At 48.2% G+C, this 119,141-nt stretch overlaps 5 protein-coding genes and 1 long non-coding RNA gene across 17 annotated transcripts; 2 read left to right on the top strand and 4 right to left on the bottom strand.

Annotated features, from left to right (window-relative positions):
- Positions 1 to 17,727: 17,727 nt before the first annotated feature.
- Positions 17,728 to 25,320, bottom strand: LOC309541230 (uncharacterized protein). Of its 5 annotated transcripts, none has more exons than XM_082238822.1 (4): positions 25,108 to 25,320; positions 23,749 to 23,926; positions 21,671 to 21,813; positions 17,728 to 20,555 (listed from the first exon to the last, which is right to left on the bottom strand). In XM_082238822.1, the coding sequence occupies exon 4, from the start codon at positions 20,205 to 20,207 to the stop codon at positions 17,757 to 17,759; it is 2,451 nt and encodes an 816-aa protein (XP_082094948.1). In that variant the 5' UTR covers positions 20,208 to 20,555; positions 21,671 to 21,813; positions 23,749 to 23,926; positions 25,108 to 25,320; the 3' UTR covers positions 17,728 to 17,756. The 5 variants fall into 5 exon arrangements, with proteins under 5 accessions (XP_082094948.1, XP_082094949.1, XP_082094950.1 ...); XM_082238823.1 differs by having other exon boundaries at positions 23,754 to 23,926; XM_082238824.1 differs by lacking the exon at positions 25,108 to 25,320 and adding an exon at positions 24,649 to 24,671.
- Positions 25,321 to 26,964: 1,644 nt separating this feature from the next.
- On the top strand, positions 26,965 to 37,844 carry LOC309541251 (uncharacterized protein). 4 transcript variants are annotated; one of them, XM_082238885.1, is made up of 8 exons: positions 26,965 to 27,623; positions 27,706 to 28,158; positions 29,798 to 29,826; positions 31,746 to 32,210; positions 32,394 to 32,475; positions 32,751 to 32,833; positions 35,115 to 35,241; positions 36,122 to 37,844. In XM_082238885.1, exons 2-8 carry the CDS (start codon positions 27,912 to 27,914, stop codon positions 37,222 to 37,224), a joined length of 2,136 nt encoding a protein of 711 aa, XP_082095011.1. In that variant the 5' UTR covers positions 26,965 to 27,623; positions 27,706 to 27,911; the 3' UTR covers positions 37,225 to 37,844. The 4 variants fall into 4 exon arrangements, with proteins under 4 accessions (XP_082095011.1, XP_082095012.1, XP_082095013.1 ...); XM_082238886.1 differs by lacking the exon at positions 29,798 to 29,826 and having other exon boundaries at positions 26,966 to 28,158; positions 31,750 to 32,210; XM_082238887.1 differs by lacking the exon at positions 29,798 to 29,826 and having other exon boundaries at positions 26,966 to 28,158; positions 31,792 to 32,210; positions 36,122 to 37,843.
- Positions 37,845 to 42,857: 5,013 nt separating this feature from the next.
- LOC309541376 (uncharacterized protein) lies at positions 42,858 to 62,625 on the bottom strand. 4 transcript variants are annotated; one of them, XM_082239195.1, is made up of 12 exons: positions 62,442 to 62,625; positions 61,755 to 61,798; positions 61,002 to 61,065; positions 60,108 to 60,248; positions 59,536 to 59,637; positions 58,512 to 58,570; positions 58,223 to 58,363; positions 58,079 to 58,121; positions 49,637 to 49,747; positions 46,867 to 47,017; positions 45,322 to 45,392; positions 42,858 to 43,908 (listed from the first exon to the last, which is right to left on the bottom strand). In XM_082239195.1, the coding sequence occupies exons 1-12, from the start codon at positions 62,484 to 62,486 to the stop codon at positions 43,747 to 43,749; spliced, it is 1,134 nt and encodes a 377-aa protein (XP_082095321.1). In that variant the 5' UTR covers positions 62,487 to 62,625; the 3' UTR covers positions 42,858 to 43,746. The 4 variants fall into 4 exon arrangements, 3 of the variants coding, with proteins under 3 accessions (XP_082095321.1, XP_082095322.1, XP_082095323.1); XM_082239196.1 differs by having other exon boundaries at positions 49,667 to 49,747; XR_014223707.1 differs by lacking the exon at positions 42,858 to 43,908 and adding an exon at positions 47,120 to 47,216 and having other exon boundaries at positions 49,667 to 49,747.
- Positions 54,340 to 54,876, bottom strand: LOC309542579. The gene is made up of 2 exons (XR_014224299.1): positions 54,804 to 54,876; positions 54,340 to 54,652 (listed from the first exon to the last, which is right to left on the bottom strand). It is a non-coding gene; the product is annotated as an uncharacterized lncRNA (long non-coding RNA).
- Positions 62,626 to 64,597: 1,972 nt separating the features above from the next.
- GCC1 (GRIP and coiled-coil domain containing 1) lies at positions 64,598 to 70,655 on the bottom strand. Of its 2 annotated transcripts, none has more exons than XM_082238828.1 (3): positions 70,568 to 70,655; positions 68,328 to 69,401; positions 64,598 to 66,240 (listed from the first exon to the last, which is right to left on the bottom strand). In XM_082238828.1, exons 2-3 carry the CDS (start codon positions 69,369 to 69,371, stop codon positions 64,924 to 64,926), a joined length of 2,361 nt encoding a protein of 786 aa, XP_082094954.1. In that variant the 5' UTR covers positions 69,372 to 69,401; positions 70,568 to 70,655; the 3' UTR covers positions 64,598 to 64,923. The 2 variants fall into 2 exon arrangements, with proteins under 2 accessions (XP_082094954.1, XP_082094955.1); XM_082238829.1 differs by lacking the exon at positions 70,568 to 70,655 and adding an exon at positions 70,241 to 70,311.
- Positions 70,656 to 77,204: 6,549 nt separating this feature from the next.
- Positions 77,205 to 88,923, top strand: FSCN3 (fascin actin-bundling protein 3). The gene is made up of 7 exons (XM_082239369.1): positions 77,205 to 77,495; positions 79,743 to 80,439; positions 80,970 to 81,088; positions 81,703 to 81,862; positions 84,097 to 84,267; positions 85,520 to 85,736; positions 88,788 to 88,923. Exons 1-6 carry the CDS (start codon positions 77,397 to 77,399, stop codon positions 85,723 to 85,725), a joined length of 1,452 nt encoding a protein of 483 aa, XP_082095495.1. The 5' UTR covers positions 77,205 to 77,396; the 3' UTR covers positions 85,726 to 85,736; positions 88,788 to 88,923.
- The last annotated feature ends 30,218 nt before the right edge of the window (positions 88,924 to 119,141 follow it).

Below are 119,141 nucleotides of genomic sequence, written 5' to 3'. Positions count from 1 at the left end.
TCTGACTGAAGCTTTTTCCGCACTTCATGCATTTAAATGGTTTCACCCCTGTGTGAGTCCGCTGGTGTCTTCTAAGGCTTGCATTGAAACTGAAGCTCTTTGTATTGATGGAAGAGATTCATAAAGACCAAGCGGGCTTTCTCCCGGGAAGACACTTGTCTGATAATTTGAGGAACATAATTGATATTTTGGAAAAACTAGAAGTGAATATAAACACTAAAGCAGTTCTGATATTTGTGGATGCGGAGAAAGCTTTTGACAATATCTCTTGGAGTTTCATGAAGAAGAACCTACAGGGGATGGGGGTAGGCCAAGGTTTTGAAAATGGTATAGGTGCAATATACTCTGAACAAAAGGCTAAATTAATTGTAAATAATGTGGTGACGGAAGAATTTAAGATAGAAAAAGGGACACGACAGGGGTGCCCAATCTCCCCACTGCTTTTCATATCGGTCCTGGAGGTTCTGCTGAATATGATTAGAAGGGACCAGTTGGTCAAAGGTATACAGGTTGGAGCCAAACAGTACAAACTGAGAGCATTTGCAGATGACTTAGTATTGACGTTAAAGGAGCCAGAATCTAGTGCTAAAAGGGTTTTAGAATTAATTCAAGAATTTGGTCAAGTGGCAGGATTTAAACTGAACAAGCTAAAAACTAAGGTTTTAGAGAAAAATTGAACACCAATTGAAAGAGAGAGGTTTCAGAATGAGACAGGCCTGACTGTGGTTAAGAAAGTGAAATACTTGGGGATTAATATGACAGCCAAAAATGGGAACTTATTTAAAGATAATTATGAAACATGTTGGACAGAAGTGAAAAAAGATTTAGAAATTTGGTCAAATTTGAAGCTTTCACTGTTGCGTCGTATTGCTGTGATAAAAATGAATGTATTGCCTAGAATGTTGTTTTTGTTTCAGACATTGCAAATTGTGGACAAGATGGACTGTTTCAAGAAGTGGCAGAGAGATATCTCTAGATTTGTCTGGCAGGGCAAGAAGCCCAGAATAAAATTTAAGATATTAACTGATGCAAAGGAAAGGGGTGGATTTGCCCTGCCAGACTTTAAACTTTACTATGAATCAGCAGCTTTTTGCTGGTTGAAAGAATGGCTACTTCTTGAAAATACAGACATTTTGGATCTAGAAGGCTTTAACAACGTATTTGGATGGCATGCATATTTATGGTATGATAAGGTCAAATCACATAAAGCATTCAAAAATCATATTGTCAGGAAAGCATTGTTTAATGTTTGGATAAGATACAAGGATTTATTGGAAAATAAAACCCCAAGGTGGTTGTCACCAATGGAAGCGAAAGCTCTGAAAAGGCTTTCATTGTAAACATCTTAAAGCAAGGATTTGACAACTAAGGTCGAGAGAAGAGCTTTTTTTTTTTGGATAAAAGTTATTAATTGCACGGATTGACAATATAAGTAATTGCGCTGGAGGATAAGAGTTAATATTTTTGATTAAAGTGCCATCCCTCCCGGGACCGGGAGTGATCCGCGAGAGGAGCCTGCTGAGGAGACACACTGGCTGTCAAACTAGCTGTCAAAGTCAGAAAAATAGAGAACTTTTATTTTGGACGTTCTTGCCGGTTACACTGGATACAATATAGTTACAAGTTGCTGAAAATAAATAAGGACTGAAACAAATTAACTTGGCTTTTGGGTTGGAAGTGAAAGGAATACTGAATAACCAGAATCCCTCTAGAGGGGGTTCAGGGACATTACAAGAATGGAAATAGGCCAGAAAATGCAAGCTGACCTGGACGAGGTTGCTTTTCTCATGGGAAAGTTGCGAAGGATGTATGAGCAAGGTCATGTTTTGTCTACAAGTGCCATAACTTCTAAGTCAACAGTAAATGAGTTGGAAAAGGACTTGACGTACAAAACCCAGGCAGCAGAACAAGAAAAGAACTTAGGAAAAATTGAGGAAGTGGAAGAAGTGGAAGAAGAGATACACGCTGAACAGAAGGAGCAGGAAGGAGGGGCTGCAATACTGCAGAAGGCAAAGGTGAGCCGGAGGCCTCTCAAGATGGATACAAAAGAAAATAAGGACTGGACGAGGAAAATTTGGTTTGAGCTCAAAAATGAGGAATGGAAAGATCTCCTTTTGTGGGGATCTGAAGATCTATGGACTATAAATTTGATCAAGGTGGAAGTTGGAGCTTTTGAGACATTTGGACTTGAAAGGATCAAGAAACAAAATTTGAGCTCCACCTTCAAACATGGAGGTCTGGCTGGAAGGAACATGGACATTATAGGGATATTGCCCCTCTGAGCCTTGGTGTCAAATACAAAGGACTTTCAAAGAAACCGGCAGAGAGGGACTGAGAGAGATTTCAGGGCCTCAGACGTGAGGTTGCCAGGCTGATGGTAGAAGGACTAATGGACAATGGTTCTGGGATCGAAACCGGGGAAGGGAGGGTGGGGTTTGGAAATCCAAAGGCTGTTTGATTTTTTCTATTCTTTTTCTAATTTTGTGTTGTTATTAGTATAAAAATGGGGAATCCGTGGAAGGGAAACTGGGTTGACCTTAGGAAAAAAATTTTTTAAGTATAAATGATTGATGTATATAAGTTAAAAGTTGATATGTAAACTGAATTAAATATGATAACAAACTAAGGCTAAAAATTTAGGGATAAGAACTTGTTGGATAAATATTTGGACATGGAATACAAGAAGGGGAGGTGAGGGGAAGTTCTGGAAGAAAGTTATTGAAAATTTGGATTATAAAGGGGGAAATTTTCTTTTTTGTTCTTTTTTCTTTTTATCTTTTGTACTACTTGAAACTTTAATAAATATTATTTTTTTAAAAAAAAAAAAGAACATTGGCTTCCAGGTGGAAAAATCAAAATTAGAAACAGAACTGTTAGAACCCAAAACTAAGATTTTGTCAAAGATCTATAACTTGCTGTTGAAATGGAATACTCAGGATGAAATGGTGAAATCTGCTATGATTAAATGGGCACAAGATGTTGGACATAATATTATGTTTGCTGACTGGGAACAGTTATGGACCACAGGTATGACGTTTACGGCATGTAATGCCCTAAGAGAGAATCTTATGAAAATGATATACAGGTGGTACATGACCCCAGTCAAGCTTGCAAAAATTTATCATTTGCCCGATAATAAATGCTGGAAATGTAAAGAAACTGAAGGTACATTCTTTCACCTTTGGTGGACGTGCCCAAGGATTTATTTATTTTTTAAAGATATTTATTGAAATTTTAAATAATAAAACTAACTTTATAATCAACCAGAAAAAAAGAAAACATTATCACATTCAAACAGAAACAGAAAAATACAGCAAAAAAGCATACAAAAAGTAAATAAAAGAAAAACAGAAAAACAGAAAAAAGAAACATGAAAATCCAATTTTTTACTTATTATTTTTATAACCTTCTTTCCTGACTTCCTCACACCTCCCTTTTCTTTTACACACTCACATTCAGCAGTACCTTACCTTCTTTCAAATCTTATTCTATATTTATACTTTCCAACCTATTATGTCTCCAATTTTTCCTTTCCTTGTAAGTCCATTTTTACCTGTTCTTTATAACTTAATCCCTTTGTGCCATTTAGTTTAAATTTGACATAATATTATTCAATTCTTTTTCACCCTTATTCTTTTAAAACATTTTTTACATATTCCTTTCCAATATGTCACTAATGCCATATTATCTTTATAGCCTGAACATCATTTTAACATTCAAACACTTTGCAATGTTTTTGCAGGTAGTCTTTGAACTTCTTCCAATCCTCTTCTACTAACTCTTCTCCCAGGTCTCGGATTCTGCCAGTCATTTCTGCCAATTCCATGTAGTCTATCACTTGCATCTGCCATTCTTCCAGGGTGGGTAAATCTTGTGTCTTCCAGTACTTTGCGATGAGTATTCTTGCTGCTGTTGTTGCATACATAAAAAAAGTTCTGTCCTTCTTTGGCACCAATTGGCCGACAATGCCCAAAAGGAAGGCCTCTGGTTTCTTAGGGAAGGTATATTTAAATACCTTTTTCAGTTCATTATAGATCATTTCCCAGAAAGCCTTGACCTTTGGGCACGTCCACCAAAGGTGAAAGAATGTTCCCTCATTTTCTCTACATTTCCAACATTTATTATCAGGCAAATGATATACTTTTGCAAGCTTGACTGGTGTCATGTACCACCTATATATCATTTTCATAATATTTTCTTTTAAGACATTACATGCCGTAAATTTCACACCGGTGGTCCATAACTGTTCCCAGTCAGCAACATAATGTTATAACCAATGTCTTGCGCCCACTTAATCATAGCTGATTTGACCGTTTCATCCTGAGTGTTCCATTTTAACAGCAAGTTATACATTCTTGAAAGTACCTTAGTTTTAGGTTCTAACAATTCTGTTTCTAATTTTGATTTTTCCACCTGGAAACCTATTTTTTTATCCATATTAAAAACCTCTCTAATTTGATAATAATGTAGCCAATCTTGCACTTTATCTTTTAATTTCTCAAAACTCTGCAATCTCAATGTGTCTCCATTTTGTTCTAATATCTCCAAATATTTCGGCCACTTGGCCTCCATATTGAGTCTTTTCAGAGCCTTAGCTTCCATGGGTGATAGCCACCTTGGGGGTCTTGTTTTCTAATAAATCTTTATATCTTATCCAGACATTAAACACTGCTTTCCTGACAATATGGTTCTTGAATGCTCTATGAATTTTAACCTTGTCGTACCACAGATATGCATGCCACCCAAACGCATTGTTAAACCCTTCCAAATCCAAAATGTCAGTGTTCTCCAGAAGTAGCCAGTCTTTCAACCAGCAGAATGCTGCTGATTCATAATACAACTTCATGTCAACTTCTCGGTAGTGGCGCCCGTCCTGTGGAACGCCCTCCCATCAGATGTCAAAGCGATAAACAACTACCTGACATTCAGGAGACATCTGAAGGCAGCCCTGTTCAGGGAAGTTTTTAATATGTGACATTTTAGTGTATTTTTTATCTTTGTTGGAAGCCGCCCAGAGTGGCTGGGGAAACCCAGCCAGATGGGCGGGGTACAAATAATATAGTATTATTATTATTATTATTATTATTATTATTATTATTATTATTATTATTATTATTATGTCTGGCAGGGCAAACCGCCCTCTTTCTTTAGCATCAGTCAATATTTTAAATTTTATTCTGGGCTTTTTGCCCTGCCAGACAAACTTAGAAATGTCTCTCTGCCACCCCTTGAAACAGTCCATCCTGTCCACAATCTGCAAAGTTTGAAACAAAAACAGCATTTTTGGCAGTACATTCATCTTTATGGCAGCAATTCGACCCAACAAGGAAAGCTTCAATTTTGACCAAATTTCTAAATCTTTTTTAACCTCTGACCAACATTTTTCATAATTATCTTTAAATAAATTCAAATTTTTGGCCGTCATATTAATCCCTAGATATTTCACTTTCTTCACCACATTTAAATCTGTCTCCTTCTGAAACCTTTCTTTTTCCATTGTTGTCAAATTTTTCTCCAAAACCTTAGTTTTTTGCTTGTTTAATTTAAATCCTGCCACCTGACCAAATTCTTGAATCAGTTCTAAAACTCTTTTCGTACTAGATTCTGGCTCCTGTAATGTCAAAACCAGGTCATCTGCAAAGGCCCTGAGTTTATATTGTTTAGCTCCGACCTGGATTCCTTTAATCAACCGGTCCCTCCTAATCATGTTCAAGAGCACCTCCAGGGCCGAAATAAATAGCAATGGAGAGATAGGGCAACCCTGTCGTGTTCCTTTTTCAATTTTAAACTCTTCTGACATCACGTTATTAACTATCAATTTTGCTTTTTGTTCTGAATAGATTGCGTCTATACCATTTTCAAACCCCCGTCCCACTCCCATTCCCTTAAGATTTTTCTTCATAAAATCCCAAGAGATATTGTCAAAGGCCTTCTCTGCATCAATAAAAATCAAAACTGCTCTTGTGTTAGTGTTCGTTTGCAATAACTCCAAAATATCAATAATGTTCCTTGTATTGTCAGACAAATGTCTGCCTGGGAGGAAGCCTGCCTGGTCTTTATGGATCACTTCATTTAACACTCTTTTTAATCTGTTAGCTAAAATATGTGCAAAAATTTTATAATCCACATTTAAAAGGGAAATGGGACGGTAGTTCTTGAGTTGTGTCTTTTCAGCTTCAGATTTTGGTATAAGTGTGATGAAAGCTTCTTTCCATGACTCCGGTGCCTTCTTCCCCTCCATAATCTCGTTGCACACCTCCTTTAATGGTTGAATTAAATAGTCTTTCAAAGTCTTATAATACTTGGAGGTTAACCCATCCGGCCCTGGAGACTTGCCCAGTTGCATGTTCTGAATGGCACCTTCAATCTCCTGTTCCGTTATCTTATGGTTCAATATTGTCTTGTTTTCTTGAGATAGTTTTGGTAATCCATTAGTTCTTAAAAATTGGTCTATATCCGTCTCTTTCTGCGGCCCCTGGGTATAAAGTTGTTTGAAGTATCTCTGGAAGCATTTTCTAATCTCCACAGGATTTGGATATTTCTCCCCTCAATCTCAAGATTGGTAACCGTGTTCAACTTCTGTCTTTTTTTCAACTGCCATGCTAGCAGTTTTCCACATTTATTAGCCGATTCAAAGGTCTTTTGTCTCATTTGTTTGATTTTCCATTCGACTTCCTGATTTATCAATTTCATATATTGTACTTGATATAATTTAATTTCTCTCAGAATCTCCTGTGACTTTGGTTTCAATCTTAATTTTTTCTCTCCTTCTTTTATTTTCTCCAAAATTCTGTCTTTTTTCTCATTTTGGGTTCTCTTTTTTATTGCATTCTGTTGTATCAGAAACCCCCTCATCACCGCTTTACTTGCATCCCAGATTATTCTTTTTCCCACTGTGGTTTTCAAGTTTACTTCAAAGTAGTCCCGCAGGTTCTTTGGGGCCTTCTTGACAATCTCTTGGTCTCTTAATAAGGTGTCATTCATCTTCCATCTGAAGGAGCCAGTTAAATTTAATCTCATTTCCATCTTTACTGCATTATGGTCGGAGCAGGTTTTTGGGCAGATTTCCACCTTTCTAGTCTTGGGAGCCAATCCTCTAGTTATCCATATTTGGTCAGTTCTTGTCCGTGTCATTTTGGCTTCAGAGAAGAATGTCCCTTCTCTTCCTAAGGGGTTTTTTGTTCTCCAAATGTCAATCAGATCCATGTTGTCAGTTAGTTCAAAAAAAGGTTTTGGTAGCCTGCCCTCTTTTGTTATGCTTTGACTTTGCGCTTTATCCATATTCGTAGATACCACCCCATTCATGTCACCCATCATAATGATGTTATTATAGTCCACATAATCCAGCATTGTCTCATGCAACTTCTTGTGAAATTCCGACTTCCCCTCATTTGGTGCATAAATTCCCAAAATCAAAAAAAAATTCTCCTTGTATTTGAATTTCAATTGCCAAAATTCTTCCTTGCTCATCTTTAAAAAGAAATTTTGGTGATAGGCTTTCTTTTGCATAGATAGCAACTCCTCTCTTCTTCACTCTATCAGATGAAATAAATTCTTGACCCAGTCTCTTATTGATTAAAACTTTCCTATGGAGCCTAATCACATGTGTTTCCTGTAGGCAAATTAAGTCTGATTGTTCCTTTTTTAATAAATGAAAGATCTTCTTCCTTTTCTCAGGGGAATTAAAACCATGAATGTTCCAACTTAGTAGTTGCAGAGACATGTTCAGATAGTTCTATTCTCCCTTTGGCGGTGGTATCACTTTCTCAGGCTCATCAGAACCCAAAGGTGTAGGTATAAAACTTAGTGGTCCAGATCCTGAGGCTCTTGATTCTCCTTCAGTCCCTTTCTGAAGGTCTTCTCCGTAGTCAAAACAAAAAAAATTCCTTCCAGTAGCACCTTAAAGACCAACTAAGTTAGTTCTTGGTATGAGCTTTCGTGTGCATGCACACTTCTTCAGATACACTGAAACAGAAGTTGCCAGATCCTTCTATATAGTGAGAAGGTGGGGAGGGTATTACTCAGAAGAGTGGTGGGAATGGGTGATTGCCAGATAGCTGTGATGAGCCTGTTGACTACTCTAAACGACTGCAATAGGTCTTACAGGAAAAAGCAAGGGGTGAGAAGGTGAAAAATGGCTTTGTCATGTATAGTGAGATAAGAATCCAATGTCTTTGTTCAGACCAGGTCTCTCCATGGTTTTAAGTTTGGTAATGAGTTGCAATTCAGCAGCTTCTCTTTCCAGTCTATTTCTGAAATTCCTTTGTAGTAAAACAGCTACTTTGAGATCTTGTATAGAATGTCCTGGGAGATTGAAGTGTTCTCCTACTGGTTTCTCTGTTTTGTAATTCTTGATGTCAGATTTATGTCCGTTTATTCTTTGGCGTAAGGTTTGGCCTGTTTGTCCAATATAGAGAGCTGAAGGACACGGTTGGCATTTGATGGCATATACAATGTTAGACGATGAGCAATTAAATAGTCCTGAGACGGTATGTGTGATGTTGTTGGGGCCAGTAATGGTGTTGTCCGGGTGTATGTGGCAGCAAAGTTGGCATCTGGGTTTATTGCAGGCTCTGGTGCCAGTGTCCGTGTTAAGTCTGGTTGTAGTATTATTGTGGGTTAGGAGTTGTTTGAGATTGGGTGGCTGTCTGTAGGCAATGAAAGGTCTTCCTCCCAGAGCTTGAGAAAGAGAACTGTCATTGTCCAGGAGAGGTTGTAGATCTCTGATGATGCGTTGTACTGTTTTAACTTGGGAGCTGTATGTGATGACTAGAGGTGTTCTGTTATTTTCTTTTTTGGGTCTGTCTTGCAGCAAGTTCTCTCTGGGTATCAGTCTGGCTCTGTTGATCTGTTGTCTAACTTCATCTGCTGGGTATTTTAGTTCTAAAAAGGTTTGCTGTAGATCTCTTAGGTGAGAGTCTCTGCCTGTAGAATTGGAACAGATACGGCTGTAACGTAGTGCCTGGCTATATACAATGGACTGTTTGGTATGTTTGGGATGGTAGCTAGAGGCATGTAGATATGTTTGTCGGTCAGTTGGTTTACGGTATAAGGTGGTGTCTATGCGCCCATCCTGTATTTTTATAGTAGTGTCAAAAAAATGTATTTCTTGCATAGATTGATTCATTGTTAGGTTGATTGTGGGGTGAAATCATTGAATTTCTGGTGGAAGGTGTCCAGGGTCTGTTGACCATGTGTCCAGATGATAAAAATATCATCAATGTATCGCAGGTACAAGAGAGGTTTGAGTGGGTAGGAGTTTAGGAAACATTGTTCTAAATCTGCCATGAAGATGTTGGAATACTGTGGGGCCATGCGGGTGCCCATTGCTGTGCCGCTGATCTGAAGGAACAGGTCATCACCGAATTTGAAGTTGTTGTGGGTAAGGACAAATTGGCAGAGTTTGGTGGCAAAGTCCGCTGTGGTTTTATCTGAAATGGTGTTCTGAAATGGTGGGAACACACTACAGCACTGTGGTCCTCTGGTGGGAAAACTCCTGAGAAGCATGATTGAATCAAAAATTCTGGGACTGTGGAAAAATACTATCTTCCTCAAACCCCAGAATGAGCAGGAGCTCTGGGGTTGCCCCATGGGTTTCATGAGCGAAGATGGGGCCCCCAGGAGACTTCTCTGATACCTGCAGCCCCTCCTTCCCCCTCTTGAAATTAGGCTGGGGGGGGAAATCCCCCATTCAATTTCAGTATTTCAAGTTTTCTTCAGAACGAGCATGGCAGGAGGCAGCGAAAAAGTTCTGGTGAAGAAGCAGTGCTGGGAGATCATGCGGTGGCAGAATGACAGAGTATGGTGCAAAAACCAAAGGTACTTTCATCTAAAATTATACTCACCATTATGAGATGTTGCCTGATTTCATTATTATAGTTTTACATATAAACACCAGTTACAGATAGGTAGCCGTGTTGGTCTGCCATAGTCAAAACAAAAAAAAATCCTTCCAGTAGCACCTTAAAGACCAACTAGGTTAGTTCTTGGTATGAGCTTTCGTGTGCATGCACACTTCTTCAGATACACATGCACACGAAAGCTCATACCAAGAACTAACCTAGTTGGTCTTTAAGGTGCTACTGGAAGGAATTTTTTATATATAAACACCAGAACTTCACATATACCTCATGCTTGTAGGAATGATTTCCTGCTGAGTTCATTGCTCAGAGTGGACTCTGAGAGGAAGACGTCCCACACTCCATACATCTAAATGGGTTCTCCCATGTGAGAGTCCCTAGATGTTCCTTAAATAAAGGTAAAGGTAAAGGGACCCCTGACCATTAGGTCCAGTCAAAGACGACTCTGGGGTTGCGGTGCTCAGGTCACTTTATTGGCCGAGGGAGCCGGGCTACAGCTTCTGGGTCATGTGTCCAGCAGGACTAAGCCGCTTCTGGCGAACCAGAGCAGCGCATAGAAGCGCTGTTTACCTTCCCATCAGAGCGGTACCTATTTATCTACTTGCAATTTGACATGATTTCAAACTGCTAGGTCGGCAGGAACAGTGACCAAGCAACGGGAGCTCACCACGTTTGTCGGCCTATAGGACACATTTTTCCCCTCCAAAAATGAAGGGGAAATGTGCGTGCGTCCTATGGGGCGAATGCAGGCTTTCGCTGAAGCCTGGAGAGCGAGAGGCATCTGTGTGCACCGACCCCTCTCGCTCTCCAGGCTTCAGGAAGCTATCCGCAAGCCTCGCGTGCCCAGCGGCAGCTCCCACTGGGTTCGCAAGGCTTGCGGGCGGCAGCCTGCAGCCCGAATCATGGGGCACGCTGCAGAGCCCGCCCCGTGCTTCGGGCAGATGTCCACAAGCCTTGCGCACCATGTTCGCAAGGCTTGCAGGCAGCAGCCTGTTCTGGGGGCTGGGGTCAGGGGAAGCCAGCCAGGAAAAAATATTTTTTCTTTATTTCCCCCCCCAAAAAAAAACTAGGTGCGTCCTATGGGGTGAAAAATACGGTATCTGGTTTCTCCCCTGTGTGAGTCCGTTGATGTGTTCTATTTTTTTTTTTATAATAATTTTTATTACATTTTTTACAGAAATAACAAAGAGATCAAAAAGTAAGAAGAAAAAAAAAGACCAGAAAAAAAGGAAAAAGAAAAACACGACCATTTCGATAACTCATTTCAAATTTCCATTGGACTTCCCCCATCCCTCGCAGAATGCATTTCTTAACAATAAATTTATCAGCAAATTATATCCTTATTTCGTATGTTTCTTTCTATTTTCAATTACAGTTTAAATTTAAATCTCTTGATCAATATATACTCTAAGCAATATACCATAATATCGTTTTTACCCATTTAAACCTTGATTCTTTCATAAATCTTATCAAATTTCATAAATAATTAAGTTTTGTTACTGGGGCTAGATTCCCAATCACACGACATCTTATGTTTCATATAACTTATAATACTTTTGCAAATAGTCTTTAAATTTTTTCCAGTCCTCCTCCATTGCTTCTTCTCCCAAGTCTCGAATCCTTGCAGTCATCTCGGCTAATTCCATGTAGTTCATCAGTTGCGTGTGCCAGTCCTCCAGTGTGGGCAAATCTTGGGTCTTCCAATGCTTAGCGATAAGAATTCTTGCTGCTGTTGTAGCGTACATAAAAAAGGTTCTATCCTTTTTAGACACCTTCTGGCCGACAATGCCCAGAAGGAAGGCCTCTGGTTTCTTGGGAAAAGTGTACTTAAACACCTTTTTTAACTCATTATAGATCATTTCCCAGAAGGCCTTCAGTCTTGGGCAGGTCCACCAGAGGTGAAAGAATGTTCCCTCAGCTTCCTTGCATTTCCAACATTTGTTATCGGACAAATGGTAAATCTTAGCTAGCTTAACCGGGGTCATGTACCACCTGTATACCATTTTCATAATGTTTTCTTTCAAAGCATTACATGCAGTAAACTTCATACCGGTGGTCCATAACCTTTCCCAGTCATCAGACATAATATTATAACCAATGTCCTGAGCCCATTTTATCATTGCTGATTTAACTGTCTCATCTTGAGTGTTCCATTTAAGCAGCAAGTTATACATTCTCGATAATAACTTGGTCTTTGGTTCAAGCAACTCTGTCTCAAGTTTCGATTTTTCCACCTGGAAACCTGTTTTTTTGTCTAGCTTAAAAACCTCATTAATTTGGGCATAATGCAGCCAATTTTGCACCTTATCCTTTAGTTTTTCAAAGCTCTGCAATCTCCAGTTACCTTCAATATTTTCTATTATTTCCCAATATTTCGGCCAATAAGCCTCCATATTGGTTGTTTTCCGAGCTTTGGCCTCTATTGGTGAGATCCACCTCGGAGTTTTGCTTTCCAATAAGTCTTTGTATTTTTTCCAGACCATATATATTGCTTTTCTGACAATATGGTTTTTAAACATTCCATATGATTTACCCTTGTCATACCACAAGTACGCATGCCAACCTAACGAATTGTTGAAGCCTTCCAGATCTAGGACATCAGTGTTTTCTAATAGAATCCAATCTTTCATCCAGCAGAAGGCTGCCGCTTCATAGTATAGCCTTAGGTCCGGCAGGGCAAACCCCCCTCTCTCTTTTGCGTCAGTTAATATCTTAAACTTTATTCGGGGCTTTTTGCCCTGCCAGACAAACCTAGAAATGTCCTTCTGCCACTTTCCAAAGCATTCCACTCTGTCCACAATCTGCAAGGCTTGAAACAAAAACAACATCTTTGGCAAAACGTTCATCTTTATAGCTGCAATTCGGCCTAACAAGGATAATTTCAGTCTTGACCAAATTTCTAAATCTTTTTTAACTTCTAACCAACATTTCTCATAATTATCTTTAAATAGATTCAAATTCTTGGAAGACAGATTGACCCCCAGGTATTTCACTTTCTTAACAATATTTAGTTCTGTCTCTTTCTGAAACCCTTCTGTTTCCATGGCCGTCAAGTTTTTCCCTAAGACTTTAGTTTTTTGCTTGTTCAACTTAAAACCCGCCACCCGACCAAATTTCTGGATCAGTTCTAAAACTCTTTTTGTACTGGGTTCTGGCTCCTGTAGTGTTAAAACCAGGTCGTCTGCAAATGCTTTCAGTTTATATTGTTTCGCTCCGACCCGTATTCCTTGTACCTGCCGATCCTCCCTTATCATGTTCAGCAAAACCTCCAGGACTGAAATAAACAATAAGGGGGATAGGGGGCACCCCTGTCGTGTTCCTTTTTCAATATGAAGTTCTTCTGTCACCACATTGTTCACTATCAACTTAGCTTTTTGTTCTGAATAGATTGCTTCTATTCCATTCTCAAACCCCCTTCCCACTCCCATCCCTTCCAAATTTTTCTTCATAAATTTCCAGGAAATGTTATCAAAGGCCTTCTCCGCATCAATAAAGATCAATACTGCTTTGGTGTTAATATTTGTTTGTAAAAGTTCCAAGATATCAATAATGTTCCTGGTATTGTCAAACAAATGTCTGCCTGGGAGAAAGCCGGCCTGGTCTTTATGGATTATCTCATTTAATACTTTTTTAAATCTGTTGGCCAGAATATCCGCAAATATTTTATAATCCACATTTAGGAGTGAGATGGGACGGTAATTCTTAAGTTGAGTCTTTTCAGTTTCCACTTTAGGTATCAATGTGATGAATGCTTCTTTCCACGTATCTGGTGCCTTCCCTCCCCCCATAATCTGGTTACAAACCTCCTCTAGTGGTTGTATCAAATAGTCTTTTAACGTCCTATAATACTTGGAGGTAAGTCCATCAGGTCCTGGAGATTTGCCCAGCTGCATATTCTGAATGGCATCCTCGATTTCCTGTTGTGTTATTTTACAATTCAAGGTTGATCTCTTCTCTTGAGATATTTCTGGAAGACCATTTTCTTTCAAAAATTGTTCTATCTCGGTTACATCCTCGGGTCCTTGTGTATACAGCTTTTTAAAGTATTTCTGGAAACACTTTCTAATTTCTCCCGGTTTCTGAATGTTCTTTCCTTCAACTTCTAGATTGGTAACGTAGTTTAATTTTTGTCTCTTTTTCAACTGCCAAGCTAGCAGTTTCCCACATTTATTCGCCGATTCAAATGATCTTTGTTTCATTTGTTTAATTCTCCATTCCACTTCTTGGTTAATCAGTTGCGCATATTGTGACTGGTGGAATTTAATTTCTCTTAAGGTCTCTTTGGATTTTGGGTTTAATCTTAATTTTTTCTCGCCGTCTCTTATCTTCTCCAATATCTTGTCCTTTTTACCATTCCAGAGTTTTTTCTTAATCGTATTCTGTTGTATCAGAAACCCTCTCATAACAGCTTTGCTCGCGTCCCAGATTGTTCTTTTTTCCACCGAGGTGTTCAAGTTGATTTCAAAATAGTCCTTTAAAGCTTTTTGGGCCTTCTTTACAATCTCTTGATCTCTTAGCAGGTTGTCATTCATTTTCCATCTGAAGGAGTCGGCAGTAGTAAATCTCATTTCCATTTTCAGAGCGTTATGGTCGGAGCAAGTCTTTGGGCAGATTTCTATTTTTGTGGTCTTAGGTGCCAGCCCTCTAGTTGTCCAAATTTGGTCGATCCTTGTCCATGACAGGTGGGCCTCAGAAAAGAAAGTTCCTTCTTTACCTAGGGGGTTTCTCGTCCTCCATGAGTCAATTAAATCCATATTGTCAGTTAGTTCAAAGAAGGTTTTTGGTAGTCTTCCATCTTTAGTCAAATTCTGGTTCTGTGACTTATCCATAAAAGTAGAGACAACCCCATTCATGTCTCCCATCATAATGATGTTAGAATAGTCCAGATAGTCCAATAATGTCTCATGCAGCTTCTTATAAAATTCTGATTTCCCCTCGTTTGGTGCATAAATTCCTAATATCAAAATTTTCTCTCCTTGGGTCGAAATCTCAATAGCCAGGATTCTTCCTTGTTCATCTTTAAACAAAAGTTTCGGTGAAAGAGTCTCTTTGGCGTAAATCACCACGCCTCTCTTCTTGACTCTGTCTGATGAGATGAATTCTTGGCCTAATCTTTTATTTGTTAACACCTTCCTGTGTACCCTTGTCACATGGGTTTCTTGCAAACAAATTATATCCAAATTCTCTTTCTTTAGGATATGGAAGATCCGTTTGCGTTTTTCTGGGGAATTCGCGCCATTAATGTTCCAACTATACAGCTGCAGAGACATCTTGTATCAATCTGTTGTTACTCTTGTGGGGTGTCCTCTTTTTTGTCCGAGTCCGAAGGTGGTAACTCTTTCCCTGACTCTGGTGGTGGCCAAATAGCTGCTCCTTTCTGTAGGTCTTCTCCGTGATCGTGTAGGAACTTCTGGCAATCCTCTTTCGTTTTGATTTTTATCTTCTTTCCTTTGTATTTAAATAAGACGCCTTGTGGGAACTCCCACCTGTAAGGTATTCCGTTACCTCTCAAAAGTCCAGTTAGGTCAGTGTAGTTGGCTCTTAGATCCAGTAATTGTTTAGGGATATCTTTGTAAATTTGTGCTCTTCTATCCTGGATCACAAGTGCTTTATTGAAGTGTAAATCAAGTAGCTTGTCTCTCTCCTGTTTAGTCCTTAAAATAATCAAACAGTCTCTAGGCCTGTCCTTCCCAACGACTCTTCCCAATCTAAATGCAGTCGTTATTTTAAAATCTGTGTCTTGGTTTATACCCCAGAATTTGGAAAATTCTGCCGTTAAAAAGCCGGTCAAATCCTCTTTCTCAATCTCTGGGATAGAGCGTAATCTCAGGTTATTTTCCCTGTTTCGCAGTTCCACCAAAGACAGGTAGGCCTGCTGGTCTGTAATATGTTTGTGGAGCGGTCTTACCTCTCCTTTCAGTTCCTCCACTCCTTTGGCTGCGGCCTCTGCTTTTCCAATCGCAGCCTCCGCCAATTTTCGATTTTCAGATGTTGCGTCGTTTAAGTTTCCAATATCTTGTGAATGCTTGGCCACCTGTTCCGAAAGTTTGGTAATTGAAGATGTGGCTAAGTCAATTTTTGCAGTTTGATCATCCACTTTTTTGTTCAAAATTGCGAATTGTTGTAACATTTCCTCTAAAAAAGTGTTAGATCCTCCAGATGCCATATCCTCACCTATTGGTTGTTCAGCTTCTTCAGCTGGTGTTGTTGGCGAGGGTGCAGTCTGTAAAACAGCAGGGACTGAAGATCTACGTCCCTGAGAAAACAGGGTTGTTTGTGTCAGTTTGCCTTTCCCTGCCTTCGACGCAGCTCTTGTTTTTACCCTGTCGCTCATTCCACACCTGTCTTTGGATTCAAGGTCAGACTGTCAAAAGTTTCATGAGAAAGGCAGGCGCAAGCGTAAACAATCTAACCACAGAAAGACAAAGCAAAGTTGGTTCTCAGGAAATTGTAAGTCCCAAGTTCCACTAGAGGGAGTAATGTTGCAATTCAGGGAAGAAGAAACAAAATTTCAGACGCCATTAAAGTTCCTTAAGTTAAGTAAATTAACGATGATCCTTGGAAAAGACCTTTTCCCTCTAGCAGAGCTCTCACAGTGTTGCCATGAGTTTCTTAAAAGGTGCAAAGTACAGTTGTTTAATTGTATCCAACAGTAATGCCTCTAAGTGTCCATTTCAAATTTATAAGTGTATCCGCAAAGTAACCTTTTGTCCCACTGCAAGTCCGGGACTGGGGGTTTTAAAGTCTTTAGAATTTAGAAAAGTCCAGCAGAGGAGAAAGTCCCCAAATAAGGTACAGAAAATAGCAAGGAAATAAAAGTAACTTGCCTGCTTCAGTTTCCGACTTTTCCGAACGTATGATGTCTCACTTTAAAATCTCTCCGCACTGCTTCCAGCTTGTCAAATCTTTGCTTTTAATCACTAGCATCCTCGGGAGACGGACTTCCTTTTTCTCGCCTCCCGCTTTCAGCCAAATTCATAAATTTGTAATCCAATTTTGAGTAAATCTTACTCACGAGTAGTTGGTTTGTAATCCAATGTAAAAGGAAGAAAGGTCGGCGCTCATCCGCAACAGCCGCGCGGCTTCACTCCCGCAGAAAGAGCGATGAATCCACAGCACCGCTTCCCCTCCGCGCTTCCAGAGCCCCTTACGGGGTCCCTTCTTCGTTTTGGGGGTCGCTCTAGGTGCCCGCCGGATCCCACGGCCACGAGCTCACTCTGCTCGTGGTTTTTCTTAGTGGGTCGTCGCTTTGCCGCAGCGAACGACCCTTTTCTGCGGAGCCCCTCTTCGCAGCGCAAAGAGGACCGCCATTGCTTGCTTCGCGCCGCCTCCGGAAGCCCGTTGATGTGTTCTAAGGCATCCTCTGTTACTAAAGCTCTTTCCACACTCGATACATTTAAATGGTTTCTCCCCTGTGTGAGTCGTTGATGATTTCTAAGGCTTCCACTATTACTAAAGCTCTTTCCACACTCAATACATTTACCGTATTTTTCGCCCTATAGGACACATTTTTCCCCTCCAAAAATGAAGGGGAAATGTGCGTGCGTCCTATGGGGCGAATGCAGGCTTTCGCTGAAGCCTGGAGAGCGAGAGGCATCTGTGTGCACCGACCCCTCTCGCTCTCCAGGCTTCAGGAAGCTATCGGCAAGCCTCGCGCGCCCAGCGGCAGCTCCCACCGGGTTCGCAAGGCTTGCGGGCGGCAGCCTGCAGCCCGAATCATGGGGCACGCTGCAGAGCCCGCCCTGTGCTTCGGGCAGATGTCCACAAGCCTTGCGCACCAGGTTCGCAAGGCTTGCAGGCAGCAGCCTGTTCTGGGGCCTGGGGTTCGGGGGAAGCCAGCCAGGAAAAAAATATTTTTTCTTTATTCCCCCCCCCCGAAAAAAAACTAGGTGCGTCCTATGGGGCGAAAAATACGGTATCTGGTTTCTCCCCTGTGTGAGTCCGTTCATGATTTCTAAGGTGTCCACTCTGACTGAAGCTCTTTCCACACTCCATGCATTTAAATGGTTTCTCCCCTGTGTGAGTCCGTTGATGTCTTCTAAGACATCCACTATCACTGAAGCTCTTTCCACACTCTATACATTTATATGGTTTCTCCCCTGTGTGAGTCCATTGATGGTTCCTAAGCGTTCCATTTTCACTAAAGCTCTTTCCACACTCGATACATTTAAATGGTTTCTCCCCTGTGTGAGTCCGTTGATGTGATCTAAGGCTTCCACGATCACTAAAACTCTTTCCACACTCGATACATTTAAATGGTTTCTCCCCTGTGTGAGTCTGTTGATGTGTTCTAAGGTTTCCACTCAGACTGAAGCTCTTTCCACACTCCACACATTCATATGGTTTCTCCCCTGTGTGAGTCCGTTGATGTCTTCTAAGATCTCCACTCTGACTGAATTCCTTTCCACACTCCATGCATTTAAATGGTTTCTCCCCTGTGTGAGTCCGTTGATGATTTCTAAGTTCTCCACTCTGACTGAAGCTCTTTCCACACTCCATGCATTTAAATGGTTTCTCCCCTGTGTGAGTCCGTTGATGTCTTCTAAGACATCCACTATCACTGAAGCTCTTTCCGCACTCTATACATTTATATGGTTTCTCCCCTGTGTGAGTCCATTGATGGTTCCTAAGCTTTCCATTTTCACTAAAGCTCTTTCCACACTCGATACATTTAAATGGTTTCTCCCCTGTGTGAGTCCGTTGATGTTTTCTAAGGCTTCCACTATGACTAAAGCTCTTTCCACACTCGATACATTTAAATGGTTTCTCCCCTATGTGAGTCTGTAGATGTGTTCTAAGGTCTCCACTCTGACTGAAGCTCTTTCCACACTCCATACATTGAAATGGTTTCTCCCCTGTGTGAGTCCGTTGATGTCTTCTAAGATCTCCACTCTGACTGAATTCCTTTCCACACTCCATGCATTTAAATGGTTTCTCCCCTGTGTGACTCCGTTGATGTGTTCTAAGGCTTCCAATATCACTAAAGCTCTTTCCACACTCCATACATTTATATGGTTTCTCGCCTGTGTGAGTCCATTGATGTGATCTAAGTTGTGCACTCTGACTGAAGCTCTTTCCACACTCCATGCATTCAAATGGTTTCTCCCCTGTGTGAGTCCGTTGATGTGTTCTAAGGCTTCCACTTTTACTAAAGCTCTTTCCACACTCCATGCATTCAAATGGTTTCTCCCCTGTGTGAGTCTGTTGATGATTTCTAAGGTTTCCACTCTGACTGAAGCTCTTTCCACACTCGATACATTTAAATGGTTTCTCCCCTGTGTGAGTCCGTTGATGTGTTCTAAGGTCTCCACTCTGACTGAAGCTCTTTCCACACTCCATACATTGAAATGGTTTCTCCCCTGTGTGAGTCCATTGATGTTTCCTAAGGCTTCCATTTTCACTAAAGCTCTTTCCACACTCGATACATTTAAATGGTTTCTCCCCTGTGTGAGTCCGTTGATGTCTTCTAAGATCTCCAATCTGACTGAATTCCTTTCCACACTCCATGCATTTAAATGGTTTCTCCCCTGTGTGAGTCCGTTGATGTTTTCTAAGGTTTCCACTCCGACTGAAGCTCTTTCCACACGCGATACATTTAAATGGTTTCTCCCCTGTGTGAGTCTGTTGATGTGTTCTAAGGTCTCCACTCTGACTGAAGCTCTTTCCACACTCCATACATTGAAATGGTTTCTCCCCTGTGTGAGTCATTTGATGATTTCTAAGGTTTCCACTCCGACTGAAGCTCTTTCCACACTCGATACATTTAAATGGTTTCTCCCCTGTGTGAGTCCGTTGATGTCTTCTAAGATCTCCACTCTGACTGAATTCCTTTCCACACTCCATGCATTTAAATGGTTTCTCGCCTGTGTGAGTCCATTGATGTGATCTAAGGCTTCCACGATCACTAAAACTCTTTCCACACTCCAGACATTTATATGGTTTCTCCCCTGTGTGAGTCCGTTGATGGTTCCTAAGGCTTCCATTTTCACTAAAGCTCTTTCCACACTCCATGCATTCAAATGGTTTCTCCCCTGTGTGAGTCTGTTGATGATTTCTAAGGTTTCCACTCTGACTGAAGCTCTTTCCACACTCGATACATTTAAATGGTTTCTCCCCTGTGTGAGTCCGTTGATGTTTTCTAAGGCTTCCAATATCACTAAAGCTCTTTCCACACTCGATACATTTATATGGTTTCTCCCCTGTGTGAGTCCATTGATGTGATCTAAGTTGTGCACTCTGACTGAAGCTCTTTCCACACTCCATGCATTTAAACGGTTTCTCCCCTGTGTGGGTCCGTTGATATCTTCTAAGGCTTCCACTATTATTAATGTTCTTTCCACACACCATACATTCATATGGTTTTCCCCCTGTGTGAGTCCCTTTGTGCAATTTAAGGTTTCCACTCTGACTGAAATTCTTCCCACACTCCCTGCACTTAAAACGTTTTGTCTCTGTGTGAGTCCGCTGGTGTGTTCTAAGTTTTCAGTTGAAAGAGAAGCTCTTTCCGCACTACATACCTTTGAATGGCTTCTTTCCTTTTTGTGTTCGTTGATGTGAACTATGTGTGCTCATTCAGTGATGCATATTCCACATTTCACACATTTTAATGGCTATTCCTAATGAAACGAGAGGTGCCCTGTCCCCCGCAATTCTGTCTTCTCCATCACCTTTTTCAGAGTGGGCAGAAAGCAAATCCTGTTTGGGTTTCAAGGAAGAGAACAAAGGGAAAGAGAACACATCAACCGCCATTAGCACCTTCTCTTATTTCAACATCTCTTACATTCTCCCATGTCCTACCTATGTTCCCAATTTTTAGGAAATGAAAATGGTATGATGTCAAATGGTAGTAATGCATCAGGAACCTTTCAAGATCCTCAATCATCTTTAATAACACAGCATGATCTTGGAATACTGTTGTCCTGTGGGACTGCCTTTCAAATCAAGTGGTTGCCCCCGTTTACACCTCTAGATCTTCATGAATCACCTGCACAGTCCCACTGACCTCAGGAGGTCCATATGGATTATTTTGGGAGACCCAGGCCTACATCTCTTCCAGGGACTGTGGTCTGGGTCAGTCAGAGAACTAGTGACAAGGCTTGGTGCTTGGGGTCAGCTGAATGGGTGCTCAGGGAAGCTCCTGTTCTTGGAGATGGACCTCCGTCGAAATGCCTCACATTGCATGGAGAGAGCAGAAGAAGCAGAAGGAAAGCAGATGGCACATGGGAATCCCAGACGGAAACACCCACCCCAAAGGTTCTTTATAATGATGATGTGCTGCCTGATCCTGTGCTTGTCTTCTGACAGAGGACTATCCTAATCTGAAAGGCAGGATATTCAAGGCAAGGAGATAACTGTTCTTCATGGTAGGTAGACATATTGGTCTGACACAGTTGAAGTAAAAGAGTAAAAAAATAGTCCAGTTGCACCTTAGGTTCTAGATATAAGCTTTTGTGTGCATTCACAGTTCTTCATATAGTGGGAGATGGTAGTAGGAGTACCCTTCTGAGAAAAACCCCACCCCACCCTCCCACGATATACAAGGGTCTGGTGACATCTGTGTCAGTGTATCTGAAGAATTGTGCATGCACACCAAAGCTTATACCTAGAACAATCTTAGTTGGTCTCTAAGGTGCTACTGGACTATTTTTAAATGTTTTATTTCAACTGTGTCAGACCAACACGGCTACCTACCTGAATCTAGATCTCATGGGGTGTTGGGGAGCTGTAGTTCTCCTTTGGTGGGGGACATGTCCTGCACCTCCTGGGGTCCTTTTTCCACCCTTGGTGCCCACCCTGCACTCAGCTCTCACCTGTGGCTTCCAGAAGCTGTCAGCATGCAACAGGGGTTCAAGCAACGGCTTCTACCAGCTGGCTAAACCAGGTGAGGAAAGCTGATGGGTCTCAAATCGTTGATGGGCTGGGTGGGGAATTCTGCTGCACCTGAAGTCAAGCCCTGGTGGATGGAGTGGAGGAGAACAACCGTGAATCCCACAGTCCTTAAGGCAGATTCTGCCCGTGCGGAAGAGGAAAGAGAAGGGCAGATGGGGCACGTCGACCTGGAGGCTTGTTATCTAGTCCCAGGGTTACCCTGACATTGAATTATATATGAATTGCAGTATTGAAATGTGCCTGCTCCCACTTCCTATTCTGATATTACTCTACTCTGCTTGTCTGTTTCTTACTTGAGTGCTGTTTTGGTTTGCTAAGTCAGGGTTTTACTGTGAGTTACATTTTTGCTATCTTTTTGGGTCCTGTCATGCTTATCTGTCTTCAGTAATAAATTTCTCAGCTGATTTTTTCCCCCTGCCTCTGAGTGTTTTCTCCTACTCTGCTATCTATACATCGATCATTATGGAGGAGCAAGATCTGCAACCTAAAGCCCTCCTCAGCCTCGGCCCTGTGGACCTGACGGAGCATCTTTACCCCAGTCGTTCAGTCCGGACAGGGAGGTCCGCCTCCGAGAGTCTTCTGCTGGTTCCCTTGCAGTTAGAAGTGAAGTTCCAGGGAACCAGGCAGAGGGCTTCCTGCCCCATGGAATGCCCTCCCTTCAGAGGGCTAGGAAACAGGCAACTATCTGACATTTAGAAGACAGCTGTATCAGGAGGTTTTTAATTTTTGGATGTTTTACTGTCTTGTATATGTTCTGTAGGGACGCGGGTAGCGTTGTGGGTTAAACCCCAGAACTTAGGACTTGCTGATCAGAAGGTCGGCGGTTCAAATCCCTGCGACAGGGTGAGCTCCCGTTGCTTGGTCCCTGCTCCTGCCAACCTAGCAGTTCGAAAGCACATCAAAGAGCAAGTAGATAAATAGGTACCGCTCTGGCGGGAAGGTAAACGGCGTTTCCGTGCTCTGCTCTGATTCGCCAGAAGCGCTTAGTTCTGCTGGCCACACGACCCGGAAGCTGTACGCCGGCTCCCTCGGCCAATAAAGCGAGATGAGTGCCGCAACCCCAGAGTTTCCCGCAACTGGACCTTCCGGTCAGGGGTCCCTTTACCTTTAGCTATATGTACTGTAAGCTGCCCAGAGTGGCTTGGGGAAGATACTAATAGTACAACATCTAGAGTGGTGCCTCGGGTTACAGGCGCTTCAGGTTACAGACTCTGCTAACCCAGAAATAGTACCTTGGGTTAAGAACTTTGCTTCAGGATGAGAACAGAAATCCTGCTCTGGTGTGTAGGGATATTGCGGAGTGGACAGTGGGGTCCGGAGGGAGACACTTTCCACCAGCGGGCAGCCACAATCTGCCTGCACGCGTGACCTTGGGGTGCAGGGCAACCCCCCCCCCCTGACAAGCCACAGCTGTCTGTACATCGTTCCACCTCTGCCTGACCTTTTGCGATCTCAGCAGTTTGCGGTGTCCTGTCTGTAACCCTTTTCCATGAGACGTTTGTCTCCATTCATCATACATTGAGCAAGGGGGAAATGACGCTGTGGAACAGGTGCCAAAATAGCTTTGTACCACCCCACGATTTTGGGACGGAAGATGTAAAGGTCACAGCCCAAAAATGTATTTGCCTGGCTTGCATACTTGTGTCAATAAAAGGAGGCTCCACAGGAATGGCAGTAGCTCGCTTCAGCCCACCTGTGCGCAGCTCACATGATGATCAACACCTGTCTTGGGCAGCAGGAGGCCCCATTAGCTAAAGTGGTGCTTCAGGTTAAGAACAGTTTCAGATTAAGAACAGAGCTGCAGAACGAATTCAGTTCTTAACGCGAGGTACCAGTGTACTATTATTATCATCTTGTGATTTTTTGTAGTTATTTTGGAATTCGTACTGCAATATTAGCTTACGAAATGTTATGGGTGGAGAAAATCACAGGGTTGCCATAAACTATAATCCCACCCACAAACCCACAAACAGTCTGTAAATTTGGGAATGACACACACCTCACCTGTGCTAATACTGGCAGTCTTTGGCCTGCACAGGCACACCCGGTGTGTAGAGCCTCCAGCCACAGGCACTGTCTATCATGAAAATGGGTCCTTTGACTGGGAAGATTCAGGCAGTCACTGTCATCGGATGATGATGGGTTGTATCTCAGCTTGTCAGTCACTCTGACATTGGCTACAAAGAATGAGAGGAACAGAAATGCTTTTGAGGTGCAACTTCTATATCAATCCTGAGAGCCATTCCATGGACTCTGCACCTGTTTCTGATGACAGGTGTACATTATCCTCATCCTCAGCGGAAAAGACAATAAAGATGGAAGCCTGAGAGAGAGGAAAAGGTTTCTGGCTGCTTCCTGGGTGGGATTGCGGAAACAAAGAGCCGCTTCTGAGAAGGCCTCCCCCCTCCCCTCTTCCTCTCCGGATTTCCTCTCCTCTCCAGGGGACCAGAGGTTGGACTGGACAGAATCGCTGTGTCTGGACAGGGCAGGGGCTTATGGGGTGGGAAGAGGATGGAGATTGCAGGAAAATAGGGGTGGGGGGACAGAACCCCCACTTTCCAGGGAACCCTCTCTGGTCGCCTTGAAGGGGGGGCATTCCTGGGTGGGAGGGAGAAGCCAAGGCGGCCCCTCCGGAGATTCCCCAAGGAAGGCACGATGGAGACCCCCCAAGAGTGGTCTTCCTATCTCCCCCCTGCCAATGCTGCCTTCCCTCCTCCCCCCACTTCCTTGACCCCCTCCCTCTCTCCCGGAGTCTCCCCTGCATCCGGAGGCTTCCTTGGCACCACTCCCCCCACGTCCTGTGCCCCCATCTCTCCAGCCGGAGGGGCCCCCCAAGACGAGCCGGGGAGGGACAGGGGGGTCTCTATCCCTCGTGCCCGTTAACCCTTTCGTGGTCCACCTCTCTCTGCGCGGAGCCCCAAGCGCTCCGGTTATTCCCAACGGGCGCCACGATGGAGACTTCTCCCCCAAGACTGGTCTTCCTATCTCCCCCCCCCCGCTGCCCTTCTCTGACCCAGGGATGCTCCCCTCCCTCCCCCCATTCCTCGACCCCCTCCCTCTCTCCCGGAGTCTCCCCTGCACCCAAAGGCCCCCTTGGCACCACACATCTCCATTCCCGGGCCCCCCCCCGACAGGAGCAAGGGAGGGACAGGGGGGGTCTCTATCCAGGCGCCTCCCTCACACCTTAACCCTTTCCTGGCCCGCTTCTCCGCGCCCCAGGGAGTCCTCGTGAGTGGGCGCCCCATCTCCGCCCCTTCGCAGCAGGCGTGCCGGGATCCAGGCCCCACGGAAGGCGCTTGGGGAGCTGGAGGGGTCTCTGGGTCCTCTTCTCCCCCCCTCCCCCCCGCGACCCCTTTACCTCTTTGTCCTCGCTCCCGATCCTCCTTTCCTTTCCTGCAACATCCACGTTGGGCGGGGATCCTCCTCTTCCCGTCCTCCTCCCCCCCCCCAGCTACGCCGCAGAGCAGCAATCCGGAGTGGACGCTCCACTTGCGGGAGAAGCAGGCAGGTTGGGAGGGGGGCTCCCCCCTCATTTCCGGAGCGAAGCAGGATTGGAGGAGGAGGAGGAGGAGGAGGAGGAGCAATGTATTGGGGGCGGGATCTGGGGTTGTGGGGGCGGGGTGAGAGGAGGATGTGCCGGGAGGGGAGGGAAAGTGTTGAGCGGGTGGGGGGGAGAAGGAGGAGTAGAAACCCCCCCCCCGGTCTTCCTTCTGGGGGATCAGGAGAGGGGGGAGGGGCTGATCCCGACAATCCAACAGCGAAGTCACAAAATGAGTTCTGCATGGAAATCAGATCAGACTCCGAGTTCGTGTTTTGGCAACATGACAGGTCTGTCTGTCCGTCGGGATGCCTGAGGATTCCTGCTCGCTGCCTTTTCCTGGCCAGCCGGAGAGATCACTGGAAAGGGAGGATTTCTAGACTCCAGAATCCATCACCGCAGACCCCTTTCATTCAGACCCAGAGATCTGCTCTTTGGACAAGCCTGCTTGGATCATGTGGATCATCAATGGATCATATGGATCATGCATGATGTCATACCCATCTCACGGAGGGGGGGGGCTCAGGAAGAATCTCCTGCCACGTGACTGGGGGAGTCTGGGGGCTGACGGGGGTCAGACAGGGCTGCTGTTTTGCTCTCCTTCCTATTTCAGCTCAGGTTTTCCTGAAATGGGTGGATTCATTGAGGAAACGGGGCTACGTTGCAAAGAGGCAAATGTGTCTACTTTGTTACCACCCAGTGAGTTGTGTTGCAAAGGCCATTTGCAGAAAGGCTCCTATTGTATCACCTGCGGCTACATGCCGGAGTTTGGGTCTTTTTGTGGAAATGTGTCTCTATAAATGCACTTATCCCCGTGCATTTATAATGGCAAGACATTAAATCCCATGAGATGTGCAAACTGGCTGCTTTTGGAAGCACCACTCTGCAGCCCTGCCTGATGCACGCTTACTTAGGAGTAACCCCTACGCCGTTCCATCTGATGCACGCTTACTCAGAAGTAAGTCCCCATAGTCGCCTTTGGCTGGACTTGACCATACAGGGGTCCTTTACCTTGGGTAACAGGGGCCAGGAGGGGCCAGCCCCAGCCCCCGCTGGCTGGTCACATCTTCCACGCCAAGAAACTGGGCAGAGCCTTTAGGAGCCTCTGGCTGAACCTGCTGCTGCTCTTCTCCCTGGCACCGCCATCTCCACGCAGGTGCCCCCGAGGCAGGTTGGCCTGCAGTTCCCCTCAGTGCCAGCCAGCACGATGCCTGCACTCAGGAAACCTGGAGGGCACGGGCTGAAGTCTGGGAGCCCTCGGTGCCAATGCGCAGCTGCTTTGCGTTTCCTTCGCCTGGCGGACATCCACACAGCACCCTACAGGGGGGGGTCTCCTGTTCAGATGCCCCCCCCGGGGAAGAGTCTTTGGCCACAGGAAAGTGTGCCAGGAGGGGCCATTGAGAGGGCAGTCTGGCACAGCCAGTGGGGAGAGGGCCTTCCTTGGGTGGGGTGGGGGGAGCTTGGATGGCCCCCTGCCTGTGATGCTTAGCTGAGATTCCTGCTATGCTGGGGGTTCAACTAGATGGCTCAGGAGGGCCCTCCCTACTTTACAGTTCAAAGCCCCCGCACTGCCCCCTCCACACCACCCAGATGGGACTCTCTTGTCCAGCCCCACAAGGCCATTCCTCTGTCTGGACGGGGAGGGGGAGATCAGGTTCGCCAGCACTGCAGCCCCTCACTTTCAAGCTGGGGCAGAGATGCAGATGCTCCGGGGTCTGGGCTGGCCACAGGCACCCATGGGCGTGGATGTTGAGCCTTTCTTTGGGAGGGGGGGTGTTACAGAAAAATCTAGGTGCGAGGCTGCTCAGTCCCCCAGCTCGTCGGGCTGAGCCCTGCGGGTCCCTGCGGAATAAAGGAAGGAGTCCAGCCAACAAGAGCAAATAGCTGTAGACCAAAGTTTATTGCGCAACAGGTTCAAGGAGGAATTTTGAACCCCGAGGATGGGGTGACAAGGACTTTTAAAACCTTCCTACCATATCCCAGAATACAGTTCGTACAGCATCATTGCTGCATCACTGCTACATCACTGTCATGTCACAAAAGGGGAGGGTTACGCATCATTAGCATAGACAGATGTGTTAGGGAAACACAGAAGTATAAGATGAGCATAGACAATTATGTCTTAAGTGCCCACCACCCAAAAGTACAATAGAAGTTCCTTTTCATGTCTGGAGCCTGAGGCGAGTCAGGTGATGAGATTTGGCTTCCTTTGGCTAACAATGAGCCCAGCAATTGTCACCTCTGGAAACTTCCTGGAGTCCTTTTTCAAGGGGAAAATAGCTTTGGAATGGAGGAAACTGGCAAAGGAGATGATTTTATATTCTTTTTAAAGCTAGGTAACTTCCCTGAGCTGTCAAGTTGAAAGGATACATTCAGGCATAATATTTGTAATGATTTTATATTATTTTTTAAAGCTAGGTAACTTCCCTGAGCTGTCAAGTTGAAAGGATACATTCAGGCATAATATTTGTAACATTTAGCAACTTTAAAGATGCGCCCCCGCCCCCGTAATTTCCGTAACAGCGGGGTTCACTTGCCTCCTGTTTCTGGGCCAGGGAGGGGGAAGCTCAGCCCCCGGCCAGGAGGGCCCCCCAAATAAAGCATCTCTGGGTGCTTTGCGCGCCATGCGCGTGGCTCCTCCGGGGCTCCTGCTCTCCAGAGGGAGAGAAGAGGGAGAGCTGGGTGCCCCCGGCCTGCCAAGGGTTAAACAGAAAGGAGCTGGATTCCTAGAGAGGGCAGGAAAGAAAGACGGGGAGGGCAGGTCCTCCAGAGCAAAAGCCCCTCCCCGCCTCCCCAGACTTTTCCTGCAAAAAAGGGGGCGCTTCTGTCTCTCCCTGCCAATGCTGCCCCGGCGGCGCCTGCTGGGATCCGGTGAGTCTCCCCTCTCTCTCTCCCAGAGGGTGCATTTGGGGGGTGGGGTGCCAGGGCTACAGGGGAGAGTGCATGTGGGGAGCCTGCAAGGGGGGACCCCCAAGTCAAGGAGCGGAGGGTCCTGCCAGGGAGGGGCGAGGTCGCAGGAGGGCAGCAACTCTGCTCTTCCTTTGCACGGATGCGCAACTGGACCCTTTGGGGAGGGTCTTTGGGTCGAAGGGGGGCGGCGCGGGAAACGCATGGGAATGAACCCCGGTCAGATTGATGGATCGGTCGCGTTTATGAACGGAGGCTGCAGCCGCACGGAAACACTCCGACATGAAACGTGTTGTAAACGAAATCTGTCCTTTTTCCCTTATGGGGAACACAAGAGCCCGTATAGAGTCCTTACGTGGGTTCCCTATTGATAGGAGAAAAGAACAGAGGCCAAGCAGAGACTATTGAGAAGCAAAGCAGCTCGTAAGCCTGATCTTGATTGATCTGCTGCAACAGGGTGCTCCCCTGAGGAGGACCCCGAACCAAGGCGTGCCTGCCCTTATATAGACATTTTAAATTCCCTGCCCTGGAGCTCAAGACCAACCCTCCATACATCATTCATACATCACAGAAGGGGTGTAACCCAAGACCACCCCCACAAACATCATACCTACATCACAGAAAAGGTGGTCTACAACAGAAATTTGAATGTTGTTGTTCTGGCAGTTCCCTCATTGCAAGAAGTGAGGCTACAGGGAACCAGGCAGAGGGCCTTCTCGGTAGTGGCGCCCGCCCTGTGGAACACCCCCCCCTTCAGATGTGAAGGAAATAAGCAGCTATCCTATCTTTAAAAGACATCTGAAGGCAGCCCTGTTCAGGGAGGTTTTTAATATTTAATGCTGTATTGTTTTTAACACTCGATCAGGAGTCGCCCAGAGTGGCTGGGGAAACTCAGCCAGATGGGCGGGGTTTAAATAATAAATTATTATTATTTTTAAATTATTTTTCCTGCCTGCCAGGTTTTCTGATAATGCCTTATCTGATTGTCTTTCCTGGTAGTCTGGCCATTCCTTTGAAATGGTGATTACTAAATTCCTGTAACAAGGAAGGTGTTTTTTCCACCTCCTCCCTCCTTGCAGAGAAACATTTGGCCAGCTGGGGGGGTCAAAATGGTTTCAGGACTGTCTTCCTGTGCTGCTTCAGACATGTGGTTTATATATTTATGCACGTGTTTGCTTGGTACATTTATGAACATTTATTATATAGCAAAGACCTTAAAATTCTTATAACAAACGAAACCCTGTGCCAGAAAGAAAGAGTGGATGTTGACAGATGGAGGGCTCCCAAAGGAAAGTCCTTCCATCATGCAATGTGCACTGAAACCTCTGGAACCGGGGTGGCTTTGAAAGAGGACGAGGCCAGTTGGCAGAGGAGCAGAGGGCGATGCAAGGTTTGAGAGTCCCAGTTGCAGGGAGACCTTTGATAACGAACCCCAGAAAAGTCTTTGCTCCCTTGCCTTCTGCTGTTTGGCCCCTTTTACCATGCGAACTTGACCAGACAGGACGTATCTGACCTCTTTAAGGCCAGGCCACACGCTCAGAAACCTTCTGTTCCGTTTTGTAATCCAAGATTTCTGCCTGTGTTTTCTTGCTGCTGCATGGAGATATGCATGAATCTGAACTTGGAAAGTTTGTAAGTAAAAAAACATCTTCACTTACCAAAGTGTGTGGTCTCTTCTATGCCAGAAGGGTAGAAAGGGGAAGCGCTGGTAGCAACGAGATGTTGAAAAATGTCTCATAGCCCATATCCCGGTGCTTCATTTCTTTGCATATTTTGTAACTTTCCCCCCAGATTTATTTATTTAATTTGTGATATACAAATTTACACTCACACCACAACATGTTATATAAAGGAACACAGGGTTCCCACGAAATCCCCTGGGCTTTCCTCCTCCCCCTTGTGGGCCTTATTGTTAAACTTTTCCTACCGTATCTTTTGCAATAATTCAGAATTTTTCTATCTCTGTTGTATCCGTAGTTCTCGTTACATTACAAGTATTATTGAAATCGCACTGTTTACAATGGTTTTTTAAGATAAGTTATAAATTTTCCTCATTCCTTATTAAAGTTTTGGTCTTCTTGATTTCTTATTTTTCGGGTCATTTTTGCCATTTCATCATAGTCCATTAACTTGAGCTGCCATTCTTCTCTGGTAGGGACTTTGTCTTCTTTCCATCTTTGGGCCAAGAACATCCGCGCAGCGGTCGCCACATACATAAACAATCTTTTCTGTTCCCTTGGAATTTTAGCACCTATATTTCCTAAAATAAAAACTTCTGGCTTTTTAAATAAAAGTTATTTTAAACATTTCCCAGAATGCTTTTGTTACTTTGCCTGTCCACCACATATGATAAAAAAGGGCCTTCTTTTTCCATACATTTCCAACAGATATTTGTAGCTGTCTTACACATTTCTGCTATCTTACTGGGAGTTAGATACCAAAGGTACATCATTAATATATATTTTTCTTTCAACATACAACATGCTGTAAATTTCAGATCATCTTTCCATAACTTCTCCCATGATGAAGTCTACATTGTACCCAAAATCGCTCACTGTATCATTACAGATTTAACTTCTTCAGCTTTTGTATACCATTCTAAAATTAGTTTGTACATTTTAGAAAGTAATTATAAATTATTCTCTAACAATTCTTTTTCAAACCTTGAGATTTCATTACTAAATCCATTCTTTTTATCCATCTTAATTATATCATCTAGTTGATGATATTGTAACCAATCAGTTAATAAATTTCATATGTCCTCAAAATTTTGCAATTTCAACTGTTTTTCTACTTCCGTTAACAAATTTTTATATGTTGCCCAGTCGTTTCTGGTATTTAATTTTTTCAAGGATATTGTTTCTAGTGGGGAAAGCCACCAGGGTGCTTTCTGTTCTAATAAATTTTTATATTTCTCCCATACCATATAGATTGGTTTTCTTACAAGATGATTCAAAAAACCTTTATGTACTTTTGCCTTCTCATACCATAAATGTGCCTGCAACTAAACCTGCTATCATGACCCTCCAGGTCTAGAATATCCATATTTGTTAATGTTATCCAGAGTTTTGTAAGTTTTTAAACTGCTGCACCTCTTTCTTACCAGAGGCTGTGCTCACTCTACGTTTGCCTCCACCAAATTCTTTTTAATTAAGCAAATAATATTAAATAAATACTGACAGTCTTCTCATGTCATGTGTATAACACAAAATTAGCACAATAAATTTGCAGGTATATCTACAGCTGATTCATCTCACAGAAATCCCTGCAGTTGCCAGCACATTATGCATAGTCACTTTCCTCCTAGAAGGGCTAGCCCAGGCATAGGCAAACTTGGCCCTCCAGATGTTTTTGGCCTACAACTCCCATGATCCGTAGCTAACAGGACCAGTGGTCAGGGATGATGGGAATTGTGGTCCCAAAACATCTAGAGGGCCGAGTTTGCCTATGCCTGGGCTAGAGGTTTACTTCTTTTTCTTCCTGACAGTCAGTTTTATTGCAGAATAATGTACAAGCTTTGTAGGATTTGCTGACATCTCTAATTTGGACAGACAGAACTTGGCAGAAGATCAAGGGGTTCCTTCATCTCTCTTGGAGGCTTCCTGAGACCACAAATGGATGAGCAAGACTCATCTGGGCCTGAAGCAGGAAGAGGCCATGCCATCAAAACAGGGAACAGTGGGGCATTTTGGGAAAACTCTGTGCAGAAGATCCTGGGTGAGGAGGACACTCTCCACTCAGAGGCTCAGAGCCAGCAGTTCAGGCAGTTCTGCTTCCAGGAGGCCAAAGGACCTCGAGAGGTTTGCAGCCGACTCTACAACCTTTATCATCAATGGCTGAAGCCAGAAAGGCACACGAAAGCTGAGATGCTGGACCTGGTGATCTTGGAGCAGTTCCTGGCTGTCCTTCCAGCGGAGATGGAGAGCTGGGTGAGGGAATGTGGAGCAGAGACCAGTTCCCAGGCGGTGGCCCTGGCCGAAGGTTTCCTCCTGAGTCAGGCGGAAGAGAGGAAGCAGGTAAGAGAGACTTTCCTAAGCAGCTCAGAACATGAGGGAGAGTCTCCCTAAATTTTCTACTAATGGCCCACCCCTTTTTGGAAAGCATCCAAGGAATGAGATTGGATACCCCTCAGGTTTTCACCTCAGTCATTGCTAATCTTTCTCCCCATTTTCTGTTCTGAATCCTTGTTGCTATTTCAGAGACAGGTTCTGTTTGCAGAAATGGGTCTGGATTCCTTTAAGACTGAAAGGACTCTGTTGGACACCAGAGAGAAGCCACTGGGTAAGGAGGAAGAAGATTGTTCTCTGTTTGGTTCCATTCTGTGGATTTCAAAACAGACACATGGGTTCTTTTCATCTTTTGGGGGAATATTGTCCAAGAGCCCCAAGGAGGGAGATGTATTCTTAACACAACTAAAATATGAAATGGGTGCAAATGTCATAATCCATTCAGCAGGCAAGACTTTTTCAAAGGCCCATTTGTAGTTTGATATGTAGTGTTTAACCTCTGAGAAAAGCATCTACTCCTGGCTTCCCTCTTACCTCTGTCTCTTGCAGGCAACGAGATGGTGCCAGCAAGACCTGCTCTTCCATCTATTCCTGGTGGTGAAGGAGGAGCAACGGCTGTGGAACCAGATGGGGTAGGGGAAATGAGTATTGTGGGGAAGGGGCAGCCAGGGTCCCTCCAGACCCAAGCAAATCTCTCTCATTCTCTTAACAAATCTGCCCTGAACAAAGGCTGAAAATACTATTTTAGAAGGCTTATTTCTAGATTTATTATTGAATGCAAACAGGCTTCTAAGCAGTTTACACACCATACAAAAGTGTGTGGGAATGTTCAGGGTGGCAGGAGAGGATATATTGTTTATTAATATCCTTCCTGCAGGGACGCGGGTGGCGCTGTGGTCTAAACCCTGATCCTAGGGCTTGCCAATCAGAAGGGTGAGCTCCCGTTGCTCGGTCCCAGCTCCTGCCAACCTAGCAGTTCAAAAGCACGTCAAAGTGCAAGTAGATAAATAGGTACCGCTCCGGCGGGAAGGTAAACGCTGTTTCCATGCGCTGCTCTGGTTCGCCAGAAGCGGCTTAGTCATGCTGGCCACATGAGCCAGAAAAACTGTCTGCAGACAATTATTGGCTCCCTTGGCCAATAAAGTGAGATGAGCGCCGCAACCCCAGAGTATTTCACGACGGAACTTAACTGTCTTTTCTAAATAATTTTTATTAATTTTTCCATTTAACAATCCAATCATATCACATTAATTACTCTGAATTATACCAATACATATCATAAAATCCAAATATTTTGATGGATTTTAAATTTTTGTTGGGGGTACCCATGCTTCGAGTTCAGAAAGGGTCCAATCATCTCATATTTCTGCTGCTTTAATATTTCACAAGTCCCATCTTCCACTCTTCTTCTTGTTATCATTTTTCTTCTTAATAACCTCTGAGTTGTTTCCACAAGCGAGATGAATCAAGCAATATTATGTTTCTGTGTGGGCTTACACGCTGATCCAAAAGTCTTATTCGTGCGGCAGGCGCCATTTCGACAGTTACGATGAAATAAAGTCTAAGCGTCTGCTCATTAATTTTCCCAGACCAGTTGCTCCATCAATCAGTCTTTTCAGGGGGGATTTTGCCGAATAGACATATACTCCAAACATGATAACAGAACAGTGGCTCACCTCTCCCTTTGACTATAAATCTCTCAACAAAGTCTGTCTCGTAATGGTGGGTCCCGATTCATGATTGCGTCACCCAAAAGCCTTTCGTTTCCTTTCCAGATCTTCCACAAAGCAAAGCCTTTAATTAATATTTTTGTTTCCACACAGTTTATTTTCCAGTCTCACTTGCTATAAATCATGTGACGGTTCTTCTAGGGGAGGGGTTGTTAGGTAAAACATATTGAAAAAGAAAGAAGTTCCCCTCCCCCTTCCGTTCCGTTTCAACATACCAACATAGCTGTGATTCTTTACCGTAGTCTTCTGTTCAATCCATCCCATCACTCTTAACTTCTCAGAGGTAGATTTAATTAGCAGATAAAACACCCTTTCCTTCGCTCGAAACATGTGCATTTACTTTTTACATCCAATTATTTTATCTTAAGCAATGCAACTAGGTCTCACTCAGAAGCAGCATCCGGGAGATCCAGAATCTCACTCGAGGGCTTTCCGTACAGTGCCCCCACCCCCCTTCTTTCGAACTCGGGGGTGATTTATTGGCAACCACGGACAAGGCTGTGTCTCCCCATCCCCTGGGAAGACCCCTTGGCTGGCAGCCAGCAGTTCAATCCAGGAAGTTTGCAGGACGAAAGGAAGATGGAAAAGAGAGAGAGAGTGGCAGTATGCCTTGGCCTTTTCCCAGGTCTGGGAAGATCACGCCCACCCACTAGTCGCAAAAGGAAGGAAGCTCCAGGCCAGGAGGAACAGGAAGTTCAATTGACTGGACCAACATCCCCTGCATGTCCACTCTAGCAAAACAAGGAATGTTGTACTTGACTGCTCCCAGTGGATTACATCCCACAAAGGGGCCAGGATTCAGCTAACCAGCCCCAAGAGTTACGGAATGGGGCTTTTGCCCCAATCTCCTCCCCCTTCCTGTGCCCCCGTGTTTCTCTTAAAGTTGACTTCAGGGTATCAGGTTCCTCCAAAACAGCACACAGGGAAAGGAGAGCGGCAAGGCTGGCACAGACAGAGTGATTTGAGGAACACATTGTGGAGTTCCCCCATTTACACTAAGGTTAATGTCCATCATTAAAATGCACACTAAAATAATTCCATTAAGATATTTAAAGAAACACCCACAATTAAAATGTGCAGCAAAACGATCCCATTAAAACAACACAGCAGAAAGCAATAGAGCAATTTATAGTAGATCATCTTCATTCTGACTAAGAGGAGGACCTTTCTCTTTCTCTCTTAGGGTTCGGTGTGCTTTGAAGATGTCGCTGTTCATTTCACAGACAGGGAATGGGCGTTGCTGGATCCTGACCAGAGATCTCTGCATAAGGAAGTCATGGAGGAGAATCGCGGGATCGTGGCCTCTCTCAGTAAGGCTCCCTTGTGGATCATAATATCTCTTCGGAAATTCCACACATACCTCTCTGTGATAAGCCTGTTGGCATGCAACCAAGGAAACAGGGGCAGTTGGCAGGCCCCCCGCTGGCTCCAGCCCACCGGCCAGTGTGCCGGGTGATCTCCAGTCCTTGATGCAGCATCTGCGACCCGAGCTTCAGAAGCTGGGGCACGCTACTCAGCAGAGTAAACACTACGCAACAGAAGCGGAAGGAGAAGTTGTGTGAGCATATTTACAAGCAGTTTATTCAGCTACATCAGGACAAAAGGAAAACATGTCTGATCTCCTTCGTGTCCAAAGCAAGACAGCAAAAGCTATACACAAACAGAAGTTCCCAGCAAGCTGTGCTGGAGTGTAAACAGACATGTGACATACAACAATTCCACATGTCTGTCCTTAAGGTGGAACAGAATATCCCAACAAAGCCTCCCTGATTTTGATGGAAATCAACAGGGCCACTTGCAGCATCTGGGATGCAATGCTAACACCCCCACAACTCACCTTGCATGGGGGGCTGTTGATTATTTTGTCTGTTAATATTGTTCCTCCTGTTGTTTCTTTTTAGACATTGATCAGGCTGGTCTGAACTGCTTTTTTCTTCTTTGCTTCTGTCTGTTTTTGATTGACTAAAGAGAGGACAGCTATTGGAGGTGGAGCAGATTCCATGATTGGGCAATATCTATCCCAGGAGAGAGACAGGCTGTTCGAATCTCAGGTTCTCATAGGTATAAGGTTCTCCTGGAATAAGACTTTCCATCTAACTCCCTGTATCACAAGTGTTAATGAGCATTGCTCCATAATTGGGAACTCCCATTTCTTCCTGAGACTCTAATCCATCTTTTTCTTCATTTCAGGTGATGATAAATGGGAAAATAAGAAGGGAGACCATGACATAATTCACACGGTGGATAAGCCGTATCAACATTTGGAGTATGGAGAGAGCTTCAGCCAGAGCTCCCATTCCACTTCCCATCAAAGAAATCCCATTGGGAACAAACCTTATCAATGCTTGGAATGTGGAAAGAGCTTCAGTCGGAGGGAAAGTCTCACTTCCCATCAGAGACTTCATACAGGAGAAAAACCTTATCACTGCTTGGAATGTGGAAAGAGATTCATTCGGAAGAGAAGTCTCACTTCCCATCAAACCACTCATACAGGAGAGAAACCCTATCAGTGCTTGGAATGTGGGAAGTGCTTTAACATACACACAAACGTCCGCCGACATCAGGTAATTCACAGTGGGGAGAAACCGTATCAGTGCTTGGAATGTGGAAAGAGCTTCAATAAGAGCTCCAATCTCACTTCCCATCAAAGCATTCATACAGGGGAGAAACCCTACCAGTGCTTGGAATGCGGAAAGAGCTTCGGTCGGAACTCCCATCTCACGTCTCATCAAAGAATTCATAGAGAGGAGAAACCCTATCAGTGCTTGGAATGTGGGAAGAGCTTCCCTTGGAAGGAAAGTCTCACGTACCACCAAAGAATTCATACAGGGGAGAAACCCTACCAGTGTCTGGAATGTGGGAAGACCTTTACTACAAGTGCAAATATCCGCCGACATCAAAGTATTCACCGTGGGGAGAAACCATTTCAGTGCCAAGAGTGTGGAAAGAGCTTTAGTCGGAAGGAAAGTCTCGCTTCCCATCAAAGCATCCATACAGGGCAGAAACCCTACCAGTGCTTGGAATGCGGAAAGAGCTTCAGTCGGAACTCCCACCTCACTTCCCATCAAAGCATTCATACTGGGGAGAAACCATATCAGTGCCCGGAATGTGGAAACAGGTTCAGCAGGAGAGCCAATCTCGCTACCCATCAAAAAATCCACAGCAGGGAGAATAATAGAATTGTAGAATTGCAGAGTTCGAAGGGACCCTGTGAGTCATCTAGTCCAGCCCCCTGCAATGCAGGAATCTCAGCTAAAGCATCCATGACAGAGGACCAGACAACCTCTGCTTAAGAACCTCCAAGGAAGGAAAGCCCGCCACCTCTGTCAAAGAGCACTTGCCTAGTGCAGAATTTCAGTCCATGTGTTGAGTGGTGCTCTGAGCTCCAAGCACAGGAGCGGGTGGGTGGTAGCAGGTCAACGCTTTACTGAACAGGGGCAACCTGGCTTAAGGCAGGCGGTAGCTGACCAGTGAGGCACTGAAATCTATCCCACCAACAAAGGCAACCTGTAGCCAATCAGGTCAAGCTTTTAACCCGTAACTGCTGCCTTCAGTATTGTTTTTGCCGCAGGGAAGAGGAGGAGGCCTCTTGTGAGCAGAGCTGAAACATCAGCCTGACATCGTTCGCTCCATTTCCTTTACTAGTATTTCTTCGCTGTCTGCTTGAGGGCTTTGCAGAGCCAGAGCGCACACTCGGCATTTCACAAAGAGCCAAGCAGGACACACCTGGGCTCCTTGGGGTGTGTGTGTGTGTGTGTGTGTGTGTGCGCGCGCGCGCTGCATACTGACCTGCTTAAGAGCTGTGGAAGCACCCTAGAATCGTAGAGCTGGAAGGGACCCCAAGGGTCATCTAGTCCAACCCCCTGCAATGCAGAAATCTCAGCTAAAGTCTCCATGCAGGATGGCCACCCAACCTCTGCTTAAAAACCTCCAAGGAAGACCATTTGCCCGATAACAAATGTTGGAAATGTAAAGAAACTGAAGGTACATTCTTTCACCTTTGGTGGACGTGCCCAAGGATTCAGGCTTTCTGGGAGACGATATATAATGAATTGAAAAAGGTATTTAAATATACCTTCTTGAAGAAACCAGAGGCCTTTCTCCTGGGCATAGTCGGCCAATCGGTGTTAAAGAAGGACAGAACTTTCTTTATGTATGCCACAACAGCAGCAAGAATACTTATTGCAAAGTACTGGAAGACACAAGATCTACCCACCCTGGAAGAATGGCAGATGAAGGTGATGGACTACATGGAATTCGCAGAAATGACTGGCAGAATCCGAGATCAGGGAGAAGAAGTGGTGGAAGAAGATTGGAAAAAATTTAAAGACTACTTGCAGAAATACTGAAAAAGTAATGAATGTTAAAGAGATGTTGGATTGAAAACAATGTGGTATTGGTAAAAAGATTAACAAGAGTATGTAAATATGGATTGATGATGGTGGAAAATATATATTTATAATAGGTTAAGATGTTGAGCAAGGACAAATGACAGAGGGTAAGAACTTGCTGAATTAAATATCTGAACTGGAATACAAAAAGGGAGGTGTGAGGAGGTCAGGAAACTAGTAAATGAAGTATAAGATATGAAAATATTGATTTCTTTCTTTCTTTTTCTTCTTTTTAACTGTTTTCTATTTTGCATTTTTCACATGTTTTGTTTTTGTATATTTGTAGCTCTTTTTTCTTTTATTAGGGTTATTCTTTGTTTTTATTTTTTATGTTTAAACTATGAAACTCTTTATTGTTTGTGAAATTTTAATAAATATTATTTTTAAAAAAACACCACACCTCCAAGGAAGAAGAATCCACCACCTTCCGAGGGGGACTGTTCCTCTGTCAGAAAGTTCCCCCCGACAGTTTAGCCTTGCCGGCTGAGTTGGGCTCAGGTTTGCCCAGCCAGCCCCCCCACCCCTGTGCTCTGCAAGGATCCTTCGACAATGCACAGGGTAGTGATATAAAAGCAAAATGCAAAGTCACACAAAATATATATCACCAAGGGCAAATGCTCCACAATAAGGAATTCCTAACTTCACTCTTAAATATGTGAGTCCTGCCAGCATCTCCCAAAGAAGAGTAACAAGTAGAAGGCCTTTTTCTGTTCTTCCCTGCATATGGGGACAGGGATATTCTACAGATTTTTCATACAAGTGATGGAGGCTGGGATTAGTTCTACAAACCTTTTGAGATGAAAACCGTAACTCTGTCATTTTTCTACCTTTATAGAGCTGCCCGTTTCTCTAAGCTATGGATGCGTAGTCTTCTTTGTAGAGGTTACATACCGTATTTTTCGCTCTATAACACGCACCTGACCATAACACGCACATCGTTCTTAGAGGAGGAAAACAAGGGGGGGGGGAATTCTGAATGAAACAATGGATGTATCATTTTTGTGCCTCATGCTGTGGCCACAGACATGTGATCTGATGGTGAATTTGGGGTGACCCAATGCAAAGATCCTGAGGATCCATGTGGATCCGTGCTTTGTAACCACGTTTTAAGTGGGGAGGGAAGGAAAAACACAGAAGGGACAAGAAGCACGAGAGGGGTGTGCGGAGAAGCAGCTGGCTAAGAATGCAGGAGAGGGGTTTAACGGGAGGGAGGAAAGGAAGGCAAAAGTTCCCCCAGCCACCCACCCATGCCAGCCAGCCAGCTAGCTCTCTCTCTCCCCCACCTGCATGTTTTCCGGCTGCCTGCGAGTCCCTAAAATGCTTCCCTGGACGCAGCAGCACTGGAGCACGGAGAGGAATTAGAAGGAAGGACGCGATCCTTTCCTTTCCCCTCTGCTTGCCAGGAGGGGAGGGGATTTGCCTGCTCTTTGTTCCGTTTGAGCAAACAGCAACCGAAACAGAAGAGGGTGGGCAGTAAGACCCTGAGGCAGAATGCAGCAAAGCAACAGCTTCCTCTCTCACGGAGCTCCCTCCTCCCTGACGTGCGAGATTGGATTTTTGCCAGATTTTTGCCCCTGCGCTCGGGAGGGTCCGCTCCAGGGACCACACATTCGCTCAATAACACACACAGACATTTCCCCTTACTTTTTAGAAGAAAAAAATATGCGTGTTATAGAGAGAAAAGTATGGTATATGGGATATATTCTCATAATTCAACCGTTCCATATGGAAATAGGTGTTGGCTATAGTCTTGTTTTTATCGTATCAGCTCAATGATTAAGCCCCTTTGTGGGAAGAATCGCTGATTGTACCATAAAAGTGTCTGGGGATTGACTCGCAAGTTGCAATTGCTTCTATCAAATACACGAGTGATTGCAAAGAAAAGACAACGTCTGAGATTTCTCCGTTTGCTTGTTTAGACTCCTTGTTGTGGAGCAGTTGCCCTTGGTGATATATTCTTGTACGACTTTGCATTTTGCAAGATTCCTAGCAGGTGCTCCAGAAAGTGGCACCAGGATCAGGGCCATTGCTGTTGCCCAGCCCTGCTCTGGGGAGGAGGAAGCAAGGAAGCGTCTTCGCAGCTGAGTCGGCTTCTTTCCCCGCAGAACATCCGGTCCTGGGTGAAGGACAAGTCTGAGGTGGAGGTGGTGGACCTGGTCCTGAAGCTCCAGGAGAAGCTGGTAAGCAGGATGCTCCCAAGCGAGTTGCGCCCGATGGGTGGAAGGTGCTCGGATCGGGGCTCTCTCCTCGAGGGAGCAGAGCGGAGCCTGGCTGGCTGGCTGGCCCCTCCGGACTCTGGCCAGGCCTGTTTCAGCCTTGGGAATCCCCTAAGGAAATCTCAGCGGACGAGAGTCAGGGCTAAACTCCTACAAATCCCTCCGCTGAACTTTTGCATGTGGGCAATAACTGGGATCCGGAAGGAGGAGGAGACTCTCTTGGGTCGTTGGGTGATGTGTTGGCCCCCGTCTGTGGGGACAGGCAGGCAGGTGAGCATCCCTGCTGCGAAAGGGGGAGAGGAGCAGCTTCTCTCAAGGTGGGCACTTGGTACGTCAGAAAGAAATGGCGATACAGACGTTTGAAAGGATGTGCTGCCCAGTTCACGGGGCGGCTTCAGTCAGTCACTTTTAATGACCTGATTCTGCCCCTTCCAGTGGACTGGTCTTCAGAATATAAGAGCCTGAGACTGGATCAGGCCACAGGGGCCCATCTCGGCCAGCATCCTGAAGCTCCAGGAGAAGCTGGTAAGCAGGGTGCTCCCAAGCGAGTTGTGCCTGACAGGTGGAAGGTGCTCGGATCGGGGCTCTCTTCTTGAGGGACATGCAGCTGCAGGTCTCCGCCCTGCTAGGATCTCACCCTTGAGAACCAAAAGGGGTGCAGCCTCTACTGGGGGGCTGAGCAGGAGGCCTTTGAAGGAGAAAGGCAGTTCTGTCTGCCCCACTTGCCGTCTCTCTCTGCCCCCCGCAGACAAGGGCTGCTAGCCGGGACTTATCCTCCCTCAACTTGCCCCTTGCTGCCTGAAGTCAGGCTTTCTCCGTGGGGCCCACCCAGAGATGGCAGGAGGGGTGAGAGCAGCATCAGGCTGGCACTCTGCCAATGGGGCATCTGTCCTTTCCCCTGCATCTTATCTAAAAAGCATTCAGAAATGTACAAACTGAACCCATTGAGAAGGGATGAGCAGTTTTACAGCATGCTATGACTTAGAAGAAAACTATAAAAATGATGTGTAGATGGTATTTGACGCCTAGTAGGTTAGCTAAAATGTACAAGACTGAATCAAATACATGCTGGAATGTAAAGAGAAGGAAGGAACCTTTTTCATCTCATACCTACAGGACCGCTTCTCCTGGTATGTCCCATGGAGGACCTTACGGTCTTTAAATAAAAACATCTTGGAGGTCCCTGGCCACAGGGAGGTTAGGCTGGCCTCAACCAGAGCCAGGGCTTTTTTGCGCATGGCCCTGATCGGGTGGAAAGCTCTGACACGAGACTAGGGCCCTGTGGGACTTGACATGTTTCTGCAGGGCCTGCAAGACGGAGCTGTTCTGCCTGGCTTTTGGCCAAGGCACAGTCTGACCCCCTCCTTTGATAATTCTTCACAGAACTCTAGCCCAACGGTTGCCATTAATTTGATTTTGAATTGATTTTGGAATGAATTGATTTTAGAATGTATTTCAATTAATTGATTGTGATTTTATGTAAACTGTGTTATTTTTACTGTTGTTAGCCGCTGTGAGCCTGGCTTCGGCTGGAGAGGGCGGGATATAAATAAATCATTATTATTATTATTATTATTATTATTATTATTATTATGTGGTGGCCATGTAAGATTGTAAAAGTCTTCTGGGAGGTGATTTTAAAGAACAGAAAAAACATCTTTAGGTATGCTACTACGGCTGCCCGAATGGTGTACGCCCAGAAACGGCAAGAAGAAAGAGTTCCAATGAAGGATAACTGGCAGCTAAAATGGATGGAGTAGCAGAAATGGCGAAACTTACCGGAAGAATAAGTGCTAAAGATGAGAGTTTTCTTAGAACAGAATGGGGGAAATGTGTTGAATACATGAAGATGCACTGTAAACAATTAAAAACATTAGCAGGAATGATGTAATAAACATGAGCAGTAATAATTAAAAAGAATTATAAAGGGAAAATTTGTAAATAGGTCTGAACTGGATATGCAGCAAGAATAAGATACAAAATAAGTAACCACAGAGAAGGGGGGGGTAAAAGAAAATGCAGATTGATTTGGGATGAATTTATTTGTTGTTGTTAAAATAATTGTAAAAATGGAAAATTATAGAGGGGGGGACGGGGGCAGTAAAATATGCCCTGGGGTCAGTCAAAGCCATTTTCCAGAGTGTGGCCCCTGTTGCACCATGCTGGCAGCTACTAGGAGCCCCAAATGAAAGCCGAGGGCAGACTGGGGACCAAACTGCCCCAGAAGGAGCACGGTGTCCCCCCCCACCAGAGGTACTGCCCCCCAACCCCCAACTAGCCCTCATAAATCCTGTTTTATGAATGGGAAAACCATAGATATTAAAATAAAATAGTTTATTCATGAATAGAACTCAAGCCAAAGGTCACAGAATCATAGACAGAGTGAACCAAAGTGGTTCTGAGCAACAGAGTCTGAGCACGTCATGGCTGCAGCCACAGTCCCCGAGTCCTGACCATGGGCAATACAATGGGCTGACAACGGAAGGAAGGATCCTTATCTGCCCAGGAAGAAATCGCTGAGCAAGAGACTAGGTGAATGGATTGGGGCGAAGGTTATTTGTGACGCCAAAGGGGTGTGCTCATGTTTGTCCAAAGATGAGCAGAGGAGAGGAGACTTGCCATGCTCAGATATCTTGGAGACAAGGCAAGGACTCAGGTTTCTGAAAAACGTCACCTCTTCCTGTGATGCTTTGCAACATTTGGACAGTGCTTTTTGGGAGTGGATCTCTGGGCAAAAGGCAAACTTTTCAAAGGAGTTGCACCCTTTGCTGGGGCTGCCTCTTCTTTTGCCTTTCAGAAGTAGGAACCTCGCTGTGACAACAATCAAGATTGGGCCTCCTAGTCGCCTTGCTTTTCATATACCTGGTTGCCTTTTCGTGCTTTGCTCTGACCGCCAAGTGGACCCCAGGGGATCGTGAGACCCCAGAGCAAAGGGGGGGGCGACAACAATCTCCTGATTTCCCCACAACACATGAAGCCCCTGTAGCAAGCAGAGTGCACGGCTCCTACGCGTCTCTGGTGTGATCCTGCTGTCTGCTGGGCTAATCAAGTCCTGAGCAAAATACCCTTACAAAAAAAACCCCAGAGGTGGAGGGGCTTGTAATGCACCCCCACCCCTGGCAGTGGGGGGGGGGAGCAGAGCTGAGCTGCTCCCTGCCTGAGTTTTGCAGCGCTCTGTTCTGGGGAGACCCCGCCTGCCCCTCTCTCTTCAGCCCTCCCGGCATACGGCCAGGGAGTCCTCGAAAAAGGCTTTCTGGCCCAGGTGGCCCAGGAGGGGCATCTGCTCCCCGGTCACCTCCCGGCGGAAGTTCTGCCGCAGCCACCCGTAGACCAGGCTGTGCAAGAAGCCTTGCAGGGAGACGGTCAGGGCCTGCAGAAAGGGAAAAGAGGAGGCGTTACGCTTACAGGGGGGTGCAAAATCCAGCAGCTTCAGCCTCTCGGGGGGAGACGGGTGTGCTCTGGCAGAGCAAAGGGAGGCTGGGGAGGGGGGGAACTTCACGGGGGCCCGGAGATCCAGGGAGTTGAGACCCCACTTGCAATCCTGCAATCGCTTAAAGTATCCAAGGTGGATTGCTCTGCTGGCATTTCTGTGGCTGACCTCCGCATGGCTTTGTCTGGTTAGATCAGTGGTTTTCAACCAGTGTGCTGTGGCACCCTGGGGTGCCTCGAATGATGGGCAGGGGTCCCTCAGGCAACCCTGGCCTCTGTCCTTCCCTCCCTCCTCTGATGCCCTCTCACATCTCTGCCTGCCAAAGGCTTGCACAGCTCTTTGTTGCAGCAGCCCTGGTGTAATAAGAATTTTAAGGTCTTAGATATATATTAAATGTTCATAAATGTACCAAGCAAACACATGCATAAATATATAAACCACATGTCTGGAGCAGCACAGGAAAACAGTCCTCAAACCATTTTGACCCCCCAGCTGACCAAATGTTTCTCTGCAAGGAGGGAGGAGGTGGAAAAAACACCTTCCTTGTTACAGGAATTTAGTAATCACCATCTCAAAGGAATGGCCAGACTACCAGGAAAGGCAATCAGATAAGGCATTATCAGAAAACCTGGCAGGCAGGAAAAACAACAACATTCACATTTCTGTTGTAGACCACCTTTTCTGTGATGTCGGTAAGATTTTTGTAGTAGGTGGTCTTGGGTTACGCCCCTTCTGTTATGTATGGAGGGGTGGTCTGGAGCTCCAGGGCAGGGAATTTAAAATGTCTATATAAGGGCTGGCACGCCTTGGTTGGGGGTCCTCCTCAGGGGAGCACCCTGTTGCAGCAGATCAATAAAGATCAGGCTTGCTAGCTGCTTTGCTTCTCAATATTCTCTGGTTGCCTCTGTTGTTTTCTCCTACCAATGGAGAACCCACTTAAGGGCTCTTGGATACCCCATAAGGGAAGAAGGGCAGATTTTGTTTACAACACTGACTATAAGCTCCGCAGGCAAATGGCGCCTCTAGGGCTGGCCAGGGGTTGCATCCCAAGCCCCTGTGGGGCAGTGTGAGGAGGCACCTCTCTCTGGGGCAGGAGGGGCAGCTCAGAGACCAGGGGCGGCAGCTGCGGCTGCCCAGGGGACTCCCAAGGAGAGGGGAGAGGAGAGGAGGCTGAGGGAACATGGCACAAGGGAGGGTGTTTGGAAAAGGAATGGGGCTGCCAGCTCTGCAGGAAAGGGGTGACATAAGTGGGATTCCCCCCCCCCCTTCACCAGCACTGAAGTCCAGGAGCCGATGCAAGACCAGTGCATTTGCTTCAGCCCCTCCAAGGACCCCCCCCCCACGGTCACTCACCACAGCCAAGTAGAGAGGGAAGAGGATGGCCGGCTGGAGACTGGAGAAGGAGAGCAGGCACAGGAAGAAAGCTGAGGGCGAAGGAGAGAAGAAGGGGCCACGTCACCTTTCCTGGCCAAGGTCGCCAGGCTGGCAGGGGGCACCCTGGCCCCAGGTTGAAGTGATGGACATGAGGCAGGAGTTGATAATGCAGGTGAGCTGCGCACAGGTGGGCTGCAAGCAAGCTGCCGGCCAGCTCTGTGGAGGCTCCTTTTATTGACACAATATGCAAACCCAGGCAGATACATTTGGGGCTGTGACCTTTACACATCTTCCTGCCCCGAGATCGTGGGGTGGTACAAAGTTATTTTGGCACCTATTTCCACCGCGTCATCTTCCCCTTGCACAGTGTATGACAAAGGAGACAAAAGGTCTCCGAGACAAAGCTTACAGACAGGGCACCGCAGACTGCTGAGACGGCAAAAGGTTAGACAGAGGGAAGGGTGTTCAGACAGCGGTGGCTTGTCTGTGGGGGAGTGTGCCCTGCACCCCAAGGTCACACGTGCAGGCAGGCTGAGGCTCCTCCCATTTACACCTTTTCCAGGTATTTCCGCAGTTCGAAATGTTGGGTTGAGCCAACATGCGGCAACTTAGCAAACCTCCAGGATCCTCTCTGCCTGGGTGCCGATCCCTCTGCCCATCTTGGCAGACACACCCCATAATAGCCCTGATTTAAAATTGAACTGGGCGGTCTTTGTCTCTGCGCTGGGGGGAAACCGCCTGCCACCTGATGGATCAGAAGAAGAAGAAGAGTTTGGATTTGATATCCCGCTTTATCACTACCCTAAGGAGCCTCAATGGTTGGACAGTGTTCTTGAAGAGACCACCATGAGCCTGACCAAACTGCGGGAGGCAGTGGCAGACAGGAGTGCCTGGCGTGCTCTGGTCCAGGGGGTCACAAAGAGGCGGACACGACTAAACGACTAAACAATAACAACAACAAAGGAGCCTCAAAGCAGCTAACATTCTCCTTTCCCTTCCTCCCCCACAACAAACACTCTGTGAAGTGAGTGGGACTGAGAGACTTCAAAGAAGTGTGACTGGCCCAAGGTCACCCAGCAGCTGCAGGTGGAGGAGCGGAGACACGAACCCGGTTCCCCAGATTACGAGTCCACCACTCTTAACCACAATACCACGCTGGCTCAAGAGACTCTCTGCGCCCCCAGCAGCCCAAAGAAAGCTCTCAGGGTCTGTATCTGATTTGGGGATCCACCCCAAGGGTGGGGAGTAGTTGTTAGACAATGTGTCTTGATAGTTCTCGACTCATTCAATCAACATCAGAAACCTGGAGGTAAGTGATGAGGCTTAACTTGGGGGTCTCCACGCTTGCCAAACAAGAGAGTCTGCCTCTTTCCCCTCGGAGATGCCTTGAGGCTGGATTTCCATGTCTTCAGACCCAAGTATTGCAACGTGGAAGGCAAGTGGCCCCAAAGCAGTCTCTCAGCGGTGCTACCTCTCAGGGGAGGCAGAAGCTAGAGGAGGAGACAAGGCTCCTAGGTCACTCACCTGGCATCCAGCAGACCAGGAAGACCAGCTGGAAGAAGCAGGCGATGCGGGTTCTGATGGCACACCTGTCACTCTCCAGAGCTGGCAGGGTCAGGGTGGGGCCACCTCTCTGCCTGCGGCGACACCAGCACTTCACCCTGCAGTAGAGGACCTGGCCAGGGGCAGCGGGAGGCAGCCATTAGGGGCAATTAAGGGGCAGAACTCAGACCCCCACCCTTCTCTGGGCTCTTTCCCCATTGGCATGCCCATTCACCTGGCCAAGAAGAGCAGGTCATTTGGTTAGCCAGCGAATGGGCCTCAGACCAGGCTCCATTTTTACCCGAGTAAAATACTTTTGACGTATTTGCTGCCTGCATTGAAATGTAAGTAAAGTTAAAAGGTGGTGATTTGTTAGATCTAGAAGGGTTTAATAATCATTATGGTTGGCATGCGTATTTAGCTTATGAAAAAGGGAAAGTACACAGGGGATTTATGAATCATGTCCTAAGGAAATCATTATATAAAACATGGACAAAATATAAGAATCTCCTAGAACCGAAAACACCACGGTGGGCATCACCTCTAGAAGCAATTACAATAAAAAAGAAAAATATGGAGTTAGAATGGGCCACATATAAAGATCTGATTAAGGAAAAATACATTAAATTGGTAATTAAAGATTAGGAAGATGAGGAAATTAAACAACACCTTACAGGTTGGATCCAATACCATCAATTGCACGAAGTGTTCAGGACAGATAAGAAAAAAGGTTTCTAAAACGAACCTTCATTATTAGAAAAACAAAACCAAGGTAATATAAAAAATGTATGATACATTATTGGAGTGGGAGGTCAAAGATGAACAGGCCAAGGAGGTAATGATCAAGTGGGTTTTAGATATTGGGAAAACCATTAACAGCATGGGAAGAACTATGGAGAAAGAACTGGAAATTTACAGCCTGTGAAGTATTGAGGGGAAACCTAATCAAGATGTTTAACAGATGGTACTTAACACCTACCAAAATAGCTAAAATGTATAAGACAAAAACTAATCTGTGCTGAAGGTGTGGTAAAACAGATGGGACCCTTATACATGTTTGGTGGACCTGTGGAAAAATCAAAAGCTTCTGGAACACAGTGTATGACAAGCTTAAAAAAATGTTTAAGTGTAATTTTATGAAAAATATAGAAGATTTTCTACTAGGGATAACGGACACAGGTATAGCAAGAGAAGATCAGAAAATATTCCTCTATGCCACAGGAGCAGCAAGAATCCTAATTGCTAAAAACTGGGAAAAAGAAACTGTGCCAACAAAAATGGAATGGCAAGATAAACTGTTAAGAGTATATTGAACTGGCTAGATTAACAGAGGCAATTAGTAGAGATCACACTAGACAAGAGTTTCAAAAAGCATGGGGAAAATGCAAAGAATACTTCACAAAACAGTGCCCTAAAATACCTGGACTTGTTTTGATTAATGTCTGCAGGAGAGCTTTGTGGATATTTAAGTTATAATTAGAAAAATCTAAATAATTATTCATAAAGGAAACAGTTTATAAGAAGTAAATAAGGAGGCCAGATACAGGGTAAAGGAAGTCTCTTATTTGGTTGTTTGCTTATTGTATGTTATGTTCACGTTTAATGAGGGTGGATTTGTGTATTGCGGGAGTGGGGGGGTTGTGTTATGTTGTAAATAAAATTCCGATTAAAAATTAATTTTTTTTAAAAAAATATGAAATGTAAGTAAACCATTTTTGTTTTTACTAAAATGTGCAGCTTATTCCTAGCAAAAGGGACAAAGAAGGGAAAGGTCAGCAGACCACAAATGGGGGGGGCGCTATTGGGTTGTTGTTTTTATCTTCATTGTGTATTTTGTGATTTTATATCTTGATTTTATTCTGTGAACTGCCCTGAGGCCCCTGGGTATAGGGCGGTATATAAATTCAATAAAAAATAAAAAATAAAAATTGTTATGTACTGAGTTGTAAAGGTAAAGGTACCCCTGCCCGAACGGGCCAGTCTTGACAGACTCTGGGGTTTGTGCGCCCATCTCACATCTATAGGCCGGGGGCCAGCGCTGTCCGGAGACACTTCCGGGTCACGTGGCCAGCGTGACAAAGCTGCATCTGGCGAGCCAGCGCAGCACACGGAAACGCCGTTTACCTTCCCGCTGGTAAGCGGTCCCTATTTATCTACTTGCACCCGGGGGTGCTTTTGAACTGCTAGGTTGGCAGGCGCTGGGACCGAGCAGCGGGAGCGCACCCTGCCGCGGGGATTCGAACCACCGACCTTTCGATCGGCAAGCCCTAGGCGCTGAGGCTTTTACCCACAGCGCCACCCGCGTCCCTATGTACTGAGTTGACTAGGATCTAAAATCAAACAGTCTGATTTGTCCTAAAACAAGAGGATCCAGAATGCAGCAGTCTGATTGGTCCTAGAACAATAGGATCCAGAATGCAGCAGTCTGATTGGTCCTAGAACAATAGGATCCAGAATGCAGCAGTCTGATTGGTCCTAGGACAATAGGATCCAGAATGCAGCAGTCTGATTGGTCCGCAGGAGTCACCCAATCCAGCTCCAGGTGGAAGTGAATCCATAACCTGATTGGTCTACAGGTGAATCCCGGAATTAGCCAATCACGTGCGGCCCATTGCGTAAATAATGTATATAAAGCAGACATCTCAGGGGAACTTCCATTCCTCACAACTATGAGATGAATAAAGAGCATGAAATCCACTCTCAGCATATTTCAAAAATAAATAAAAAGGCCTTGGTGGATGCCCACACTTACACGGACAGACGGACGGACGGACACACTTACTGTGCAGCAAGCGACAACCAGAGAGACGAAGACGAGAAAGAAGATCTTGACTTCTTTGCCAGAGTCGTCCCTGCCTGTGTACTGGGGGGGGGAGGGGGGAAGCGCCTCAGTAAGGGGGCCAACACTGGCGGGTGGGGTCCAAGGGTACCCCCCCCCCATGGAAACAGGCCCCATGGCCCTTCTGCAAGTGTTCTGGAAAGAGCCTCTGAAGCCCATGGGGGCACTTTGCCCACCCCCATTGGGGCTCAGCTGCCCAGGCAGACAGGAGGGTCTCCTGAGAATCCCACCACCCTCTGTTTTGGGGGGCAGCGAGTTCCTGCTCTCTTGTGACAGGAGAGGTGCTTCTGTTGTAAATAAAAATATGCCCTTTTCCCTTATGGGGTATCCAAGAGCCCATATAGAGTCCTTACATAGGTTCCCTATTGGTAGGAGAAAATAACAGAGGCCAACCAGAGAATATTGAGAAGCAAAGCAGCTAGTAAGCTTGATCTTTATTGATCTGTTGCAACAGGGTACCCCCCTCACACGCAGGAGAGGAAGAGGACCTAGAACAATGGCCTGCAAGGCCTTATAAAGACTTTTGAAATTCCCCTTCTCTAGATCAGGACCACCCCCAGAAACATTATGCATACATCACAGAAGGGGTGTAACCTAAGACCACCCCTCAGATACATCCCACCTACATCACAGAAATTTAAATGTTGTTTTTCTCTTCTCCTTGTTTATCTCCTGTCTAGCAGGTTACTTGATTGGATTTTCTGGGGAGCCTGGCCATTCTTTTGTAATGCTAAAATACTTATTTCCTGGGCCAGGTCACAGGCTCACACCTTATTCAAACACAGATTAAAGGAAGAGACAATGGGGAGGCTTTTCCATTTTTAACCTTGCAGAGAAAGGATTTGGTCAGTTTAGGAATCAAAATGGTTCCAGGTTTGCCTTCCTGTACTGATCTATGTATGTGCAGTTATGAACATTACTATATATCTAAAACCATAAAATTCCTATCACAATATTCCCCCCTTTGGGGCTAGAATTTTTCTTAAAAATTTTTGCCCCACAAATAATAACATCGTATGTTGTAAATGGATGTCTTTGTATGAATATATCATATAAAAATAACACATGTTGCGTTTTGCTACTAAATTACTTGTGGCATTCTAACACTTTGGGAGAGACCATTTACTCAATAGTGTTCTATGCTTTACACCTAGCAGGAAGGTAAGGTCCACTAATGACTGAAAAGTGCAGTTTGCTTCCCCCCCCCCCGCCATTTTTGTGTTCTCAGGTGTCAAGGTAGCTTTTCTGTGGTCTCACACTGACATAGTGCTACAGCAACACATCCTGTCTATTGAATCCCCTCAGGGCTTTCATTTAACCATGTTGCCTAGCATTCACCATAGCTGGCACTGGTTTGGGCATCTCGTGAGGGAGAGGTCTTCGCCTTGGCCTTTAGCTATGGGATTTTATTATAGGCTGTGGTCTTGGGCTCATGAGAAGTTGCTCACTTGCACTTAAAGGACCAAAAAGCTAATTGCAGCCTGGATACACTTGCCCAATTCAAACTGAGTCCAATTTGAATTTATCTTGCCCCATGGTTCTCAAGTCTTCAAACCAATCTGTTAAAAGAAAACCATTCTTAACAAGGGCAGTTGTCCAAATAAGTCAATTTAAATCTATAAGGGATCATTCCTGCTAAACCAAAGCATATCCACCTTCATGTTTCTTAGAAGCTTCTCCTTGGTAAAGCAAGTTTTAGCACATTTTAAAATGGATAGGGAAAGTTGGCAGAGTGCCAGGTGGAACAATGAAATGTGGTTATAAATTGAGCTAAACATTGGACTACACAATAGTGTGAGCTATTAGAAAGTATAAAATGCATGAGAATTCTCCATTGGTGTGTAAGCAATAAGACATTAAACATAAAAAACAGTTACACACAATAAATTGCCCCCCTTTGTGGAAATCACACTGTCAGACACATTTCAACATTCTTACATAATAACACATAATACAAAACAAAATAATTAAATATCTGTTGCATATCTTGACACAATTGTGATCTTTTACGCATGTATCTTTTGAATCCTGGAGCAGAGGCTTGAGGTTCAAAAGTGGGAAAATGTCCTTGCAATTCAACTCCTCCCCCCTTTGTCAGCCCCACTCCCCATCAGTCTATAGCCTTTGAAAGAGATAACTGTGGGCACTTTGAAAACTCTGGTGTTGCAGGTCTTGTGAGTTGAGGGGTTGTTGCTACTTTTCATCATTGCACATCTGTAGAAGTGATATCCTGTAAGGGGGCAGGGTTTTGGGGAGACTTAAACACAGTTAGACAAGAAAGGGGCAAAAGGCAAAAAGGATGTTCTCCAGTTTCCATGGGAAGCTGCAAATAATAACAATCTTAGCACATTAAGCATTTTATCCATTTCAATATTATTATCACATTTCCACATAATTACTGTTATTATCTGCTAAGTTTGTTTGCTTTCCTTCACTTAGTTTTTGTTGTTGTTGTTCTTTTCATATTATAAAATAAAAAATTACTCCACATGTATAGAAAGAGAACTGTAAAAAATACAAAGGTTAAAAAATAAAAAGAAAGCAAAAAATTAGATTACCAGTTAGATGAAAATGGACTTGACACAAAGACATCAGATTCAGAAAAGAACTATTATTAAATATATTATCAAAACCACGCAGATTACTACTAGACTGAAAAAAAAATACAAAGGTTAAAAAATACAAAAGAAAGCAAAAAATTAGATTACCAGTTAGATGAAAACAGACTTGACACAAAGACATCAGATTTAGAAAAGAATTATTATTAAATAATACAAAGATATTATCAAAAACCGCACAGATTACTCCTGGACTGAAAAAATGGGAAAACAATGGGGAAAAACTTAAAATTCACCATGTGCTATCTGATAAAAGAACTTCATGAAACTGACTTTCAACATGTGATGAACATGTCCCCAAAGTAAAACACACACACAAAATGAGCTATGAGGAACCAAAAATAAATAAATGCTAAGGCACACAATAAGTAACCTGAAGTAATCTGTTTTGGCATTCTAACATCCCAAATGAAAATAAAAGTGTTTCTTGATGTGACATCAGCTGTAATGTTAATAGCGGAATACTGGGAAATGAGTTAATACCAATAAAAAATGAATGGCAATTTTAAAGTTGTGCAAATAACTTGCACTAGCCAAAATGACAGAATTAATAAGAAATGCTCAGGCAAAAAGGTAAACAAATACCATTCCACAAACAATGTTTGGTTGTGCTTCGATTAATTTCATATATATAATGGAAGAACTGATAAAACGAACTTAATAAACGAAACAAATTATTTGTAACCTAAAAAAAATGTCAAAGCCACAAAGAGATAGATGGAAATCAACTAATATAGCAGGGATTCAGACTTGTTTTGCTGAACAGAAAGAAAGTGACTGTTTGCCTTTAAGGGAAGAAAGACAAAAAGAAAAACAAATGCAATTACTTTTTATAGAGTATTTAAATCACTGTTTGCATCCCGTCATTATCATTTGTGCTGTGGGAGAAAAGAAAGGACACTCTGTTAAAAGGGAAAATTATTTCATGTGAGAGGTCTGTCAGGAAATGCTGTTCCTAAAATGCATAGGCATATACACACCTGTTGAAAGGGAAAATTATTTCATGTGAGAGGTCTGTCAGGAAATGCTGTTCCTAAAATGCATAGGCATACACACACACACACACAAAAAAAAACTGTTATAAAATTTAAATCCCATGGGGGGGGGGAACTACTCAAGAGAGGAACTCACAGTGGGAGTGCTTTGATATTTACCTGTGAAAAGAATTTGGCATGTCCAGTACTTCACTCTTTTGTATTAAGTAGCCCCTGGAGCAAAACACATTAAGGGTGATTTCCCTCAATGGTTCAAAGTTTTACATAAGGAAATTTGTATAGGTTTCAGGCTCTCCAAACCTTCTCTCTCCCCCCCTCCTTTCTCTCTCTCTCTCTCTCTCTCTCTCTCTTTTTAAGCTGATCTAGCCTCTGTGCATGTGCAGAGTTCATGCCTCAGCAAACCTTTTATACCATTGAAAATGTTGCATCTTTTGGCTCAATTAGAATAAGGAAGGGAAAGGTAAGGAGTAGATTTTAAAAATAGGGTTAGATTTTAAAACAAAAAAGAGAAACTCAGCAATTCAAGTATTCACCATTCAGCCCAAGCAAAGGAGTGCTTCCTTTATGTACAGGAAAGGGCTATCAACCGCTCTCTTATTTATGAGTAAAAACGGCCAGGTAAGGAGTAGATTTTAAAAATAGGGTTAGATTTTAAAACAAAAAAGAGAAACTCAGCAATTCAAGTATTCACCATTCAGCCCAAGCAAAGGAGTGCTTCCTTTATGTACAGGAAAGGGCTAATATCCCTCTGGCCATTCGCGGAACAATCAACCGCTCTCTTATTTATGAGTAAAAATGGCCAGAGCGTTAGAATTCATAGGATTTTTTAACATTCTCAGTCATTTCAGCCTTACCATTTGCAGACAAAAAATTATTATTATTATTATTAATATTATTATTTTCTGCGCCTTAATTTACAGGAATGGCCAAGGCTAATTGTACTTGATTATTCATTTGTATGTGCTTAAACTTTGAATTGACTTTTAAGTTTGATTTAAAAAAAAAATAGTAGACAAAATGATAAATACTGTAATCACTCAAATGCTTGATATTACCAGTTGTGCTTCAAAACATCATGGCTTTTACCTCTCACCTTTTAAAACTAAAAAGCAAAGCTAGGCTGAATTTCAACTCCATTACCACACCAGAATTTAAGAATTACCCTCCAATGCTTGCAGACACATGGTCTTCCACACAGCCACAAATTGGGAGAGTTGAAAGGGACGCTGGGGTCATCTAGTCCAACCCTCCAAAATATAGGGTTCACAGCAAGATTTCGCAGCAAGATTTGTACTACCAGAAACACACACATTCACCTCTCACCTTTAAAAACAAAGAGCAATCTGGGCTGGATTTCAACTCATCAGCCACAAATTGGGAAAGTTGAAAGGGACTTGGGGTCATCTAGTCCAACCCTAAAATACAGGGTTCATAGCAAGATTTTTACTACCAGAAACACACACATACTTATGTACACAGACACAACTGAGGAAGAGATCACAAGCCATGCGCCTATCACAAACCATGCGCCTATCATGTACTAAGGAAAAGGAAAATAAAAGTACCCAACCCTTTTAGCAGATCTTGAAGCTAGTTTGAGTGAGAGTTTACTTCCTTAGACTAAAGAGTGCAAATTCCTATAGAAATTATCTTTAAAAGAAGATTGAAGTTAACATTTTCCCCAAGATAGGGAGAGGATCTTTTATAAAGCAAAGTTTAAACAGCCATAGATTTGATTTAAAAGGAATACAAGAGTGAACAATTTTTCCTGAACTTGCAGAGGAATAGTAAGCCTAATCTATGCCCCCCCCCTTTGCAGTTTCCTTTAAAGGAAGCTTACTCGGGAGTAAATTTACCTGGCACAGAATAAGAAGGAGAAGGGGAAAAAACCCTGAAAGAGACAGAATGAAACAAGGGGGGGCATTTTCTAAGAAAAGAGGCCAGGACGTCTTATAGAGACTGATACCAGGAGCCTTACAATAACTCTTCTGTCCAACCAGATCAAAGTTAAAACTGGACTCAGATATTTTTCTTAGAAGGAACACCATACTTTCATAGGCATATGCTTAATGAAATACATACACTGCATTTTAGCTTGAGAGAGCAGTTGGCTCAACTAGGCTTTTGCAGCAGAAACATTAGGTTAACTTAGACTGGAACACAGGTGTACTCTCAAACTCAAAAGTTCATTTACCATTAGACTTAAAATCAACCCCCCCCCCCACTGAAACTAGAGAAAGGAGGTGGGGTAATACTCCTTTCAGAACACAAGTAGCACGTATACAGGAATTTACCACTTGGGAGAAAAACTCTCTTTTAGAGCCTCTCTCAAATAACAAACATTTGCACACTTCATTCTCCATTTTGTCTTGTTTTTAAGACTGATAAGGTTCAACATGGCTTCCTTAGATTTAGAATTTGGAGCAAGCTTGCATTTTTATTTTAGATGGCACATTTAAGATAAGCAGCTGCTGGATGTTACCTAAGTACAATTTAAACACAGGAAAAACGTTTCTTAAACACAAATTGAAGGGGACTGTCAGAGTCCAGGCAGGAAGTAAGCACCAACTGGGCTTCTTTCACGCCAGGGGTCTGGGGACTATTTTTCTTTTGACTGAGGTGCACCCATTTTCAATTAAAAGGGTTTTGGACCTGGGCAAAACTCCGAAGGGTCCGGAAAAGGGGAAACCTGGACAAAAAAAAACTTGGGGATACCTGGACAAATCTCCGATGGGAAAAACCTGGGGATACCTGGACAAATCTCCGAGGGGGAAAACCTGGGGATCCGAGGGGAAAACTTGGGGAAACCTGGACAAATCTCCGAGGGGAAAACTTGGGGATCCAAGGGAAAAAACCTGGGGATACCTGGACAAATCTCCGAGGGGAAAAACCTGGGGATCCGAGGGGAAAACTTGGGGATACCTGGACAAATCTCCGAGGGGAAAACTTGGGGATCCAAGGGAAAAAACCTGGGGATACCTCACTTAATCTCTATTCTACAACTCACAGCAACCTCCCTGCCTTTTACAATCTAACTCAAGAGTCCCTACTGAACGCTTGCACACTTGCAATGCCAGATTGAGACTCTGGAATATGAAAGATGGAAAGGAATTCAGCGCCCTTGCGTTCTCTGTTCACAGGTCATTTCTAACAAAGATCGCCATGGCAGAGGTGCGGCTGCGCTGGAAGTTAGTTTTCAGTGCAGAAGAAATTGCACAACCTTTCTGGGCAAAACTCCGAAGGAATAGGTTGGCATAAAGAATTAAGTGGAAGAAATCACACACAACCTTTGCCTGGGCATACTCCGAAGGGCTAAGGCTGGTGTTGAGATCGAGAGGACAGAAAGGAGTAGAAGGCAATTTTTTCAAGAGTTAAAGTGAGGAAAGAAGTAAGGATTTGAGAAGTATAGGTTTGCTGTGGTTTGCAGAATCCCACCCCACTACCCATTTTTCCTACTCATACTCACTTCGCAAACGCTGTCCTGGTGATTCTGGGATCTCTTGACTGGTTGTTTAAGGCCGGCCTGATCAAGATTTGCTTCCTCTGGTTAGCCCCGCTGAAACTCCAAGTTATTGCCAGACCCTGGGACCGATGGAAGACTGGTTATTCCTCCTGGCAAACTGCCTGGTGCGCGCTGGATAACCAGTCCTTCCTCGCCTCCAGAATCCGGGTAACCAAAAGTCCCTTCGTGCGTGGTCGCCATCTGTTGTAAATAAAAATATGCCCTTTTCCCTTATGGGGTATCCAAGAGCCCATATAGAGTCCTTACATAGGTTCCCTATTGGTAGGAGAAAATAACAGAGGCCAACCAGAGAATATTGAGAAGCAAAGCAGCTAGTAAGCTTGATCTTTATTGATCTGTTGCAACAGGGTACCCCCCTCACACGCAGGAGAGGAAGAGGACCTAGAACAATGGCCTGCAAGGCCTTATAAAGACTTTTGAAATTCCCCTTCTCTAGATCAGGACCACCCCCAGAAACATTATGCATACATCACAGAAGGGGTGTAACCTAAGACCACCCCTCAGATACATCCCACCTACATCACAGAAATTTAAATGTTGTTTTTCTCTTCTCCTTGTTTATCTCCTGTCTAGCAGGTTACTTGATTGGATTTTCTGGGGAGCCTGGCCATTCTTTTGTAATGCTAAAATACTTATTTCCTGGGCCAGGTCACAGGCTCACACCTTATTCAAACACAGATTAAAGGAAGAGACAATGGGGAGGCTTTTCCATTTTTAACCTTGCAGAGAAAGGATTTGGTCAGTTTAGGAATCAAAATGGTTCCAGGTTTGCCTTCCTGTACTGATCTATGTATGTGCAGTTATGAACATTACTATATATCTAAAACCATAAAATTCCTATCACACTGCCAGGAGGAATACTGGAAATGGAAGGGGAACAAACCTCCCCAAGTTCAACCAGAGATTCAGGGGAGCTTGGGGTTAGTTTGGATGATCCTTGGGACCCCATGAAACTAGCCCCATGCCAATATCTGGGCACTATCACCACCTGAGAAGGAAGTGAAGGAGGCAGCATTTGGGGCAGCCGTCTGGTCCTCCAGGGGAGCGGGGGGGGGAGCTGGTTTCACAGCACCACAACCCTGCTGTTGCTGGAGGCCCCTTGACCCAGAACGAAGGGACCTTGTGCCCCTAAAGGATGGGGGTGGGGTCCAAGAAAGGGCATCCCAGACCAACAGGGAGAGGAAGCAGCTGATGGAGGAAGCACTGGGGGGGGCAGTACCTTGTAGCAGGTGTCATGCGAGTGGCGGATGAGGATCAGGCAGCTGGAAGGAATGAGAGGGTTTGGCTAGCTGGACACAAGAGACCACCCTCCTCTGCAAAACCCCACCCCATCCCAAGGGAGAGGAAGGGGGGCAGGTTCTACCTGGAGCAGTAGAGACCGTGGGACCCTCGCGAGCCGTTGCCAGCCTGTAACGCCAACGGGGGGAAGGCCCAGGGCGCCACATCTCTCAGGGACGAGCCTCGAATCACCAGCAGGACCACGAAGACCAGGAACGGGAGCAGCCTTTATTGAGAGAAGACACAGGGTGGGGGGTTGTGGAAGGCGACGGCTCAGAGGCAGTGGGGCTGAGAGGGGGCCTCCAGGGGCCAAGAGGGCCCCCTCCCAAAGGGAAAGGGTGGCAGGACAGTGCCCGCCGGTCAGTTGCACCTACCAGGCCAAGAGACGGGGCAGATTTATTCGGAGTCTCTCGTTGAACCTGCCGCTCTCCTCCTTGGGGGGAAACAGAGACGGCAGGTGAGAGGAAGGAAGCCTCCTTAGCAAAGGCAAACACCCACCGGGAATCGTCCAAGTCCTCCTCTCCCCTGCTTGTGTCTCCCCCAGGTGCCCCCCAGCCTCTTGAGCCTCCCCCAACTGGGCTCGGGCCTCTGCCAGAGCCTTTCCCAGCCAGAGCATCTTGGGCCCCCATGGGCGGAGTCCTGGGAAGCCCCCCCTCTATGGAGCCAGGCCCCAGAACAGGGGTCAGCAAACTTACTGCGCCTTGGGCCGGTGTTTCCAGCGCCGATCGCGCAGTGGGTCGGAGGGCAGGGGGGCCTGTGCCCATACGCGTGCCCACATGCTATTTCCGGCGCACTTCCGGGTAGGAGGAGCACCAGAAATAGCTTGTGCGCATGTGCATGGACCTCCTCCGACCCGAATGTCCACTGGAAATAACACTTGCGCATGCACACAAGCTATTTCCAGTGCTCCTCCAACCCGGAAGTGGGCAGCTGCACAGTGCAGTGCCAGTAAGAGCAGGCGGCAGCAGTGGGCAGCAGGGGTCACCGTGGACTGGATAAACGAGTCCCTCGGGCCTTATCAGGCCCGCGGGCCTTAGTTTGGGGACCCCTGCCTTAGAAGGAACAGCCCAAGTCCTTGCAGACGCCCCCCCCTCCAAGGCTGGCCAGCACCCCTCTGGTGAAGCCTTGTCCAGGCTGGTGCCCCCCCCTCCAGGCATGCTGGACTACAACTCCCATCAGTGCCGGCCAGCAGGGTGCCTGGGGCTCAAAAAACCTGGAGGACCCCAGCGGGAATGCAGGAACTCCCATTGCCAATGGGTAGAAGAAGCCTCACGTTTGGTGAGGAGACCCTCCGCCATCTTGGCTTTGATTGAGGCACTGCAAGGGGCTGGACTAGATGACTCTTGGAGTCCCTCCTAAGCTCTCAGAGGCCAGGCAGGGGCCCTGCGCCCTTCCTACCTGCAGCAGGGCAGAGGAAGGGGCCTCCCTCCAGCCCCCCAGAGCTCGCTTCACTTCGTAGGCATAGACGACGACCATCAGCAGAGAAACGGCGTAGAACATCTGGGGAAGAGGAAGGCAGGGCAAGGGCAGGTGAGCGCCAAGAGGTGCCTGGCAGGGGACAGAGGGGGCCAACCTGGCTCTGGCACAAGGCAGGGGGCGCCCTGACCTGGGCAGGGCTGGTGGGCTGGTTCCAGAGCCAGGAGGCTGCCCCATCCGTCTGTCTGCAGGAACTGGCAGGACTCACTTGGGTCAAGCTCTCAGCAAGGGAGACCCCAGGAAGGGGTGGCAGAGCCTTGCAAGCACAAGGTCCTGGGTTCAAATCCCCCTTAGCATCTCCAGGTGGGGCTTGGAGAGACTCCTCCGCCTGAAAACCTGGAGAGCCCTGGCTGCCAGTCAGGGCAGGTAATTCTGAGTTGGCTCAGAGCAAGGCAGCTGACTGCATTCCATGCCACCCACTGGTGCGAGAGGCGGCTGCCACATACCCCTGGCAGCTCTGCCACGGAGGCCGGGCAGAGCGACGGCTGCCTTACCAGGCCCAGCATCAGCAGGTAGGGACAGGCTTGGTAGGCCGAGACGAAGAGCCGCGGTGGAAGGAGCTGGATGGCAGCTGCGGAGAGGAGGGCCGAGGCACCCAGGAGATCCGCCAGGGAGAGGAGGAAGAGCGGGCAGAGCTGGGGGGAGAGGAAGGGGTCAGGGCCAGCTCCAGACCAGCAACCGGCAGGACCCCTCTGCCCCCCCGGCACCCAGAGCCCACCCTCTGGACCAGGGGTCAGCAAACATTTTCACCAGGGGGCCGGTCCACTGTCCCTTAGACCTTGTGGGGGGGCGGACTATATGGGGGGGGGATGAACAAATTCCTATGCCCCACAAATAACCCAAAGATGCATTTAAAATAAAAGGACACATTCATGTAAAAACACCCCGATTCCCTGACCGTCCATGGGCCAGATTTAGAAGGCGACTGGGCTGGATCCGGCCCCCAGGCCTTATTTGCCTACCCATGCAGATTGAAGGGGACTCAAAGGTCAGGCAGGCCAGGGAGTAGCTCCCCTCCCCCCCCCCGCCTTCTCTTGTCCCGTTCCCAGAGCTCAGCCTGATGCACAATCTAGACATCTGGGGAAAAGCTTGACAACTTTTCTGTCTGGATTTTCACGTTTTGAAATACAGCAACCCTAACCCTTCAAAGTCTCCCTCTCCCCCCACTTTAAGTTGGGCTGGATGGGGAGCTCGGGGGGGGGGCTCCCAGATTGCTCTGAGCCCATCCTCTTGCAGGCTGCTCTCTTTGGGGGCAGCACTCAGGTGAGGATTTTGAAGAGCGCTTGTCAAATGCAAGCGACTCTCCCGTGCGCCCAGGGGGCTCCTGCAGAACAATGCCCTGGGTGGCGGAGCATGGGGGGGGGGCTGCGTCAGAAACCCTAGCAGACCTGATCCTGGCAGCATCGCCTTCGGAGGAGGGAGGCAGCCACAATGGAACCGCTGCCCAGCAGGCTGCAAGACAAAGATGGCCAGGAGTCAGCTGGGCTCTCGCTTGGGACAGGGGAACCCCCACCCCACCCCACCCAGCTCCCCCTCCATCGCCTGCCCATGGGCAGAGGAGGCAGCCCCCAAGAACCGGGGAAGTCTTTTGTGTGGCCTGTCACGTCCTGTGGAGGGAGGCCGGCTGCTCCCTCTTTCCTCCAAATTTGGAGAGCAGCAGCTTGGACTCCTATGCTCTGCCCTCAACTGCTGGACTCAGATGCATAGCTGTCAACTTTCCCCTTTTCTTGCAAGGAATCCTATTCGGAATAAGGGAATTTCCCTTTAAAAAAGGAAAGCGTTGACAGCTATGGACTCAGATGTGCCTGACACCCTTGGGTGCCTCCAGAGAAGGCGGGTGGGGGGTGTGTGAAGGCAAGCAGACTCTGCAGGCGCCCCCTCCCCCCATGGCGGGCAGGCGAGTAGCCAGGACCCACCCAGGCAAAGGGCACAGCCTGTGGGTGCCCTTGCTCACCCCCTACCATCCAAGGCCCCCTGAAAGCTGCCTGGATTCCCTGCGACCCACAGAGTATGGGGCTGGAGATCCCACCAGGAGGAGGGCAACAGGGGGTCAGGCTGCTCCCCTTGTGCTTGGAGGGCAGAGAAGAGGACTGGCTGGAGGGAAGGAGGGAGGGAGGGAAAGGTGGTCTTTGGCCACTCACCTGAGAGCCAGGGCAAGCAGGTAGACCCACGCCAAGGCCAAGACCTAGAGGTTGCAGGCAAGAGGTCTAGGTTAGGAGGTGCCCCACACAAGCACTCCAGTCATGGTGTGACTAGACTGCTGAGAGTCCCCCCCCCCACCTTTCCAGTTTGCTGTCCCCCGTAATTCACCAGGTGTCCATGATGAGGACCCCAAGGTGGGGTGGGGGGTCCCACCAGGATGGGGGCCAAGGAGGGAGAAGCAGCTGAGGCCACCTCAGCCCCACAGCAGCCGGTCTCTTGCCTCCGCATGTTTCCACAAACCAAGAGATGCCAAGCCAGAGGAAGACACAAATGGGGAGGGGTGGTCTGTCTCCCCCACCCCACTCCTGCCCCCTCTTGCCCTGGGAAACTGCTTAGGTCAGGCAAAGGACAGAAATTCAGGAAGTCCCTGAGGCTAGCAGATTTCATTTTCCCCAGCAGGGAGACACCAGAGTGGCTAAACCAGGTATGCCCCCCCCATCCCCACTGGACACCTCTGGGCCCACCTGCTAGAGGACCCACCTTGCCCCCCCCCAGGCTATGGGGCTGCCTTTCCCAGCCGGAGCCAGGCAGGCTAAGGCACGCCAGGCAGATTCCTCCCAAGCCAAGGGTGGGCAGAGGAGCAGGAGAGTTGCCCGGGGTGAGGTGGGGGGTGAATGGGGGGGTACCTCTTCGTCCGGAAGGGCAGCTCCACTCCTGCCTCGCTCGGCCATGGTGGGGCTACGGCTGGAGGGGCCACAGAGCGCCGCCTGCCCTCCCTGCGGGCTCCGCTGCCCAGGGAAATTCCCCACCAGCCGCTCAGCTGACTTTGTTTGCACAAGGTGTTTTCCTTGGGCTCAGGAGCAGGAAGAAGCAGCCGCCAGGTATGAGCTGTGCCACTTCATGCCCAAGCAGAGGAGAGGGAGGAGTCGGAGGAGGAGGCTGGCAATTTCCCTGCACTCCAAAAGCAGCAGCAGCAGCAGAGTTAAGGCTGCGCCAGCCGCCCCTCTTCCTGCCAGGGCAGAGCTGCAGTGCCCCCTGGGGCCACCAAAGACCCCCCCCCCACTGTCACCTTCCTGTGGGGAGAAAGAGCAGCAGGCAGCTCTCCCCCAGCTAGCAGCAGCCCTGCCTCAGTTTCCCCTTGAGAGCAATCAGGCACAGAATGCTTCAGATCAAACCTGGAGCAGGGGAGGGTTTCAGGAAGGGCAAAGGTCACCCAGAGATTGAAAGCCTTGCTTGGCACGTCCTGCCAAGCCCCCCAACCGCCTCCCTGCCCTCCTGGACTGCTACCCCTTCAGGTCTTCCGGGGAGGAGGCCCTGTGCAACAAATTGCCTGCCCACCCACAGAATAAAGACTTTTCTGCGTGCCAGAAGCAGGCTTGCCAGCCTGCCAAGGAAGAGGGGTCCTGCTTAGCCCCCCACCCAGACACCCCTGCTCGCTGTCTCCAAGTGGGGAGCAGGCCAGCAATCCCTGGGCTCCCCCCTCTTCTCCTTTCCTGCTGCAGACCTGTGGGCACCCCGCAACCTTCCCAGGTCCCTGCGCAGGGGAACACCTTGTGGCATCACAGCAGGCCGGCCAATGGCCAGGGTGGTCCTCAGTTTCCCCAAAGGAATGCAGGACGTCAGCCAGGGGCCTAAAGAGGGGTGAAGGACGAGGATCTTCTGGGCTCCAGCCCAACCACACAGTTCCCACGAGGCCCCATAGAAAGAGGCCCCTTTAGCCATGTGAATGTGTGTATGGGAGCAGCTCTTGCTTCAGGGATGAGGAGCCTCTGAGGCAGCCGCCACTCGGGGGGCAGGAGGGAGGCCTTGCCTTTCTGGAAGCCAGATGACGCTGCTGAGCTTCTGGGCATCTGGCAGCAGGAGTTCCACAGCTGCCCTGAGCGCTGCAGAAAAACCTCGGCCTGCAGTCAGGGAGAGGCATCATGCAGGATGAGCAGAGGCCCATGAAGGCCCTTTGCCCCTTGCAGCAGCTGGGAGGTCACAGGGGACTGCAGAATCACAAGAGTCGGAAAGGACGCCAGGGCTCATGTAGTCCAGCCCCTGCGGCGCAGGAATCACAGCTGCTTTGCCAAAAAAAGTGCCACAGGGACCAAGCGCATTTCAAAACCACCCTCAAGTGGCTGATGTGTGTTTCCTTCACCTCCCTTGCGAATCCAAGATCTGGCAATGTTTCCTTTCCATTTCTCCCCTGCTTGACAAAGCCAGGCCACCAGCATCAGGCGGCAGAGCGCAGCCCCCCACCCTGGACCCTGGCTATGGGGTGGCACCCACAACGGGGCCTTCCCAATCCCAGGGCTGGGTGTTCAGCCAGAGTACGGCCACTGGAGCTTGTCCCCCGAAAGATGCTCACAGATGCATAGAACTTTAGAAAGGGACCCGTCCGGTCATCCAGCCCAACCCCCTGCACTGCAGGAACGGCAGCTTCCACTGCCTAAACCCTGGAGGGTTCAGTGTGAGATTCAGATCCTGGGACATTGCCCAACTCTCTGCCCCTCTGACCTCAGGCAGGGAGCTCTTCCCAGCCCGACACCCCCCCCCCGGCCCTCTCCAGCTGGGGATGCCGAGCGCTGAGCCCTCGCCTGGCAAATCCGCAGGGTGCTCTGCCCCCCACCCTCCTGCGATGGGGGCCAGCCTGGTCAGCAGAGCCACATGCCCCCCCCCCATGATGTGGAGAGGCTGGGCTCCTCTCCCTGAGTTTACCCACCTCCCAAGTCGAAGAAGCCCTTTCACCCTGGAGATTGGCCCTCTTCCTCTGCCCCCCCCACCCCAGCTCCACCCCTGGGTGCCCCACGTGCCGCATCCTGCTCCAAAAGACCAAGAGGCATTTGCCCACAGCACAGTCTCTGGTTGCTGGTCCTTTTTATTTGCAGATCACAAACCAAGTTGAAGCTTGAGAGGCAGGAAGAAGAAAACCCCAAATGTAGCCTGCACGAATTCCCCCATTTGGCAAAAGAAGACACCCCCCCCCAAAAAAACCCCACTTGATTCAAAATCCCCCCGTCTCCCAGATCGTGGTCCCTTTCAAGAAATGGCTCTTGGGCGGATCCTGGCAGCAGAAAGGCGCTCAGAGCCCACAGCTGCGGGAAGAGGAACTGCCAGGCCCGCAACCTCCTTGGCACAGGGGCACCCTCTGGGCAGAGCAGCCGGCCCCACGGCAGCCCAGGGGGCTCACCTCTTCCCCGAAGGCCACCAGCTGCCTGCGCCCCCCGCCTGGCTGAGCACGGCCTGCTTCTCCTCGGGGCTGAAGTGCAAGATAGTCAAGATGGCCGTCAGCGTCTGCTGCCGCCCCAGCAAGTCCGTCAGCGTCAGGAAGCGGTAGAAAATGTTCTTGAGGTACTCCAGGTTGGCGCCCTCCCTGCTCTGGTCCCGGGCGCTCTTCTGCAGGCGGCCCTGCAGGCCCGAGACCTCCTCCCGGTGGCGCTCGGCCTCCTCCAGGAGCCTCTCCTGCAGCTGCCGCAGGGCCGCCTCCAGGCTGCGCTTCTGCTTCTTCAGGGCCGAGGCCTCCACCTCCTTCCGGGCCAGCTGCTCCGTGTAGAGCAGGAAGGCCGGCTCCTTGGGCGCCGCCAGGTGCAGCGCCTGCGTCAGGGTCTCCAGGGAGACGTCGCCCTCGTCCCCCTTCGGGTCCCCGCTCTGGGGCCCTCCCGCGTGGGCCGGGCCCTGCTTGGGCCCCTGGAGCCCGTAGTAGGGCAGCACCAGGGCCCTCAGCTGCTCCAGCTCCTGGTCCTTCTCGGCCAGGACGGCCAGCGCCCGGTCGCGCTGCTTGTGCATCTCCTCCTCCAGGCGCAGGACCTTCTCCTGGAAGCCCAGCTGGCTCCGCTCCAGCTCCTGCCTGTGCTGCTGCTGCAGGCGGGACACCTCCTGGCGCCAGGCCTCCGCCTCCTGGCCACGCTGCCGGGCACCCTCCTCGCAGGAGAGCCGCAGGGAGACGTGCTTCTCCTTCAGCTTGGCCAGCTGCTCCTGCGCCGCCTCCAGCTCCTTGGCCAAGCTCCCGTCCTTGGCCGACTTGTTCTTGAGGACCACCTGGGCCCTCTGCTTGTACCTCTCAAACTCCTCCTTCAGCTGCTTCAGCTCCTGCTGGTAGTAGGCCGCGGTGGCCTTCTCGCCGTCCCCCGTCTCCGTGCCGCCCTTGGGGGGCTCCAGCCTGCAGAAGGCTTCGATCTCCTGGGCGGAGGCCGGGCTGTGCTTGGTGGCTTCCTGCAGCATCTCCTTCAGCTTCTCCATGCGGTCCTTCAGGACGTTGACGTCCAGGCTGCTCTCCTCGAAGGCCGCCAGGTCCAGCGGGGAGCGGCCGGAGGCAGCCATGGCCAGGGTCTTGTTCTCCAGGTCCAGCTGGGCGATGCGGTCCTTCAGCTTCTGGATGGCCAGCTGGTCCTTCTGCTTGGCTTTCTCGTAGGTGCCCAGGAGCTCAGAGACCTCCGAGATCTGGGCCTCCAAGCTGGCCACCCGCTGCTCCTCCAGCTGGATCCGTTCCTCCGCTTGAGCCGTCTGCGGGGGGAGGAGAAACAGAAGGACATGAGAGGAGGCTGCTGGATGAGGCCAGAGGGAACCCACACAGCCTGGTTTTACTTTAAAACCTGCCACGTCTCCAAACCTTTTGATTTCTTCTCACGCTTTCGGAACACTCTCCAAAGGTTGCTCCAATGTCAACACCACACCATCAGCAAACACCCTTAGTTTATAGACTCTGCGTCTCACTTCAATATCTTTAAGTTCCTTATTTCTCCTTATAGTCTGAAGCACTATCTCCAAAGTCATAATAAACAACAATGGAGATAAGGGACAACCTTGTCGTGTTTTTCTATTTGGCATTTGTCCGAAAAAAATATTTTTTATTAAACTGCCTGTGGATTGATTAATATAAAAAGGTAAAGGGACCCCTGACCATTAGGTCCAGTCACGGCCGACTCTGGGGTTGCGGAGCTCACCTTGCTGCATAGGCCAAGGGAGCTGCTGTACAGTTTTTCCGGGTCATGTGGCCAGCATGACTAAGCCGCTTCTGGCGCAACCAGAGCAGCGCACGGAAACGCCGTTTACCTTCCCGCCGGAGCGGTACCTATTTATCTACTTGCACTTTGACATGCTTTTGAACCGCTAGGTTGGCAGGAGCTGGGACCGAGCAAGGGGAGCTCACCCCGTTGCGAGGATTCGAACCGCTGACCTTCTGATCAGCAAGCCCTAGGCTCTGTGGTTTAACCCACAGTGCCACCCGCGTCCCACAATTACCTGTTCCCATTTTCTCAATTACCTTAATCAGGAATGAGCAAGAAACACTATCAAAGACTTTCTCTGCCTGCCCGAGAGGATCTCCAGCCTGGCCAGGAGGTGGGGGAGAAGCATCGCTTGGCTCTGCCAGGGAGTCATGCCACCAGCCTGGGCCAACCTGCTGCCCTCACAGAGGATGGGAGCTGCTGCCCAAAATATCTGGAGGCCACCAGGCTGGCGAAGGCTGCTCTCCCCCCCCCCAAAGGCTCCAGGCTGGCATGACGTCCACAGGCCTCGGCAAACACCTCCATGGAGGGGGCCAATAAGAGTGACCCCCCCACCCTGTGGTGAGCTGGAGAAGTCAAGGGACCATGTAGGTAAAGGACGGAGCCTGCTTTGGGGCTGCGCGCAGCAGGGAATCACAGACTTGCAGAGCTGGAAGGGACTCCCTGAGTCATCTACCGTATTTTTCACTCCGTAAGACACACTTTTTTCCTTCTAAAAAGAAAGGGGAAATGCCTGTGCGTCTTATGGAGCGAATGCACTGAGTCGGAGCCATGGCTCCTGTCAGTCAAGCAAAGCGAGAGCCGCTTACAGGGCTTCTGTCCCGCTTTGCGCGGCTCTATCTTGGCTTGCTGTACAGCCAGGAGGAGCTGTGGCTCCCATCTGTCACTCTCTGAAAGCAAGAAAAGTGAGAGCCGCTTACATGCTCTATGAGACTCTCGCTTTGCTTGCTTTACAGTGAGCTGGGAGGAGGCAGGCGATTCAAAGCCAGCAGGCACTTTTAAAAGCAGTGCATAGCCAGCAACAGCTGCAGCAGCAGCCTCAGCTAGCAAAGGTCCACATGCTCCCTAAATGGAGCAATGAGGCTGCAGAGGGACGGCAGGGCACAGGAGGGGTTGGATTGGGAAGGATAAAATTTAAGCAACCAGCAGCAAAAACAAAACCAACCTTGAGCTCTGAGCCACAAGCGCAGTGAAAACCAGGAGGTAAAACAGGAAGGCTTCTGGGGATGGGAGGGCAGGGGATGAGGGAGAGGGGGAAATTACGCAAATCCCCCAACATCTCAGCGGATCCGCTGGCTCCTTGAGAGTGCACACTAAACAAACATACAGCTCCTGTCCCTCTCAGTCTCACTCTGATATACCAGTAGTTTATTAAATAGTTTAGTACAACATTTGATTCAGAATATCTTTTCCCTGCTTTCCTCCTCTGAAAACTAGGTGCGTCTTATGGTCGGGTGCTTCTTATGGAGCGAAAAATACGGTAGTCCAGATCCCTGCAGTGCAGGAATCACAGTGGCCCCCCAAGGAAGGCAAACCCACCCCCTTGGGAGAGAGAGCCCCTTCCGCTCCCCGCCCTGTTCTCACCTTCCGCATCTCCTGCAGCAGCTGTGCCTGGAAGTGGCTCCTCAGGCTGGCCGCCTCCGCCTGCAGCGCCTGCACCTGCGGGTCCGGCCGGGCGCTCTCCTCCCGCAGGGCCCTCAGCTCCCGCCTCAGCTCCTCCGCCTCGCGGCCCAGCTGCCGGGCCTGCTGCTCGGCCCCCTCCGCCCGGTCTGCCACGCCCGCCTTCCCGGCCAGGGCCTCGCGGGCCTCCTCCAGCCCCAGCTCCGCCTCCTGGCGCAGGGCACGCTCGCTCTGGAGCAGGCGCTGCAGCTCCCGCAGCATGACGGCGTGGTCGCCCTGCTCCTGCGCCCGGTCGTGCTGCTGCGCGATGAGGCGGGCCTTGACCTCGGCCAGCTGCTCCTGCGCCTCCTTGACCTCGGCCTCCAGCCGGCTCCTCTCCTCCTCGGCTCTGCGGCTGGCGCTCTCCATTTCCTGCTTGGCCTTCTTCTTGTCGGCCTGGTAGGAGGCCTCCATCCGAGACTTCTCCTGCGTGACGGTGGCCAGGGCGCTGGTCAGCGTGGCCAGCTGAGTCTTCAGCTGCAGGACTCTCCTGTCCGACTCACCGGCGCCCCCCACAATCAGCTCCCCGCTGCCAGAGCTCACGCCGCTGCTTTCGGAGCTGCTGGTCTCCTCCAGCTTCGAGGGAGAGACTGCGGTTGCCACTGCCACCGTCCCCTCTTCCATGCCCACCAGGTCCCCCCTCACGCTGGCCAGGCTGGCGGCTGTCCCATGACTGTCCTCGCTGTGGACCGAGCTCTGGTCCTCACTCAGGTCCGGGCTGGAGGAGCCACCCACCCCCGGGGGCTGGGCCACCCCGCTGCCCAGGCCAGCGTCCACCTCGTGGGAGACAGACAGGACCTTCAAGCTGGCCTCCAGCGCCTCCTTCTCCTTGAGGAGACTCTTGTAGGCCCGCACCACGTCCTTCAGGCGCCCCTGGTACTGCAGCAGCTGCTTCTTCTGCACCTCGATGGTCTCCTGCAGGTCCTTCTTGCTGGGGCCGCCCCCAAAGTTCATGCCAAACTTCTCCATGGCGCCGGGGGGCTGGGCTGGCTCTGGGAGCTGCAAGGGAACATCAGGGCGTGAGAAGAGCCATGCAGCTGGGTCAGGCCGACCACCCATCCAGGATCCTGTCCCCACAGAGGCCCACCAGATGCCCCGAGGGGAGGCTAGCAGGCGGGGTTCATAACAAGAGCCAAAGACCCTCCCTGCACCAAGTCAGACCTTCAGTACCCTTCGGAACTCCCTGCCGATTGAGGTCAAGCAGACAAGGCTGCCCAAAGGTGCTTGGAAAGTTGGCGTGAATTTTAATCTGTTTCAGTATTTTAACTTTGTATACCACAGAGATGTATAAAAAGTGGGTGGCACTGTGGGTTAAACCACAGAGCCTAGGACTTGCCGATCAGAAGGTCGGCGGTTCGAATCCCCGCGGCGGGGTGAGCTCCGGTTCCTCGGTCCCTGCTCCTGCCAACCTAGCAGTTCGAAAGCATGTCAAAGTGCAAGTAGATAAATAGGTACCACTCCAGCGGGAAGGTAAACGGCGTTTCTGTGCGCTGCTCTGGTTCGCCAGAAGCGGCTTCATCATGCTGGCCACATGACCCGGAAGCTGTACGCCACTGGCTCCCTCGGCCAATAAAGCGAGATGAGCGCCGGAGGTCTGTTCTTAACCTGAAACTGTTCTTAACCTAGACACCACTTTATCTAAAGGGGCCTCCCGCTGCCACCGCACGATTTCTGTTCTCATCCTGAAGCAAAGTTCTTAACCCGAGGTACTCTTTCTGGGTTAGCGGAGTCTGTAACCTGAAGCGTCTGTAACCCGAGGTACCACTGTATTCGTCATAAAAAACAGGGACCGTTTGTTGTGGGCAAAGGACAGCTGGACATAGCAAGGGTCCCCTGACCTTCAGGAGCTGAGGGCCGCACCCAGCCTCGATCCGGCCCTGCTCCTATTGCCAGCCCCCCCCCCTTTGCAGGGTCAGGTGCCAATGGGGATAGGGGGTCGGGGCGGGGGGGGAGCGCTTGGAAAAGGACCCGGTTGGCTGTCCCAGGTGTGGCGGGGGGGCAGGAGAGGGGGGCGGCCTGCCAGGGGGTGGGGGGGGTCTCCCTCTCGCCCCCCCCCAGCCTCTCCCGCACGGGCTGGCAGCAGCAGCAGCAGCAGGGGGAGGAGGCTCCGCTGCCGGCCGGGGGGGGGTCCGAGGGGGCGGGGCTGGGGAGGGGGCGGGGCTCACCTCTCTTCCCGCCGCGCGGCCCCGGCCCGAAGCCCCTCGCCCAGCAGCTGCCCCCCCCCGCACTGCGCCTGCGCCGCCCGCTCCCACTTCCGCCGACGCCGCCCGTCCGCGCATGCCCGGGAGGCGGCGCTGCGCCTGCGCCCAGGGAGCCACGCCTGTACTATAGACTCGGTCGCTTTTTTAGACTCGCGCCGGGATGGGCAGCTTCCGGGTTCCCTGGGCGCGGCTGCGCATTGAGAGCCGGGGAGGGGGACGTTTGGATGGCCTCGAGGGACCCCGGGAGAAGAGGAGGGGCTCGTGTCGGGGGCACCGGGCAGGTTTGAGTTTCCTTGTTTCTTAAATTTCTCAACTCCCAAAGGATCCTAATATAATAATAATAATAATAGTTATAATAATAATAGTTATAATATTGTTGTTTCGTTGTTGTTGTTATTAGCAAAGATGTATTTTAATATTACTATGTTAATAATATATTTTAATATTAATAAATTAATAATAAATATTAATATTAATATTAATATTAATATTAATAAATTAATAATAAATATTAATATTAATATTAATATTAATATTAATAATTTTATGCCCCAGCAACTCTGGGCGGCTAGCAAAGCGTCCCCCTGCGGTGCGCCTGCAGCTGGATGCTCCCGGGATGCGCATCTCGAGACACGTGTTCCCCTCCTCCTCCTTCCTCCGCCGAAGACGCAGCAGCAGCAGCACCGCCTCGTGTCTCCGGTCGTTCCAAGGGCCAAATTCCTGGCCGGACAGCGCCCCCTGCAGGCGCGCCTTGGTCAGAGGCGCCCCTGTCGAAGAGCTCAGCTGAGCTGGGCAGATGCCAAGGAGCCACTCAGCTGACCATCTCTCCTCCGGGAATGAATGAATGAATGAATCTTTATTTGCAGCAGCCATCAGCAATAAAACAACAAGATACCAAGAACAGAAATAAAAAGTCAATTATATAAAATTCCTTTTAGGGTTTGGAATCAGTAGTCAAATAGTGGGTCTTCTCCTGATTGCCCCACCTTTGCTGTCCCCTGCTCTTCCTGATCTGCCAAGAGAAAGGACCCTGGGGCAGTGGCTGGGCGACCCGGAGTGGACAATCAGAGAGGGGCGATAATCTCATTCCTGAAGTCTTGGCACTTAGCCAGAAATTCTTCCAGAGACCCCCAAACTATCAATAACTATCCCAGCAGACCTGTCAAAAAAGAGCAGGTATCTTTGAATAAACATACACAAATTTATTATTGGTAGCATATAGATAGATAAATTAAGGATCTTTACAATTATATAATATGCAGAGATTAACATGTGCTGAAAAACCAGAGAGAGGAGTTGTGGGGGGAGGTGGGGGGGTTCTGGTTTGGGGAGGGGAAAATAGGGGGGGATGAGGATGATGTTGTTGTTGTTGTTTAGTCGTTTAGTCGTGTCCGACTCTTCGTGACCCCATGGACCAGAGCACGCCAGGCACTTCTGTCCTCCACTGCCTCCCGCAGTTTGATCAAACTCATGCTAGTAGCTTCAAGAACACCATCCAACCATCTCATTCTCTGTCGTCCCCTTCTCCTTGTGCCCTCCATCTTTCCCAACATCAGGGTCTTTTCCAGGGAGTCCTCTCTTCTCATGAGGTGGCCAAAGTATTGGAGCCTCAGCTTCACGATCTGTCCTTCCAGTGAGCACTCAGGGCTGATTTCCTTCAGAATGGAGAGGTTTGATCTTCTTGCAGTCCATGGGACTCTCAAGAGTCTCCTCCAGCACCATAATTCAAAAGCATCAATTCTTCGGCGATCAGCCTTCTTGATGGTCCAGCTCTCACTTCCATACATCACTACTGGGAAAACCATGGCTTTTACTATACGGACCTTTGTTGGCAAGGTGATGTCTCTGCTTTTTAAGATGTTGTCTAGGTTTGCCATCGCCTTTCTCCCAAGGAGCAGGCGTCTTTTAATTTCGTGACTGCTGTCACCATCTGCAGTGATCATGGAGCCCAAGAAAGTAAAATCTCTCACTGCCTCCATTTCTTCCCCATCTATTTGCCAGGAGGTGATGGGCCCAGTGGCCATGATCTTCGTTTTTTTGATGTTGAGCTTCAGACCATATTTTGCGCTCTCCTCTTTCACCCTCATTAAAAGGTTCTTTAATTCCTCCTCACTTTCTGCCATCAAGGTTGTGTCATCTGCATATCTGAGGTTGTTGATATTTCTTCCGGCAATCTTAATTCCGGCTTGGGATTCATCCAGCCCAGCCTTTCGCATGATGAATTCTGCATATAAGTTAAATAAGCAGGGAGACAATATACAGCCTTGCCGTACTCCTTTCCCAATTTGGAACCAATCAGTTGTTCCATATCCAGTTCTAACTGTAGCTTCTTGTCCCACATAGAGATTTCGCAGGAGACAGATGAGGTGATCAGGCACTCCCATTTCTTTAAGAACTTGCCATAGTTTGCTGTGGTCAACACAGTCAAAGGCTTTTGCATAGTCAATGAAGCAGAAGTAGATGTCTTTCTGGAACTCTCTGGCTTTCTCCATAATCCAGCGCATGTTTGCAATTTGGTCTCTGGTTCCTCTGCCTCTTCTAAATCCAGCTTGCACTTCTGGGAGTTCTCGGTCCACATACTGCTTGAGCCTTCCTTGTAGAATTTTAAGCATAACCTTGCTAGCATGTGAAATGAGTGAAATTGTGCGGTAGTTGGAGCATTCTTTGGCACTGCCTTTCTTTGGGATTGGGATGTAGACTGATCTTCTCCAATCCTCTGGCCACTGCTGAGTTTTCCAAACTTGCTGGCATATTGAGTGTAGCACCTTAACAGCATCATCTTTTAAAATTTTAAACATTTCAGCTGGAATACCATCACTTCCACTGGCCTTGTTATTTGCAGTGCTTTCTAAGGCCCATTTGACTTCACTCTCCAGGATGTCTGGCTCAAGGTCAGCAACCACACTACCTGGGGTGTATGAGACATCCATATCTTTCTGGTATAATTCCTCTGTGTATTCTTGCCACCTCTTCTTGATGTCTTCTGCTTCAGTTAGATCTTTACCACTTTTGTCCTTTATTATGGTAATCTTTGTACGAAATGTTCCTTTCATATTTCCGATTTTCTTGAACAGATCTCTGGTTCTTCCCATTCTGTTGCTTTCCTCTATTTCTTTGCATTGCTCGTTTAAGAAGGCCTTCTTGTCTCTCCTTGCTGTTCTTTGGAAATCTGCATTCAATTTCCTGTATCTTTCACTATCTCCCTTGCATTTTGCTTGCCTTCTCTCCTCCGCTATTTGTAAGGCCTCGTTGGACAGCCACTTTGCTTTCTTGCATTTCTTTTTCATTGGGATGGTTTTAGTTGCTGCCTCCTGTATAATGTTGCAAGCCTCCATCCATAGTTCTTCAGGCACTCTGTCCAGCAAATCTAAATCCTTAAACCTGTTCCTCACTTCCACTGTGTATTCATAAGGGATTTGGTTTAGATTGTATCTTACCTGTCCAGTGGTTTTTCCTACTTTCTTCAGTTTAAGCTTGAATTTTGCTATAAGGAGCTGATGATCTGAGCCACAGTCAGCTCCAGGTCTTGTTTTTGCTGACTGTATAGAGCTTCTCCATCTTTGGCTGCAGAGAATATAATCAATCTGATTTCGATGTTGCCCATCTGGGGATGTCCATGTGTAGAGTCGTCTCTTGTGTTGTTGGAAAAGCGTGTTTGTGATGACCAGCTTGTTCTCTTGACAGAACTCTATTAGCCTTTGCCCTGCTTCGTTTTGATCTCCAAGGCCAAACTTGCCAGTTGTTCCTTTTATCTCTTGATTCCCTACTTTAGCATTCCAATCCCCTATAATGAGCAGAACATCCTTCTTTGGTGTCACTTCGATAAGGTTTTGTAAGTCTTCATAGAACTGGTCAATTTCAGTTTCTTCAGCACCAGTAGTTGGTGCATAAACTTGGATTACTGTGATGTTAAAAGGTCTGCCTTGGATTCGTATCGAGATCATTCTATCATTTTTGAGACTGCATCCCAGTACAGCTTTCGCCACTCTTTTGTTGACTATGAGGGCCACTCCATTTCTCTTACGGGTTTCTTGCCCACAGTAGTAGATATGGTAGTCATCCGAACTGAATTCGCCCATTCCCGTCCATTTTAGCTCACTGATGCCCAGGATGTCAATATTTATTCTTGCCATCTCATTTTTGACCACATCCAACTTACCCAGGTTCATGGTTCTTACATTCCAGGTTCCTATGCAATATTTTTCTTTACAGCATTGGACTTTCCTTTCGCTTCCATGCATATCCACAACTGAGCGTCCTTTCGGCTTTGGCCCAGCCGCTTCATCAGCTCTGGATCTACTTGTACTTGTCCTCCGCTCTTCCCCAGTAGCATGTTGGACACCTTCCGACCTGAGGGGCTCATCTTCCAGTGTCATAACTTTTATATGCCTGTTGTCTTTGTCCATGGAGTTTTCTTGGCAGGGATACTGGAGTGGCTTGCCGATTCCTACTCCAGGTGGATCATGTTTGGTCAAAACTCTCCACTATGACCTGTTCATCTTGTGTGCCCTGCTCGGCGTAGTTCATAGCTTCTCTGAGTTCTTCAAGCCCCTTCGCCACGGCAAGGCAGTGATCCATGAAGGATGAGGATGATATGTTTTTGATAAATTTGAAGGGCCATCGAGTCCAACCCCCTGCCAAGCAGGAAACACCATCAGAGCACTCCTGACATATGGTTGTCAAGCCTCTGCTTAAAGACCTCCAAAGTAGGAGACTCCACCACACTCCTTGGCAGCAAATTCCACTGTCGAACAGCTCTTACTGTCAGGAAGTTCTTCCTAATGTTTAGGTGGAATCTTCTTTCTTGTAGTTTGGATCCATTGCTCTGTGTCCGCTTCTCTGGAGCAGCAGAAAACAACCTTTCTCCCTCCTCTATGTGACATCCTTTTATATATTTGAACATGGCTATCATATCACCCCTTAACCTCCTCTTCTCCAGGCTAAACATGCCCAGCTCCCTTATTTTGTTTTTTTTTAATAAAATTTTTATTAGTTTTACAAAGTTTTTTGAACAAACACACACATAAAAAGACATACAAACACGTATAGTTTCATAACAATTTTTCATAAACCTCTTTTCTCGGACTTCCCCATACCTCCCCTTTCTGCATCCCAATGTCCATAGTTTTTTAACAACTTCCAAATATTTCTTTCCAACCTCTGTCATGTTAATCTTTTCTTTAATCTAATCTTATATTACTGTAACCCTTTCTTTCTGAAAACCTCGACATTCTAGCATTCATCAAGTTTATAGTAGTCCTTAAGATATATTTTAAATTTCTTCCATTCTTCTTCCGCCGTCTCTTTTCCCTGATCACGGATTCTGCCAGTCATCTCAGCCAATGTCATGTAGTCCATCACTTTGATCTGCCATTCTTCCAGGGTGGGTAGATCTTGTGTCTTCCAATACTTTGCGATAAGTATTCTCGCTGCTGTTGTAGCATACATAAAGAAAGTTCTATCTTTCTTTGACACCAATTGGCGACAATGCCCAAGAGAAAGGCCTCTGGTTTCTTAGGAAAAGTACATTTAAGTACCTTTTTCATTTCATTATATATCATTTCCCAGAAAGCCTTAATCTTCGGGCATGTCCACCAAAGATGATAGAAAGTGCCTTCAGTTTCTTTACATTTCCAACACTTGTTATCAGGCAAATGGTAAATTTTTGCTAGCTTGACTGGGGTCATGTACCACCTGTAAACCATTTTCATAATATTTTCCTTTAAGGCATTACATGCCGTAAATTTAATACCGGTGTTCCACAACCATTCCCAGTCAGCAGACATGATGTTATGACCAATGTCCTGTGCCCACTTAATCATGGCTGATTTAACTGTTTCATCTTGTGTATTCCATTTCAGCAGCAGATTATACATTCCCTTAGCCGTTCCTCATAAGGCATCTTTTCCAGGCCTTTGACCAATTTGGTTGCCCTCCTCTGGACACGTTCCAGTTTGTCAGTGTCCTTCTTGAACTGTGGTGCCCAGAACTGGACACAGTACTCCAGGTGAGGTCTGACCAGAGCAGAATACAGTGGCACTATTACTTCCCTTGATCTAGATGCTATACTCCTATTGATGCAGCCCAGAATTGCATTGGCTTTTTTAGCTGCCGCGTCACACTGTTGGCTCATGTCAAGCGTTCTTAGTTAGGTGTTTATTATATACAGTGGACTATTTACAGGAACAGGACATGGATCTTTTGCTAGCTCTCTCTGACACGACTCGCAACTCCTACACTGACACAGAACAACTGAACACTGAACACTGAACTAACACATTCCAGTTAGTAGGCCATTAATTATCACTCCCTTGAGAGAGCTTGACCAGTCAGGGAGCTGTCCCCATGCCTCTGTTATCACCAGGCAGACTTACTCCTTCAGATTGCCTTCTGGCTGTCCGCCAATCCTTAATTGACTCTGTGTGAGTAGCTGCACATACACAGTTTCCCAGCAACTATGACTTCCCTTGACCTGGACACTATCTGTGGATGCATTAGGCTTTTTTGCTGCTGCATCACACTGTTGGCTCGTGTTCAGCCTGTGGTCCACCAAGACCCCTCCATCCTTTCTGAGGTCACAAAGGCCAGACTTGCCATGGAGCTTCTCCCCTTGGAATCCTGAGCCAGCGTCTCCCGCAGGGAGAAGAACCTCTTCCTCTCTCTCCCCCCCCTCCCCAGCGCCCTCAAAGCCTCTCCCATGGCCCAGCCGGCCAGTCGGTGGGCAGCGCAAGGTCCAAAGCGGGGGCCGGCCTGTTGCTGATGCCCTCAGTAGCTCCGCCCCTCCTGCGCAGCCATGCAGATTGGGTTGGTCAACTGGACAGGCGGGTATCTGACTGGGGAATGCTATGGCGACGGCGTCAGCGTCTTGGGAAACTCACTGGGGAAGAAACAGGTAACCCCCCCCCGGAAGCCTCAAGTGATGCTTAATTTTCTCTATTTGAGTTCTGTTCCAGAATGAGTGCTATCAGCCAGTGTCAGATTTGGGGCTGTTTTCCACTGAATTGCAATGGTCAGGCATGTCCAAAGTCCGTTTTGGGGGGCTAATCCGGTTGGTTTAATCTGGCTCCTGTGGCAGTTTATTTCCTGGGTGTAAAATCCTTTATAAAGTTCAACAACTTCAATCCGGAAAAAAAGGTCAGCAACTTTGGCCGGCCCCGACACATGTTCACTTCATCACATCTGGCCCTCTTTGAAAAAAGTTTGGACAGACACCCCTGCTAATGGCTAACTATGCTGCCAAGGTCATATATGACTGGTTCTTCTGACTATCTATCTTATCTATGTTAATACCATCAAAAAACAGTGCTTGGTTTCCTTTTTAGTTGCTGTTTTATATGATGCGATAATCTTTATTGTCATTGTCCCATACAGAACAATGAAATTGAAAAAATCTACATCAGATATTCAAAAACCCACAAGCCCGCTCTCCCAGCCTGGTTAGCCCCTAAAAACTCTGATACCCCATAACTGAATACAATATACTCACATAAAGACTACCTTAGTAAAGGTATAGGGACCCCTGACCATTAGGTCCAGTCGTGACCGACTCTGGGGTTGCGGCACTCATCTTGCTTTACTGGCCAAGGGAGCCAGCATACAGCTTCCGGGTCATGTGGCCAGCAGGACTAAGCCGCTTCTGGCAAACCAGAGCAGCACACGGAAATGCCGTTTACCTTCCCGCCGGAGTGGTACCTCTTTATCTACCTGCACTTTTGATGTGCTTTCGAACTGCTATGTGGGCAGGAAAGACTGCCTTACACTGTGTTTAAAAACCAAAATCGCATTTGGATAGAAACTGTTTCTCAGGCTCTAGTCCTGGTCTTTATAACCCTGTATCTTCTTCCAGAAGGCAGAAGCTGAAAGAGATCATTTCCGGGGTGCGCACTATCCTGCGCTATCTCTGCAGCTTTCTTATGGCACCTGGAAGCGTAGATTTGAGCCAAGGTGGGAAGGGGGCACCCAATTATTCTCTCTGCAGTCTTTACAACCCTGGACGGAATTGTTTTTTTCCTGACCGTGCAGCTCCCAAACCACACACACAGACCATAATTATAATAATAATTTAATAATAATTTATTATTTATACACCGCCCATCTGGCTCGGTTTCCCCAGCCACTCTGGCCAGCTCCCAACAGAATTAAAAGCACAACAGAACATCAAACATTAAAAGCTTCCCTAAACAGGGCTGCCTTCAGATGCTTTCTAAATTTTGTTAATGTTGTTAATATTGTTCTATGGATGATGAGTGCTGTAACATTTCTGACTTCTCTTGTAACGATGCTGTTTAGCTTATTTCTTTAGTTGCTTTGTTAATAGCGTTTTATCGATTGTTTTGCCGATGGTTTGTTAATTGTTCTGTATGATTTGTGTTATATTTGTGATTTATTGCTTGTAAGCCACTTTGCGATTTGTGCGAATGGCGCAGAAATATGATAAATCAGACCAAAAGTTTATCGAGGACTGGGGGAAATTTACAGAATATCTGAAAAATATATGTGATGTACAGACAACGCTTGTTGGTTTTGAAGAGACTCTGTGAAATAGTAAGAAATACTGCAAAAAAGAGAGTAAGAGGAAAAGGAGTGGGGAAAGGCAATATCATGTTTAGAAATGCGTCAATAAATAGAAATTTTTTGAAAGATGGACAGAGAAACTGAAGGAAGTCAAAAATTGAAGCATGAGTGTAAAACAATTTGTTGATTGTATAAAACTTGTTTGGAAAATGAATAAAAATTATTTTTTTAAAAAGAAAGAAATATGATAAATCAGCCCAGAAAAATACCCAGGGACATTTCTTTGGGATCTGTTATGTACTGAGTTGAATAGGATCCAAAAGGAAACAGTCTGATTGGTCCTAGAACAATAGGGTCCAGAATGCAGCAGTCTGATTGGTCCACAGGAGCCACCCAATCCAGCTCCAGGTGGGAGTGAATCTGCAACCTGATTGGCCTACAGGTGAATCCCGGAATTAGCCAATCACGTGGGGCCCATTGTGTAAATAATGTATATAAAGCAGACATTCTGGGGGAACTTCCATTCCTCCTCACCACTATGAGCTGAATAAAGAGCATGAAATCCACTCTCGACTCCAGGTATATTTCAGGATCCCTGCTGACCTGCCCCTCTCGCCCCCTGCAGACCTGGGACCTGGAGGTGACCACGAAGCCTGAGAAGCTGACGGTGGCCGTGCTGAGGGGCCACCAAGGGCGCTGCCTCCTGGTGGACGCGGATGGCACCGTCCGGTGCGGTCACTCGGCCTCGGGGCGGCAGAGCCACTTTGTGCTGGAGGTGCACTCCAGCGGGGCCTGGAGCCTCCAGCACCTGGAGAGCAAGAAGTTCCTGGAGTCGGACGGGGAGGACGTCTTCTGCGTCTGCAGAGAGCTGACGCGGCGCCACATGTGGATGCCCCAGCTGGCCATGCACGCGCATGTGGTCCTCTTCAACCCCAGCAGCCGGCTGTACGCGCGGACCGACCCTGAGCTAAACCGCGTCTGGGTGGACACGCCGGTGCCTTACTGCGAGGAGTGCGGCTTCGTCCTGCGGCTGCGCTGCGGCGTCTGCCACCTGGAGACCTCCAACCACAAGTTCGTCTCCCGACTGGAGAAGCTGGCCAAGAAGCCCTCGGCCGAGACGGCCTTCCACCTGAACCTGAGGCCCGGCTGCCTGGCCTTCCTGACCGACAGGGAGGGCCACATCCTGTACCCGCAGGGCAGCCGGGGGCTCCTGTGCCTCGGAGACTGCCCCGAAGACAACGAGGAGTGGTTCGTCATCAAGAGGTGCCCGCAGTGGGTCAGCCTGAGAACCAGGGCCAAGAAGTACATGGGCGTCCTCTGCGGCAAGTAAACCCCGGGGGGAGCAGCAGGGGCCAGGCCGGGGGCCCAGGGCCTCTTTGACTCATGTCAGGGGTGATTCAGCTCAGATTTGGGAGGGGGTGCTTGATGACCCCGGGAGGTCCCTGCCACAGTTCTCTGCTTCCATCTAGGTCAGTATTGTCAACCCTGGCTGGCAGCCACAGCTCTCCAGGGTTTAGGCAGGGTCTATTCCTGTCCTTCCTGGCCGTGGGGACTGAACCTGGAAGCTTCTGCAGAATATTAAAAACATGATAAAACATCAAATGTTAAAAACTTCCCTAAACAGGGCCGCCTTCAGAGGTCTTCTAAAAGTCAGGTAGTTGTTTATTTCCTTGACATCTGATGGGAGGGTGTTCCACAGGACTCTAGGGAAACAAGGAATGTTGTACTTGACTGCTCCAGTGGATTACATCCCACAAAATCCTGGAGAGACAATGCTGCCAGCCAGTGTCCTGAGCTAGATGAAGCCGACTCAGTGCAAGGCTCCTGCTGAGCTGCTCTTCTCTCCCCTCAGACTCGGAGGTGTACGCAGGCTCCAAAAAGGCGACCCCCATGTCCACGTTCCTCTTTCATGTCAGTCCCGATGCCCAAACCGTGCAGCTGAAAGACATCAACCACAAGTACCTGGCACAGGTAAGTTAGGGGCTCCTCTGCCCCCAAAAGGCTGGGTCCAGAGTCCCTGTGAGGGCCAGGAGGTGGAGTTCCCAGCCCCATAGCCAAATGGTGGAGGGGCCACATTGCTATTGTCCCAAAGAGCATTAAAGGTAAAGGTAAAGGTACCCCTGCCCGAACGGGCCAGTCTTGACAGACTGTGGGGTTTGTGCGCCCATCTCACATTTATTGGCCGGGGGCCAGCGCTGTCCGGGGACACTTCCGGGTCACGTGGCCAGCGTGACATCGCTGCTCTGGCGAGCCAGCGCAGCACACGGAACGCCGTTTACCTTCCCGCTGGTAAGCGGTACCTATTTATCTACTTGCACCCAGGGGTGCTTTCGAACTGCTAGGTGGGCAGGCGCTGGGACCGAACAGCGGGAGCGCACCCCGCCGCGGGGATTCGAACCGCCGACCTTTCGATCGGCAAGCCCTAGGCGTTGAGGCTTTAGCCCACAGCGCCACCCGCGTCCCATTGCTATTGTCCCAAAGAGCATTACCACCTGCTATATCGGGGGACGGGGACTTTCATTCCCATGGGGCAGAGTGGCTGGTTTTGTCTCCTCGCCCCCGCTGACCTGGTCTTCTCTCCCCAGAGGGAGTTCCAGAGTGTGATGGCCGATGGCTGTAGCAAAGAACCTGAGACCCATTTCAGCATCCTGTGGCATTATGGGAAAATCTTCCTGAGGGCGCTCAACGGCCGCTACCTGGGCACCCTCCCTGTTGGGCTGGTGGTCGCCAGAGCCATGCAGCCAGGTGAGGAGAAGGGGGAGGGGGGAGAGGATGAGCCCCTCCCTGGAACAAGGAGAGTCTCCGGCTGGGGGAGGTGGGGCGGGAAGGAAGCATCTCCCCAGGAATCCCAAGGAAACCCCCTGAGCTTATGTGATGTCTCACCTGCCACTGCTGGAGGGCGAGGAGTCTGGCCTGGGGACCCAACTGACGTAACCCCTGTGGAAATGCGAACAGATGCTAGGAGAGAATATATTTATTAGATATTATCCTTCCTCATGTTTGTGTCATCCCTTTGCAGCTTAAAGGGGAAGCGTTTATACCAGGGGTCAGCGACCTTTTTCTTTTTTTCTTTTTTTAAATATTTTTTTATTAACTGGCCAATCACATCAAATTACCGTATTTTTTGCTCTATAAGACTCACTTTTTCCCTCCTAAAAAGTAAGGGGAAATGTGTGTGCGTCTTATGGAGCGAATGCAGGCTGCGCAGCTATCCCAGAAGCCAGAACAGCAAGAGGGATTGCTGCTTTCACCGCGCAGCGATCCCTCTTGTTGTTCTGGCTTCTGAGATTCAGAATATTTTTTTTCTTGTTTTCCTCCTCGAAAAACTAGGTGCGTCTTGTGGTCTGGTGTGTCTTATAGAGCGAAAAATACGGTAAATCACATCACATAAAATTCCAAATTACAAAGCCAAATTTTTAAATTTTGTTGGGGGAACCCATACTTCAAGATCCAAAGGGGAATCAAATCATCTTCTTATTAGTGCATTAATGTCCAAATCAGTCCCAATCAGTCCAAACAGAGTTCATAGTTCTATCCAATCTTATCTTAGTGTTTCCACATCATATCTTATTCATATAATTTCTCTTTTTCCTTTACGATCTCTTCTGTTGGTCTCCTTAAACCGATAAGCAAATATAATAATCCTGTGTGAATTTCCCGTTCTTCCAATCTAAGTCCAGATGGTTTCCATATATCATCTCCTTCGTAGATAACATCGCTCTTTCCATCATAAATGAGGCAGTTGTCACTCTTAAGTCCCACTGAGGAGTTAATCCACAATATGTAAACAACTCTCAGCGACCTTTTTCAGGCGTGGGCTGCTCCACCGTCCCTCAGAGCATGTGGCGGGCTGGACTATATTTTGAAAAAGAAAAATGAACAAATTCCTATGCCCCACAAATAACCCAGAAATGCATTTTAAATAAGAGCACACATTCTATTCATGTAAAAACATGCTGATTCCCGGACTGTCCACGGGCCAAACTGAGAAGGCGATTGGGCCACATCCGGCCCCCAAGCCTTGGGTTGCCTACGCCTGGTTTAAACAATGATTAGAAGCTACTTGCCAATATACTGCCTGACCGAATGAAAGGAGTTTTGGTAGAAATTCATCCTGATCAGGATGGTTTCCTGCCAGGATGCCAGATGAAGGATGATATAAGAAATATAACAGATGTGATAGAATATCTGGAGGTCAGAAATGAGAAATAAGCTGCTTTAACATTTATAGATACTGAAAAGGCCTTTGATAATATTTCATGGGCCTTTATGAAGAAGATAATAGAAAAGATGAATTTTGGGATGCAAAATTCCCCCTTAAAACAATCATCACACTAACAGTCTTGAAAATATCACTTACTCACTCAGAATACTTGTTGGAGAGTGTGCAGCAGAGTAATGAGATTAACAGAGACAGGCGGACTTGAAATGGCAATTTTTTCTTTTTGTAACCCTTTAAAATTCAATAAATATTATTTTTAAAAAAATAATGAAATGGTGATTCAGTTGTAAAGACATACTTTACAAGATGCCTTAAAACGGTGCCTGAGCGTTGGAGCTGCGACTTAACACATGTTGCCCTTTTTCTGGCATGTCATAAAGAGATGGGGAAAGGGTGTGCCCAGGCAGGTAAGAGAATATATTGCTATGCCCTCCTCTGCCTGCCAGGGCACAGTGCGGGGAGCATCTCTCGCAGAGTTCTTTCTAGCAAACACGCAGGAAAGCTCTGTGAGCTTCAACTCCTATCTTGCCAAACTTGAAGTGTTGGTTTGGACTACACTTTAAATACCCCACGCATCCCGCCCCTTCTGGCTCTTTTGCAAAAGGGGTCCTCCTCCACCCCTAGACCTCAAAGGAAGGAGAGCAGCCCCCGTCCTCGCCAGCTGCCAAGAAAAGTCTGGACCAAAGGTCTGCCAATGCCTCAGGGACCCCGCCTCCTTGCCAGCCCCCAGCTGACCTCCTGCCCCACTGCTTTGCAGGGCCCCACGAGGAGTTTGGCCTGCGCCTGGCCAACCGCTCCTTCCTGCTGCTGCGCGGCTGCTACGGCTACGTGGGGAGCTCCTCCTGCCACGAAGCCCTGCAGTGCAACCTCCTGGAGCCTGACTGCATCGAGCTGCTGCCCTGCAAGGAGGGCATCTACCACTTCCAGAGTAGGTGAAGGGGGGGAAGGAGGGGGGACATGCCAGGGGTCAGGCCCATTGCCCATCTGCTCCAGCATCCTGTTGCTCCAGAGAGGGACTCACAAGCAGGATTCGATCACAAGGGCAGCTCTCCCCTCCTGCTCTTTCCAAAAACCCCTACAGTCATACCTCGGGTTGAATATGCTTCATGTTGAGCGCGTTCAAGTTGCGCTCCACGACAATGGAGCGTGTTACTTCCGGGTTTTGCTGCTCGCGCATGCGCAGATGCTCAAAATGATGTCATGCGCAGAAGCGACTAAAAGCGACACGCACATGCGCAGACGTGCCGTCACTAGTTACATTTGCTGCTGGATGCAAACGGGGCTCCGGAACGGATCCCGTTTGTATCCAGAGGTACCAGTGTACAGTGGTACCTCGGGTTAAGTACTTAATTCATTCCAGAGGTACATTCTTAACCTGAAACTGTTCTTAACCTGAAGCACCACTTTAGCTAATGGGGCCTCCTGCTGCTGCCGTGCCACTGGAGCACAATTTCTGTTCTCATCATGAGGCAAAGTTCTTAACCTGAAGCACTATTTCTGGGTTAGCGGAGTCTGTAACCTGAAGCGTATTTAACCTGAGGTTCCACTGTATTACGAAGCATTGACTGTAGCGGCAGAGCAGAGCCATCCTGGCTACTAGCCATTGAGAGACACGGGTGGCGCTGTGGTCCAAACCACTGAGTCTCCTGGGCTTGCCGATCAGAAGGTTGGCGGTTCGAATCCCCGCGATGGGGTGAGCTCCCATTGCTCCTGCCAACCTAGCAGTTCGAAAGCACACCAGTGCAAGTAGATAAATAGGTACTGCTGTGGCAGGAAGGTAAACGGCATTTCCGTGTGCTCTGGTTTCTGTCACGGTGTCCTGTTGCGCCAGAAGCGGTTTAGTCCTGCTGGCCACATGACCCGGAAAGCTGTCTGTGGACAAACGCCGGCTCCCTCGGCCTGAAAGCGAAATGAGCTCCGCAATCCCATAGTCACCCTTGACTGGACTTAACCATCCAGGGGTCCTTTACCTTCACTAGCCATTGATAGCCCTCTCCCCTGTGAGTTCCTCTAATTCTGTTCTCGAGCCATCCCAGTTGGTGGCCATAGTTGCCTCCCGTGGCAGGGAGTTCCACAGTCTGCATTGTGCGAAAAGGCCATTTCTTTCACCTGTCCTGAATCTCCCAATGTCCGTCTTTGTTGGACGCCCACCACTTTTCCGCTGCCGTTTTGCTTCCCAGGCCGCGGCAAGAGCTTTTGGTGCCTGACTTCGGAAGGGACCTTCAGCCCCTGGGGGAAGTTTGCCTTGAATTTCTGCGTCGAGATCCGAGGGAACAACCTCCTGGCGGTGCTGGGACCCAACGGATACTTCCTGCGTGCGGACCGGGAGGGCTGCCTGGTGGCCGACAGCGAGGAGGTGACCTGCGAGTGCCTCTGGGAGTTCTAGGCCTCGGGAAGGTGAGAAGAAGGGGGGCAGTCGCCTTGCCAGGGTTGGGGGTGGAAGAGGCGGGGGCCCGGCAGAGATGGGAGGGCAGAGAGCTGTGGGCCCCTCCCCACACCCGAGAGACTCAGCCACCAGCATAGACCCCGGACCACACTGTGGCACCTCAGGGGGGGTGAAGTTTTTTTATATATATAAAATTTTTATTAGTTTTTCACAGTTTTTATAAACACAAACAATACACATTACAAACAGACAAACACACAAACAAACATGTATAATTTCATATCCCTTTTTCTTAAACCTTACTTCGCCGACTTCCCCATACCTCCCCTTTCTACATCCCATTTTCCAAAATTATTTCAGCAAATCCTAACACTTGGTTTTATCAAATTTTGTCATTCTTTTCTTTTACTTAATATTTTAAAGCTGTAATCCCCTTTTTTCCTTAAAACCTCGACATTTTAGCACTCATTAATTTTACAATACTTCTTTAGATAAACTTTGAATTTCTTCCAATCTTCTTCCGCCGTCTCTTTCCCCTGGTCACGGATTCTGCCGGTCATTTCAGCCAGTCCCATATAGTCTATCACCTTCATCTGCCATTCTTCCAGAGTGGGTAAATCTTGAGTCTTCCGGTGCTTTGCGATAAGTACTCTTGCTGCTGTGGTAGCGTACATAAAAAAAATTCTATCCTTCTTTGGCACCAATTGGCCGACTATGCCCAGGGGGGTGAAGTTTTTGGCTCCCAGATCCACTTCCGCCTGCCTCTTGCAGGACTCCCCTGGAGGTCTCTCTGCCACCCAAAGCCTCCAGGACCACCCACTGTGTGTCAACAGAGACAGAGGCGGAGCCAGGGGTGGGGCAGTGATGTCACCCCCCCTCAGGGATGACACCTGGGGGGGTCCGCACCCTCCCTTCCTCCGCCAGTGAACAGAGATCCGAGATCCGAACTGGTTCCTGATTTGCTACTGGGCCATGTTCAAGGTGTTACTACAGTGGTACCTCAGGTTACAGACGCTTCAGGTTACAGACTCCACTAACCCAGAAATAGTACCTCAGGTTAAGAACTTTGCTTCAGAATGAGAACACAAATTGCCCAGCAGCAGCGGGAGGCCCCATTAGCTAAAGTGGTGCTTCAGGTTAAGAACAGTTTCAGGTTAAGAATGGACCTCCGGAACAAATTAAGTACGTAACCAGAGGTACCACTGTATTAGTATTGTTAACAAAAGTCAGGTGTCTGCTCCGCTCTCTGCCAAGCAGTGGCAAAGCCCTTGGGGTCCCAGGCACCCACCCGGGGTCTGTGTTCCTCTGGAGGAACAGAAGGTGCAGCGCAGACGGTCGTGGCTTTAAGATACATGGTTTATTCACCTATTTACACCTTCAGTCTGCAAGGTGGGAGTCCAGATCTTACAGCTTGTTCCCCAAAGCAGAGCAGCGTTTATGGGTATCAGCAGCTCCTCCTCCTCCTCTTCTTCTTCTTCTTCTTCTTCTTCTTCTTCTTCTTCTTCTTCCCAGCAACCCCTTCTGCCTGACCCCCTTTTGCTGTCACCTTCAGCACTCAGTTACCCTGACAGCCTTTCAGACCCCTATCTCTGTCCACACCTCAGGGCACAAACTCTCTTGCATTGTTAATGCCCCTCACTTGCTCTTTAGTGTTCCTTGATGGCCAAAGCTCAGCCACAGGAATCACCCTGCAGCTTGTGCTTTGATCCTAGCATTTATTCATTTCTAAGGGTTTTTTTTTGGGGGGGGCTCCCCATCTTAAATCTATAATAGTATTACAGTCACACCTCATGTTACGTCCGCTTCATGTTACGTTTTTTCAGGTTGCATCCCGCAGCGACCCGGAGGTACCAGAGAGGGTTACTTCCGGGTTTCGCCACTCGCGCATGCACACAAGTGGCAAAACACACCGCGCACATGCACAGATACGGCGCTTCAGGTTGCAGGCTTTTCACATTGCAAACAGGACTCCGGAACGGATCCTGTTTACAACTGGAGCTACCACTGTATACACATTGTATTATCAATATCATTAGTATTAGTATTTTGCTATGCTATACAGTGGAACCTCGGTTTTCGAACTTAATCTGTTCTGGAAGGCTGTTCAGCTTCCAAAACATTTGAAAACTGAGGCGCAAAGGGAGAGTGTCAATTTCAACGGTGAAAACTGAAAAAACACACAGCGGAAGCAGTTAGACTTCTGAGGCACATTTGTAAATGGAGCAATTACTTACTTTCAGGTTTTCGGCATTCGAAAACTGAAACGTTTGGCTTCAGGGACGCTTGAAAACTGAGATTCCACTGTACAATAAAGCCCAGAAAAACTTGGGACCAGTTTCTCTGCGAGTTGGCCTGGCACCACTTGACCCCCCATTGATTGGGGGGGAGGAGGAGGAAGAAGAAGAAGAAGAAGAAGAAGAAGAAGAAGAAGAAGAAGAAGAAGAAGAAGTTTATTTATACCCTGCCCATTTGGCTGGGTTTCCCCAGCCACTCTGGGCAGCTCCCAACCGAAAATTAAAAACACAACACAGCATTAAAGATTAAAAACTTCCCTAAACAGGGCTGCCTTCAGATGGAACTGGAGCTCCCACGGGGGACACATAATGCCCATTTCTCATTGGTAAGAACTCGCATCATTTTGTGTGGCAGCACTTCGGAACTCCCTGGCTAGTGATATCGAGAAGGCCCCTTCAACTGCGTTTTTCCTGGCACCTGCTAAAAACATTTCTAACCAGGCCTGTGGAATGTGGATGTGTTTCTTCATCTGTTTTTAGTTTATTGCTGGATTCATCCTGCAAGTCTATTGAAAAGTTGCGCTTACTGACAATATTGTTTTATCCTTTTTCGTAAGCCGCTTTGAGGGTGTGTGTGTGTGTGTGTGTGTGTGTGTGTTTGTTTTGCATTCAAGCAGTGTTTAAATTCTGTGAAACAAATGAATTGCTGGGGGCTGGGAGCCTCGGGGTCCCATCCCAATCTGAGTCTATGGTTTTATGAACTAAACCAGGCAGGGGTCTAGCCCCCAGTGACTCGGGGAAGGCTAACCAGGAGGTCATTGTTCACAGGTGTCTGCAGGAGAGGAGGACACGGAAACCCAGCAGAGTCCTTGTTGGGCCGCCCAAGATGTCCGAATGCCTTGGCCTTCTCTCCGCGGCCTCATCCGGACGCATCAGCAAAAGGCTTGGAAGCAGCAGCAGCAGCAGTGGAAAAGGAGGGGGCCTCTTCCCTCCCACCCATAAAGGGGGTCTCACCCGCTGCCATTCTCCCCCATTGAGGTGAAGGGGCAGGTGCCCCCAGAGGAGGATTGGGGGCTGGGGTGTGGCTCCCCCCCCCCTTGCAGGACCACTCAGGTGTCTTCTGAAAAGGAGCAAAAAGCAAAAAGACCCTGGCTTCTGTCTCTTTCAATGGGGGGGGTCCAGAGGGTCAGGCAGCGGGGAAGAGGGGCGGGCAGGCGGGTGCCCGCAGGATTTATTTGGACCAAGGACAGATCCCTGAGCCCAGATGCAACACCGCCCAGCAGAGGTGCCCCAGGGCATGTGCAGAGCGTATGTCCCGCTTCAAGAAGTAGCTACAACTACCAGCCCCTCCACCACCGACTTGGGGTGGGGACACTGGTGGAGTAACAGTGTGGCACACCATTGGGGAGGGGGGTACCATTGCACCCCGAACACATGCCGCATACCCTCCCCTCCATGCTGGGCGTCACGCCACCCACAGGCAACATGCCACGCTCCTGGGACGCGCGTCAGCCATGCCCCCACCTGCTATCCGCCCCCAGTGCCGTGCAGCTTTTGCCATGGGGATGGGGGAGAAGGGCACCCAGCCTCTTCAGCCCCAGAGCGGCACCCTAAGCATGGGCTCCTCACCTCGCCCAGTGGCCCTTTCCCAAAAACTCCAGGGGAAGGAAGCAGCTGAGCTATGGAACTCCCTCCCACTGGAGACAGGGATGGGCACCAACCTGGGTGGCTATAAAAGGGGATTGGGCAAATCCACGGAGGAGCAAAGGGATATGGATTGCTACCAGCCAGGAAGCCTCTGCTCTGCCTTCCCAGTCAGAGGCAGCCATGGTTCTGAATCCCAGTTGCTGGTGTTGTAAACAATAATTGCCCTTTTCCCCTTATGGGGTATCCAAGAGCCCATATAGAGTCCTTACGTAGGTTCCCTATTGGTAGGAGAAAAAAACAGAGGCCAAGCAGAGAATATTGAGAAGCAAAGCAGCTAGTAAGCCTGATCTTTACTGATCTGTTGCAACAGGGGGCTCCCCCCACATGCAGGAAAGGAGGAGAACCCAGAACCAAGGTGTGCCTGCCCTTATATAGACATTTTAAATCCCCTGCCCTGGAGCTCAAGACCACCCCTCCATACATCATACATACATCACAGAAGGGGTGTAACCCAAGACCACCACCCCAGATACATCATGCCTACATCACAGAAAAGGTAGTCTACAACAGAAATCTGAGTGACTTGTGTATCTCATCTGACAGGTTACCTGTTTAATGGTGACTTGATTGGATTGCCTGGGAAGCCTGGACAGTCTTTTGTAATGATGAATATTTAGTTCCTGAGTCAGGTCACAGGCTCACCCTATTCAAACACAAACAGACATGCCCTTTAGATAGGATTTGTGAAGGAAAAGACAGTGGGGAGTCTTTTCCATTTTCCTTTGACCTTGCAGAGAAAACATTTGGGAATCAAAAATGGTTCCAGGTCGGTCTTCCTGTGCTGATCCATGTACCGGCTTGGTTGGTACATTTATTATATATCTAAGAGCTTAAAATTCTTATCACACTGGAAACCACAGGAGAGGAGAGTTGCTCTGGCGCTTGGATCCTGCCCGCTGGTTTCCCAGAGGCCTCTTTCTGGCCACTGTGGGAACAGGAGGCTGCACTAGACGGGTGGTTGGAAAGTAAGATTTTGTTTTATAAAATTGATTTCTTCCCTCCCCTTCTGTAATTTGCCTCCTTTTGGGGCGATTATTGGCCAGCAGGGAACTCCCAAGAGCCTCCTAGGCAGCTGAGGGTCCTTGCTTGGGCCTGGGAGGGGTCTTTCTCGCCCTGCCCCCTTGCCTTGCCAGGGATGCCTTGCCTGGTCTTGGGCATGGAGCCCCTGAGGTTCTTGGAGAGAGAAAGGCAGCGTCTCTTGTAATAAATGGTAGACCAATGAACACGGCAGGAATATATTGCAGAAATCACACAGGATTAGAAAACCCTCCCTCTGTCCCATAGCTCAAATCCAAGAGGTCCCCGTGTAACATCCTGCCCTCCTTGGGAGTCTCCAGATTCTCTTTCTAGTCTACAGGATGAGTGCAAGAGAGGCTGAGGGGAAAGAAAGAAGAAGGGATTGCAAGGCTGAGGTCCTCTGAGTCTCTTCCAGAAGCACCCACAGAAAGGAGGGTGGGGCTGAGGAGGGCACCCAGTTTGGGGCTACAGACAAGGGACAGCCCAGCAGGCAGCCACCCCAAAACCTCCTGCAGCTTCCCCCCCCCAGGCAAGACAAGCAAGGAAAGAGGGGTGGGGTGGAGGTCCAAGGAAGAGAGGGGCAAATGCTTCCTGCCCAGGAGGGTCTCTCTCCTGCTCCATAGCTGCAGCAGCAACACTTGTGAGGTGGGAGGGCTAGGAATGGTCCTTACAGCCGTGCCCTGAGCAGGGGGCTCCCCACAGCCAGCCATCGCCTCCCCCTTCTCTTCATGTTGCCGCCTTTGTTGTTGTTGTTGTTTAGTCATTTAGTCGTGTCCGACTCTTTGTGACCCCCTGGACCAGAGCACGCCAGGCACTCCTGTCTTCCACTGCCTCCCACAGTTTGGTCAAACTCATGCTGGTAGCTTTGAGAACACTGTCCCACCATCTCGTCCTCTGTCGTCCCCTTCTCCTTGGGCCCTCCATCTTTCCCAACATCAGGGTCTTTTCCAGGGAGTCTTCTCTTCTCCTGAGGTGGCCAAAGTATTGGAGTCTCAGCTTCAGGATCTGTCCTTCCAGGGAGCACTCAGGGCTGATTTCCTTCAGAATGGAGAGGTTGGATCTTCTTGCAGTCCATGGGACTCTCAAGAGTCTCCTCCAGCACCAGAATTCAAAAGCATCAATTCTTCAGTGATCATCCTTCTTTATGGTCCAGCTCTCGCTTCCATACATCACTACTCGGAAAACCATAGCTTGAACTATACGGACCTTTGTTGGCAAGGTGATGTCTCTGCTTTTTAAGATGCTGTCTAGGTTTATCATCGCTTTTCTCCCAAGGAGCAGGCGTCTTTTATTTTTATTTTATTTTTTATAAAATTTTTATTGGTTTTACAAAGTTTTTAAATAACAAACAAACACTTAAAAAGACAAACATACACGTATAGTTTCATACCATATTTTCATAAACCTCTTTTCTTGGACTTCCCCTCCCCCCCCCTTTCTGCATCCCAATGTCCATAACTTTTAGCAACTCCCAATTGTTACTTCCAACCTCTGTCATCTTAGTCTTCTCTATATTCTGACCTTATACCACTGTATCCCTTTGTCTCTGAAAACCACAACACTTTAACATTCATTGAGTTTATAATAGTCCTTAAGGTAACTTTTAAATTTTCTCCATTCTTCTTCCACCGTCTCCTTTCGTTGGTCGCTGATTCTGCCTGTCATCTCAGCCAATGTCATATAGTCCATCACTTTCATCTGCCATTCTTCCAAAGTGGGTAGATCTTGTGTCTTCCAATACTTCGCGATGAGTATTCTTGCTGCTGTTGTGGCATACATAAAAAAAGTTCTATCCCCTTTGGACACCAATTGGCCGACAATGCCCAAGAGAAAGGCCTCTGGCTTTTTAGGAAAAGTACATTTAAGTACCTTTTTCATTTCATTATAGATCATTTCCCAGAAAGCCTTAATCTTCGGGCACGTCCACCAGAGGTGATAGAAGGTACCTTCAGTCTCTCTACATTTCCAACATTTATTATCGGGCAAATGGTAAATTTTTGCCAGCTTGACTGGGGTCATGTACCACCTATAAACCATTTTCATAATATTTTCCTTTAGTGCATTACATGCCGTGAATTTAATACCGGTGTTCCATAACCATTCCCAGTCAGCTGACATGATATTGTACCCAACATCCTGTGCCCACTTGATCATAACCGATTTGACTGTTTCGTCCTGTGTATTCCATTTCAGCAACAAGTTATACATTCTAGATAAAATCTTAGTATTGGGTTCTAATAACTCAGTTTCTAGTTTTGATTTTTCCACCTGGAAGCCAATTTTCCTATCCTGTTTAAAAAACTCCATTATTTGACGGTATTGAAACCAATTTTGTACTTTATGTTTCAATTTCTCCTGGCTTTGTAGTTTAAGCTTATCTCCATCCTGTTCCAAAATTTCCCAATACTTCGGCCATCCGACCTCCATATTGAGTTTCTTCACTGCTTTAGCCTCCACTGGTGACACCCATCTAGGGGTTTTGTTTTCCAACAGATCTTTATATCTTGTCCAAACATTATATAGTGCTTTCCTAACAATATGATTTTTAAAAGCACTATTAGCTTTGTCATACCATAAATATGCATGCCAACCAAAAGCATTGTTAAAACCCTCCAGATCCAAAATGTCCGTATTCTCGAGGAGCATCCATTCTTTCAGCCAGCAAAAAGCTGCTGCCTCATAGTACAATTTTAAGTCCGGCAGGGCAAAACCCCCTCTTTCTTTTGCATCTGTCAATATTTTAAATTTAATTCTGGGCTTTTTGCCCTGCCAGACAAATTTCGAAATATCTTTCTGCCACCTCTTGAAACATTCCATCTTGTCAAGAATCTGCAAGGTCTGAAACAAAAATAGCATTCTAGGCAATACATTCATTTTAATCACCGCAATTCGGCCTAACATTGACAATTTCAAATTTGACCATATTTCTAGATCTTTTTTGATTTCTGACCAACATTTTTCATAATTGTCCTTATACAAGTTCACATTTTTAGATGTCAAATAAACCCCTAGGTATTTGACCTTCTTAACCACTGTCAGCCCTGTCTCTTCTTGGAATTTCTCCTTTTCCATATCTGTTAAGTTTTTTCCTAAAACTTTGGTTTTTTGTTTATTCAACTTAAATCCAGCCACCTGGCCAAACTGTTGTATTATTTCTAGAACCTTTTTCGTACTAGTGATTGGCTCTTGTAAAGTCAATACTAAGTCATCTGCAAACGCTCTTAACTTGTAATGTTTAGCTCCGACCTGCACTCCTTTAACCTGCTGGTCATTCCTTATCATATTCAGCAACACCTCCAGAACTGAAATAAAAAGTAATGGGGAAATTGGGCACCCCTGTCGTGTTCCTTTTTCTATCTTAAGCTCCTCAGTTACTACGTTGTTTACAATCAATTTAGCCTTTTGTTCAGAATATACTGCAGCCATACCATTCTCAAAACCTTGGCCTACCCCCATCCCTTGAAGGTTCTTCATCATAAAGCTCCAAGAAATATTATCAAAGGCTTTCTCCGCGTCCACAAAAATCAATACTGCTTTAGTGTTTATATTCACCTCTAGCTTTTCCAAAATGTCTATTACATTCCTTACATTGTCTGCCAGGTGTCTTTTAGGGAGAAAGCCTGCTTGGTTCTTATGAATCCTTTCCATCAACACTCTTTTAAATCTTTTTGCCAAAATGTCTGCAAAAATTTTATAATCCACATTAAGTAGTGATATTGGGCGGTAGTTCTTCAGTTGAGTCTTTTCAGTCTCTGTCTTTGGTATGAGTGAAATATATGCTTCTTTCCACGATTCAGGTGCCTTCTTTCCCTCAAGGATCTCATTACAAACTTCTTTTAATGGTTGAGTCAACCATTCCTTCAACGATTTGTAATATCTAGAAGTCAGTCCATCTGGTCCTGGAGATTTGCCCAGTTGCATGTTCTGAATGGCGGCCTCTATCTCTTGTTCTGATATTCTCTGGTTCAGATCCATCTTACTTTGATGAGAGATTTTTTGTAATCCATATTTATCAAGGAATTTGTCTATATCTTCTTCATTTTGCGAACCTTGAGTATATAGCTTTTTAAAATAACTCAAAAAACAGTTTCTAATTTCATTAGGTTTAGATATATTCTTTCCATCCACTTCTAGGCTTGTAACCGTATTCAATTTCTGCCTTTTCTTCAATTGCCATGCCAGAAGTTTGCCACATTTATTTGCTGATTCAAATGTCTTTTGTTTCATTTGTTTTATCTTCCATTCAATCTCTTGGTTCATCAATTCCATATATTGTGTTTGATATAACTTGATCTCTCTTAGAATCTCCTGGGACTTTGGTTTTGTTCTTAATTTTTTCTCTCCTTCCTTTATCTTTTCCAAAATCTTTTCTTTTTTCTCATTTTGTTTTTTTCTCTTTATTGAATTTTGTTGAATCAAGAAGCCTCTCATCACTGCTTTACTTGCGTCCCAGATCACTCTCTTTTCCACGTCGGTCCTCAAATTTATTTCAAAATAGTCTTTTAGGGTTTTTTGGGCCTTCATAAGGATCTCCTTATCTCGAAAGAGGGTGTCATTCATTCTCCATCTGAATTGACCAGTTGTTGTAAGTTTCATCTCCATCCTCACGGCATTATGGTCGGAGCAAGTTTTTGGGCAGATTTCCACCTTCTTAACCTTTGGAGCCATACCACTAGTAATCCAAATTTGATCAATTCTGGTCCAGGTCATCATTGCTTGAGAGAAAAAGGTTCCCTCTCTCTCCAGAGGGTTCCTTGTTCTCCATATATCTATCAAATCCATGTTTTCCGTCATTTCGAAAAAAGTCTTAGGAAGTCTCCCTTCCTTGCTAACTGTTAGTCTTTGTGCCTTGTCCATGTTAGTGGAGACCACACCATTCATGTCTCCCATGATTATCATATTGTAATCCAGATAGTCCATCAGAGTTTCATGAAGTCTCTTAAAGAAGTCAGATTTACCTTCATTTGGTGCATAAATTCCCACAACTAAAAATTTTTCTCCTTGTACTTGTATCTCCACTGCCAGATATCTCCCTTGTTCATCTTTAAATATCATTTTTGGGGCCCATTTCTCTTTCACATATATTACAACTCCTCTTTTCTTAACTTTATCTGATGCAATAAATTCTTGTCCTAGTCTTTTATTTATAAGTAATCTTCTATGGGCTCTAGTTATGTGAGTTTCTTGTAGACATATCAAGTCCAGTTGTTCTCTGTTCAAAATATGAAACACTTGTCTTCTCTTCAGAGGCCCATTAAGTCCATTACAATTCCAACTAAGGAATTGCAGAGCCATCTTATTATTTTTCTGAAGCTCCTCCAACAGCTCCAAGTTGTTGCTCTTCTTCTGATGGTGGTGGTTTTTGTCCAAACGAGAGATTCAAAATGTCTAGTACTCTCCTCTGTTCTGCAAGTACGTCCACTGTCCCCTTCTGTAGGTCCTCCTGATTTCTTGCCAAAAATTTGTCCTTGTCTTGAATAGTCTTTATCTTCACCTTCTTTCCCCTGTAATCAAATGACAGTCCTTGTGGAAATTCCCACCTAAAACGGATAGAGTTTTTCTTCAGCAGAAGAGTCAAATCTTTGTAGAAGTTTCTTAAATCCAGAATATATTTTGGAATATCTTTGAAGATCTGTATAGCTGAATTTCCAATTTGCAAGGCCTTTCCAAAGTGTAGTCCTAATATTTTGTCTCTTTCGTCCTTGGATCTAAATGTAATCAGGCAATCTCTCGGGGTCTTTCTGTCCTGCTTTTTGCCCAGTCTGAAAGCTGTTGTAATTTTGAATTCATCTTCTTCAAGATCCCAGCAGTCAACAAACTCCCGTGTCAGATATTCCGCGAGATTGTCTCCTTCATTCTCTGGAATCAGTCTTAATTTTAAGTTTCTCTCTTTTCTCTGTAACTCCCACAAGGCCAAAGTTGCGTCGTGTTCATAAACCTTCTTAGCGATCGGCTCTAATTTCTCTTGTGTCCCTTCAGCAGTAACTTTGGCATCTTCAGCAATTTTACGCGTAGTAGCATTTTCCTCCACCAATTTATTTATTGATTCTGTATTCTGGTTTAGTCTTACTGATATTTCTGTTAATTTTTGTGTATTTTCTGAAGTCTGTTTTGTCAGAGACTCCAAAGATTGATTTATTTTAAGCAGGGCTTCTGTCACGGCATCCATAGAGACAGCCGTCCCTTTTTCTTGTCCTGTTGTTCCTGCAGATCCAGTAGTTACGCCTGAAATTGAGCCTCTTTTCTTTGTCTGTTGCTGCAGCTGTTGTTGTTGTTGTTGCTTGGTCTTGGCTCTTGTAACTATCTCTTCTTGTGAGCCACTCATGTCAAGGTCGTTTCCCACGGGAGCTATTCCCCGTTGGAAAATTCCACTGTCCCAAGCTGTGCCAAATTTTACTTTACCCTCTAGGGGGAGCAAATCAAAATGGCCAAAAATAAAATGTCCAAGTACAAAGACAAAGGAGAATATCCAAGGATGTAAAAAGAAAAGTTTTTTAACACAGTTAAAGCAAGTATAACTGGAGGCTTGTAGCTACAAATTGCCACAGTTTCCCAGTATATACTGTTTCATCTTGTGATGTACTGTAGCCAGGCACTGTATAAACTTTGTATCGCAGTATCACTTTTACAGGAGAAAGTCAGTTCAGTGTCCTATTGTCCTAAAAGGCAGACCGTTTCATACTTTTGTTAGCTGAGACAGCAGAGGATTTTTACTGTAAATAGGTCGTGCAGTTACTAAAGTCTCTTTCACCTCCCCTCTGCCCTGCTAGCTAGAGGGGAGATCTAAGGTCTGAGTGTCCGGTTTAGTTATATAAAAGCAAGTTTCAACGGATACAGATTTAGAGTTCCGTTGCTTTCACTTTCATGCAGTCGGGGGGAGGGAGACTTCCTTGATTTAACCTCCCCGCTTTTAGTCCGATTTTCAGAATTTGAAGGGTCCCAATTGTTTTCAATTCCTACTCACGGGAATTCAGTCCAAATTTTCTTTCAGGAAGGAATCGGCGCTCTCCGCTTATGGCGACGCGGCTTCACTCCGCAGGCTGGGTGACGACTCTCAGCACCGCGCTCACTCCCGATGCCGCTCCGTAGCCTTTAAAAAGGCTCTTTCGCAGTACTGGGGGGCGCAAAGGTGCCCACCGAATCTCCTTGTTCTCAGGCTTCAATCTCAGGAGCAGGCGTCTTTTAATTTCGTGACTGCTGTCACCATCTGCAGTGCTATTCTCCAAATCACGCCCCCTCAGTACATGCACACGTTATTCCAAAGGATTTTGCTGTTGGCCCAGCAGCAGCCCAGCAAGAAGGTTCTGGGTGGATTAGACGAATTCATGGAAGAGAGGGCTATTGATGACTTGCTAGCCAGGAGGCCTCTTGGGCTCGGATCCTGCTTGCTGGTTTCCCCTCACTGGCCACTAGGAGAAGAACAGGCTGCCGGACTTGGTAGACCCTCCTTGGGCCTGATCCAGCCGGTTCTTCTCCAGGTCTTCTGTGCTAGCAGAATGTCTCAGCCCAGTCTACACAAGGTCTTTTTGGAGGAAGTCAACACAGCACGGAGAATCCCGACCCTGGAGTCCTCAGGGAGGCCCAAAGAGCAGCAGGTGTGGGCACGCCCCACGGCGTCTCTTCTAGAGCAGATATTCCCGGTGGTCTCTCTGGGCCTGGGCAGCCCCCCAGAATCAGGCTCCCTGGTCCTTGGGGAGGAGGCACTGGCAGCGGCCCAGAGCTGGTGGGGCAGAAGGGGCTTCCGGGGCCCCGGACAGCTGAGGATGGGGGGAGCCCCGCAAAAGGAGGCAAGTCTGGGCTCCAGGGTGGGGCAGGAGCAACCCCTGCAGACCCCAGCCCTGCAGAGAAAGAGCCAGGGGTCAGGCGAGGGTTAAGGGCCCTTGTGAAGAGCAGGCCCCTCTTCTGATGCCCCAAAGGAAGGGGCGTTCAAAGGGCAAATGACCCCCTGGCTGGTGATGCCCTCCTCCTACCCCATGGGGGGGAATGGGTAGGAGCCAAAGCAGCTGGAGACCTCTCTTACCACAGAAGGGCTCCGTCCAGGCACAGGGTGGGGGGCCAGGTGGTTGCAGGTGGGGCGGGAAGGTTTTGCAGCCGCCGGCCTTGAAGCGAGGGGCAAGGCTGGGAGGGGAAGGCTGTGGAGGCAAGAGGAATCATGGAAGGGACCCCCAAGGGTCATCCAGCCCAACCCCCTGCACCACTCCCTGGCCCATCCTGCTGTCCCCTATCTTAAAGTTGTAGAGTTGGAAGGCACCTCTGAAGGTCCTCTAGTCCAACCCCCTGCAATGCAGGAATCACAACTAAGAATCTGTCAGGCTTCGGGGAATCGGCAGTAGATAAGATGGAAGAAAGGGACTTCTTACCAGTTAGAAACTGTCAGAACCAAAGCAAGAGAACAAAGAGCTCATCTCCTAGAAATGGTGGTGCTCCCAATTAAGGATTACACCCGCTTCTGTCACTATTAACCTATGTCACTCCTACGTTATGTAATCTGAGCTTGTGCTTTCTGTGCTTTCTGTTCTGAGACTTTCTGAGCTCTTCTCAACCTTGGACTGAGCGGACGAATGCTTTCCAGAGACAGTGGATCTGTTAACCCTCTCCCTCCCAGTGCTTCTTCTCCTAGCTGTTCCCCATCCGGTATTTCCCAGCTTCTGCCTTCTGAACTATGCCCCTCTTCAAACCACTGTTCCAAATCTATACTGTCCTCCTGTTCCTGGGAAGTTTCAGGATCCGGATCTGGAGCAGGGGGAGGCTCCCACCATTCCTCCTCAGTGCAGCCCTCCTCAGCAGGTTCCCTGACAGAACCCCTGACAGAGGCCACCCAAACTCTGCTTGAAAACCTCCAAGGAAGGAGAGTCCGATCTTGGGACTTCTGGGCGCCCACCTACCTGGTGGCAGAGGGCAGCGGCTGTTGGTGCGTCAGAGTCGGCTGCAGCAAAGCCTTGGGGGGCTGGTGCCGCAGGAGGGGGGCAGCACTCCCACGGGGGTCCTAGGAAGGAGAGAGAGAGAGGGAGAGCTGTCTGCCGCCTGCCTTGTGGCTCCCAAGGAGGGTTTGTTCCGCTTGCTCTCCCCACAGCTGCCAGGGGAAACTGGGAGAGCAGCTGCCTGCTGCCCTAGGGGTCCTGCCCCACAGCTCCTTGTCCCTCCCAAAAGGCCCTAAGAGGAGAAGGGTGCAGGGAAGACACAGGAGCCATGGACTCATTTTTTCGGGGGGGAAAGCCTTGTGAGAAGTTAGTACTTTTTTGAAGCCCCCCCCCTTAGGGCAGGACAAGAACACCTGGAATTGGGGAGGGGGTCAGGCCAGAACCTGCGTGTCCCGTGTCCAGCGTAGCCTTGGCCTCTCGCTGTTGCCTCGCTCTCCGATTTGAGAACCAAACCTAGTGGGAATGAAGACAAATTCACAGGCAGTCTGGGTTGGGGCCACACCCTGCTCCAGAACTCCTGGGAATCCCATGAAGCTGAAGGTGCAGCACAGGGTTCACCTATGGAACTCACTGCCACAGGAGGCAGGGGGAGTTGCTCTTGTGCTCAGATCCTGCTTGCAAGGTTTCCCACAATGGGCGTCTGTTTGGCCCTGAGAGAACAGGATGCTGGGCCAGAGAGGGCATTGGACTGATCCTGTAGCCTCTTTGCATTGTTATAGGAATGCCAAGGTCTCACATATTGAAAATCATATGTTCATAAATTTACAAGGCAAACACATAAACAAGTATATAAGCTATGTGTCTGAAATAGTACTGGAGAGCCACCCTGAAGCCACGTTGACTCTTCCAGGGACCTCAAATATTCTCTGCAGTGAGGAAGGAAATGGGGAAGCCTCCCCATTGTCCCTTTGCTCAAATCCTGTCTTAAGGGCATATTTGTGACCTGTGACCTGGGTTCAGGAACTAAATATTTAGCATCTCCAAAGGAATGGCCAGGCTGCCCAGGTAAAGCAATCAGTGACCATTGTCAGGTATCCTGACAAACAGGATTTCTGGGGTAGACCGCCCCCTGTGGTGTGTTTCTGTTGGAGAGCGCCTCCTCCTGTGATGTATGTATGATGTTTTGGGGGGTGGTCTTGAGCTACAGGGGAGAAAATTTTAAAAGTCTATATAAGGGCTTGCGCACCAATGTTCTGGGTTCCTCCTCTCCCTCCCTGCGTGAGGTGAGTGAGGACCCTGTTGCAACAGATCAATAAAGATCAGGCTTACTAGCCGCTTTGCTTCTCAATATTCTCTGCTTGGCCTCTGTTATTTCCTCCAACCTACTTAAGGACTCTATACGGGTTCTTAGGTACCCCATAAGGGAAAGGAGCAGTTGTGGGTCCCTCCCCCCCATAACAGCATGTTCTTATGTTTTCAGCGTTTGGGTGAGGATCCTGTGGCTCTGAGGTTGCTTTGCACAGTGGCGTTTGGGGGAGCAAAGCCTTTGTCCCGGGTGAGGGAGCAGGCAGCAGGAGGAGATTCACTTACTCTGATGGTGTCGGCTGGGAGCCCAGTAGCAGAAGCCAGCTCCTCCCGCGCAGCCGTCTCTGGATACGGCCCTCTCTGGAATGCTGGAAGGGAGTTTGGGAATTACATCCAGCTGCCCCCCTTGGCCCAGATCCCAAAGCACCACACTGTGATTGACAGGACCCCTCAGATGGAGATACAGTGGTACCTCGAGTTAAGAACTTAATTCGTTCCAGAGGTCCGTTCTGAACCTGAAACTGTTCTTAACCTGAAGCACCACTTTAGCTAATGGGGCCTCGTGCTGCTGCCGCGCTGCCAGAGCACGATTTCTGTTCTTATCCTGAAGCAAAGTTCCTAACCCGAGGTACTATTTCTGGGCTAGCGGAGTCTGTAATTTGAAGCATCTATAACCTGAAGCGTATGTAACCTGAGGTACCACTGTACTGCTGTGATAATGACCCTAGACCAGGGGTGTCCAAACTTTTTACAAAGAGGGCCAGATTTGATGAAGTAAACATGCATGAGGGCTGACCAAAGTTGTTGACCCTTTTTTAGGATTAGTCAGCACAAAATTGCTCACCATGCGCGAGATAGCGGTGGATGAGTCCTAGAGCTGTATGCAGGGCGCATGCACGAGTTGCCCAACAAAGAGCTGGGCACATGTAGGGATGATTGTGGGGTCCGGAGGGAGCACATTCCCCACCCGCAGGCAGCCTCAGCCTGCCTGCACGTGTGACCTTGGGGTGCAGGGCACCCCCCCCCCAGACAAAGCCACAGCTGTCTGAACATCGTACCCTCTGTCTAACCTTTTGCGGTCTCAGTAGTCTGCGGTGTCCTGTCTGTGACCTTTGTCTCTGAGACCATTTGTCTCCTTTGTCATACACTGTGCAAGGGGAAGATGACGCGGTGGAAACAGGTGCCAAAATAACTTTGTACCACCCCACGATCTCGGGACAGGAAGATGTGTAAAGGTCACAGCCCCAAATGTATCTGCCTGGGTTTGCATATTTGTGTCAATAAAAGGAGCCTCCACAGAGCTGGCCGGCAGCTTGCTTGCAGCTCACCTGCATTATCAACTCCTGCCTCATGTCCATCACTTCAGCGCATGTGCAAGCGGGTGAGCAAGCAGCAGCACCTGTGGGGCCAGATTAAAGCTATGGGAGGGCCAGATTTGGCCCGTGGGCTGGACTTTGGACATGCCTGCCCTAGACTCTCTGCCTTCCCTCGGAAGCACCCAAGAGGAGGCAGGCTGCCTTGCAAAGCCCTTCCAGGTCCCAAGTGGAAACCTTAACCCTTCAGAGTCCTTGCCCTTGTGGGGGCCCTGATCCTGCACAGCCCCAGGAACTCACCTTGTTCCAAGACCTCCAGCTGCTGCTTGGAGAAGACAGTGCGGCTCCTGTTCCTGCCTGGCTTGCCTGCTGCGGGGGGCCTCGCCACCTCCTGCATCCCCTCGGGGGGAGCCGGGGCCTCTGTCCTCTCCTCTGAACCCTGGGGACTCCTCTCCCAAGGCAAGGTGGGACCTGCAGAAGAGAGGGAGTGCAAACCAAGTGTGGGTGTCTGTGCAGCGAGATTCCTGGAAGCAGGACCCAGAGCAAGTCACAGCATCCTACAATCGTAGAGTGGTAGAGTTGGAAGGGATGCATTTTAAATAAAAGGACGCATTCTACTCATGTAAAAACACGCTGATTCCCAGACCGTCCACGGGCCAGATTGAGAAGGCGATTGGGCCGGATCCGGCCCCTGGGCCTTAGTTTTCCTACCCACGTCCTGAAGCCTTTTCACAACATCTCTTACCTGACTGCAGAGGCTTGAGGAAGGCAGCCTGCTCTGCGAAGGGCATCCCCACCGGCAGACTTCTTAGGATTCGGTTGATGGAGGACACCTGGAGAGGGAGGGAGGAAAGAGACTGTGGCTGGAAGGGGCCCCCAGAGTCAGGCTCCAATCCTGACACATTCAGGAGGATCACACTGCAGCGCCAGAGGTGGCGTGGTGGTTAGAACGTCAGACTAGGACCTGGGAGAGACCAGAGATCGAATCCTCCACTCGGTCATGAAGCTCAGTGGGTGTGGCCTTGAGGGACCGGTCCCTGCCTCTCAGCCTAGCCTGTCTCAGAGGGCTGTCATTGAGATTGATTGAGGTGGGGGGGGGGAGAGAACCGCGCATGCCACCTAGAGCTCCCTGGAGGAAAAGCTAGGATAGAAATGCAAGAAATAAAACAAGAAATAAACAAATTGCACTCGGTGCAGTTATAACATTTGGGGGGTTGGGAAGTCTGACAAGATTTCCAGTTGGCAAAGGCTCCGTTCAGAGCCGATGGCACCAGACTCCGTCCTCGGAGGCCTTGGCTGTGGAGGGGGTCCCCAGCTGCATCTTTCTCCTCTGGTGCAAGAGCCCCCCCCTTCCTGCTGCCTCTGGACAGGAAGAGTGGGTTGGGGGGGTCCCCTGCCTTCAGCCCCACAGCAAGATGGTTTCGGCTCTGCTGGGCTCAGAGGCTGGACAGAGCTCAAGAGATGCTTTCTTGCTCCGTGGCTTAAGGCCTGTCCCCGGCAAGGAGCAGAAGGCTGCCTGCGCTCCTGGAAGGTGAGGAGAGTGCTAGAGTCCCCCGACTCCTTTGCCCCTGGGGAGGGGCCACTGTTGTGCTGCCCTTTCACAGGCCTTTGCTTGCACCGATAATGGGATTCATTTCTTAGGAGGTGGGGAATCCAGAGGAGGGACCCAACCTGGGGATAATAATAGTAGTAATAGTAATAATAATAATAATTTCTTATTTATACCCCACCCATCTGGGTGGGTTTCCCCAGCCACTCTGGGCGGCTTCCAACAAAACACTAAAATACTATAACCTATTAAACATTAAAACCTTCCCTAAACAGGGCTGCCTTTAGATGTCTTCTAAAAGTTTGGTAGTTCTTTTTCTCTTTGACATCTGGTGGGAGGGCGTTCCACAGAGAGGGAGCCACCACCGAGAAGGCCCTCTGCCTCGTTCCCTGTAACTTGGCTTCTCACAGCAAGGGAACCGCTAGAAGGCCCTCAGCGCTGGACCTCAGTGTCCGGACAGAACAATGGACCTAGTCCATCCCATCAGTGCTCTGCCTTCTAACATTGTCCCACCCAGTGGCACATGGAATTATTGTGTGTGTGGGGGGGTGTGCATCACATGATTCACCTTGGCACATGTTTCCTGCTGTGTAAAGAAAAAGACAGTCACGCATGCCTTGATTGCATTGAAATTCACTTGGGAGCAGCTCTTGGGAAAAGATTTATAAACGAAACAGCACATCCATGGCAGGCTCCCAGCCCCAGCTTCTCGGTGCCCACAGGTAACCCCCCCCCCTGAGACCTGCCCCACCACCAGCTCATGGCAACTCACACTGGGCATCCTGTTGGCAGCGCAGGCTCCCTCCACCTGCAGCTGCCCTCTAATCTCCCAGGCAAAGAGGGACGGCTGTTCCCACTTCAGCTGGGCAATCCGGGCCACAACCTCCGGCGTGGTTGTCCGAGGGCGGCTCCCCCCCACGCCCTTTGGCTGGACGGCCCCCGTCTGGTAGTAGCGGGTGAGGATCTTGCTGACACAGCCGTTGGAAACCTGTGGTGTAAAAACAGGGGAGCGAGGAGCAATGAAGGGTTGCATGAAGAGAGAGAGAGAGTTGGGGGGCTTATGGGGGTTGGCTGCCCCCCTCCAGCTGCTTCAGATTGTCCCCAGCCCCTCAATCCCACCCCTCCTACTTAGCAACCATCCCCTTTGTTGTTGGTTTTGAGGGTCTGTCTAGCTGAGTCCCTTTCCGTTCTTGGGGTCTGGTTAGTGGGGATTAGAATCTAGCCAAGAAGGTTGCTGAAGTGGTCTGACAAGTTTCTTTGCAAGACAATGACCTCACCTGGCCTCTTAAGTGCCTCATCAGCATCCCAAAACAATAAGTTCAGCAAGAACTACAACTAAGTGAGGGAGCCCTACAGGTCTTTCCTCCACCCCCTCACCTAGTTGGGGGCACAGATGGCTGCATGTCCCTGTTGGTTCTGCCGGATGTCTTGGCAGCTTCCGATACCATCAACCGTGGCATCTTTCTGGGCTGCCTTGCTGGGATGGGCCTCACCTAGTTACTAGGTAGAGCAGCGGTTCTCAACCTGTGAGTCCCCAGATGTTGTTGGACTACAACTCCAGCTCAGGGATGATGGGAGTTGTAGTCCAACAACATCTGGGGACCCACAGGTTGAGAACTGCTGAGGTAGAGGAACAAGAGCCAGAGCAGTGCGAGAGAGAGCTGAGTTGGGAGCAGGCTGGAGGCTGGAGACACAGAGACGTGTTTGCTCTGCGCTGGATCGAAAGCTGAATAATGGAGAAGCAAGATCTGCTGGGGGTGTTAATGCCGTGGGCCCTTCCATCCTATGTTCAGGGTGTAGATCTGTGTAAATAAAACCAGATATCCTAAAGACACCACCACAAACCTTCATTCCAAGGAAACAGAAGCTGGTTGCAAGTGCTTGGAAACCCTGGAGCCTCTCGCTGCTCAGATATTGAGGGTGGTGTGTAACAAAGAAAATATCAAATAATCTGGATGAAGGCTATGACTTGGCCTTTGCTGCCCTTCTGCCGGGAGAGCTAAAGGCCCCGCTCCCACTGGCTTCCCACCCTCCATCTAATTTTTACCTTCAAGTGTCGGGAGATGTCTGAAGCACGCAGCCCACACGAAGCCAGCTCAACAATTCTCTTCCTCTTGAAGTTGGGCAGGGGGCAGCCGTTCACGAAGGGCCCCCCCAGCTGGTTCACACCACTGGTCCCTGCAAACAGCCCAGAGAGATGGCTTACACCCCTGGCTTTCCCCCAGAGAGCAGGCAAGGAAGGGGGGGTCTTCTGGGGCCGCCTGGAGTCTGGTGCTCAGCTGCATGTGGTCTTAGTCATGGTGTTGTTATATGGAAGAACGGGAATGTAGGAAAGCATTTGAAAATAATGTTAGCACATTTAATTTTAAGAACATGCGGAGAGCCAGCAGGATCAGGGCATTGGCCCATTTAGTCCCGCCTCCTGTTCTCACAGATGTCTCTGTGAAACCAGCAGGCAGGATTCGAACACAAGAGCAACTCTCCTCTCCTCTGGTTTCCAGCAACTGGGATTCAGAAACACAGCAGTCTCCAGCTGTGGAAGGCAGAGCACAGGCATATTGGCCAGTGGCAACCCCAGGAATTTGTCCGATCCTTTTTTGAAGCCATCCAAGTTGGTGGCCATCACTGCCTCCAGTGGGAGGGAGTTCCATGGGTTAGCTCTGTGCTGCATGAAGAAGGATTTCGTTTCCTCTCTCCCGAACCTTCAAACATTCAACTTCATTGGATGCCCAGGAGTTTTAGCGCTATGAGGGAGGGAGAAAAACTTTTCTCCCTCCTCTTTGTTTGAAGATGTTAAGGTTATGTCACCTGCAAATCTGACAGGGATTCCCTCCGTCCTGTCACCTAAGTCAGGGGTGGGGAGCAGGAGCCAGCCAGTGTTGGGTTAGGGTTAGGATCCTTAACTCACCCACCCTTTGCAGGTCAACTCTGAATCAGTTTGGAGGAAGGTGTTACTATGACTTGCTAGATCAAGAAACACTCTGTGGGCAGCGGAGAGAAGGCTCGATTTAGATATTTCAATTCACAACCTGACAGGTCAGGCGCTCAGATCACTGGGCAGAAATGCCAAGGCTTCTCTATGGCACACCAGGTGCCTAAACAGAGACCCCCAGCTGGCCAGGGAGGCTCCCTTTACCTTGGTGTTGCATTGCAGGACAACCCCGGCAGGACAGCTTCAGGGATTCTACAAGAGAAAAGCATTTATTTAGTTACTGCCATTTTATTCCATTTTCCCCAGAAGTCTCTCAAAGTGGCACCCAGCTTGGGCCGGGATGCCTTTCCTTTACTTCCGTTCTTGCTTGAGAAGTAATTGGTGGTTTTTGTTCCTTTAGCCAAGAGGAGGGTTCCTGAGGACACAGACTCACTTTCCCAGGTAGGTGGGGGGGGGTGTGTGTCTCCTTCCCTGCTTCTTTGAAGCTGCCTCCTTCATGGATCTCATTCCGGGAGGAGCCTTTGGAATGCCCTGAAACTGGGGGGGGGGGAGCAGTTGCTAAGAAAGGATTCTGCATTGGGGGGGAGCATCTCCCTGGGGACCTATTTCTCACTGCTCTCTTTCTTCCAAGAGGGAGGCTTCGATGTGATCTGAGAGGTGACATAATAGCCACTTTCAGACGAGGGAAGCGCTCTCCCACGGAAGGTGGAGCAATCTGGTTTTCTGCTGCTCTGGAGGGCAGGACCCAGAACTGATGGATTCACATGACAAAGGAAGGCGATTCCGACTAAACATTAGAAACAACTTCCTGGTGATGAGAGCCAAGCCACAGTGGAACTGACTCCCTCGGAAGGCGGTGGACTCTCTTGCGTTGGAAGTTTTTCAACAAGGGCGGGATGGCCATCCCTTTAGGGACGCTATAGCTATGATTCCTGTATTCCAAAGGGCAGGACTAGATGTCCCTTGGGGGGGGGGTACCTTCCAATCCCACAATTCCAATTCTACAACTTCGGCTCAGAGAAGCACTTCCCTTGGGACAGCGAATGTGGAGAGGGCCTTCCTATCTGGAGTGCTTGGGGGGGGGAGCTCTTGTTGAACCCCAAAGCTAGATGCCGGCGGGGAGGCAGCTGATTCTTCGCTCCGCACCCACCTCCACCCGCTGCAGCCTCCCGGCCGCGTCCCGTCGGGGCTGGGGCGGTGGCGGCCGGCGGCCGCGGCGTTTCAGCACCATGGCGGCGCGGACAGCGGCCCCAGGTCCGCCCGCGGCGGCTCCCTTCGCTTCTCCTCTCCGGCGCCAGAAGCTGCTTCGGACGGGGCGGGAGCGGCCGCAGGAGTCGGGGCAGCGCCACCCCCCGCGGGAGGCGCCCCTTCTCCCGCTTGCCTCCCCGGGGCCCGGGGCCACCCGCCAGCTTCCAGCCGCAGCCGGCAGCATCCCCTTCGCTTTTACCTGGGCTGCGGCTCCGACGCTCGCCGGGAGCTGCTCCTCCCTTTGAGACGGCGCGACTTCCCCACGAACCCCAGACCCGGACGCGCCGCTGCGGATTTGCCCCTCGACGGCTGGCACTCTGGCTGCTCTTTAACCAGCGGGGCCAGGCCGACCTCCTTCGCCAGCCGGTCTCTTTCCCCGGCTGCAGGATGCAAAAAGAGGCCAGCTCGGCCTCGCCAGGGGAGGGGAAGGGGCGCCCTGCCCCCAGCGACGCCTCCCGAGCTGGCCCAGATGGCCCGGGACTTGCCTGGCGGGGCTGATCCCTGCCAAGCTGCCCAGGACAATATTTGATGAGCAAATAGTGGGGGCAGGCGGTTCTCCCCCGGCCTGGGCACCCAGCAATTGACCCTCATTAGCCCCCCCTCTCCATGCCGCCGCCTCCCCTCCCTCCCTCCCGGGCTCTCCACCGAGCAGGCTGCCTCGGAGGCGACCATCTGGTCCCCATTACACATTAACCACGGCGCCCTCCCGCTTCGCCAGCCCCGACGGAAGGGAGGGAGGAACAGGGCTGGCCGGGTTCCCTGTGGGCCCTGCACCCCGCAGGGGGGAGGGGAGGCTCGGGGGGAGCCTGGGGGCGACCACGCTGTAGCCCGGATCCCCCCTTGCCCCTGTCACCAAAAGGGAGCCGGAGCGGACGCGCCAAGGAGCAGGGCGGCGTGCGTAATGGCACCGACGGTGGTCGGCGAGAGCCCTGCAAGCTGGCGTCGTCCTCGACATCGAAAGGGCCCGGGGACAAGGGCTAGAAAGCTCCCCCCTACCCGCCCCCCTCCAACTCGGAGAGCCAAGCCAGCAACTGGGCCGAGTCCGCTCCTGCTCCGCGGTTCTGCAAGACGGGGGCCTGCCAGGACTCTCCGGGGCGCATGGCGGCAGGAGGCGCCTCATAGCCGGAACAGGCGCTTCTTCCACAGCCCCGACTTGGGAGAGCCTTCTGAAGTGGCAGGGGGGGGTGGCTCGGGAAAAAGGTGTAAGTGTGACCCCCTTCCCAGAGCCTGGATGGAAGGAGCTGCTGGAGGCCAAGCGGAGGATCTAGCCCTGGCCCGACGGGCGTCCCGGGAAGTGGCGCCTGAAGAGGCGACGCTGTGCCTGGCGCGCTCGGTGCAGAACTTCACCAAGGGCGGCGGAGAGGAGCGAGGGCGAGAGGTTAGGGACACAGGAAGCTGTCTTGCACCGAGTCAGACCATTGGGGCCATGTAGCTCCGTACTGTGTGCACTGACTGGCAGCGGGTCTCTCCTAGCTTAAACTTGAGGTACCTTTGGGGATTGAAGCTCGGGGTCCCTTGTCTGCAGAGCGGGTGCTTTGCAGCTGAGATGCGGCCCATCCCCAGCCGCGGAATCTCGACTGGAACGCGTGGAAATGGGGGTCCGGAGACGGGCCTGGAGAGAGAGACCGGCTGCCCAACCACCCCAGCCAAACCCGCGGGCACCCGCGGCTCCAGCTCACCTTGGTGGCCGCGCGCCTTCCTTTCTCACCAAACCCAAGCGCATTTCACTGCTTTCTTTCACAATGCAAAGTGCACAGTTTATCCCTTAGCTAGAATACAGAATTAGAGAGTTTGTCATACGGGCGACGTTTAAAACTACAAATGTTTTGCGCAAGCCAGCCCCTTTTGACTCTCCAGGCCACCCCGCTCCCTCTTGTGCGTTTTGTCCAAAACTTAATTCCTAGGCAGACCAGATTTTATTTGCGGTGATGTGGCACCTGCAACAGATCTAGGGATTCCTCTGCCTCGCACTGTACTGACCTCCCCTCCTGCAAGGCAGATCAAGACGCGCTTCCCAGGCTCCAATCCGAACTGGGTCCCAAGTTGCCCAAGCAACTTGTGAACCCCGCGGCTGCAACGCCCCGGGCGCAATCTCAGGCCGGCGGCGGTTCTCTCAGGGGCTCCGGCTGAATGCATTTAAAGCACGTGACTTCCCCAGAAGAACCCTGGGAACTGTAGTTCGTTAAGGGTGCCGGGGATTAGAGCTGTGTGAGGGTAAACTGCAGTTCCTGGGATTCTTTGCGTGTGTGGGGAGGGAATAATGTGTTTTTAGATGCGTGGTGTATACACAGTTTCAGGCAAGCAGCTCGTCAGGGAGGAGCCCCAGGTGGGCAGGGGGTTAGGCACAAGATATTGGCCCCGAAGCCAAAAAGGGGGCTCCCCAAACCCCACTCTGGGCCAGAGTTCCCACTCTGGGAAGTTTCTGCAGGCAGTCCTCCTCTTCTGCCCTGGAGCACTCTTGCCTGGGAGGATCTCAGCCAGCCTCTTGGGGAATCGTTGCTCCTGGGGGCTGTTCTGCCTCTGCGTCTGATGCCCAGCTCACTTTCTTTGGGGGGGGGAGAGCACTGCCAGTCCCTCCAAAGGCTTCTCCCTTCTTCTCAGCTGTTGTTCTAGGGCAGGGATAGGCAACCTCGGCCCTCCAGATGTTTTGAGACTACAATTCCCATCCTCCCTGACCACTGGTCCTGTTAGCTAGGGATCATGGGAGTTGTAGTCCCAAAACATCTGGAGGTTGCCTGTGCCTGTTCTAGGGGTTGTTCCTGAGTGGCTGGAGGCCACTGAGCCAGATCCTGCACCACCACCTTCTCCTTGGAGGCAGGACACCCGGCCAGCGCCAGTTCTACACATTTTGCCGTAGGAGGCAAAAGTCTTCACTGCCACCTGCATGAGGGGAATAAAGTCTTTCTCCATTTAGTGTCCCACACAGGCTTCCTTCCCTTGGTGGCAGCACTGAGACCACCCCAAAGGGAAGATAGAGGGTCTTCCCTTCTGCTGCCACGAAGAGAAGGAAGCCTGAGGGTTCCCATCCCATCCAGCCCATAGCAGGGTTCGGGTCAGAGGGTCACAGTTGTTTGAGTGGAGAAGTGGCAAGTCAGAGCAGGTCAAATGGACAGCAGCATCCCCGTTGCTTCCAGTGTCCAAAGGGCGCCAGAAGACGGAAAGCAGCAATTCAGAAGCAACAAAGGCTCTGCGCGCTCCTCTTCCTGCATCTTGGATCTCTGCGTTGCATATTTTATTTATTTGAATCTGCCACCCACCCTTCCCCACAAGGTCCTAGGGCAAAGCCCACCCAATGAAAAATTAAAGCAACATCAAAGCATCGATTAAAACAGCGGAGGAAGTCCTATGGTGCAGTTGTGGTGCTGATCAGATGCAGGAGAGAGGATCTGATCTGAAATGACGCACCTGAGATGGGGGCACAGGCGCCTCCAAGGAGAGGGAGCTGCAGAACTGTGTGTGTGTGTGTGGTGGGGAGACCACAGGGGAAGTCCTCCCAGGTCCCCCTGCTCCTTGGACCAACCACCCCCTGTCCCACCCCCTGTTATTAATATTTGGGCAGGTCTATGTGGGCTGAGGTGAATCCATCATTCTCTAATGTCTTACAGTTTAAGGAAACTCTTCAAAAGCACTTGACTCCTTCCAAAATAAGAATAGTCCATAGGGGTCCGCCCCCCAGCTTTCCTCCAAATTTCTGTTGGGTCCCCATTTGCGATACCCAACAAATGAGATTCAGAAGCATGGCTGACTCCGACTGTGGAGGGTAGAGCAGAGCTAGGAGCCTTCGAGAGCCCTCTCCTCCTCCATGAATTGGTCCAATCCTCTTCTAAAGCCATCCAAGTGGGTGACCATCACTGCTTCCTTGGGGGACTGAGTTCCACAATTTAACTCTGCGTTGCATGAAGGAAGACTTTCATTTATAGGTCCTGAATCACAGAAGAGGCAGTCTACAACAGAAATCTGAGTGCGTTGTTTACCTCCTGTCTGGCAGGTTACCTGTTAATGGTCACTTGATTGGATACCCTGGGGAGCCTGGCCAGTCTTTTGTAATGACAAATACTTAGTTCCTGAGCTAGGTCACAGGCTCACATCCTATTCACACACAGACATACCCTTAAGACAAGATTTGTGAAATAAAAGACAATGGGGAGGCTTTTCCATTTTCTTTTCAGCTTGCAGAGAAATATTTGAGGTCAATTTGGGAGGGACAAAATGGATTCAGGACCTTTTCTGTGGGGTTTCAGACATGTGGTTTATATTTGCAGTTATGAACATTTAGCATATATATATATATATATATATGCAGGTTTTGGTGTCTTCGGGTGTCTTCCCGTGTAAGAGTCGGGGTGTCTGTGCGACGTTTCGACAAGGTCTCACTCGTCATCTTCAGGCTGGTGCTTTCGGCTTCTTGTTACTGGAACAGAGCAGAATCTGGTGTTTGAGTTCCTATAAATACTGTTGAGGGGTGTGGTGTATAGCCTCCAACGTTCTGGGCAGAGAGGAAGTTCCTAGATTAGTGTGCCTTTTCTTCTTTTGTTCCTTAATTACTTGAGGGATATCTTGAGTGATTTCATGAGTGATATTCTGAATACCACTGGGTGGGTCATTAAGTGTAGATTAGTTGCTAAAGCTTTTGTGTCTTGACCTCTTGAGCTTGTGAAGAGTTTTTCTGAGAAGATGGCTGTGCTGCATTTAGTTGTGCTCTGGCTTGGCTTCGTGTATAGGGGCGAGCTGTGGTTTTGTGCCTTGTGCCAGCCAGATCTGTGTAGGGATTGCAGGGGGGTGCAGCATCCGGAGGTGCCACTATAGTTTGGCTACTGGATGGAGTCTGTAATATGTCTGTGGAGAGGGTCTGGATACCAGAAAAACAGGGTTACGAAGCTAATCCAAAAAGAAACACCCCCCAAAAACCAAGACACAGAAGAAAACAATGGCATGGCCCTCCTTCCTTATATCAAGGGCACTACAGACAAAATCAGCAAAATCCTCCATAAACACAATATCAAAACAGCCTTCTGCACCAACCAAAAAATAGCCAATATCCTCAGAAACCCAAAAGACAAAATCCAGCTGGAAAACCAAGGGGTCTATGAAATACCCTGCAAAGTCTGCCCAGCCACGTACATTGGACAAACAAACAGACGAATAAATGCACGTATCGCAGAACACAAGAATGCCGTCAAAAAAGAAGAAAAAACTTCCTCTCTTTTCCAACACATGAAAGAAACAGGACACGAAATTAATTTTGCAGATTCCAAATTGCTCTTTAACATGGAACATCACCACAAGAGAATAATCATGGAAGCCATCGAGATAGAGAAACACCCTCACAACATGAACAAGCGTGACGACACGTCCCGCCTGCCAGACATCTGGAAATTAGCCCTCCCCACAAAAACCGACACCAGAACCAGAGGCACACAGAACGCCGTCACCAATCAACCACACCAGACCCAAACCCAGACCCTCTCCACAGACATATTACAGACTCCATCCAGTAGCCAAACTATAGTGGCACCTCCGGATGCTGCACCCCCCTGCAATCCCTACACAGATCTGGCTGGCACAAGGCACAAAACCACAGCTCGCTCCTATACACGAAGCCAAGCCAGAGCACAACTAAATGCAGCACAGCCATCTTCTCAGAAAAACTCTTCACAAGCTCAAGAGGTCAAGACACAAAAGCTTTAGCAACTAATCTACACTTAATGACCCACCCAGTGGTATTCAGAATATCACTCATGAAATCACTCAAGATATCCCTCAAGTAATTAAGGAACAAAAGAAGAAAAGGCACACTAATCTAGGAACTTCCTCTCTGCCCAGAACGTTGGAGGCTATACACCACACCCCTCAACAGTATTTATAGGAACTCAAACACCAGATTCTGCTCTGTTCCAGTAACAAGAAGCCAAAAGCACCAGCCTGAAGATGACGAGTGAGACCTCGTCGAAACGTCGCACAGACACCCCGACTCTTACACGGGAAGACACCCGAAGACACCAAAACCTGCATTCCTGTACCCGTGAAAATCTACGAAAGCAAATATCTCACCTCTACGGGGAGGAAACCTTCCAGCTGACAAGAACCTACGAGAAACTAGAAATCCGAAGAGCCACCATCTTATGTGATCTCCTGTTCCTACGCAACTGCCGAGACAACAACTTAACTCCCACATGCTTCCAACTTAAATTCCACTCTAAAACCCCAGCTACCGAAAGGATCCTGAAACGAACTGAACTATCCCTAATCAGAAATGAAATACATAAGAAAAGATACCTACTAAACCAAACCAACAAAGATCTGCTCACTCTTCACCTCAAACTATGTAACAAAATCCACCCTGCACTCTGGGACAAATGCAAACAACTAGCCGTCTGGAGAGCTGAAACTGAGACCTCACATAAGACAGACAGACACACCAACAAACTCTACAAACTAGAGAAACGCCAGAAACCCAGCCACCCTCCACAACAACCCATGAAACAAACAGTACATAACATATCAGACAGGATCCTCACCCCAACTGAAACCAAAGTACTCTCCAAAGGTTTCAACTTTGCAGTCGCCCCGAGACGCATCCCCACGGAAAACATCATATGCGGAGTCGAAGCTAGCCTGACCAAAATCGACCCAGATGAAGCCAATAAAATCAGACTTGAAGTCACCAACATCCTCTGCTCCAGCAAACCACCCAGAAGCAATTTACACAAAGAAGAACAGAAAGCACTCACCAACCTGAGGAAAGACAACAACATAATCATTCTCCCAGCAGACAAAGGCAACGCCACTGTTGTGATGAACACATCGGACTACCAAGCAAAACTATCAAATCTACTCCAAGACCCTACCTACCAACCTATAAAAACAGATCCCACCACCTATCTGGAAAAAACCACCAAATCCAAAATAAAAGCCTCTCCTATCAGTGAAGAAATCCAGCTAAGAATCATCCCCAGAGAAAAATCTTCCAGATGCCCCAAACTCTACGGTCTCCCCAAGATACACAAAGAAGGAACACCACTCAGACCTATAGTCAGCTCCATAGGCTCACCTCTACAAAATCTCGCTAAATTTCTCGCTAAGCAACTTCAGCCCTATGCAGAATCCATCGCTTCACACGTTACTAACTCCTTCCAGTTCATAGAAACAATAAAGAAGCAATACTTACATCCCGATGACCTACTTGTGAGCTTCGATGTTGTATCTCTCTTCACTCAAGTGCCCATTAATGAAGCCTTGACAGCCATTCAAAACAAATACAACCCCCCCAAATACATCCTGGACCTGACCAACCACTGCCTAACCAACACGTACTTCATCCACAATGGACAAAGATACAAACAGATAGAAGGAGCACCTATGGGATCACCCCTCTCACCGGTCATCGCAAATTTGTACATGGAACACTTTGAAACCAATGCTTTAGACAAGTCAGAACACAAACCCAAACTTTGGCTCAGATATGTTGACGACACCTTTGTAATTTGGCCACACGGGAAAGAAAAACTAGATAGCTTCCTCACACATCTCAACAGCCTACACCCCAAAATACAATTCACTATGGAAATAGAAGACAACAACCAACTCCCCTTTCTTGACGTCCTAATCTACAAAAAACCTGATGGCTCCCTAGGACACACTGTCTACCGGAAAAAAACACACACCAACCGCTACTTACATGCACAATCACACCACCACCCTGCACAAATAAACTCCGTAGCCAAGACTCTCATCTCCAGAACCAAACGCCTGGCTGACAAAGACCACTTGACAACTGAGTTACAGAATCTCTCAAATGTGTTAATCGCCAATGGATACCAGAAAAACAGGGTTACGAAGCTAATCCAAAAAGAAACACCCCCCAAAAACCAAGACACAGAAGAAAACAATGGCATGGCCCTCCTTCCTTATATCAAGGGCACTACAGACAAAATCAGCAAAATCCTCCATAAACACAATATCAAAACAGCCTTCTGCACCAACCAAAAAATAGCCAATATCCTCAGAAACCCAAAAGACAAAATCCAGCTGGAAAACCAAGGGGTCTATGAAATACCCTGCAAAGTCTGCCCAGCCACGTACATTGGACAAACAAACAGACGAATAAATGCACGTATCGCAGAACACAAGAATGCCGTCAAAAAAGAAGAAAAAACTTCCTCTCTTTTCCAACACATGAAAGAAACAGGACACGAAATTAATTTTGCAGATTCCAAATTGCTCTTTAACATGGAACATCACCACAAGAGAATAATCATGGAAGCCATCGAGATAGAGAAACACCCTCACAACATGAACAAGCGTGACGACACGTCCCGCCTGCCAGACATCTGGAAATTAGCCCTCCCCACAAAAACCGACACCAGAACCAGAGGCACACAGAACGCCGTCACCAATCAACCACACCAGACCCAAACCCAGACCCTCTCCACAGACATATTACAGACTCCATCCAGTAGCCAAACTATAGTGGCACCTCCGGATGCTGCACCCCCCTGCAATCCCTACACAGATCTGGCTGGCACAAGGCACAAAACCACAGCTCGCCCCTATACACGAAGCCAAGCCAGAGCACAACTAAATGCAGCACAGCCATCTTCTCAGAAAAACTCTTCACAATCTCAAGAGGTCAAGACACAAAAGCTTTAGCAACTAATCTACACTTAATGACCCACCCAGTGGTATTCAGAATATCACTCATGAAATCACTCAAGATATCCCTCAAGTAATTAAGGAACAAAAGAAGAAGAGGCACACTAATCTAGGAACTTCCTCTCTGCCCAGAACGTTGGAGGCTATACACCACACCCCTCAACAGTATTTATAGGAACTCAAACACCAGATTCTGCTCTGTTCCAGTAACAAGAAGCCGAAAGCACCAGCCTGAAGATGACGAGTGAGACCTCGTCGAAACGTCGCACAGACACCCCGACTCTTACACGGGAAGACACCCGAAGACACCAAAACCTGCATTCCTGTACCCGTGAAAATCTACGAAAGCATATATATATATATATATATATATATATATATATATATAGCCTTAAATTTTTTATTTCACTTCCAACCTGCAGCTTCACTGCATTTCTACAAGTGCGTGGTGACCCTCTGTCTGCAGAGAAGGAAACACAAGTGGCTTGCGGTTGCCACCTCTGTGATGACCTTGGCTCTGAGAAGAAGCTCCTCCACAACTGACCACCACTCTCTGCCTCAGCCAAGGGCTCTGCTGTGCCATCTCTGCCCTTCCAGAGTCAGGTCCTGGGAACTCTTCCTCTGATAACGAGAATCTCATGATTTTGAATAACTGGACCTTGTCATCACCAGCGGCCATGGTTGGTACTGTTCTTTTGTTCTATTGCCCATCATTAATGCAGGTGGTTTGCGTCAGCAGCGCACAGGTACGCCCTTTGTGTATTTATTTATTTTTATCGATAATGCGGCAGGTGAGGGGTTCCCAAGCTTGGTTGCTTGTGTTTCGTTGATTGCGGTGTGGCTTATTTGTGTGAGGGAGGGGGGCTAGGCTGTTGGGTCAGGTGCGCCATATTGATTCATATGCTCTTAGAAGGGGGAGGTCATTGACCTGTTGTGTCGCGTACGTGATGAAGGGGAATCACACTGGGGTGAAGGTGTCCTCTGTAGCTTGTCCCTGGGCTAGTTTGAGTTTTTTGGTTCACATTTCTAGTACAGCAGTGTACCATACATTTTGGTAACAGTGGCCACAGTTGGTTAAGTAGTAGTAGTAATAATAATAAAAATAATAACAATAATTATGTTTTTTTATTTGTACCCCGCCCATCTGGCTGGGTTTCCCCAGCCACTCTGGGCAGCTCCCAACAGAATATTAAAAACACGATAAAACTTCAAACATTAAAAACTTCCCTAAACAGAGTTGTCTTCATATATCTTATAAAAGTCAGATAGCTGTTTATTTCCTTGACATCTGATGAGGGCGTGTTCCACAGGGCAGGCGCCACCACCGAGAAGGCCCTCTGCCTGGTTCCCTGTAACCTCACTTCTCACAGGGAGGGAACCGCCAGAAGGCCCTCGGAGCTGGACCTCAGTGTCCAGGCAGAGCGATGGGGGTGAAGACGCTCCTTCAGGGATACTGGATAAAGGATATGAACAATCTGGAATGTGGCCAGAGAAGGTTGGCAGAGATGGAGAGAGCTTTCGAGACCGCATCCTATGAGGGAGTTGGGCAGGTTCAGCCTGGAGAAGAGAAAATCAAGTGGCAACACGATAACCATCTTCAAATATTTGAACAGCTGTTGCATAGATGATGGAGCGAATGTATTCTCTGTTGTGCTTCGGGGGGCAGGACTTGAACCAAGGGCTTCAAATGACAGGAAAAGGTATTCTCAACTCAACATTTGGAGGAACTTCCTGTCGGAATGAGATGTTCGCAGAGGAACAGCTTGGAAGGTGCTGGTGGCCTTCGAACAGAGCCTGAGTGACCACCAAAAAGCCACGCTCATTGTTCCAGCGCCGGGTTTTCTGCATTGGTGCAGGTTGGACTAGATGGCCTTTGGAGGACCTCCCAATTGAACAGAACTCTGATGAGTGTTTCCCAAGGCCTATCTAGCAGAGGAGTCATTTCAACCAGAGCCCAGCCCTTCCCCTACAGCCCATCTCCAGAACCCCAGGGCTGGCTTCTCTCTGCAGCAAATGGCGACTGAGGGGAGATGGGGATCGTGATGATTCATTTCATTTCTTATTATTTTTAAGAAAAAAAGAATCTCAAATCTGTTTACAGCACATTAAAACAACCCAGCACTGAACATCGCTGAACAAAGTCAATATAAAGTATCCACTCAAAGCAGCATTCTTAACAGGAAACTAAAATATTATCTTAAACATGACTAAAGGAAGTCAATTATAAAATGCACATTTAAAACAGCATAATGAGCAAGAGACTAAAAACGTTATCTCAAGCATGGACAGTATCTGCTGCTGTCGCTGCCAGTCTTGCCAAGCGTGGTTCATGGTGGGCGGCTGGAAGCTCAGGCTCTGTGACCTGGCTGTGCACTAAAAGACAGGCAAGATGGTCTCTGGCCTCTTTCGAAGCCTAAACTTCTGTAGCTGGAGTCAGTCCAAGCTCCACCCTCCCAGGCCAGGTGGGAAAAGGACTGCAGGGCAGGGAACGGGTTTTCCTTTAAAAAAAAAAAAATTTATTAGAGTTTCAAAAAAGTTACAAAAAAAGAAAAAAAAAGAAAAAAAGAAGAGCAGAAAATACAAAATACAAGAAAATAT

The sequence above is a fragment of the Podarcis vaucheri genome, assembly GCF_965113315.1.
Source record: "Podarcis vaucheri genome assembly, chromosome: 10".
NCBI classification, from domain to species: domain Eukaryota; kingdom Metazoa; phylum Chordata; class Lepidosauria; order Squamata; family Lacertidae; genus Podarcis; species Podarcis vaucheri.
Note: the sequence above shows the minus strand (reverse complement) of the source record. Positions and strands in the feature narration are given on the sequence as shown.

Coding starts and splice junctions, on each gene's coding strand:
- LOC309541230 (XM_082238822.1), bottom strand. CDS start 20,207: ATGGTGTGTGGAAAGAACATTAATAATAGTGGAAGCCTTAGAAGATAT.
- GCC1 (XM_082238828.1), bottom strand. CDS start 69,371: ATGGAGAAGTTTGGCATGAACTTTGGGGGCGGCCCCAGCAAGAAGGAC. Junction 66,241..68,327: donor TGCTGCAGGAGATGCGGAAG/GTGAGAACAGGG, acceptor CTCCCCCCGCAG/ACGGCTCAAGCGGAGGAACG.
- LOC309541376 (XM_082239195.1), bottom strand. CDS start 62,486: ATGGCCGAGCGAGGCAGGAGTGGAGCTGCCCTTCCGGACGAAGAG. Junction 58,571..59,535: donor CTTCCTCTGCCCTGCTGCAG/GTAGGAAGGGCG, acceptor TTTCCCCCCAAG/GAGGAGAGCGGCAGGTTCAA. Junction 49,748..58,078: donor CGCATGACACCTGCTACAAG/GTACTGCCCCCC, acceptor TCCCCCCCCCAG/TACACAGGCAGGGACGACTC.
- LOC309541251 (XM_082238885.1), top strand. CDS start 27,912: ATGCGCGTGGCTCCTCCGGGGCTCCTGCTCTCCAGAGGGAGAGAAGAG. Junction 32,834..35,114: donor CGGCTGTGGAACCAGATGGG/GTAGGGGAAATG, acceptor TTTCTCTCTTAG/GGTTCGGTGTGCTTTGAAGA. Junction 35,242..36,121: donor CGGGATCGTGGCCTCTCTCA/GTAAGGCTCCCT, acceptor TCTTCATTTCAG/GTGATGATAAATGGGAAAAT.
- FSCN3 (XM_082239369.1), top strand. CDS start 77,397: ATGCAGATTGGGTTGGTCAACTGGACAGGCGGGTATCTGACTGGGGAA. Junction 81,089..81,702: donor ACCACAAGTACCTGGCACAG/GTAAGTTAGGGG, acceptor TTCTCTCCCCAG/AGGGAGTTCCAGAGTGTGAT. Junction 84,268..85,519: donor GGGCATCTACCACTTCCAGA/GTAGGTGAAGGG, acceptor TTTGCTTCCCAG/GCCGCGGCAAGAGCTTTTGG.